The sequence below is a fragment of the Nymphaea colorata genome, chromosome 2 (assembly GCF_008831285.2).
Source record: "Nymphaea colorata isolate Beijing-Zhang1983 chromosome 2, ASM883128v2, whole genome shotgun sequence".
Taxonomy (NCBI): Eukaryota; Viridiplantae; Streptophyta; class Magnoliopsida; order Nymphaeales; family Nymphaeaceae; genus Nymphaea; species Nymphaea colorata.
Genome location: NC_045139.1, coordinates 31,936,787 through 32,050,056, shown reverse-complemented (window position 1 = coordinate 32,050,056; position 113,270 = coordinate 31,936,787). Strand labels below are relative to the sequence as shown.

Sequence of the window (113,270 nt, the reverse complement as noted above, 5' to 3'; positions counted from 1 at the left end):
CGCTCTTGTCATGTAAGTGTGCTCTGCTTTTAATGAAAGTTTTTATGTGTGTTTAAAGCTTTCTTTTGTGCTTCGCTTATAAGCCGAACGGAAAAGTCTCTTCCCCGAAAGCATGTCTCTTTGCATACGCCTGTATAATCTGTTGTTATAAGTCTTTGTGTTTTATGTTGGAAGTTCTGGCCCTAGCCAGGATCTATGCGTAGGAACCATGCTTTATAAGGAAGAACATGTTGTAACGTGTTTTGTTCATGATCTGATTCCCGTGTTTTTGAGTTCTTGATTCTTTGGACGAGCCGCTATGTGAATCTTTTAAAACCAAAAGGCTATTGTGGAAAAGAAGTACCCGTGAGGCGAGGAGGCCGTTTAGGGGGAAAATAGTACACAAACGGTGAAGTTTGAATGAGATGACAAAGGTGTTGCACATGGTGTTCTATGAAAGGAGAATAAAACAAGTTTCCACAATCGAAGGAATCATACCATAAGCTTACCATGTTTCAGTTTGTTCTTTTTTATAATAAATGTGTTATCTGTTCGTAGAACCCTGTTCCTGTGAAAGGAATTTTTCCAACCTAAAACTAAAGACTCGTAAACAGAGTGTGAAGTTGGAGTGTGAAGTTGTATGCATGATACATAGGACTGCGGGATTAAAAGAGATGAGTACCTAGTAGGCTCAAGAACATTTTTTATTTTGAAAAATCATACCTTAAGCACCCTTTGATTTCTGAACACTGTGTTTTTCATAAAATCCAAAAAATTTCATATTTACTATAATAGCCAAAATTAGTAGTTTAATTAGTTCACTGAATTTTCTTTTTATTATATGCATAAAATAGAACATTTGAATCCTGAAATATACCCAAACCATAAAGATATAATATGCTAACTCAAACAAACCCACAAATTTACAATAAACAAGTGAAACAAATAGCTAGAAACAAAGTTATAAAATATCTCAAAAAGTTTGTAATTGTGAAGAAATTTATAAAAAAATTAAAACAATTAGTGTTTAATAATAGGATAGAGGAACAATGCCATATGTTAGAATATTATGCACATTATCAATCAAACGATAGTTACACAGACTACTCAGACTATGAAGAATATTTATACAACGAATGGTACGAACATTGAACGTTTGCCATACCATTACACCACCATATGAATCGGCTAGAATACCTCAACTTAGAACCATACCAAAAGTCTAAAAGTACTGTAAAAAACAACCAATTTAGTCATACATGTTATTTTCAAAATGAAAAACATCTACTTCATAATGAGGACACTAGTCCTATGTATCAACAACTGAATAGTATAACCGATCTACACATTTCCTTAGCACAAAGCCTAGAATCCTACAATACTAAAAATCGGGTCTTTTTACAACTCATATTTGATACTTTAAGAAATAATATTTTTAAAGACATATTAGAAAACAAAAGATATCTAAAGGACAAACTAGCCACAATTTTGAGTAAACCAGGAAGCTTACAAGAATATAAAGATAATACTGAAATCATAAAATTAATAACTGAAATCAAGCAAATAATCCTACACTGAATATGGATTATATTTTGAAAACCTTAGCCAAAACAGAGTATAAACATGAGCATGAATGGAAACATAGATCAGGAAATTCTTGCATTAATATATGAGCTCAATAGTTTTTGGTTATTTTTGCTCAACAAAAAAGAAATAATAGTTAAGACCGATTGTGATGCTATTGTAAAATTTTATGAAAATAAAGATTCGAAAAGAATAAGTCAGAGAAGATGGATATCCTTTAAAGATACCCTTATAAACCAAAATTATAAAGTAATATTTGAACACATAAAAGGAGAAAACAATCGTTTAGCCGATATGTTAAGTAGACTGCTAAAAGATGAATAGAGACATTGATGTTTATGAATCAGAAATTAGAAGACTTAATAAAATTGTAAGTTATCTCGACCAATCCAGAGTAAGGTTACATGACCTTAACCCAGTTTTCTCCATCGAGATCAGAAAAGTTAGTGATGATCTTTTATACATTGTTTTAAGCATGCAATAGTTAGTTGATGACATGAAACAAGAAAGAGTTCAAGCATCTTCATCTCGTACTTCAAATGACACATCTGCATGTAGACATTAGTCACGATAGACAAGGTAGAATGCATTGTTTCATTTGATATTTTTCTTATTACAGGACAAGATGGCCTCTACAAACCAGTTGCCCCTTGACCCAGACCTATGATTACCAATCTTCCCACCTCATTCAAATTTGGTCTTTCGAACTTCTGAAGGCCTCATCCTTGATCTAAAAGATCATGTCCTTCTAGACAATCTTTGGCAAAACAAAAGAAATCCCTCATACCCAAAAATCCTTTCTTTATTTGCCAACCATCTCAACTTGAAAAACAGGCAACTTCAGTTCAAAACTCTGTCAGAACTCTCCCTGGATCATATACCCCTCCGACCTCAAAGCTTGGATGTTTATCTTACCCTAGAAAGGAGCCTAAAAGCAGCCCAAGCAAAAATAAGTTGGCGGAAAAAGGAAAAAGAAGAGCTAAATGAGAAAATACAAGCTCTAGAAACAGAGAATAGACTCCTCAGAGAACATGTTGAAGAAGAAATTAGGAGAAAAAAGAGAAACAGTTCCCCCAAACATCCCATTAGTCAAAGAACAGATCTATCATTTGGTGATGAAGGCAAAAAGAAAAAAAAAGGTTGACATGCAGAATCTTTTAAGGACCATGGCACGACATTCAAAGAAAAAAAAAGCCTGGTTTGGAATTTACTTTGCTGAAACATAGACACAACCCACATGAAGAAAGTTCTTTCTGTGAATGTGAACAAGGATTTTCCATTATACAAGCCACTCTTAACCTTAGAAAGTGGCAGGACCAAGAGATTCATGGGATAAAACTTTCCCCCAAAACTCTTTTGGAGCAAGGATTTTTAAAACGAATACTGGTTACGAAAGAAGAACATGTAAAACATCTTGATTATCATTGGCGGTTGGCATACCCATTAAGAAGGATGTTTAAACTTGGAAACATAAAGCCTCATGGCTATGTTAATTTAGACATTGAAACTATTCCTCTTTCGTATGAATACCCTTGTGACGCGAAACATGAGATCACAATCAACATCTATACTTCACAATTTCCCCTGCAAACCAGTATTCCTAAAGAAGCTCTTTGAACTCTTCTCATCACTGAAGATGTATATTAACAATTAAAGCGTTGGAGAGCTTATACCATAGGTGCAGACCAACATGCCCGATGGACAAGATCTACTTGTATGGTAGCTGAAGATAAAAATGCACGCATTTTCCTAGCAGATACTTGGCTTACTGAGAAATTTTACATTCCTTTCCAAAGTATCTTACAGATAAACCCTGGCCTTTGTGAACACTTATATCAAATCTATGACAGTAGCCCTGCAGAATGGACTGGTGATGACCAAAATGTCGGAGCAGTCATTAACAGAGACGACAATGAAGATGAGTGAAATGTTGGTGATGACGTAGAATGAGATAATAATGAACAATACGATGAAGAAATTATAGAAGAAATTGGAAACAGCTAGAGGATAGTAGGGACGAAGCTGCTGAGTCCTTAACCCTACAGCCTAACGTTTGTCAAGACCGGTAAAACTTGACCCTTGTAAGCCATAGTTAAACTTTTCATGAATATAGTGTTTCCCATGTAAAACGTAAGCATCATCCGTTTGAGAAGAAACGTGATCAACTTCTCTTTGGAAAAATCCCCCAAGTCAAACATAGGATTTGCGTTGTAGATCATCGCCTCAAAATCTATCCTGGAAAAACTCTCTAGGATAAATATGGGTTTTACATTTGTAAATTTTCGGCATAAAAATTTACCCTGTGGCGCACCCCACAGGATAAGCTCTGGGTCACATCCTGAAGCAAATCGTTTCGAGGTGCTTCTAGAAGATCGTTGTAGTTGCCGACCTTCTTTATGTAAATAAAAGCAACGTTGCGTGAAATAAAGACGAAGGAATATTACACACCACAAAAAAAGTGAACACGTGGCTTCCCATTGAAGAAAAGACGAAGCGGCTACTGTAGCACTTCGGCAAACACTATTGCGCATTGTAACACTTTTTGGACACGTTTGACTGCCAGCTCATCCAGCACACGACAACTGTCCACCTTCAAGTTCCTTTGAATGTAACTGCTTTTATTTGTTTGTGTTTAGCTTGTTCGAGAAGGAATCTTATTCATTTTCTAGATTGTAATTTGTTTTCAAGTCTGATGCCTATAAAAGCACTACCCCAGCGTCTGTATCCATCATCCTTCAACACATCCTCACACCATCTACCTCCAAGCACTTGCTTCCGAGTGCTTGAGTTCCTCTCTCTTCTTCGCTCCCCTTCCTCTTCTTCTCCACTCCCATGCTTTTGTAAGAAGCGAACCGGCGCTTTCGTGCAAAAATCCGGCCCCCCTTTATTATTGGTATCAGAGCATAGTACGCTCTTGTCTTGTAAGTGTGCTCTGCTTTTAATGAAAGTTTTTATGTGTGTTTAAAGCTTTCTTTTGTGCTTCGCTTATAAGCCGAACGGAAAAGTCTCTTCTCCGAAAGCATGTCTCTTTGCATACGCCTGTATAATCTGTTGTTATGAATCTTTGTGTTTTATGTTGGAAGTTCTGGCCCTAGCCAGGATCTATGCGTAGGAACCATGCTTTATAAGGAAGAACCTGTTGTAACGTGTTTTGTTCATGATCTGATTCCCGTGTTTTTGAGTTCTTGATTCTTTGGACGAGCCGCTATGTGAATCTTTTAAAACCAAAAGGCTATTGTGGAAAAGAAGTACCCGTGAGGCGAGGAGGCCGTTTAGGGGAAAAATAGTACACAAACGGTGAAGTTTGAATGAGATGACAAAGGTGTTGCACATGGTGTTCTATGAAAGGAGAATAAAACAAGTTTCCACAATCGAAGGAATCATACCATAAGCTTAGCATGTTTCAGTTTGTTCTTTTTTATAATAAATGTGTTATCTGTTCGTAGAACCCTGTTCCTGTGAAAGGAATTTTTCCAACCTAAAACTAAAGACTCGTAAACAGAGTGTGAAGTTGGAGTGTGAAGTTGTATGCATGATACATAGGACTGCGGGATTAAAAGAGATGAGTACCTAGTAGGCTCAAGAACATTTTTTATTTTGAAAAATCATACCTTAAGCACCCTTTGATTTCTGAACGCTGTGTTTTTCATAAAATCCAAAAAATTTCATATTTACTATAATAGCCAAAATTAGTAGTTTAATTAGTTCACTGAATTTTCTTTTTATTATATGCATAGAATAGAACATTTGAATCCTGAAATATACCCAAACCATAAAGATATAATATGCTAACTGAAACAAACCCACAAATTTACAATAAACAAGTGAAACAAATAGCTAGAAACAAAGTTATAAAATATCTCAAAAAGTTTGTAATTGTGAAGAAATTTATAAAAAAATTAAAACAATTAGTGTTTAATAATAGGATAGAGGAACAATGGCATATGTTAGAATATTATGCACATTATCAATCAAACGATAGTTACACAGACTACTCAGACTATGAAGAATATTTATACAACGAATGGTACGAACATTGAACGTTTGCCATACCATTACACCACCATATGAATCGGCTAGAATACCTCAACTTAGAACCATACCAAAAGTCTAAAAGTACTGTAAAAAACAACCAATTTAGTCATACATGTTATTTTCAAAATGAAAAACATCTACTTCATAATGAGGACACTAGTCCTATGTATCAACAACTGAATAGTATAACCGATCTACACATTTCCTTAGCACAAAGCCTAGAATCCTACAATACTAAAAATCGGGTCTTTTTACAACTCATATTTGATACTTTAAGAAATAATATTTTTAAAGACATATTAGAAAACCAAAGATATCTAAAGGACAAACTAGCCATAATTTTGAGTAAACCAGGAAGCTTACAAGAATATAAAGATAATACTGAAATCATAAAATTAATAACTGAAATCAAGCAAATAATCCTACACTGAATATGGATTATATTTTGAAAACCTTAGCCAAAACAGAGTATAAACATGAGCATGAATGGAAACATAGATCAGGAAATTCTTGCATTAATATATGAGCTCAATAGTTTTTGGTTATTTTTGCTCAACAAAAAAGAAATAATAGTTAAGACCGATTGTGATGCTATTGTAAAATTTTATGAAAATAAAGATTCGAAAAGAATAAGTCAGAGAAGATGGATATCCTTTAAAGATACGCTTATAAACCAAAATTATAAAGTAATATTTGAACACATAAAAGGAGAAAACAATCGTTTAGCCGATATGTTAAGTAGACTGCTAAAAGATGAATAGAGACATTGATGTTTATGAATCAGAAATTAGAAGACTTAATAAAATTATAAGTTATCTCGACCAATCCAGAGTAAGGTTACATGACCTTAACCCAGTTTTCTCCATCGAGATCAGAAAAGTTAGTGATGATCTTTTATACATTGTTTTAAGCATGCAACAGTTAGTTGATGACATGAAACAAGAAAGAGTTCAAACATCTTCATCTCGTACTTCAAATGACACATCTGCATGTAGACATTAGTCACGATAGACAAGGTAGAATGCATTGTTTCATTTGATATTTTTCTTATTACAGGACAAGATGGCCTCTACAAACCAGTTGCCCCTTGACCCAGACCTATGATTACCAATCTTCCCACCTCATTCAAATTTGGTCTTTCGAACTTCTCAAGGCCTCATCCTTGATCTAAAAGATCATGTCCTTCTAGACAATCTTTGGCAAAACAAAAGAAATCTCTCATACCCAAAAATCATTTCTTTATTTGCCAACCATCTCAACTTGAAAAACAGGCAACTTCAGTTCAAAACTCTGTCAGAACTCTCCCTCGATCATATACCCCTCCGACCTCAAAGCTTGGATGTTTATCTTACCCTAGAAAGGAGCCTAAAAGCAGCCCAAGCAAAAATAAGTTGGCAGAAAAAGAAAAAATAAGAGCTAAATGAGAAAATACAAGCTCTAGAAACAGAGAATAGACTCATCAGAGAACATGTTGAAGAAGAAATTAGGAGAAAAAAGAGAAACAGTTCCCCCAAACATCCCATTAGTCAAAGAACAGATCTATCATTTGGTGATGAAGGCAAAAAGAAAACAACAGGTTGACATGCAGAATCTTTTAAGGACCATGGCACGACATTCAAAGAAGAAAAAGCCTGGTTTGGAATTTACTTTGCTGAAACATAGACACAACCCACATGAAGAAAGTTCTTTCTGTGAAAAGGATTTTCCAATATACAAGCCACTCTTAACCTTAAGAAGTGGCAGGACCAAGAAATTCAGGGGATAAAACTTTCCCTAAAACTCTTTTGGAGCAAGGATTTTTAAAACGAATACTGGTTACGAAAGAAGAATAGGTAAAACAACTTGATTTTCATTGACATAAAGCCTTATGGCTATGTTAATTTAGACATTGAAACTATTCCTCCTTCGTATGAATACCCTTGCGACGCGAAACATGAGATCACAATCAACATCTATACTTCACAATTTTCCCTGCAAACCCGTATTCTTGAAGAAACTCTTCGAACTCTTCTCATCACTGAAGATGTATATTCACAAATAAAGCGTTGGAGAGCTTATACCATAGCTGCAGACCAACATGCCCAGTGGACAAGATCTACTTGTATGGTAATTGAAGATAAAAATACACGCATCTTCCTAGCAGATACTTGGCTTACTAAGAAATTTTACATGCCTTTCCAAAGTATCTTACAGATAAGCCCTGGCCTCTGTGAACACTTCTACCAAATCTATGACAGTAGCCCTGCAGAATGGACCGGTGATGACCAAAATGTCGGAGCAGTCATTCACAGAGACGACAATGAAGATGAGTGAAATGTTGGTGATGAAGGAGGATGAGATAATAATGAACAATACGAGGAAGAAATTATAGAAGAAATTGGAAACAACTAGAGGAAAGTAGGGACGAAGCTGCTGAGTCTTTAACCTGCAGCCTAACGTTTGTCAAGACCGGTAAAACTTGACCCTTGTAAGTCATGGTTAAACTTTCCATGGGTACAGTGCTTCCCATGTAAAACGTAAGCATCATCCGTTTGAGAAGAAACGTGATAAACTTCTCTTTGGAAAAATTCCCCAAGTCAAACATAGGATTTGTGTTGTAGATCATCGCCTCAAAATCTACCTTAGAAAAACTCTCTAGGATAAATATGAGTTTTACGTTTGTAAATTTTCGGCATAAAAATTTACCCTGTGACGCACCTCACAGGATAAGCTCTTGGTCACATCCTGAAGCAAATCGTTTCGAGGCGCTTCTAGAAGATTGTTGTAGTTGCCGACCTTCTTTATGTAAATAAAAGCAACGTTGCGTGAAATAAAGACGAAGGAATATTACACACGTCAAAAAAGTGAACACGTGGCTCCCATTGAAGAAAAGACGAAGCGGCTACTGTAGCAGTTACTGTAGCACTTTGGCAAAAACTGTTGCGCACTGTAGCACTTTTTGGCTTTTTGGACACGTTCGACTGCCAGCTCATCCAGCGCACGATAGCTGTCCACCTTCGAGTTTCTTCCAATGTAACTGCTTTTGTTTGTTTATGTTTAGCTTGTTCGGGAAGGAATCCTATTCATTTTCTAAATTGTAATTTGTTTTCAAGTTCGGTGCATATAAAAGCACCACCCCAACATCTGTATCCATCATCCTTCAACACATCCTCACACCATCTACCTCCCAGCACTTGCTTCCGAGTGCTAGAGTCTCTCTCTCTTCTTCGCTCCCCTTCCTCTTCTTCTCCACTCCCATGCTGTTGTAAGAAGCGAACCGGCGCTTTCGTGCGAAAATCCGACCCCCCTTTATTATTGGTATCAGAGCCTAGTACGTTCTTGGTCTTGTAAGTATGCTCTGCTTTTAATGAAAGTTTTTATGTGTGTTTAAAGCTTTCTTTCGTGCTTCGCTTATAAGCTGAACGGGAAAGTCTCTTCCCCGGAAGCATGTCTCTTTGCATATGCCTATAATCTGTTGTTATGAATCTTTGTGTTTTATGTTGGAAGTTCTGGCGCTAGCCAGGATCTATGCGTAGGAACCATGCTTTATAAGGAAGAACCTGCTGTAACATGTTTTGTTCATGATCTGATTCCCGTGTTTTTGAGTTCTTAATTCTTTGGACGAGCCGCTATGTGAAGAGAAGAGGAGAGAGTCAGAGATGCAGCCTGCAGGAAAGAGGTCGGAGACTCGGAAGAGAAGAGGAGAGAGTCAGAGAGAACTCGCAGCACGGCAGCAGCGGGCTCCATTCATCATTCACGTATGTGCTTCAATTTTTCTTGTTAGATTGTTTCTTTGCAGTTTGCCTTCCTCCCGATGAAGTTCTTTCTCCTTTTTGAAGAATTTTGGTGCTTCTTTTTGTTTCTTGGTCGTCAATGTGAACTCTTAGATCTTCTTCTCGTCACAATTCTGATAAGCTCCCTCCATTTAAAACTTTTGAAAAATCATAACAAGTCGGTAATGTGTTGGTTATTTTCATTGTATACTAAAAGAAAAAACATAAAACTTTCACTGCCCAAGTGTAAACCGTATGATTGTTGTTTTTTCACCTCTTCAAAGAGTAGACTGGTTAGTCATTGCTTAGTTTATTTGATTTGATCACATTGTATTTGATTTGCCGCAGGTCGCACTTCATGTTCATGTCCTGGGTAATTATGTATGACATATGTTCACTTCTACTACACTGTGGTTTGTAAATACTATATAAAATGTGTGATATATATATATATATATATATATATATATATATATAATATTACTGTTGGACTCTTCATAGAAAGGAGGCAACATATGATAACCATGCTTGACTCTCATTTTATTAAGGTAGCATTTGACAGCTCCATGATTAAAATCTTTGATCTTGTGTTTCATGGGATAGCAGGATTTTCATCCATATCGCGAGAAGCAGAGCCAAGGAAGAAAATTATTAATCCTATATCAAAATTTTGAAAAATTATCCCATGTCAAAATTTTGTAATCATAATTTGGGGCATCTCATAAAAAATTCCTGGTCTGTCCATGCATATCCCAAAAAGAGCTTGCGTATGTCTAACAAGGATTTTAATCTCAGGAATCTCAAGCCTGAGTTTGATGCCACAACCTAGCAAGATTGATTTTTTTTTTTTTTTTGGTTGTTCCTTGGCGTGTTAGCCAATAACGGTATTTGCATCACTTAGTATTAATCCACACTTTTTTTTTTCTCTCAACTATGTATCTTTTACAGATGAATGGTACTGCTAGATGGTGGGTGACTGTGGATAGCTAGCTAGAGTTATTATATATATATATATATATATATATATATATATATATATATATGCCTGAAAACAAGTCAAGAAATTCTCAAAAAATATGAAGATGAAGTAGATAAGCAAGATCCGCATACCGTTCCAAATGGTACCTGTCAAACACCCAAATATAAGCTGCAAATTGTAGGCAGTGTAAAATAAAAGTATTCACATAATTTCATAGTTATTCAGTGAAAAAAATAAGTCAGATGACAAGAAAAAGAGACCTACAATTTTATATGGGCAATTGCCCACACGAGCTCACTTGTGCTTCTGCCACGCTTAATAGATGACATTTATAAAAACTTGCACTCTGAATTATGACTGTTTGAAGGTATATAGTTGTTTATTACTTGTTATTAATAGCTATGCTCAAATTTTGCATCATTTTATTGTAAAAAAAATACACTATAGAAAATTTATACCTTTGGTTTCTTGTTTGGTTAGCTTTATATCTTTAGAAAAACGCTGAATATAGAAATTCGGGAAACTGATTTTTATGAAGGATGGTGTTTGTGTAAAAAAAGAAACGATAAAAAGTTACCTTTGGAAAATTGAAAAGCAAAAACAAAAAAAGATAAGTGGGTTTTTCAAACATGAGGACAAAAATATATATTTTGAAACCCTAAAAACGGGAAAACACTGACGCGTTTTTCTTCCGGCTCTCTTTTCTCTCCCTTCTCTCCAAAGTCCCCACCCTGTGCCTCTCCGGCGACCTATCCTTTTCTCCGCCGATAGATTCCGTCATCTTCTTACTCCTCAATTTCCTCACACTGAAAGGACTTATCCCCTTGTTTTGCGACAAGTTCCAATCCCTTCTCACTCTTCAACTTCGTTGTGCTCAGCGGATGGTTCCTAAATTTTTTTAAGGTACTTCGCATCTTACTTTTGCTTTCCATACACTTTCACGTATATAATTCCATTGATAACTTTGGGTGGAACCCACATTTGGGTCATCTAAGATAATGCCATGAAAAATGTGAGAGGGTTAAGATCTTGATTCATGGATTTCATAATAACGCTTTTAGTTGTGCAACTCTTCTACTAGCTGAACATATGTTTTGTTTTCAAAGACTTTACAAAGAACCAATCAAGTTCTCTTCTCTTTATCGCCTTCGACTCTGCCAACCATGGTTTGTTCATTCAGTTAACTGGATTTTCACACGTTGAAGACTTGGTGTCTAATGACCCAGACCATGCCATCATCCTCCCCCCACTGTTGGGTGAATTGAGTCTGTTTAACGGGTCCTGTATGTTGTAATGCTTCTAAGTTGACCACATTGCACAAGATATTAAACTCGCTAATGCTTGATTGCGGGCATTCTAAAATTCAGGTGCATTCAGTTAATTCTCTTACTGTTTTCACTATATAGTATTTTTCTTGTTATTACTAAACCATTTTGCAAAACTCATTCGGTATTTTTAGGTTCGGTATCATGTCAAGAAATTATGATATTATCCCTTTAACGGGAAGTCGATCTCATTTGTGCGTTATTCTTCATTTTCTGCTGAAAAGAATTGTTGTTGATAGTTTTTCTTTTTTCATTTGAACTGAAAAATCTCTCTCCTCTTCGTTAAAATTTCATGATAATGCATTTGTGACCTGCTCATGTGCCAAATTTGTTCGTATTACTAACATTTTTTTTTATCAACGTAGTTAATGGGTACTGCACTTCAATATCCGCGTCTTCTTTTTCAAGACACAACCCAGAAGCAGCTCGGTCTATGTAGAAATCTTTCATGCCAAGGCAGCAAGCATTTCCGTGCCAGCCCTGTTCCAAGGCGAATTCACGTGGGAGTTGTGAAATGTGTAAACTCAGAAAGAACATCAGCAACATCACATAAGATAACTTTTCCTATAATGGTAAGTATCAATTACTGAAACATTACATTTTTAGAATGCTATATTTCTTGATGTACTGTTGGATGTAATTATATATCTTATGTCCTTTATGTCGCATTCTTGATTTTATCTGATTCCTTTAATTTCCTTTCGTGGTGGGTTCTCTCGCTGTTTTTGCCAGCCGTCATGGTAAACCAAGTTGCTACTTGATATTGGATCCTGTGGATAGGTTTATGTTATTAATGATTTAAAGTTTAAACCAATACATCACAATTAAAAATCAGAATTTAAAAATTTTACAGGAAATTCTGTATTTAATAGTTCTGTTGGACCACTTTCAGTGAAATGCTTAAGCCGTATCTTAGAATTACATGGAATGATATCTCATGTACACCAGTGTTGAGAAAAGCTTAAGGGAATTTCTGGTTGAAGCCAATGGAAGAGCATGATCTTTATCCTGCAAGAGTCATCTGGAACAGTTGGATGTGTATTTATGTAAGTCTTGATTACTTGAACAATTAGCTTCTTATGTTGGGTCTACCTTCAAGAAGTTTAATACGGAAATTGATATGACATTGAATCATGTGATTTTGGCATGTAGGTGATGGAAATTGATATGACACTGTTCTCATCCATACACACACGTACACTCGAGACGTACACTTTTTGGTTCCAGTGTACCTCTCTACAATATATATATATTAGAGAGAGAGAGAGCGAGAGAGAGTATGTGTCTACGCATGTATGTATATGCACAACCAGAAGCCATCTACATGTTTGATGAATCACAAACTGATACATGTAAAATGGTTTTCTTGAAAGGTAAATCATAAATGTTAGTTATGTTGTTGAGCTGACAGCTACTCATATATGTGTGTGCATGTTCATCATCCGAATTTGTTGTTTAGATGAGACATGTTGGTGCATATTAGTGCTAACTGTGAAAATCTTTCTTTCTTATGTATACATACATGTGTATGTATTACATATAACACAGATTCATATTTTTGTTTGCTGGACTCCTAAGATTTTCTCAAGGAAAACCATAAAACCTCCCTCCGAAATTGTAGAGAATGTTGTTGCTGTCTAAAATCTTCATATGAAGTTAGATTGTTAAACTTTTGGTTTTGGGGTCACAAGCATCCACTATGACTGTCTCACAGGTTTATTTTGTGTTTCGATCATGGCAGGTTAATGACTGCACTGGCAAAATGGGTAGTGCCGTGGCTGAAGCTGCAGTTTCTGCAGGGCTTCAGTTAGTTCCTGCATCATTCACTTGTCCAGAAAAATCTGGTAATGTGGTTCATATAAATGGAACGGATGTGCAGCTGCATGGTCCATCTGACAGGGTGGGCATACTTAAGTCCATCCTTGATGAATATCCAGGAGTAGTTGTGGCAGATTACACCATACCTGCTGCAGTTAATGGTAACAACCTCCTCATATCTGCTCATCGCATGAAAGAGCAAATGGATTTTTTTGACACTTGGTGGATTATTCTCTTCAAAAATATTGATACATGATTTTCTTTCAACGGAAATGATTAAGATGTAGTTATAGTTCTTTTATCAGAAGACAGACCCACACAAACACACACACACATGTGCGTCTTTTGGCTGTATGGAAATGTTGCGTATGCTTAGATCCATTTACCACATGAGTGATAAGTAGATTGGCATGCAAAATAATGTACACAGAAAATGCTGAGCTCTATTGCAAAGTTGGTGTACCTTTTGTCATGGGTACTACTGGTGGAGATAGGCAAAAACTGATGGAGACAGTGAAAGATGCAAATAATTATGCAGTGATTGCACCACAGATGGGAAAACAGGTGCATGTAGTTCTCTTGTGATTTCAATTTTTGGCTCAACTATCTTTAGTGGAATAAATCCTCTCTCTTGTGACATATTGGTTATCTTTAGTAGAATAAATCCTCTCTCTTGTGACATATTGGTGAATTCTAATATATACTTTGTTCACTCTTCATCTTAGGTTGTCGCATTTCAAGCTGCTATGGAGATTCTAGCTGAACAGTTTCCTGGAGCCTTTACAGGCTATTCTCTTCAGGTTTAAAATCTTCAATGTACCATGGGATTCATGTCTTAATGATTTTGCTTTCTCTGTTGTTCTTCTCTGATCCCAAATATAGTGCCTAGTAAAATTTGGGATGTTAATGGGTTTATACATTTTACTTGTTAGTCCAGCAATAAAGTAATGTCAACTTGCAATTATATGATTAGGTAATGGAGTCACATCAGGCTGGAAAACTGGACACATCTGGAACAGCTAAAGCCATCATTTCTTGTTTTCAAAAGCTTGGTGTCTCATTTTCTGTGGATCAGGTTTGTTTTTCCCCCCAAGTTTGCAGCGTTATTTTGTTTGGCCTATAAGACTTTGAGTTGGTTGTACACTAATATTGCTGAGATAGCTGGTTGTTGGTTGCTGCTTTTTGCGATGGTCTGCCATGTTGCCTTTTACTCTCATCCTGCTTTGAGCTCCATTAGAGACAGACTTTTTTATTAGTTTAACTAATGATGAGCTTAAATGCATTTAGCCATCTGGCTTCGTCAGCAATCTCATAAGAAACTCGAGTCCTTTCTCTTGTTTAAAACGTCACTCAGATATTATTTTGACATCGAGCAGTAACCTTGTGGCTTGTTTCCAGATACAAATGATCAGGGATCCTGTAAAGCAGGTTGAGATGGTGGGGGTCCCAGAGGAGCATCTGGGTGGCCATGCATTTCACATGTATCATCTCACTTCACCTGACAACACGTAAGTTCTACCTGTGTTTTCCGTTTTAAACTTTTCTGTTGATTAATTCTTACCCTAGCACTTGAATTGTAGTTCTATCTACCAAGCTGATGATGATTTTCATTGCAGTGTTTCTTTCGAGTTTCAGCATAATGTCTGTGGTCGTTCTATCTATGCTCAGGGCACTATAGATGCTGCCTTCTTTTTGGTTAAGAAGGTTACTTTTCCCCTCAGATCTGTGTTATTTTTATATTTTTCCCTTCTAAATATTTTTTTGATCTGAAAGGGGTAAAATGTTGTCGCAGATGCAATCTAAGGCAGACAAGCGGCTTTACAATATGATTGATGTTTTGCGTGAGGGAAATATGAGGTGAGCTATATTTGACAACCCTTCCTACTCAAATTTCAGTTGGCGTTTCAGTTCGAGTTTGAGAGATTATGTCATCTCTGCTTTCTTCAAATTTTGTACCGATGAAAATTTTGTATCAAGTTGTTCATTGTTGTACGCTGGTTGGACACGAAGCTCTTTCGTATCCCAACTTGATATATTAGTCTGTACCAAATCACCATAACGTTTATGGAGCAACACTGCCTTAATGATGGAGATTCTGGAAAATATATGGAGCAACATCTGTTTGCTTTACACTCATTTTGTTATTGGTGGATGCCTTGTGTTCATACTGGGGGGGAACACATGGTGTTTGAATAGAATTATGGACCAAGATTAAGCATTTCCTGAAAGGTTTGAACGCACGTGTTTGACATCATTTTCATGCCCAAAACTTGAATTGGCGTCCAACCACTCTGTTCATAAGATTATTCCATAGCATTGGTTTTTTCCAGCAAGCAAGAACGAATGAGTTCCAAAAATCTTGGGCGAACCCAAAATAATGCTTTGTTATGCATTTATGTCAGCATACCATAACACATTCGCCATTCCAAATCAGAAAGTTTTAACTTGAAGTGGGTTGAAAAATATGTAATGCGCCTGTGCATACCTGAACAGTCAAAGCCATTTTTTCGATTAAGCTATAGTACTTAACTGCCCAAATCAAAGCCTTTAAAAGTTTTTCATCTCTCTGTTTTGTTATTATTATTTTAAACTCACCTTAGCTCCTTGAAGGTCCACTGCTTATATATATATATATATATATCTATATATATATATATAAGGCTTCTAGGGAACTTATTAATTAGTTTTATGTGGAAAGCAATGTGATTAATCAGTTTTCTAACTTACTTCAGGAGAGAAAATAATCAAATAGCTTTCGATCTTGGGTAATTTATGTATATGCGCCAGAGATCTGAACTTACCAATTTTGTTTTAACACAAGTAAGTTTCGAATTATAAACTCCCATCCTTTTAAGAAATTGATTTGCCTAATTAGATCATGCTTAGGTTGGTTTTATTTACTTTTTCCAATTCTACCAGTTAAGCTCGGTTGAGACCTCAATCACAAATATCAGAAGCACCTGTTCAACGATTTATAGAAGGTTTTTCATTCTCATAAGTTTAATTATTAGGAATCGGTAAGTTTCATTCAATTTCTGATTTTCTGTTGATTATATGAACAAGGGTCTACCTCACTTCGTATACCAAATCATGTGGAAACAAGTGGGAAAATACTTCTCATGGAGTCTTCATCATAGGAATTAATAATTAAAGAAAAAATACAAAAATTATATATGGAGAAAAACGATGAAGAAGATTGAATAAAACCCCCCAAACAACCAGTGTCAATAAAATCGGTGAGAGTGGGCCTGAATTGGCCAATTCAAATCGGTCATTTTCCGATTTGCTTCGAAGGCCGACTCAATGCATATACAAATCTTGCGAGTTTTGGAAAGGATCGGGTGAAAATCGGGCGATTCTTTGAATAATCCGATTCTACACTCTCTTTTCAAGGTCATCTGGAACATAGTTACAAAAAACACATTAACAAAAAAGTAAAAAAAATGCCATAAATTAACCGTTTAAAACTAAAAAAATAAGTGTTTTTTAAAAAACATTTAAAATAAAAAAAACATTTTTAACGTGTTTTTCGTGTTTTTTTTTTCATTTTTTCAGTTTTTTAATACCAAATAGTTTTTTTTTCATTTTATTTGTTGCAATTTTGATGTTTGTGTTATTAATTTCTCACTTATTTTATTTCTCTCTCATTTTTAGTTTTCTAATATTTTTAAAAATTTACCGTATTTTTTCTTTCTTTTTCTCATTTTTTCAAGTTCACTACATTATACCCGACAAAAGCCTTATCATTTAAAACTTTCAGATATTATTTGTGACTATGATCTCGAACAACCCACCTTATGTCAAATTTTATCTAAAAAAAAGACGACCAAAGCTATACAAATAGCTCATCGCCTTCTTCTGTTTTTACAAAATGAGCTGCACAATAAATTTTAAAAAAAAAAGAAAATATTACCAGCAGGTGTAGAATCCCCATAAAAAAGTTTGTGGCGTTATCTTAGTTTTTGAAAAAAAAAAGTTCATCCTTTTTCCTGACTCATTTTTAAATTTAATTTTTAAATTTAAAATACGTCTTTAATCAAATCTGATTCAGAAACGATTCTGATTCACATTGTCGATTCATCTAACTTTCCGATTCCATTCAAAAACAGACTTTGTTGACATTGGTAAAAACAAGTGAACAGTCGTATTCATTGAGTATTTATAATAGAAATTAAATAAAGAAAAAGAATAAAATTATATATGGAGAAAAATGATAAGGAAGATTGAAAAAAATTGCCCTCACCAATGTGGAAGCAAGTGGGCTTTTCATGGAATGCTGACCATAATAATCAAGTAATTAAAAAAAATAAAATTATATGTGGAGAAAAATGAAAGTGAAGATTGGAGAATACTCTTCTTCCTTATTTACATAGAATTGTTTTAGGTAACTGCTGCACTCTTAGTCTTGGGGAATCTATCCAATTCCTATATATTATTGTTGATAATTGTTTTTTGATATTTAAGTGGTCCATCAGTTTCTATTTCAAATTTTTGCAATATCAATGTATTATAAAAAAAAGATATAAATATGTAAGTTGAAACATAAAAGAAATGTCATTTATATTTATATATATATATATATTATTTTTTATTATTATTTAACTTTTCACGGTTGAACCTATCGTATGTTCCTCTCCATTGCAGAAAGCTAGCCCTACTTGGTAGGCCTTTTCATCTCAAACCAAAAAATTTTTTAAATAATTTTTTGTTTTGTTTAGGTTATAATAGTAAAATGCTTACATAGTTATGAAGGATGTAATATGTTATTTTTAGTACTTTACAAGCAAAGAACATTTGAAGAGTCCACATGGATTTACTTTAATGCTTTCTCAAAGGCTCGTGTGGGCAACAGGCTACGTCAGCCCACAGTTGCCCCGACTACTGCTATACTTATATTATAACACTAATATCTTGATCAACTATCCGTGTATTTTTGGTGATTTTTGAAATTAAAGTGATCTTAACCATAGAAAAAGAAAAAAATTTCCCAAAAAATGCGAAAAAAACGTGATAACTGTTTAAAACTTAAAAAACATGTTTAAAAAAAACATTAAAAACGAAAGAACGCGTTTTTAATACATTTTAAATGCGTTTTTAACATGTTTTTTTCACTTTTTCATTTTTTCAGTTTCTATTTTTTATTTGTTGCAAATCTATCTTGTGATGTTTGTGTTATTAGTTTCTCACTTATTTTATTTTCTCCTTATTTTTAGTTTTTTAAAAGTTTACCGTAATTTTCTCTTTTTTTAAACTCCGAGACATTATTTGTCACTATGATCTTAACCATTCCCATAAAATTTTTCATTGAAACCATTCACATACATATTAACCTGTAACCTCCACCTGATCAATTGTAGAGCACTGTTGTTACACACACACACACACCCACACCCACACACATACACACACACACACCCAGACACACACACACACACATATATATATATATATATATATATATATATATATATATATATATATACATATATATATATATATAATTTTTCTTCTCGGACCTCATTCGCCTGATTTTCTTTCAAGGCCACACGGTGAATGGAAGGAGTGTTTGGGTGGCTAGTGATGCATTAGCAATGAGGCGATTGGGATAAATAGGCATTGAAGGCCAACCTATAGCCACCGGAAGGGAAGAAAGGAACTGGTACATGAGACTAGAGCCCAGCCTAATAGTCTACATGAGTGGATAGGAGTTTATTTGACTCAGCCAGGCTGTGTAGCACTTTTGTAGAAAGATATTCTTTTTCTAATCCCCCTCTTCCTCCCTCCGTCTTAAATTTTATGTCTTTATATATTTATTTATATAAAAAAAACATTTCTTCTTATGCTTTCTTTTAGATAAATAAATAAATAAATACATACAATTTAAGACAGAGAAAGAGAGAAAGGGAACTCCGATAAGAAGATCTCCCTACTAAAATGCTCTCCTTTAGCCTCTTCTTGGTGCTCACATTAAAATGTGTGCCTACTCATGTAGACGGCATTATTAGGGAAAAGCGTTACTAGATTTATCCTATCAGATATTTCATATGTCACTACGGGTCGTACTAAAACAAAATATTTTTTCTTGATAGGTGTGATCCGGTGGACGTAGACCCAATTTTTTCCTTTCCAATTTTTTCCCGTTGATCCTTTATCCATTTTTTTTCTTACTCCTGGTGGTATCAAGATGTCAATGTGTCGGGATATCTTATCTGTTTCTCCCGGAAAATGGATACCCCAATAAAAGATTTTCAGATCCGTTGGAACCCCGAACCTACTTATCCCACTCCCTTTTTGCTAATGCATCACAAGCCATTCAAACACCCATTCCTTCCAATGTGCCGTCTCCAAAGAAAACCACATGAATTAGGGGATCAAGATCAAGAGTAAGATATGACAAAATGAAAACATCATTAAAAGATAATGATATTTTTGTTTCTACTTTGACAGCAAGGAACATTAATTCAAAACATAATATATAGATATCTGAAAAGGCAGATATGGTAAAGTATAGATTCAAATTTCGGTCCACATCGACATTCGACATTCCTAGATGTTAATGCAAGCAAAAAAGCAATGGCTAAAGACATCATATACCAAGTTGTAAAGCGAATTAGAAATAATAGATGAGAATTGAATGAGAATGTAACTTTTTTTCTTCGTATATATGGGATGCATGAGGACCTTTTCTTGTTATGAAAAATAACAGGATTGCTGAGCTTAGATCGGCCTTATTCTGCACCAGCACGAGTTTTGAACTCTTGATCTCCCTTGAAGTTGAACTAACTACCCACTTGCTTTCACATTGACGAGAGGGAAGATTTTTCCAGTCTTCCTTATAATTTTTCTCTGTATATAATTTTATTTTTTCTTATGCCTTGAACTGTTACAACAGTCACATTTTTCATTTTTTGGCAAACTACCAATTCTATGATATAATTTTCGTGCCTAAAACTTTAGGAATCAATAACAGGCCGCTGCTTTCTTCGTTTAAATCGAATTTTTAAAGCAGAAAAAGATGGTGGACCTTCATCTTAAACTCTTCATATAGTACATATGCGTGTTTGCATGTGAATTCATGAGTTCTTGGACATGGAGATTGTTTGTTTTGTGAAACTAAAGCATGAGAAGCAACTGAGGACAGTCCAAAGCTATTTCAAGGTTTGGGTGAACTTACTGTTAGTTCAGTAGAACCAGCCACTTTTTAGATTAGCATCTGGAAAATTTGGAAGAACACCGATAACAAAAAACCTGTTCAAAGTCGGACTATGGTGGTTTTAGAGTTGTCTTAAGAAAAATTTTTGACTGTAATTCGCTCTAATATATGGTATGCCACTGTAGAGGTGAAATTGTAATTCAAATTTTATGAAAGGTTCTATTAAGAAACAAATGTGTTGGAACAAAAAATTCCATGTCATCATACTTAGAACTTCTGTACATCTAAAGGTACTCAATTAAATAAGGGGAATTATAGTATCGAGTATTTAATATCATTTCTTCAAAAGTTACCTTATGGTTTTTAATAGGAGTAGAGCGAGAAAGAAAGGAAAAGATACCTTTCCGGGGAAACCGATATTTGCAGCCGGCAGGGATCTTCCAACACGACTACTGTTGTGGACATGGCTCTTCAAAAGCCATTGTGGATTCAAGGTCACATGGTTATAGCTCCCTCCGCCGTCAGCCGCTCTTTTTTACCCCAAAAACCGGACACGAGGAGAGTCTGCAGGCTTCTTCTTCCTCACTCGGATAAAGCAGCAGCTGCCTGTCTTACCAAGTCATCTGCTGACCCGGCACCACTGTGGAAGAAGCTCAACCTAAAGGTAGCTATGGGCTCCCTCTCCTTTCTCTTCCTGTCTCTCTCTGCTGCTCTCTCTCACACACAAAACACACGCAAACAACGCTCTTATGTTTCATTTTTCTGGGATTGAATGGGAATTACGGTTTAATTTTTGTGGCATTAAATGGCAATGGGTTTCATTTTCTGGGATTGCATGGGAATATCTATGCCCAACAATGTAAGGAGCGATTGAAAGCTTATTTTGTAGGTAAAATGTTTCTGTGTGAGTTGCGTTGTGGTTTTCGAGGGGTGGCGGAGACGTGGGCAGTTAAATCTTCTGATAGTCTCTTAGTTGGTAGGTAGGGAATAACAATCCCTGGAGGCGGGTTTCTTGAAGTTTTACTCAAGAAAATCACTGGGAACTCGATATGCAGTTTAGCATGCTGTCGGCGTAAAACGGGAGGTTTCTGTGGCTTACAGGTTTATTCTGTCCCTGTTTTACGAGATAGAGACTTGAAATACAAACTTAGCTTAAAGGATAGACTTGAACCCAGAGTTGAATCGTGCACTTATGCTATTGATCAGGTATTTACCTTCAAGCTATTCATCAGAGTGATTGATAGTTTGAAATCATTATATTCCTTATCTGAAGTGGAACTCAAAACATGCCCAATGCAATAAGGGGAGAGCCTGCATTGATTCAGAATCCTCACTTATAAGATAAAAATATGCCGTCTTGACTGTGACCCTATTCACGTTTCATTCTTCTTGGGTACTCCGCTGCCAGCTGGGAATTCACACTGCTTTGAAAGAAAAAGAAAAAAATTGAGTGTTCGTCTTGTACTTTTTCTGAGGTAGTATTTTCATGTTGCAGCATTTGGCAAGGAATAGTTTTGTGGTGCAGTCTTCTCAGATAGATGCTGCTGAACATCGAGATGCTGGGCAAGAAGTTTGCAACAACCGGAGGAAGGAAAGTGGTGACAGCGAAGAAGAAGAAGATAGTGATGAAGATGATGACATTGATGACAGACCATTTATAGATCAAAAAGAGAGGTGGGAGATGAGGAGGAAAATACGTCAAATTATTGATGCCAATCCTAGTGTAGAGGAAGAACGTGGACCTGAAGAGAAGAAAAAGCTGATGGAACAGCTTCTAAGTGAATACCCTCTTGTTGTTGATGAGGAGGATCCAAATTGGCCGGAAGATTCTGATGGCTGGGGATTCAACTTGTCGCAGTTTTTTAATAAGGTAACTATAAAGAATGTCAGGAAGGATGATGAAGACTATGACAGCGAAAAGGAAATTGAGTGGCACGATGATAATTATATCCGAGCAGTGAAAGATATCAGTAGCAAAGAATGGGAGGAGACAGTCTTCAAGGACATTAGCCCGCTGATCATTCTTGTTCACAATCGATACAAAAGGTTTGTGCGTTTTTGCAAATTAAGAGCAAAAAAAAGTATCATCAAATGTAGTTTAGTAAATTATAAATAACTGATGCTTTTGGACTTAATATATGCTAGTTGTTTGGTGATGTTTATGCTAGTGAGATCATGCCCTTTCACATTTATGGATATCTGCTCATATGACTGCACAAGTTTCTCATACAGTGCATTCGTTATGTTACTTAGAACTTAGAAGTCATGCAATTGCAGGCCAAAGGAAAACGAAAGGGCAAGAAATCACTTGGAGAAGGCAGTACAAATTTTCTGGGATTCGGGATTACCTTCACCTAGAGTAAGCTGGCTTGGTAGTTCTATGTTTGTTGGAGATTTGTATATGAATGTGAACTAGTTGTGCTGTGAACAGCTTGCTCCTTATATCTTTTCATCATTGTGTTTCTTTATCGGTTCTCTAAGTTCAACATCATGGACCTGCTTTAGAAATCACATGGAGTTAAATTAGCTTGTGTCCACGTTCTGGACTTGATTTTCATGCATTTGATTTGGATGGTTGTAATTCTGTGTTTCTTCATTGTAAGACCATCGTAGCATCAATCATGGTTTCTTACCCTTTGTATATGCTGATTATCTAGGAGAAAACACTATGATATCATTATGTGAGCATGGTGAAAACATACCTTGGTGAGTTTGTAATATGGAATTGTAGATGTTTCAGTTTCAAGATTTAGAAAGAGATCTCATGGTTTAAGAAGCTAGAACGATCCTGAGATCAAATATCAAACTAGGAAAGGGAACAGGAATACATTGCATAGATTTGTTAACTACAAATGGTTAAAGATTTAGCTTTGGGAAACCAAAGGCAAGTGAGTAGTAATCTCCCGTATTGAAGGTGCATTAATGTAATGGAAAAGATGGGACCAAGAATTGTGTGATTAAGATGCTATTGATACCAAATAGTTCCAATTCTCATTTAACTTACAATGGGGTCTAGATATGAACATGATTTGCAATACTGTAGCTAGTAATTCTGTCCGGAACAGCAGTATTGTTATTAGTATTTCTTGCCTCTTCTGTGGCAGTGTCAAGTCAAGCTGCTCAAAGATGGTAAAGTGCACATTAGGTTTTTTTATGTTTGTAATTGATGACAACCACACAAAATATGTAAATATTGCCTGTTCATTTTTGTCTCAAAGGGGCACATGAACGAGGGAGCTGCATTAGAGAGACAATCTAGAAAGTGGACATGACATGATGTTTAGATATTAACTTTTTAGCTGTTCATTCCATGACAATCAACGCATCTTTTGATACTAATCTATAAACGGGATATCCACTGAACTCTGTCTCATGTTATGCTAGTTCTCCAAGAAAATGGGCATTAGATTTTCAATTTTTTTGTTTTATAATGTCATAATGATGAATGCACTTTTCTGTACTAATATATAAAAAGTACCCTTTTAGTCCACTAAAATTTATGTTCTGTTCTGCAAGGATGCCCCAAAACGATTTTTGTCTTGTACTCTTATCAAGTGCTGGACTCTTTTCATATGCTTGTGCGATGCCTTGGTCCTACTAGTCCAGTATATATGATGTCGCTCTTAAGTTTTCTGCTTAAGAGGTTTAAGGTCAAACTGTTCATGCAATTTATGAGAAATGGAAGTCATGTACTCTTTGATTTAATTCAGCTTACATAGCTTAACATGGTGGGCCACTTTACAGTGTGTCGCCATAGATGCTGTTGTAGAGGATGACCTCGTTGCAGCTTTGAAGATCTCTACCTTCCCTGAACTCCTCTTTACCAAAGCTGGCAAAATATTCTATCGTCAGACAGGTGAACATTTTTCTTATAGCCATAGTGTGCTCTATGTTTCATCTTCCCTTCACACAAATACACACAATTCAGGAAAAGCTTCATGTTAACCCTAAACAAAGTTTGAGACATCTAAATTTAGTAGATGTTAGGGCTTTGGCACCCCATAATATTTTCCTTCTTTGTTGTGGTAGTGATCTCAAATGCAGATGAACTGTCTAAGATAATGGCATTCTTCTACTATGGGGCAACACGGCCTGCTTGCCTTAGTGAAACTGATGGCGAGGTCAAAGAACTGATTCCTGCACTGCCAGGGAGATCGTGATACGTAGTTGGCAAGGGGTGGAATTAGCCATCAAATTATTTTCTGAGTGCATATATTGTCTGTTTATGATTGAGTAGATAAACACTCAGAATGAAGATGGAAGATAGCAGAAAAAAAGGCGGTTGCTATGTGCATCAATCTGTAACTCCAGTCAGGGCAGCTTAGCTGCATATAGCAGTTGCTTACATGAAGCAAATATGCATCTTCTGTGAAAAGGAAGCGAGGGTATGAAGAGTTGAAACCAGATGGTAGTGACCATGTGTAAGCATCGACCTTGAGCTATATTGCCAAGAGGGCTCTTAGAAGAGCTCAAAAAATGCAGCGCAGAACCATGAGCTATGTTGCCAAGAGCACTGTTTGAACCATGATCTATACTGCCAAGAGAACTCGATATACTGACATGGATCGAATATGACGAAGGGTTGACGGTTCTTGCCCTTGGCTGTCATAAACATTGTCATAATGGCGTCATTTCAAATGCAAATTGAAAAAAAAAAAAAGAATGTAACATGATAAGCTTTCATCTCTTGGGGATCAAAATCCAATCACAACTACCAAATAGTTCTGATATAAGGTATTTGAAGATTTCGCATATTTATCTTTCTAACAAGAATTTGGAATTTATCTCTGGAAGATGCACGGGTTACACCATGAATTTGTAATGTTTTGTATATTAAAGTTCATGGACATGGATTTAAGTCATAATAATGATCTTAAATCCTTAGTTCTCAAATCTTTAGCTCGCTACGATAATGAAATTTTGTTAAGCCCCACCTTAGATGAGACCTTCGGATTTGAGATCTGGGCAGTTAAATGCCCCCTTAAGGCTTACATAAAAAGCAGATATCTGGTTGTTTGTAAATTTATTTATCTGTTAATTTCTTCTTTTGTCACATGCAATTGAGTTGGTTAACCTTGAATCTTGAAAAACCATGTCAAATCGGTTTTGCATATCAAAGGCGTAGACAATTAGATATTGACAACGCTGCCCAAAACTTAAATCAATTACAAAAATAAGCTTGAAGCATTCATTACTAAAGGTCGAAGTATTAAAATAAAAACACATTCAAGTGAAAGAACCAGCAAGCGAAAGAAATCTCCCATGGCTTTAACTTATAGCTTAAGGTCTTAAAGCCCATTTTGGTGCACCGTGAACACTAAGAAGTACCACACGAGGACGTGCCTGGAAAATAGAAGATCTTGAGCTCTATTCAGGAAAATGAAACATCAATTTTCCTCAAAAGTGCAACCAATGGAAAAGGCAGATTCCTTGGTAATTAAATTTTACTTATCAAATTATTATCCTTGGTGAAAATCATGTGAATCACTTGAATCAGCCCAGTGTCTGAGGCTCTGAGCCAAGTCAAGCCACTGACTTGGCAGAGACGGGCTCAGTGGCTCAAATTGCTTTACTCGGAGCCCGACCTGCGCCTACTTCTTTGAGTCACGAACTCACCAAGTTGACCCGCAGTTAACATGGCTTGTCTACCAGTTGTTCCATGTCTGCCCCGAATTACATGTGGGTTGATGTGGGTAGTTGCTCACACCAGCTTTATCAAATTTTTCTTCGGTTTCTTACTAATGCCTTCAATAATCACTCATTTATATTTAGTTTTCCTAAAGATACAAGAGATTTTGAATCAATGCTGCTCAAAATTTTTGGCTATGTTCATCAGTTGAGAGCTGTGAAACATAGTCACGAATAAAGTTTCAGAGTTTTAAACGGCGAGGTTTTTCTTGGGTATAATAAGGTGAACTTAAAATAAATGCGAGAAAAATACTGTAAATTTTTAAAATTTTTAAAAAACTAGAAACAAGGAGAAAATAAAATAAGTGAGAAACTAATAACACAAACATTAAAAGATAAGTAGATTTGCAACAAATAAAAAATAGAAAAAACTGTTTGACATTAAAAAAAATTAAAAAAGTGAAAACAAAAGCGAATCGTTTTTTTTTTTTAATGTTTTTTTGCCCAACTTGGCTCAGATCTGTATGCTGCGACGCAAGCATTACCAATGGTGGAGCTACGTATGAGCTGATATGTTATAAAAACTTTTGTATTTACATATTGGTACTTCTTTAAATTTTTATTTTTTCACATATAGGTGCTCTTTAAAGTTTAAAATTTAAGTTTTTAAGACTTTTTTGCGAGAAATTTTTGTCTCCGCCCCTAGGCATTATCAAATGGAAGTGCCAGACTTCAGCCCACATATAAGGCTATTGGTCACATCTGGTTTTAGGGTCTTTCCATTTTTTTACTATAACACAAACGTTGTGTGCTGATAAAAGCTTTTGTATGGTATTGTAAAAACGGAGAAGCTTTTGGCAAAGTTGGGGCCTCATCACGTGATAGGATGGGAGAGCAGAGGAATTTACTTTAAACGTGTGGTACAAAAATAATGTTCTATACCGTGCTTTTTTCTTTTTTTTTTCATTAAAAAATCAATATAAATCTTTTTTTGTTAAACCATAGAAAAACTTAAGAATGTTTTTCACTATATTTAAACGTTAGTGCGTTTTCTCTGATTGCTAATCACATAAGTGTGGTTTTGAAAATTTTCCAGCATTAAAATAGTTAGTGGCAATTTATGAAATAGGAAAAGTATCATTATCCTGCTTTATTGGCCAAGAGGACCACTGTTGCTTACTATATGCATGAGTTTATCTGATCTAGATAAAGTGCTACCCATGATATCTTTACCAAAAGTTCCACCATCTCTTATTTCCAGAACCCTATGGATCAACTTTTTTTGCCTTTTACTTAAAGTTTTTCCTCATCTTAGCTGCAAGACAACACCCAGAATTTTGCTGTATGTTTTCCTTCTGCTAACCATTTGAAACTTGACAGCTCAAAAGGTTCTACTGCTTTTTATTCAGCTAATGAGACCTCTGCAACTTCTTTCTGGACTTCTCGTGACATTCTGCAGCTAAATCTTTGCTCGACTGAAACTACTTTTAAGTTTGGCATCTAAAGTTGATGCATTAATAATCTGGAAGAGATTTGTCCCTGCCAATCTGCCATTCTTCACTTTAAATACGTCGGCTGATCATATATCTCATTACAGTTACATGATTCAGAGTGTGCTAGAAGTTGTTGGTATCATCATTTTTTTTACAGAAGCACCTGTCGATTCGAATCATAAATCCAGTTTGAAAGGAAAATGATAATCAAGGAGAGAACAAAGTCCATGAAATCTCTAAGTCCAGGCGCAGGAAAAGAAGAACAAGATCTTCAGCAGCCTCAGTTTGATAACTCCTCTCTTGCAGAAAGTGAAACAAGAAAAGAACAAAAAAAGAAGCTGGCGGCCGACTCATCCGCCATTATACAAAATCACATGGTTTGGTTTCATCGCTATCTCCAAACCTTCCAGCCTTTCTTGCCAAGGGCATTGTATTTCCAGATCCCAGATAGAATACAAACCAGTGGCATGGCCTTAATTACACTGCGAGGACCCACCTTGTTTGTTTAGTTGACAAGTCATTGCTTAAGTTGTCTTGTTCGCTTCCCGAAGCCTCTCTCTCTTTTATATATATATATATATATATATATATATATATATATATATATATATATATATATATATATATATATATATATATGTCTTTCGGAGAACTACAGTAGTAAAACATAATTTTATCCAATCAAAATCAAACTGTAGATATGGAATTCACTCGTTTTCTGTAATAAAAAACAAGTGATACATCATGCAACACGCAAGAGTTTGCTCAAAGTGCTTAACGCGATCAATAGTTCAGAACATATACGAACTAATTGTCGGTGAAACATATCTCTGTAATAAAGAAAGCGAATAAAGTTTTAATATTGTTTATTAACCAGTTGATATAAATCGATTTGTTCATGCTGAGTCGGTACAATCCACCTCAACAGTTTCCTGTCTTTATTTTACGCATGCATATACAAACTTTACTAAACACAGCCTCTGTTTTCATTGCGAACAGAACTTCACTTTGTTTTCATCTTCTCTGTCTCTCTCTCTACAGCTTCTTTCTTGATCAGTCCGCAGATTTCTAGTTTTCTTTGTCAAAACTACTGTTTCTCTCTCTTTTTCTCTAGTCAATATAAATCCTAAATCAGCCAGCCGATCCCACCAATTGTTTTCTTTCCCAAACCTTCAGCACTACCCTCTGTCTGTTTCTTTCTGTGGCTGCAATGAATCCGTCACCGGAGCCGGCAACAGCCATCGTCTTCATCTTGCTTTTGTCATGCATCGCATTCATATCAGTAGAAGGTACCTGCAGCGACAGGTGCGGCACCCTTGACGTCAAGTATCCTCTGGGGACCGGCCCAGGCTGTGGAGACCCTCGCTTCCGATCCTCTGTCTCCTGCCTCAACCAGCAGGAGCTCATCTTCTCCACCCACACTGGCAACTACCCAATCAAGTCCATCGACTACTCCAAGTCCACCATCACCATCCTCGACCCTGGCATGTCTACCTGCTCCTTCATGAAGTCCTCACCCAACTTTGGCCTCGACTGGACTGCACCCTTCCAGCTTGATAGCTCCATATTTGTTCTCCTGCACTGCAGCTCACCTTCTTCCTTGGTCTACAAAGGCAACCCTCTCTGTGACACCTCAAACTCACACATATGCTTCTCTCTGTATTCTTGTCCTGGAATTGTCAGCTTTGGTGTCCCACCCTACTCACAGGCAGCTGCTTCCTCCTGCTGCGTCTACTCACCTGTTAACTTAGGGCCAGCTGATGATATCAACCTTAATTCTCTTCATTGCTCTACTTATACTTCCATCTTATCTTTCGGCGATTCGCCGACGGATCCGACGCAGTGGGAGTATGGAATCCGTCTCAAATACAACTATGGTGATGATGGTAACATCCCTAGTGTTTGTGGTGATTGTGAGAGGAGTAATGGCGTCTGCGGATATGCCATACCGCGAAATACATTCGTATGTGCGTGCCGCAATGGGGTTAATACTACATCAACTTGTTATGGGCAGGAAGGGTTTTGGTCTAGCAGTTCCAGCGATTTGGCAGTGTTCACTTCCATGATAGGTACGTTCCTCACATCATTTAGCAAATTTTCTTTAGTCCCCTGTCATAAGATCTGCCATTGTCTTAGACTGTCAGCAAATTATGGTTCCCAAAATGCAAAGATCTTAGTAGTGTCAGCTGCAGAGACAGTTGCAGAGATGTTTGTACTGCTGTTAGCAGGAAACTGAACACTGAGGAAACTCGGAATTCCGATTGGCATGATCACATGTGAGAGACATGTTTGTTTATCATCATTTGAATGTGACCAATTTGATGAGGTCCCAAGGTTGAAGAAACTAGAAGAACATCACTTGTCAATTGTCCTGTCAGGGTAAGTTTCGTAGCCATGGCATAAAGGGCCAAATTATATCTACGGTCAGACCAGTGAGTGGCTCATAGTACAGATTTGGTGCAAGTTGTCTGTGGCTTTATGTGAACCAATGGTGGTGAAAGAGGGAATATAATGGAGGGAATAGGACGATTATCTTAAAGGATGGAATCCAATGCTTTCTTCTTTTCAAGTGAAATAGGCAACGAGCAGAGCAAATTGGAAATGAACTCTTCTTAGTGAGGAAGAAGACCATATTCATGAAATTTTACTGCAGAGGTCAAATCTTTAACAGGAGTTTTTCTAGGGATCATCTTCCTGGTTAACATAACCTTCTTCAATGATGCAAACTGCAGCTGATTTTCAATAATAACTTGGTTCCAAAACAGGCCATTGTAAGACATGGTTGTTGGGGCTACCATGGGTCTTACCACTGCCGGAAGGAAACCATTAAGTGCCCTGTTTCTTGACAGGTTCCTTCCATTTAAACAGAAACAGGCCATCTTTTAAGCTAAAGCAATCTAGGTGAAACAATCTAGTGAATGCCAATAGAAACTTGGCCAGGTTAATCCCCAAGCACGCTTCAACTATACGCACAGTAAAGATTTTATTGTTACATTTCTAAATAACATGTTTAGTGTTTAATGACATATGAACTACTGATAATTTAGTGAGTGCATCATAATTTATGTGGAACCAGCATTTTTACAACTGCTACCTTATTAGTATGTTAAGGTTCTCTTGCTTCTCTTTTAGTAGGCAAGCTGAGATTAGGCAGATGTCTACGAGATTATTCGTACCTACAGGCACTTTTAGCAGATTGCAGAGCTTTGAAGTCTTCTAAATCTAGACCCTTAGCTAGGTAGGTGGAGCTCTTGTTGGCTGGTTGTGGTATTTCAGAAGATGACAGACTGACAGTGATATTCTGACTTGTTGAAACATGATATTTGGCCCTTCGAGATTGATTTGGCCATGCTAATTCAGATATTTAGGCTGTAAATCTGCCAGATTAAAATCAGATAAATATTTTGGGATTGAATTCCAGTCATAGTATGTCATAGCTAAGAAAATGGCAAAATCCTGAAATTCTATCTAGCCCGTTTGCAATCTTGGTGGATAGTTTCCAGATTATGTCTTTCTTTAGTAATGGAATTACCCACAAGGAAAAAAACTCACAGAAGTGTTTGGAATTTATTTTCATGGCTCATAGCTGAGATTACTCCTCAAAATGTTTTTCTCTTGGTGGTGAATCTCTAATGAACTGTGCACTTGTGTTTCTCTCCTGCAGTGGCCGTTTGGATCACAGTTCTTGTGACAGCATTCCAGCAGGCCATGTGAGAGCAGAGAAGGTTGAATAAGAAAGCTTAAACTCTCTCTCTCTCTCTCTCTCTCTCTCTCTCTAAATGTGGATTATGGGTGGCATCCCAAGACCAAGAACTGTAAATCTGTAATTGGGCAATATTAGAGGATGTTAGTGTGGAGCCCATAAGTAGAAATAATGCCAACAGTGTCGGCCATGAAATCTTTGGCCGATTCTTGATGGCACTTTTTCTTTTGGCCTTTTGATCAGTAAGAAGTGACATCGTTTTCAGTCAGTCTTATCTCTGCTTTCTAGATGCTGCTGTCCTTTTGATCCCTTTCATTTGATTGGCAACACTTTCACGGCTAATACCCGTTATTATTATTATTATTATTATTGAGAAAATTTTCAAATCACAACCGGAGGTTGTTTCGATGACAGTATCATAAAATATTGTTGTCGGAAAAAAATTATCTTGCTTATTTCATGATTAAAACTAAAAAAGTTCCATAAAGTTTGTTACTAAGTGGGTTTTGTGTCACTTTTCAGATAAGAAAAAGGTATAAAAAATATTACAACTTGTAAAGGATAATCGGGATCTTCACCTTTTCTTGCTCTCAATAATGGAATGGCAGAATGATCAGGAAAGAACCAGTGACTTGAATGGCGGTGAGGCCTACAAATTGAAAAGGTGCTGAAAATAAGAAGCACGCTACCCAATTGCCAACATCAAAAGGAGCCCGGTTTCAAATTTTATGTATTTCACTCATTTTCATTCAATAACTTTCTGTAAATTTTTAAAACAACCAGAAAAGTTTTTCTATTAAGTGTACTTTTGATTGAGGTGCATTTTTCAAAAATGTTCACGATATATTCTAGTCATCACATGAGCTATCTAAATCTACACCCATCACTTGGTGATGTAGCAGAAAAATAAATTCCCTTCCCTTAATAACTGAGGTAAACAATTGAGTCTATCTCTCTCTTTATAAAATAGTTTTTATTGAACATCAAATTATTACAGAAATAGTCTCAATTATTTGAGTTGTCTTAATAATATATCAAATGACGCATGTTTATCATATTTAATTTTTCCTATCTAAGTGGAGGCATACATGGTGTCACAGGCCGACCTTCTTCCAATCAGTGTTGTGTGTCATGCTTTCCACTGCAAGTGTAAAAGAGTGTGTGTGTGTGCGCGCGCAATGAGTTGTTTCATTCACTTAAAAAAACTTTACATTATAAATGATGTAAGCAAGAACTTAGAAAAACTTTGCATTATAAAGGATGTAAGCAAGAAGATAAAACTCAACTTACTTATCGGTGCCTGAAGATACATATAAATTTATGTTTGCCGAACACTAAAGTCAGGAGCAGAACAAGGATTTTTTTTTAGGGGCGGGCCAAACGGTCCAAGAACTTACCTAGATTTAAAAAATACATTACGCAACTAAAAATTTTCAATTTTTTTAATGTATTTTTTTTTTCAATTAGCTGAATTGGGGCCACGACCTAGGCACCCCCCCTCCCTCCGCCCCTGCTGAACGCAACAATTCTCAAAACATGACATTTAGACCAGTGAAGGTACTTCCTCGCAAATGAACAAGCATGCACAAATAGACATTATATAGAAGAGAAGACTATACGTAGACAAAAGGGAAGACATTATAAAATTTATATATTTACATGTGCGCCAGAGCAGGTTATATGTTATGGCTCCTAACAAGGGGCCACATCTTATGAGCTGTTATAAGTTAAGTGGAAAATCCCTCCTTCTATAAAGGCAACAGTGAAACCTAAAAATTTTTTCTCCTCACATGTGCCCGAAACACCATAGTGTGTTCGGCCCCTTACAACATTGTGGAGACGACGTGTTCGTAAGTGGGTATGTCAAAAGGATCCAATTCTCATTGAGCATGTAACTATTACCACATTTTTTTACTTTGGTGTTGTTCAGTTTGTCTGGAAATTGGATTTAGATTTGAATATAAAAAAAATATCATGGCCGAATTATTAAATGCAAAATGGATTCGAGTATCCATGAAATTAAGTAAGGAAAACTGCCAACCATATCCCCATCTGATTATGAGAAGTGAACTTTCTATTACATTCAACTACTTAAAGCTTCATATTTTTAATCAAATACAAATAATGTTTGAATCATTCAAATCAAAATCACTACGTGTATAATTCCTTACGGCTATTAGCAAAGCCGAAAATTTTTTCTGAAGGGGCTCTCATTTAATACTTTTAATTTATTTAGAGCACTTACATGTATAACAATCAAATATATCAAAACATTGACATATGTATTAAACTAATTTTCTGAGGTTGCCCATACCAGCCACAATGTGACTACGCCACTGTGACTTGAGTTGTGTCAGGATCTATACACTAATTAACGGTCCAAGAAAAGTAGCATTCATGTGTCTTCCGGTTCAAATTTATGCCTTAGGTTTTACAAAATTATTTTGAATTGAATCAGCATGAATCCAATTTCTTTGCGAAATGTTAACCGTTTTCTATCAGACTCGGATTCAAGTTCAGATATGAAACTACAGAGACCAAATCTGTTATTCAGATCCAGATATTTTCACTGGATCTAACCAAATATGTTAGAAGACGGATTACCAATTGGATGTATCCAGTCCATTCAGATCTCCCTTTCTTGGTTCCCTATGAAAACAAAGTGCAGGGCAAAAGGCTCGTCTTGTTCTTGTAATATTTTATTGGGGCATTACTCGGGTTTGATCCTGGTAAGTCTACTATGAATCAAGCTGACATCATCCGTATTTCTAGGTAGACCAGATCCAAACCTAATTGGATCATGGAAAGGAACCTCAATAGTTTGGATATTTGACTAGAAGCTGAACTCAAATAGTCGGATCCGATAAGAAATCAAAATCACATCTTGTTACTAATGAAATGCAACTACGATGAGCATTTTCTTACCAAATTTGATAAATACAAGATTAGATTCACATAAAATAAAGAAATGTTTTTTAAATGTAAAATAAAATTTTTTAAATATAAAATACATTTTTATAATAAAATATATATTATTATTAAATAAAAATAATATAAAAAATTAATCGACCCGAATGAAACCCCATCGGACCTACTCGACCCGCGACTTAATTTGGAGTGCTCTACAATACGGATCGTATCGGTCCCTCGCATACCCGGAACCTCCGCCGCTTATTTGCTTGCCGCCCATCTTAGCAAAACATATGGAAACCCCGTAAAACCCTAACCCTAGATAAACAAACGGCATAAAAGCCCCTCTTCCTCCTCCCTCCCCCGCCGGTGAACTCTTCTTGTTCAAGTCGTCTCTCTCTTCCTTTTCATGTTCCTTCTTCATGGTCTATCTTGAATCGTTTGTTTCCTCTGTTTAGGTCAGGACTTTCTCGTTGCGGATGCATCGTTTTGGTCGATGCTGTGTAGTTGTAACAAAGTTCCTTCCACGAATCCATGAATCGATGATTGTGTTGGCTGATCTTTATTCGATTCGCGTATTTTCCCCCCATTTTATTACGTTGTTATGCTGTCATTTTGTTTTTCTTCTCCTCTTGTGTCATTGTCCTGGGGAGGTTTCTCGTGATCAACATAAACAGTAGTTTACTGTTTACGAAAATCTCCCCCGTCTGATTATGCTCTGTACAGTTTTTGTGTGTAGGTCTGTTCTTTCGTGGAGTTTGGGTTGTGGGTGTCTTATCAAGAATGATCCTTCTAAGTTGTGAAGGTTGCATGATTTTTTATTGATGCCTATGATGGTTATAAATATACTTTGAGTTTATACCTTGAAAAGAAAAGCATTCTGAGGCATGTTAGATGCTGCAACCTCATCCTTTTTTTTTGCTCTTCATGGTTTGTTGATTTCAACCTGTAGGTTTCTGTTGGACGTTGTTATTGTCCGTCAGACGGAATGCTAAATCCATGTTTGGTAGTTCATTTCTTGAACTTGATGCATTTTTCTTCGATCTTTGATTCCTGCTGTGTTGGTGAAGGGTTCTTCTTGTTTTCATCTCTTCTGATACAGTATGGTCGTTTTCTGGAATTATTGATCAATGATCTCCCTTTTATTGATCAAACGCTCTGTTCCTAGTCGCTTTTCATGTCCTTTAATCTTATGTTTGGTAGGAGATGATTTTCTGATAAATTCAAAAATGCGATTGCCAATGATGCTTTCTTCTTGCACGTATTATCAGAGTACGTCATGATGAAACCATGTTATTGTCACTACCTCTGAGGCAGTTCTTTAGGCGACATATTTTCATTCAAGCGTGATGTTTTCTTCTCCCTTTCCCCTTAGTTTCTACTGTCGCTTTTTTTTTGTATTTTGATCGAAATTTTCATTAAATTTTATTCTAATTTTTGCTTCAGAGTAGGCTAGTAGACAGAAATGCTATTGGTCTCAATTTTGTTTCTTTAATATTTCAATCCTTTATGTAACAGAAAAAACGTACCAACTGACGGATCTCTACGTTCTTGTTCTGCTTTTTCACTAGGCTTTTGATATTTTTTAGCGACTCGTAATGCAAATCAAAATGTTTTTGCAAGTGACGACGAAACAGACAGGGACATCTGCACTCCTCATGGAGGTTGAAGACTTGTCTTTGGGAATCTCTCTGATGCATTAACATGTAGTTGCATATCACCATGGTCCATTTAGTCTTTTATCGAGATTATGGGGATTGGAAGGTTTCTGGTGCACAAAGCCTTCGCACGGTTGAAAGCGGGATGGGCACCGATACATTGCATTGCCAATTTGAGTTTTATAGTTTATCCGCTTCCTGGATCCTCAAGGCATTTTATACCATTTTTAGTCCTTTACCAGAAGAGAAAGGTGTTCAAGTGATGAGGAAATACTGCAACAATATGATCAAGGATGATTCTTATCGTATTTAAGTCTCTGATGACCTTTATTCCGTCTTGTCTTCTTTCTTTAAATTGTAGGTGTTGTTCTCTTTGTTCTTCTATATTTATAAACTTGTGATATTTTTACATTTTGAGTTTATCGTTTTGTTTTCTCGTCAACTACACGAATGGTGCATTGGAGGGAGATGATGAGCTTCTCATTGGTCCGTGTTTCTGATCCAACCTTGACTGAAACTCTTTAACCAATCTCTGATCCCTCTAATGTATTCCTAATCGTTTGCTTCTTTTTGGTTTTGATTATGTATGATTAATTCCTTTCTTCATTTCTTTGCATTTTCGTGAATTGTTTTTCTGCTTTTTAGCCGTTATTACCATGCTTTTTCATTTGGTTTCAACTTATTTGATTGTCTATTTCTGTGGTTAGTCAAAGTTGGTTGTTCTGCCGTTTCTCCTATGATTACTGGCTCCATGATCGTACGCCAACATTGGCAATATACGCTATTCTGAGATTTGTCAATTGCTCTGCTGACAAATTGAGAGAGAATATGAGAGCTTCTTGATTGAAATTTTTTGCGTTCAGTTTCATTCATTTTCTTTTTGGCAAGTTACGCTTTTTGGCCAGCAAAGGTGTAGTATGTGAGAAGGTTCTGCTATGATGAATTGATATTTCCATTCCACATGTCAGACTTTGGAGACATTGTTGTCTATGAGAAAAAAAAATATCATTCCCTGAGCAGTTCGATGCATCTTGTGCCACCTTCTCCATTCCGTCAATTGAATGTCTTCATTTTTTTTTTGTTCCTTTCCATCGGGTCTGCTTTTCTGTCATATGTTCCATTTTATTTTGTCGAAGATTCTTAGTTTTCGTATGTCATTCCAGTCAATTTTTTGGTTACTGTTATTGTCTTTGAATGTTTCAACATACCCGTTACTGTTACCTGTGGAGGATTTCTCCGTCTAAACCAGGACTGAGATATCCAGGAATCGTGACATTATTCAACATATCTAAAAAAAATTATACAAGTTATTAGACTTTATTAGTTTGGATTAAAGGTATTTGGATCATTTTGTCTCAATAAACTACGCTTTAATTGAGAGATGGTTATTTTTAATAGTGGTGAATGATGCTTTATCAATATTTAAAGGTTAAGTAATATTTAAAGGTTAAGTAATGTGTTTTTAAGTAAAGGTTAAGTAAGGTTATTATCTGGATTTTCCAGCTATATTGGTGATAATGGTTCGAGTCATATTGATCTGTTTTGATCCTTCAGATAATTGTAGATAAACTCTAACTTAAAATAACCGTTTTCTGAAGTTCGCAAAATCGGAGAACTGTGGATTTGTTTCATTTCAGTGAGTAATGGTGATGTTGGTACAATAACCACTTAATGCCTAAGTGCATAAATTTTATTCAAAAGACAGAGCTTAGGTTACACAGAAAGGGTAGTCTTGGAAACCTTGAATTCTATATGTCGGATAATGTTAAGCCGACAAGGATTTTCTGGAAAGAGAATGGAAAAAACATATCAAAACAACTAATGGCTTGAAGACTAATCTCTTGTTATCAAAGTCTCTAATCCCATCAAAATTATTACAATCTTACATCTATTTGAGTTACACATCAACTGGTAACATCCCAAATTGGCCTCCTGAAACTTGACTAAAGTAAAAGGTACGTCTATATTTCTATTATATTACGATATCTGCCAATTTATGTGACAAAACTCAAAAGTGTCCATATGAATTATGAACAGATGTTAATAAAAGGGCTTATACCATGGATGTGTATTGGCTCAAAAAGCCAGACGTTGAACCCTAAAAACAAAATTTTTGAGTCAGAATGGCACAAGAAAATGATGTCAACCCACTTTGTTAAGCGGGATAACTAGGCAATCTGGCAATCGTGTTGGAAACTGACCCAAAAAGCTAGATGTTTTAAAAATGCAAACTGCAGCAAGCATGCATTTGTCAATCACGATAAATAAGAACTAATGTGTGAACTGCCTATATATAAAATTTGTACATGAATTGGAAAACAAATCTCCCCCTCATCCACTTTACCAGGCTTCCTTTCCCTTCTTTTCTTTCTATCCCATCCCTTTTTTTAGGTTGAGTGGTCTTTCCACCACCTTGAAAAGAAGCCGTAGCTCGTCTAAAGGAGCAGCACATTGGGTAAAGAGTGCTTGAAATTTCTCCTATTGCAAAGAGATACTTTCAACAATTTACATATGAATAAAAATTCCTCCTGCCTTAGTCAATTTGGTTGCTATACTTTCAAACTGAAGAATGAGATAGGTGCACATAAATGTTGTATAGTGATGCCAATACAAGGTCGCCATTTCCAATTGGAATATGGTAAAGCACTTGACACATGAATTGCAGTTTGCTCTCTCCCTTCGCCGAGGAAAATTTCTCCTCTCCCCTCCTCTCCTCCCCTCCCCTCCCCTCTCAGTCCTCCCTCCGACTTCCATCTCTGAAGCCCCTCAAATCCTCCTTCCTCCATGGATTACACCCTCTTCCCCTCCGCCTCTTCATCTCCGGCTGTGCTACCATCACCACCACCCTTCCTCCCCATCAAAACAATGAAGAATCTACGCCACCAACGACAGGACCGTGGCCATGGAGGTCATCAGAATCTACGCCCACCCCAAGTATAAGCACAGGACGAAGAGCAAGAAGAAGTATCAGGCACACAACACACATAACCAGATCAATGTCATCCTCCAGTTCGAGAAGAGCAGGCCCATCAGCAAGACCAAGACGAGGCTCGCCATCACCGTCGTGGCCAAGAACAAGCTGAAGACGCCGGAAGCAACTGGAGCCCGATCGATCATAGGGAGCTCTCCAGCTCTGTTTTCTTTCTGGTTTATTCTTTCTCTCTTGCTTCTGCTTCATCTACTTGTGAACTGTGGATGATATGTAGCTCAAATTTTGTGGGAACTGAATGAATCGTGGTTTTATTTGTCACTTCTGCTTTAGAAAGTGATAATAAACCTGTACTCACATAATTCAAATGTAACGATGGTGGACTCACTAGAATGAAATTTTAATGTGGAACTGTAACATGGGCTAGAAATTCAAAACATAGCGGTTACTTTTCTATTCATAATCAAAAGTACGTATAGTTCGCTTTCTTTATGAGAGAACATATACAAAGGCGGAGCCAAATTTTTTTTCTACGGAACACTAAATATAGAGCAATGCTCTAGATCTGGTTGAGCTACTTATATAACTGATCCAAGTTCACCCAAATTTCAACACTAAATTAAGGTTTCAAAGAATAAACTCTGTGGAACATATGCTCTGCAATGCACACCCACCTACCTTTGCCCCTACATACTTGTTTTTCTTTTGTCCTTCCCTTTCTTAAAGTTTGCTCTGTCGCATCAAGAAGACTCACTCTCATCATTGAGGTTCTACACTTGACAGAGTCGCTCACTCGTGGAATACGTCCGTCCATTCATTCTAATATCACTTCCATTCTGACATGAAGCACAATAATTCTAGAGTGTAGTATAAAACATCTTCCCAAAAGTATGTTATAACATTTAACATAATTATTGACTCATCAATAAACTAAGCAACTCAAGGATATGTAAATATGTTAAAACAGCTAGCCTAGAAATCAGCTAAACATCATAATTCATCTACCAATAACTAGGCAATTCAAGATTATATAACCCTATTGTTTTCAATTTTTCTATTAAGTCCCTCATGAAAGACACGGGCGCAACACTTTTCTTCTGTGGCTCTTGCCAGTTTCGTTGCATTTGGTCTGGATTGCGTGGAATCGAGTGGTGGTCAATAGACGGTCGCGTCTTGCCGTTTCTTATTGGGGAATAGACAGAATTCTTTGAGAGAAAGTAGATGGAGTTGTGTGATGGGTTAAAGAGAGAACTGAAATTTTAACATGCAAATCTGTCGGCAGAAGCAGCATGTTTTTTCCTTTTCTTGTCAATGATCTTGGGGTGTCGAGAGAGGACCGAGTGTGAGTTACACTAATAATAGAATCTCTCAGCCACAAACTGTACTTGGGAGAAAGTTGTTCCGCTGCTCAATCTAATGAGCAACCGTCTTTTTTATTTTTGCAAGGTTGCACTCCATACTAATTTAGTTTTTTTTTTTGTTGATGAAATCCTTTGTTGCCAAATTATAATTCCATCCTGATAACTTATATGTGTTTCAAATGTTTAGGTACCTAAAGATTCCTTGGTTTTTATAATTCCAGCTTTCGGTGGTGTGGTTTCATGGGAAGGTGAAGCTTCTCCTTTTAATGAAGCTGATGAGAGCATCAACCATCAGGTACTTATTTGATGCAGTGATCCCTATTCGTGAGCTTGTAACATGACCATGGCTTGATCTTAGTTGTCAAAGACATAATTGGCATGTTTCTCCAAGAGCCCTTAAAAGGAAAGTTATCCTTCAACATTGCAATATCAAATTTTAACAACTGAAGAATTTCCCTGTAAGTAGGAACAATGAAAATGACTTGTACTGTCATGTTTTAACACATAAAAATGCGGAAAGGGGAAATTAGGTCCTCTCAAACTAAAATAAATGGCAAACTTGTATGTGCTTTTAGTTTTCCCTAATAATGAAACTGATTCAGCAACTTTGCATCAGTTTGATTTTATCGGAATGCTTATTTTCATGGTCTTCAAACTTTCAAAACTACTGGCTGGAGACTAACTCAGCATAAAACTCATGAACTCAGAATCTGTTTGTTTTCAATGTTCATTTGCTTGTTTCTTGTTTAAACTTGGTATAGCAGGCTTCTTATCCTATTGTTGTCTCTATTTTTTTGCCCATGCTGAAATTGGACCTTTACCCATCTCTGGAATAGCTTGGGCACCTATTCTGTCTCTCTCACGTCAAGATATTGTGGCATAACACTTTCTAGTTCAACTTTTTTTTTAGATGTTTGTAGTTCTCTTTCTGATTTTGACTGTGATACAGGGTACCTCCTTCCCATTTATCACCTTTTGTTGATAATGAAGCTGAAGGTTACGTACCTGAGTATGCCCAAGTCCTCAAACAGTTGCAAGCTGCTGCTAAAAAGCAAGTCCTACCAATGCCAGACACTGATGACTATGATCCGCAAAGTCTATTGATGGAAGGTGTTGCAGATAGGAACGAAGCTAATGACGCTGCCAAAAAGAAAGAGGAGGTAGAATCATAGAATCAAGCCTCTGTTTGTGGATTTCCTTTTTTTTTCTTTGTAGTTGTCTGGGATTGTATTGGATGGGTTAGTGTAACACTTCCATCATATTACTGAAAATTTACTCATCTTTTTCGTTGGGAAAGCTTGAGAAGCAGTACCTGGATGAATTGAAAATGGAACTTCAAGCATCACCTACTCTGTCTATTTAGCAAAAAAGAAAGCAGAAACTTCACAGAACGATGCTACTGAAGCTAACCAACAGGATCCCTCAACTTCTGAAGCTAAACAACCAGATCCGTCAACTTCTCAACCAGTGTTTGAGACTGCAAACAACTTGGAAGAGGTTATGATGCCTCGTAAGAAGCGGAAGCTTCTTGAGGCCATGAAGGTACTCTTGTTACAAGTTCTAAGAAATTTTAGTATGAACTGTTCTGGTTTGTTCTTAGTTATGCTAGCCTCTCTTTTTTGTGGTTTGTGCACCTGTTAACTTGACTTGGAAGAAGTGAAACCTGCTTGTGCTCATTAAATTTGTTTACTTATATTGTAGATTGGTAAGGAGAGGAAGCAGGCTAAGCTTTTAGTCTTTATGAAGAGCGGAAAAGAAAAGCAAAGGTAGCAAAGAAGAAGGAATGAGATGCCTCCATAACTATGTCACACGGGTACGGGTACGATAAGGGTACGAGTATGGGTACGGATACGCGGACACGGCAATTTTCAAAATTTTAAGATACGCGGACACGGTGAATTTTATATTCTAAAAAATTAAAAAAGATAATAAAATAAAATAAAAACATTAAATTAATAATTCACTCTTACAATCTCATAAGTCATATGAAAGAAAGTCTCAAATTCTCAAACAAAACATTGTTCATCACCAATCTCATAAGTCATTAGAAAGAAAGTCTCAAACAAAACAAAGAATGTCGGGTTAGTACAATGGTTCGGATCGAGTCTGACCCAAACCTGATCCAAAACGTATCCTGCCGTGTCCAAGTGTCGACACTGGTACGTGGCCCATTTTGCCGTGTCCTTGTGACATAGCTCCCTAATCTCTCTCTCTCTCTCTTTCACAAATATGAGGATCTCTCAGTTTTTTTTCAATATTGCCCTCTGTCGCGAAACCACATTGTTATATTTTAGCTAACCATTTTTATTTTTCAGGTTAGCTGAAGTTTATGTCAAGCTTATAATGACAATTTTTGCAAGTACTATCACCTAATAATCAATTTTGCATATGATCTTCTCTTTTCCATCAAAAACGCCCCAAAGCTTGAGACCCCTTTTCCATGTTTCTCAATATTGCAGGGCCTTGTGGGGTCTTGCCGGCTGCGTGGGTGGTTAGGATTAGGTGATTCTACAGAACAGTCTTCTTGGAGTAGAGCCAGAGATATCTGGAGCTTCTGTTGTATTGCCAAACGTCTAATGTGGTTGTGAAGGGTGGCAGGAAGCTGCACAACTCAGAGAAGCTTTGGCTGACAGTGATGTCTAGAAATTCACATATGGGAAGAAATGAAAGGATTAATTCAGTTAATAGGCCGCCATGGATGGCCGGCACATGGTGTTCGGAACACCAATCAACTGCATTGCCGATTGGAGTTTACATTTCAACTGCTTTCTGGATCCTGACCAGGTGGTGGACTCAATTGCTTTTTTCAGTAAGAGAGTAGAAATGTCCATCAAATCCCTTTCTATGATCAAAACTTCTTGTAAGTACGCAACTCTCTCCCTCACGCACACACATATACACAGCGAGAAGTGTATAAGAGAAAGATGTTCAGGTGATGAGGAAATGCTGTGCAATACGATCAAGGATGATTCTGATCGTGTTTAAGTCTCTGATGACATTGCTTCTGTCTATTATCCTTCTTTAGAATGTAGGCATTCTTCTCTTTTTCTTTTATATGTATGAAGTATGAACTTATGATATTTTCACATTTTGAGTTTCTCGATTTGTTTTCTCTTCAGCTGCACGAATGGAACATTGGAGGGAGATGGTGAGGTTCTTAGTGATCCGTGTTTCTGATCCAACCTTTGACTGAAACACTTTCACCGATCTCCGATCTCTCGAATGGATTCATAGTCGTTTGCTTTCTGATCCGTGTTTCTGGTCATGCAGCCCTCCGCAATGCCCGAAAGTTTAGAAATAAGAGCATTGAAAGGAAATTCGTGAAGTCAGATCCTTAAGTTAAATAGTCCTTTTGTTGGTTGAGATTGTTTCTCGAAAGTTAATTGGGGTGAAACTTGCAGATTGCCCCTTTGACTCTTATAGGTGCTTTCCTTATATCTAACTGTAGTTATGATAATATTATTTAATATAGCTTAGAAAGATTATACAAGCTGTTGGACATTAAGTTCTTTTAAGATATTTGGTAATTTTAGCTTAATAAGCTAAATTTACTTGATGGAAGGTTAGCTTCAGATAATGGTTAAGTATGTTTTATCAACATTGAAATGCCAAGTAATTGGGTCTGCCAAGAGTATACAACTGGCCTTTTGGTCTGTAATTTCCTTCTATTGGCGTAGCAGTGTCTTTCTTTTGCATGAAAATGGTGACAGGAACTGTCGCCTTCATATTACAAAGGATTTCTGCTTGGCTGTTGATTGACAGTCGAGTTAAATTGGTTGTTATTTGGAAAACTATGGAACTATTTATGCTACTATTTATGCTTGGACCTGGTGGTATATGAGAAGCAAAGTCACCCCTTTCCTACCTCCTTGAAGGTAGGTTCAGTACTGTTTGAAAAATTCGGGTAGTTGTATGATACACCTTTTAATTTGATTGTTGCATATGCCACCATTTGTGGTATAAAATACTAACTTCTATGAATTAAACTAAGAATGTGTCGTTTGCATGAGTCTCAAACCCACCAGCTATGCTATGCCTCTTCTTGAAAATTTTTATTCGGACCAGAGGTCCAGAACAACATACTTATGAAATCCAATATTTGACATATTAACCAGGCAAAGGAGTAGGGCTTAATCGATATTTGGACCTTCTGCGTATTTGGTAAGATCCAAATCTGGTGGTTGACTTGTCTATAGAGACGTCGATGTTGGCATAAAAGCGGTCCGCTCCATTTTTGCAGAAGGATTTAAAGAAGCGACTGTATCGACCTGATTGAACTTGGGGCGTAGCGGTCTATTTTGACCTTTTAGGGGTTGTTTGGCAGTTATAACATACATTGAGTGTTTTATGAATCTACCCAAAAAAATGGGTCAAATTAATAAATTTATAAAACTGTGTTCATGAATATGCCCCACTTTTTGGGATCCCTTTGAGATGTTTAAGATAAACAAATGCCAACTTAAAATAACATTTTTTTAAAGTTTTTCAAAATAAAAAAAATTGTATGAATCTATTTAAATAAATAGAAACAGTAGTAGTCGGGGCAGCATTGCAAGAACTATTTATGCTACATTGCATGAAGCCTTTTTGCAAAGGAAAAAGAAAATAAAAAATCTCAAAAACATAAAAGTAGCACATGGCATGAAGTAATCTCTTAGATACCTAAGTGTCAAGGGTTGCAGTGAAATGTGGGGACAAAGTGGCTGATATTTAAAGTGTTTGAGGTTCGAATCCCGTGGTCACTATCATTGATGTGTTGTTCCTATAGGCTAGGAACGGTGACAAACACAACAACAGTTGAGTTAAATGATGTATCTTAGGTTGAAGAAAGCTCCAAAGTAAACTAGAAGCTTAAAGAAGGATGAGTATGGCTTTTAGGGTTTTGCATCAAAGACAGTTTTTTTTCTTAGGTAAATACTAAAAGAAAACAGGTATTGAATTGCAGATCAAGTCCTATCATGACATATCAGCCGATTTATGCAGTCTTGGAAACTTTAAAGAATTATATATGCTACATTATCATCAAGCATTTTTGAAAGAAGAAGATAAAAATTCCAAACAACATAAAAAAAAATACCATATGGCTTCCAACCTATCCCTTAAATATAAAGGGTATAATGCAATAGGGCAGCTCACACTGAAGGAGTTTGAGGTTTGAATTCCGTAGTTACTATCATGCTCAAATATGTTATTCTTTTGATTTACAAATAATAGAAAAATCAAGTACTGCGTTACACATCAAATCTCATGGCGCCATATTGACCTTTTGAAAAAATAATTTAAAAAAGATAAAAGTCAGCTGATTTTATTATCACATTAATATAGAATGCGATGAAAGATTCCATGTGCACCGACGTATCCTAAAGGGCTTATATTGATAGGGCCGACAGCAGAATGCTTGATATAATTGACCAACACTATGAATATCGAGTCAGGACCTTTCAATAAAGCTGTAATAATAAACTATTGTTTTGAAAATACACGAAAATTTGAAAAGGAATATTGACAATATTAATTTTTGCGTGGTCCACCTCGAAAGCCATGTTGAAAGGCACATGCACATGCTGCTGCACATGGCCTTTCATCTGCCCACATTGTTAGTGGCGGATCCAAAAAGCCTTAGTTTAGCTCGTGGATCCATCGAGCACTGGCTTGGTTTGATTTGAGCGCCTCATGTGGCTAAGCTTGAGCCCAGCGTCATCATAATAAAACTTTTACAGTAGTTTATAGAGGCTGGGGTGGGCACTTGCCCACACTACCTCCTCTACAACTTAGTTTTCTCACCCTTTGGAGCACTCAATTTTATAAGAAAAATCTGAGTAGGGATGTGAATTGATCATATTTGAATTAGATACACTCTTAATTAATCATGTCTCTTTGTTTCATTATTTATATATATATAAACTTAAATTCGAAATTAAATACCAACAAAAAAAAAAAGTTATATCTATGAAATCTCATTACACAAATCAAATCCGAACCATAACACAAAAAGTTTGTATTGCAAAAGCGGCGGCCGTCAATGAAAGCAAAACCACGGGCTTACAGCTGTTCTGGATTTGAGGCGCAGTTTTCAAATCCAGAGCAGATGGGGCGTTGTGTGAAATGGAATGGAATTTGGGCTGTTGTGATTTGAAATTCAAATTCTTTTATTATTATTTTTTACCTTACATTTAAACCCAGTTACCTAGATATCAAGCCTATCTGAAAACAACCCATTTAAGGATAGACGACCTCAATGGAGTAGAATACGTAGATTCACTAAATATCAAAGCGTCTCTTCTAAAGTTAGTATTTGAAGAGAAAAAACGAAACAAAGACTTTGTATCTACTTATCTTTTACGTGGTAGCGTACTGTGTGGCGAAGTGGTTCAACTCCTCTAAAAATTCAAGTTCGAGTTTTGAAGTGATCACTGTCACATCTCAAAACGCTTTATCTTTGAACCGTAAAAAGTCCGGAACCATAGTCTATAAAAACTTCAGAGATGAGATGCAGTTCAAGGCCAGAAAAATAAGTAAAATGAGAGAGAGTTTGAACCGCTTTTCTATGCATAAATTGGTTAACATCTAGAACACCTGAAAGGTCAAGAACGGCATTGCATGACACTTCCTAGTTTAGCAATGCAGTAGGAAAAGGTTTTCCTTGTAAAACACAATTGGAAATGAGAAACCAAGATTTTCCTTTTCTTCTTCTTCTTCTTGCCTAGAGGGCATCAGATTACTAGGAAAGTTGACACTAACAGTAAATCAGAAATTGATATTTCACCAAACAGCTAAGCCAAACCCGTTGAATGATTGGAAACTTGTTCACAAGTTTACGATAAAACAAACAATGGAAACAATGAATGTGTATAACATATTCTTGATTGTAAAGTCAATGGAAGTCTACCAAACGCCATCAATTAAGCAGGAAAAGGGAGAGAAGACGAAAAAGGAAAAGAAGAAAATAATGGTGTGAGCGAGAGAGAGAGTGTCGTCAGACAAACAGAGCCACCAGACCACACACGAGAATCACGGGAAAGGCGAGCCCGGCCGCCGGGAGGGGACGGGAGGCGGCGGAGTTGGCGAAGTTCTCGTTCTGGCTAGAGGGAGTGCCGATGGGAGGGGTGTCGGCGGCGGGCGGGGAGGAAGCGCTGCTGGGGGGAGAGGGAGGGGGCTCGATCAGGCTCGGCGGCAGGCCCTCCCCTTTGTTGACCGAGATCGAAAACTTCAGGCCGTCGGCGCACTGGATCCCGTCGTTCGCGTCGGAGAAGTAGTAGTTGTCGCCCACCTTCGTCAGCGGCACGGCGATCACCCCGCGCACCCCCAGCTTGGTAGGGTCCCCGGGCACCGAGTACAAGATGGTGTCGCTCCCACTGTCGTCGTCGTAGTCGCAGGACTTGAAGGCGGTGCCATTGTAGGTCTGCACCACCGTGTGGTCGCTATCCGTGTTGAAAACTATGAAGAAAAAGAAGAAAAGAGATTAGAAGGGGGCAAAGGGTTCACTTTCTTTCAACCGGGGGGCCAAGGCAAGGCGCGCTTGCTTCAATCGAATCGTCCCCAAAAGCGGGTGATGACTTGAGAACCCGATTTCGGGAAATCCCCACAACCCCATTTCCTACATTAGCGAGAAACATGTGGAACTGGTGTTCTATCTAATCTGAACCAATCAGAATTGGACTTTGTTGGAAGATCGAGACGGGAGAGAAGGGGGAAGAGAGTTACTGAGGAAATCGCCGAGATTGAAGGTGAATTTCTTTGCCCAGGCTTGGTAGTCGGCGGCGCTGCGGTTGGTGGCGGCGTTGAAGAACCAACCGGCGGTGTCCCCTACGGTGTAATTTGTGTATGCTGCGCCCCTAGACGCCACCGATGCAGCGGTCAGCACCGCCGCGACGAGCGCCAACAAACCCTCCATTCTCCGGTTCCGCCTCTCTCCCCTCTCTCTGTGTCCGAACGCTTGCAGAAGAGCAACGGGAAGAAGAGAAAGAGAGAAGACGGGAAGAGAGCGACGATGCCGCGTTCTTGGTTCTTAATATTTTCGAGTTGTTTAATCACTAAAGAGCTGGATTTGTCGGCAAATGAATTGTTTATAGAATTAGGAATGTTGTCAACATCCGAATCAGTTGCGGATCGTTCTTATACAGCGATACAGCGACCCGTCTCGTATCGGTATGTAAAAATCGGTTTTGTCTACCGGCAGTATTATTTGAAAACCTTGTTTTGCTAAAAACACATTTACTTTGCTATTTTCATTATTTTAATAAGTATTAAGGGTTTAGGCGTGAATGAAAGATGATCATTGCTCCTCTTTTAATATTTATCATTTAAAAAACCACAATTAGCTGCTTGAATTTATAAAATAATTTACAAACGCATGATTCATAAACGTAAGATATTGAAATATACATAAAACGATTATTCTACTCTCAATAAACAAGTTAATTTCTTCAATAGAAAAATGAATTTCACATATCACATCTAAAGTTTATTCATCAACAACTTCACTTAATTCAAACATTCTGTCTTCAATAGAAAGACGAAAGTATTCCAACGGAACTGGCTTGTAGCTTTTGGAAAAGTTGAAGGATACATTGCTTAAGAGACAAGCAAGTTTAGTGTGTCACGAGAGACACATTAGTTTCTTACATCCTTCCAAATGGCTTTAGTGTTGAGGAGATATGTGGAAGAGGCCCAACCTCCCTTTTCTTATTTCTTGTTTCCAAATTCCGAAGGTACAAAGTTGCTTCGAGAGAGACCTAGATAGGGAGCAGTAATCCATCAATTAGAGTGTCACATATTACTGTTTGCAATTTACATAAATATTGTTCATGAGAATTAAACTAAGGTTTTCATCGGTCCGGTAGTCAGATCAAGTTGTATAGTCTACAGTGAAGTTGTGTGTAAGCTTTTGACAAGTGCTCGATGAGTCAGGGTTGGTAGGAAGCTAGTTTCTATTTTGAATTCTTGAGACATTAACTCAATTGTGCTATAATATGGGCCACTGATGCACAAATTAAAGCACGGCAAGGGCGATATCTCAATGCATCGAAAGCATGTCATGTACTTTAAGGACACAAGAGGTTGAATGAGATGTTCGACTTTCTTATGAACGGTAAATGAAATATTCCTCCTGCATAAAAAAGTTCATTGTATAGTTGGAATCATGTTTAAAAAAATGAATACTGTGTTGTGCATGGATGTTGAACAGTCAACATTAAGTGTGGAGCAAATGAATTTTGAACGGTCAAAATATTGCAAATGCATTCAGAATGTGGGTTCCCACCGCTCATGAGAAAAATACCATATTCCCTGAGTAACATTACATTGAAAGGTAGTACATTTACCTTCTAATCTAATTACATGTGAGAAATTATACTTTCAAAGTAGTTGATCCAAGGCCCATTTGTAGTGATTTTGAGTGGTTGCTAGAAGCAACAGCTTTCATCTTTTCTTTGAGACATTTTGTCAAACATTTCGAGCTCAATATTGAGGTAGCAGCATCTCCCATGCAAATTGGAAATGGTAGCAGAAGGGGTGAAGCCAGAAATTTTTCATGAGAGGGGCCGAATTAATTAAATTTTTTAAATTTTAATAGGAGCAAAAATATTATTTTTTAAAATTTTTATATAGAACAAATGAAAATTTTCTAACATGTTATTTTTTTTTTTTAAATAAGGTGGAGTTAGGGCCCATGCAGAGGTTGAGAGAAGCTTATTTGCGCTTGGAGCATGGCATGTTTCAGATCGAACATGGCAATGTACCCAAGTTCGGCGCCATGCCATACTATGATAGGCAATGACCAAGGGTAGAGATATAATTTTTCATTTTAGAGAACGAACTATAGTTTCAAAATTTTAACAGGGGTTTTTTCAAATTGTTTATATAGGTTAAACTAAAATTTTCAAAATTTAGAAGTAAAATTTTATTTCCCTTTTTAAATTTTGAAGGAGGTCCGTGGCCCCTGTTGCCTCTTTCTCATGTAGTTCCATTTCTAAATTTCTGATCTTCGTCTTCAACTCCTTCAGCCCTAATTAAACTTGATATAATTTGGATTTAGGGACAAGCGGACTATAAATTTGGCACATGGTAGTAAGGTTGGGCATGGACCCAGGTACCCAGTACCCGGTCTGAAAAATCTGCTTGGGTCGGCCCGACGGATGTATATTTTATTATTAAAATATATCTTATATTGAACTTTTTTTATTCATATTTATAAAAATATTTTTTATTTTAACCAGGTCGGGCTGGTCCGATGCCCAGACTTACATGGTAATATTGGCTTAAATTATATTTTAGGAAAGTATGATTTCTGATAACAAACATAACTCTACTGGGACTTGTATAGAAGGACCATGGAATGTATATGTGTTATCAGAGTCTGCCTGAATCAGTAGATTCAATTTCAATATGGCTGCTTTAAAAGTGCCATGTGCCAACTTTTAATTATTTTTAATATTTGTTCTTAATTTATATATTTTATACCTTTTAGAAAAAAGCTGTTTTATTTTTATTTTTTTTTACTGATTGTCAACCGAATCAATTGAATAAGTGAATCAGCCAATTCACCATATCAGCACCTCCACTAATAATACACGATTGAATGTCAGCTATTTGGATAGGGAATGTGAATAGGACCAAGTTGAATGTAAGGAAATTCAAATATAGCTTGATTTAGATACCCAAATTTGGATTAAATTCGGATAGTTAGATTTGGTTCGAAAACTAATCACATTCGATTAGTAATTCAATGCAAAAAAGTTATAGAGATGTTTTTAGGGTGCTTTGTCATTCATTCCCTATTCTTTAGATTACATTTATAGATATTATAACATAGTGTTTCATGAATTAGACAAATCTTTATGCAGGTTCATAGAAAAGTAATAAATTGTTCTTGTTGTCTAATGACCCATTAATAAACCAAATAAATGTTTAATTTCCTTGGATATCTGAATATGATTGCATGTGCAAAAATTTAGAGAAGAACATAATTTCTTCAAATAGAAGTTCTATGCTAATGGATCGTTTGTCATCTTACAAATTTACTATTTTCTTTAGGGGTGGGCATCGGGCCGGGCCAGTCCGATCCGGCCCGTCGGGCCGCTCAGCCCGACCTGGACCCGACCCCCTTTCCCCCTCCTCGACCCCCTTTCCCCTGCCAGCCCGCCCTCCCGACTCCCTTTCCCCCCACCCTCCTGTCGCCCTCCAGCTACGGCGTTGGGTCCCCGCCGACGGCCCGCAAGAGGAGGGGGAGGGAGACGGAGGGGGGAGCGGAGCGGGAGACGGGAAGGGAGAGGGGGAGCGGAGAGGGAGACGGAGGAGGAGGGGGAGCGGGAGGGGGAGTGGGGGATGGAGGGCGGGAGTCGGGCCGGGCCTAGGGCAGGTTTTTCCAGGCCCGGACCCGGGTCCGATCGGGCCGGGCCGGGCCGACCCGACACCCAAGCTTAATTTTCTTTTTGAAGCTTGCAAAATATATGCTCGGGAAGCCCGACAATAAATTATTTTTATTTTTTGAAAATAAACTTATGTTTGTGTTTTTCATTGTTTTTCATTCACGACTACTTCCCGCTGCCTTTGAACTCTCAGCCTCTCCTCTTCATTTCCTTGTTGTTCTTCCTTTCCAAATCCATCACCTTCCTCACCATCGCTGTTATTTTCTCCCTCCCCCCATCTTTATATCATATTGTTGTTGCAACTTTGGTCTACCGCAATGGGGAAAGTGAGGAAGGGCATGTCGGCAGATACGCCCTGGGTGGTGGAGTTCCTATCACAATGGGTGAAGAAGTCACCAACGGAGGGATGAGAGAGGACATTTATCTGCCCGCACCAAGGCACCACCAAGCCCTTGCCGCCGAAATCCTCCTTCGCCAGCTAGTCCTGCTTGCACACGATCCACAGAAAGGGGCACTCGCTTGCTCGGAGGCCCTTCATGGCAGCAAGGTAAAGCTAGAAAGTCAGGGGAAAAGAGGGAACAGGTGTGGCCCGGCCTGAAAAAGCCCTACCCAACCCGTTAATAATCGGGTCAGGCGGGGCCAGTCCTCGGGCATAAATCAAAGCCCGAGGCTCAATAATGCATGGGCCCGGCCCGACCTGTTTAGAAACGGGTCGGGCCTCGAGCTGGCCCGTTTACAATACCGGGCCCGATGCCCAGCCCTAGAGCAACCCCGACAATTTCATGAAGGGTTACGTGTTCGGTAGCGACGACAAAAACCATGTGTTCTACCATTTTAATCAAGGGACATTTTTGTCTTTTTCACAAAAAACTAAATTTTCCGTACTTTCGTAGCAAATCATTTCCTATTTTCTGTATCTACTTTCCTAAGAAATCATTTCCTACTTCTAACAGACAATCTTGAATTAGTTATGTGAGTCTGCTTTAGATTGAAGCTACCTTTATTTTCTTCAAGCACTCACTGTATGCATGTGATCATCTCTTCCATAATTAGATGCCGAGGTGGAGCTACATGGGGTGTTAGTGTGGGCAACTGCCCATGCCATTCCATTAAAAATTTCATTTGAAGACTTAAAATTAAAACATGATAAACTGCATGGCTGTGCCCACCGCAAACATAAGCTGATGACTCGAATGCCCCTCAACCAGAAAATCCTGGCTCCGCTACTGCTAACATGTATTTAATATTAAATGACTAGACGGTAGACTTGATGGTCATTCCTCAATCATTCTCATTAGTCCTGACCTTTCAGAGTCTTGACCTTTCAATCAAGTCCTGACCTTTTTGGTATGGTGAGTACTGATGACATACAAATGAGTCTTGATGGTCATTCCTCAATCATTCTCATTAGTCCTGACCTTTCAGAGTCTTGACCGGAAAGTAGTCCTGTCCATAATGAGTCCTCACATGTTTTGGTATGGTGAGTACTCATGTTGGTATGGTGAGCACTGATGGCGTCGAGTGATTGACCACAAATTGCATAAAATAAAAAAATTTGAATTTCTTGATTTAACTGTAGCATACAAAAGGTTAAGATAATTACTTTTTTCAGTTTTGCGAGCTGAGTGCATGTTACCGTCTAAAAAGAATAGTATCCATGAAAATCAATTTGAAAATAAATGGCCTCAGCTGACCACCTACCACTCAAGGTTGAATATCTTATTCTTAAATTTACAAAATAACTAGATAAAAAAAGGTGGAATTGAGGAGAAATTGAGTTGTGTGCGCGGGCCGTTAGGTGCACTCAATTCATATAATAAATTGAAAGATATTTTGGTAATTTTTTTTTTTAAAAAAACTGTATTCTCTAGCCTTTCTACTTCTTTGGATTTTCATTGAAGGTATTTTCGCACGCACTTTATATAATAATAGAGAAGTATTTTGGTATTTTTTAAAAAAAACCTGTCTTTATTAGACTTTTCCCATCACCGAAGCTATTTTCGCCGTTTTCGTGCGCCGGAACGGTGGATGGAACCAACAGCCAAAAAGGCACGTGATAACCCCCGTTCCAACCGTAAACTAAAACTTCGAGTCAGGATCGAATCGGTTATAACTGAACCGTATCGGTGTATCGGTCAGTGTTCGCAGAGCTAGTCATTTAGACAACAAGCCTGAAAAATCATGGGAAAACTTTAGCTCCACATTGAATTAATGTTGCTAATGTCGGTTCTGCACTAAGTTATCGGCTAACATTGGTACGCATTAGAAATGTTGCGGCTGATGAATGACTCGAAACACTATCATTTTACGTGCCGACTCGTATCGGATACATTTTCGAAACCGATACACTGTGAGAAGCCTATCGTTGAATTATATATACGTGCGTGCATATCAAGCGTCAGTAAGGTGTGCCATTAATCTGGTACCGCATTCGATCTTGTTGAAGCAAAGGCTTAAGGTTGGTGATAATGGCAGCGGCGGTGAGGTCACTGCGGGTGGAGAGCTTGGCGAGCAGCGGGCTGCTGACGATTCCGGCGGAGTACGTGCGGCCGGAGTGGGAGCGGCTCAGCATCGTGGACGTGCTGAAGGAGGCGGAGTTGGAGGCGGAGGGGAAGGCGAGGGAGGAGGCTGGGCCGCAGATTCCGGTGGTGGATTTCAAAGGGCTGGAGTCGGGGGAGGAGAGCGAGAGGAAGCGGGTGGAGGAGGAGGTGAGGAAGGCGGCGGCGGAGTGGGGGGTGATGCAGGTGATGAACCACGGGGTCGAGGGCGAGGTGATCGAGAGGCTGAAGAAGGCGGGGGAGGCGTTCTTCGCGCTGCCCATGGAGGAGAAGGAGCAGTACGCGAACGACCAGGCGGCGGGGAAGATCGACGGCTACGGCAGCAAGCTTGCCAACAACGCCAGCGGGCAGCTGGAGTGGGAGGACTACTTCTTCCACCTCCTCTACCCGGAGGACAAGCGGAACATGGCCGTTTGGCCCAAGAACCCCGAAAACTACGTGTGAGTTCTCCCGCCTTCTTCCTCCTACCTTCTTTCAAATTAATCTTCCTTCCACCTTTACTGACGGTTCCGCCCGTCAATGAACACTAGAAAATTCTTGTCATAATTTTTCTTTTCAGCTTTTCTTATGAATTTGTCTAATTCAATCACCTTTAAGAAGAATTTGTTTACTTGAACAAGGTGAGAATTATACTAATTGTTCAAGTGTCATCAGGTAATTCTCAAAATTCTCGTAAAATTTCAATTTACGTAATTTTTACACTTACTTGTTTTAGATATTTTATTACCTATGTATATATCATCTACAACTTTGTTAAAGTATGGTTTTGGTAAATAAAAGCATCTGGACATGTTAAATCGAAAGAATTCACTCCAAATCATGCACACTCAACAAGAATCGGAATCAAACACATGAATTCGTCAAATTGGTACTCAGATAATCCAAAGATCGATTATATCTGGTAATCATAAAACATGCACTGATCCGGATGAATCCATCTCTGCTTCAAAATCCAAAAGCAAGCAAGCAGCTTAATCTGTAACGGAAAACTCTTCTGGTCATGGCAGAGAGGCGACGAATGAGTACGGGAAGCAACTGAGGAAGGTGGTGACGAAGATACTGTCGATACTGTCACTGGGGCTGGGCGTGGAGGAGGGGAGGCTGGAGAAGGATCTCGGCGGCATGGACGACCTGCTGATGCAGCTGAAGATCAACTACTACCCCAAGTGCCCGCAGCCGGAGCTCGCCCTCGGCGTCGAGGCCCACACCGACATCAGCGCCCTCACCCTCCTCCTCCACAACATGGTGCCCGGCCTGCAGATCAACCACGACGGCCGGTGGGTCACCGCCAAATGCATCCCCGGCGCCCTCATCGTCCATGTCGGCGACTCCCTGGAGATCCTCAGCAACGGCCGCTACAGGAGCGGCCTGCACCGGGGCGTCGTCAACAAGGAGAAGGTCAGGATCTCCTGGGCCGTCTTCTGCGAGCCGCCGAAGGAGCAGCTCCTCCGCCCGATCCCCGAGCTCGTCACCGACGCCGAGCCCGCGCTGTTCTCTCCCCGAACCTTCGCGCAGCACATCGAGCAGAAACTCTTCCGGAAAGAGGAGGAGGAAGAAGGTGTTGTTGCAGCTACTCAGTGAAGAGGAGCTGGTGGGCAGCCGCCGCCTCCCCGTGAAATGGCCAATTCGATCGACTTTGTGTGCCTTGTTTTCTTTTCTAGCAGGCTTTTGAAGAGTCGTGTTTGCAGTAGCAGGACCTGATCTTTCCCTCTGTTGGCGTTTTGGTGCTTTGATCGTGTATGTTGGTGGTGCTCAATCTTAGTAGAATTGAGTTGTCGAGTTTGTTATAAGTTTGATTCTGATCTTACTTTTTTTTTTTTTTTTGTAGCGACAGCCTCCTCAATAAGGATTTCATGTATATAGAGCTTAAAAATATTTGAAATTTAAGTAAACTTACCATACACTCATCAACTAAAATGTCTCATAGTTTATGAATTGACAACATGCTCGACTACTTGCCATTTTTGACATTATAAATGAACAACACCCACAAAAATGAAACTGACAACTTAGGCTTAACAAGCCCACGGCCAGCAGAAAGAGCCATATTTTTGAAGCATTTTTCATGATATCACACAAATTACAATACAACATTTCTTTCCAGAGTAAAGTCCGTTCTATACGGATCACCTCCTTTTTGGTAATCCAGAACTTTTGCTTCTGGATTAATGTACCCGAAGCCCCCATTGAGATAATAAAAAATGCTCCAGATCAACTGACTTTAACATATTGCATTTGCGCCAAAACAAACATAAACTTGAAATAGAGGTAGGAGTGGGATGGCCAAGTTTAATAAATAAAGTGGAAGACATGTCCCAAGTACTACCGGATCACCTTATTTAACATTACCATTTATGTGGATCTTATTGGGAGAAGAAAGAATAAACATGAAATAAGGCAAGAGTGGCTAAGAGTTCAGCACAATGGCTTGGGTCAGTGGCTGGTAGGCGGCCAATCACTAGTTTGAATGGAGTAATATTAGTGTATTAGTTGGCATGCATTAGGCTTCTATACCAAACACCCACATAACCCTAGATGCAAGGGAAAAGGGCAGGTTGTGTGAATCATTCACCTAAAAGAAAGATTAAAAAGACAGAAGTAAATCCCAATTGCTGTTGTTGTGCTCAACTTCATTTATTTTGTATTACTGGTCAATTATTTTATATGCTTTCTTTTGGAACTTTAATCGGCATCAATAAGGGCTTTGTGGTTGGCAAATACACTTTAGGCATGTTTTTGTAACATAAAAGACAAATTTTAGACCCCAAAGGATGTGTGGTCAAATGTTATGGTCATTGTCATATCTCAATGTACTTTTTATTTGAACCGGAATAGGTATCAAAGCAAGCTTTGTGAATTTGACGAGTGATGGGCACAAAGGAGAGATAGTGGCCTCTCTTGGTGGTGGTGAAATGAATTGTTTACATGAGAATAAAGACAAAATTAAGAAAAATGTACAAACCACTACCTAAAATTAGGACAAATAACAATTCACCACCGAACACTTGCTTTTCCACAAACTAAATTCTGAAGGAGCAGAAATACATCGGATCCCCATTCAATTCAAAGACAAACCCAAGGAGCCTCGGAGGACATAGCATAGCTGGTCGGATTGGTGGATGGTTGAAATACCAACTGTCAGTTTGATTCCAATGAGTATTACTCCTTCGAACTGCAAGTAGTAGATACATTACACTTTAGTTGACAGGTGTACTGCTCTTAATCTCTAGACCCAAGTGCGGGAGACGGTTTCAACCTCTCATTGAATCGCTTTACATAAACCGAGGCCTCAACCCCCTTGGACGCAATAGTAAAAAAAAGCCTCCTCCTTAAATATACACTTATAACTTTTGGTAGCACAATGGATGATGCCTATGGAACTGAACCATGATTCTTACATGACTGTCCGGACCAACCTCATAACTTTTGGTAGCACAATGGATGATGCCCATGGAACTGAACCATGATTCTTACATGACTGTCCGGACCAACCTCACAAATTTATATCAGTCCCTTAATTCCGGTCTAAGTCAGGCTAATTGCTTACAAGAGAAATGCAACCCTAGCAGGGACTGGTCCTTTGGCAGCGTCCGCCTTTTTCTTGGAGTTCACCTAAGGACTGCCTCAGCAGTCTCTCAACAGGGGTACCGGTTGCAGCATGCAGCAAGAACTTGAGAACAAAAAAAGAACATCCGTGCAAACAAACATCAAATTCACGCAATGAAATAAATGACAAAATTTTTGCTTATTCTTTTCATTAACTCGAGCAGTCTTCTTTTTACCTCAGCATCAGCTCATACAGCCAGTGCAAGAATTTGTTCATGAAGTTTGTATAAAAGATGAAGAACTTGTTACAGTAAAAACCCTCAATAAACCAACCATCTCTTCGTGGAACCTCCAGTGAAGAAGAACTATGGGCTTCCAATGGACACCCCCTCTTTGTTTTCAGTAAGCCGAAGGATTCAATTTTACATTATGAGCAGATAGAGCTCAGCAAAACTGTGTTACAGGAGTTTTGGCGTTAGTGGAACAAGCTGGGCCCTTTCATGGACTGAAACTTCTGATAAACCAGAAATTAGTTGTCCGATTTCTGACATGTACTTTCTACACGACAATGGTGACTCCAAGCTTTCAAGGATTGACATCATAGATGGGCACCATCATTTAGCTCAGGAACAGGTGAAGGGTCTTCTTCATCATCCAACACTCCCTGCATTTGCACTTGGTAGAGATCTTGGAACTTGGTAAGCGCTGATTCTGACTTCCTACAACATTTCTTGGCTAAGAGAACAGCAGCAGAGACTACCAGCAACGAAGATGCCACTGCCACGACTGCTACAAACCACTGCAGGAGGGAAGTTTATGTGAATCCTCTACACAAATACACGTCCATACACAGGCACGGGTCGCTCTCATAATAATTTTATGTTTGTAGGCAAATCCAGACACCTCAAAAAGCATAGTACAGTATGTTTTTTTTAGATGTGCTCCTTACTGCTTGTTATAGTTGTAATCAGCCATAGTGTAATTATAGCTGTTGATGTTTTGCTTACTCATGAAACATGTGCAACATGAAGATTGCAAATATTAACAACTTTTTAATTAAAGCCATTACAAGATCATATCTGCAAGGTTAAATGAAATAAAAGATCATCAAAAATATATATAAAAGGTGAAAGGAAATGTCTATAACCGTGAGAGAAAATACCAGGGAACTTTTCTATCTTTTTTCTTTCCTCTCCAGGAAGAGATCCCCAAAGGTCAAGACAAGTAGAAGAGTCAACCAGAAATCCCAGAGAACCATACAGTTCCACCATATCACCATACACAAAAACAGATGATAAACTTTGCAGTGTGCCACATAGATCTTACATGGGGACCACAATGGAGTAGCAGTATTCTGTGAACCGGTTCTGCTTTAAAAATCTAAAAGCATGAAAAGGCATGCAAAAATCTGAAAGAACAATAGAAATAGCGTATGCACCTTTTCAATATGATGGCCTTTATCAGGAGGAAGGATAGTAGGAGTACTCTGAACAACTGAGTCTGCATTCATTACAAGATGAACATGATGAAATTTAATAAGTATCAGCACAGAAAATAGAACTGTGCTTCTTAATAGATAACAAACAATATATACTGTGGACAAAAGAAGGAAGGAACCTTGTTGTCTTAACCTTGAATTGCTAATAGCAAAAAAATAGTGACTTGATAATATATTTGATACTTCTTTAGAAATTTAATCACGTATACGGTGGATGACTGCAAAAATATGTATCCATAAGCCAATGCTTCTCTATGTTAAGTAGCCATCAAAATGAAAAATGACAAAAGTTTGAAAGCACTATGGTGGTGAAGCCCTAGGAACAGCCGCCCCTCATTGGTATATGTTTGTCTTCAAAAGGCAAATTAATACAAGAAAAGCAGAAACACGAAATTAAGGTGCTAAGAGGAATATGAAACATATGACTAACGCACTGGAATATCCAAAACACATTTCACACATTTGGCGTTATAACAGATACGAAGGTTGCATGACATGAAAACTAGCAAAAGCTTAGAATATGACATGAATTCTCCTCATAATTTAATCAATCATATAATATCTGGTCCTAACCAAATATGGCTATATGATTAACTAACGAGACGAAAACTAAAGAAATAAACGGACCATAACTACATACTCACAAACAGACAAGTGCATGTCTTATACACTGAAAAAGGGTGTGTGTCTGTCTGTCTGATTGTCTCTTTGTGGATAACCACTACTGAAAGAAGTGAAACGTCATGTGAAATAGTTGAGCCTATAAAATATGCATATAATCAAAGAGCCATGTATATCAAATAGAAAATCTATAACCATGTATATCAAATGAAAAATCTATAACTACTGTGCATGTTAACTATGGATAGGAATATATAACGCAGTACAGATTCACCGTCGATGAGATATCCATGGCCAAGGACACAAACATGCATCCATATGGCTAGAAACTCTAGAGGGAAACAAGAACTACATTAGGAAAGAAGGAAAAGAAACATCTCGCATGCAATTGAACCAAAATTTATCGATCAACAGTATTAAATCTGGTCCATAAGATGAGACTAGATGCAAGAGGATGTGTGCAGCGATTGCCATTAGGAAAAGCATGAAGATGGAGCCACCTACCATTAGTACTAGTGGGCAGGACACAGTCAAGGCTGCCTCTCCAGTCAGGTGGGCACTGGCAGTTTTGCTCGTTGACAAGGCATTCGGCCCCATGGAAGCAGAACATCTCCCCGCAAGGAGCTCCGACCAATTCACAATGGCGGCCGGCATAACCCCAGGGGCAGGCGCAGAAGTACTCCTCCTCCCCCAGCACGGCCTCTTCGCAGCTTCCTCCGTGCTCGCACCAGAACATGCTTCTCACCCCGCACATTATCTGCAACTCGTCGCAGAACCTTCCCCTGCCATTGGATTATGCTTGAGTATTTGCTTGCCTTCAGTCCCGGAATGGGGATAGCATCAGTGGAAACAGTAAAGCAGGAGAGGAAATGGAAGAAGATTAATACCCATAAAAGGGGCGGTGGCCGTCCAAGGTGATGGAAGGAGGGATACAGATGCACGTCCCATCCTCGGCGCAGATGCCGCTTCTGCATCTGTGATCCGCACAAGGTAGAGAGAAGATGGTGGAAAGAAATGGGCAGAGGAAGGTTAGCAGAAGCAGCAGACTTTTGTGAAGAAACATTGCCCCAGCAGAGAGAGAAAGAGAGAGATGCCGCCTTTGTAAAAAAATAGCGGAGTTCTGTTAACCAGTGTTGAGGTGAAGTGGTGTGGATCTGAGATGATGGCGAGACACCCCTGTTTTCAAGAGACAATGTCTTGAACTGGCGTGGAAGCATGAGAAACGGAAACCGTGGAGCTTACTGCTTGGGGAGAACATAAGATGCGTAACGCTTATCGTCGCCACTGACTGGGAGGGAGCTATCTTCTACCTCTAGAACCCTTCAGGACCCTCCCACTCTCTCTCTCTACCCAGCACCCGCCTACTGTCTTTCTTCCTCTAGCAGCCATCCGAGAGAGCTGTGGAGTTGGACAGAGCCACATTAAATGACCGACTTAGAGAGACGACTCATTGCCTGGCACTTGGAGTGTTGAAAGAGTTGTCTTCCACCTAATCGTGGTCTTGTTGGCTCCAAAATCGAACCAGTAACAAGTCAAAAGCAGTAGCCCTTCATCAAAGAGTAAACAGAAGCAGTTAGACGTAATAAATGTAGTTGTGGCCCTGCTGCAGCGGCGACCATGGAAAAAATAACCTTGTAGATTTTTCCAGGAAACACAACCCTTCTTCTTCTTCTTCTTTCGTTAAAGAGAACTAGACTGTGCAGGGTGCATGAGATCCGTCTCTTGGCCATTAGGGAGTGTTGGAGATCCATCTCTAGCTTTGGGCCAATTCGTTTAAATGATTTGGAGACGTCCCTCTCTGTTGTGCATACGCCACCTCTGCCACATCCATCGGAGAATTTAAGCTCTCTTTACTGTGGGAAACCCCTGTTTTATTATTCTCTTCTCCTACAGCGAAGTTTATGAATTGTCAACGTTCCTCCTGTTGGATAGAGTTGCCAATGGTGCGAATCCTGAAAATAAATTTTGTTGGTCCAAAGCGATTCATCTGAATGTTTCTCATAGGTTCTGTCAACCTGTAATCAATGAAGGAATGGGTTTCTCATTGGAAATCTACCTTGAAACACAATAAAGAAGGAAACTCGGCCATACACTAATCGTTGCAGCTGATAAAAAAATACAATACATTAGTTGATAATTTGTAATGAGCAAAACAATTTAAGATAATATGGTGAAAGAACGCAGAGATCGAGACCATCACAGGTAAGTTATCTGCACGTATTGATTGCATGTCTCATAATTGTCATCTGTAAAAGAACTTTCTAAAAGGTAGATGGCAACTACCTTCAAAAGATAACATTGATTCCGAAAAAGAAGAAAATATAATTTTTTCTTTGAGATGCAATCTACCTAATTGAATGAGGTCAGTGCACCTTAGTGCTCATATTTGGAGATATATTACATTCAAAAGCTACTTTCATGTATGAGATGGCATGAAAAAGTTGTTAACGAACGGTAGATGACTAAAATATTTTAACTTCTGTTTTTCTTGATTTTCTTTCAGCCTGCAATCTCACAAAGATAGGTATCCTAAATGATTCACTAAGGCAGCGTTTGGTGGGAACTGGGGCTGATTTAAGATCCGAGGATCTCAGATCCGAGAATCTTAAAAACCTGGGTTTTGAAAAATTTTGTTTCATATCATCCAAACCTCTTTCCCCTCTCACTCTCTCTCACCGACCGGAGCGAGCTCGAAAGGACGAGAGCCATGGACCATGGTGCGCGTGATGATGGTGACTTGGAGAGTCTCTCTCTCTCTCCAGAATGGTCTCTCTGAAACCCTCAACGAAGGTTTCAGCATGGGTTTCAGAGAGAAACTCTCGTAAAACCTCAAAGAGGATTTCTCTCTGAAACCCTTCGAGGGTTTCCGACAAGGGTTTCTCTGAAACCCAGAGATGACATCAGAGAGACCAAAATAAGGTGGGATCCTGTCGATTTCTCTTAAAAATTCATAATCCTCTTTTTAATCTTCATGCAGTTTACTGACTGGAGTGGAAGCATGACGAAGCCCAGGAACTGCTGAAGAAGAAAGAAGAACGGGAGGAGGAAGAGGAAAGAAGCGCGGGTTTTCCCGCGATAATTTATCGGATATGAGATGCGTTGATTTTAGTCCTCAACGAGTATTTCAAGTATTTCAAATCCGTGGTTTTGATATCCTATTAAAAGCATCCACCTTACCTTAAAATCTAGCCTCGCATGTGAGATCCGAGGCTACCAAACACGCGCTCTTATACAAATGTCCTTCAAAAACATGAAGATGAGAAGTGTTAATTTTTCTTTTTAAGAAACTCACCAAAGAGGATCTCCATTTAAACTTTTAGTTGGGAAACCAATTAATGATGTAATAGTTGTACCCAAAGGGGTTAACACAACTGATGAACGGGGACTTGCAGACAGTCAGTATTCCTTTTTTGATTTCTTAGAGCTTCAATTTTTTATGCTATAAAAAAGAGGTCACTAATGTGAAGTTTCTATACCTTAAGGGGACAAGGGCTTAGGTGGGAGCTTTGGTCTTTAATTGCACAGTGGGTCTTCCCCACTCACCCAAAATTAATGATGCAATAGTTGTGCAAACAGCTGACTCCAATAAATTTTTAGTATGTCCATTTGGAACAAAAGAGCCAATCTCACAAAATTTTAAGAACTTTGAGAAAACCTCTTTCTTAGAGCTAAGCAAACAACCTCAGGTTACATTTGAGAACTTGTCAATAAATGTATGTAATATTTGAAACCATTATAAAAGTTAATCCGAGTAAGTCCCTGAGATTGAGTGAAACAAGTCAAATTCTTGCAAAGGCTCTGTTTCACATACTTGAAGAGGAGAGAATGGGACGTTTGTACAAAATGTAGAGGTAGTTGTTTATTACAACACTTTAAAGCTAATAACAGTATTACCTGATCAATGATTTCTTTGTCAATGTGCCTTCAGACTTCAAGAGAGTTGTCATTTTTTCTCTGTAGCTTTCATTATCTCACATCCTTGAAGGAATGTGGTTCACCTGTGGAACGATCGCTGTGTTTTACCGTGCAGTTAACGACTAACGAGTCTGATGTCCTAATTAGTTGTTACTGTACATTCCGATCTACCGCATCATATCCTACTTTCACAGAAGCAGATCTTGGATCGACATTATCTTACTTAGCCAATAGAAGTTGTTTAGTCCACATGGGTAACTACGATAATTGTATTCCATTCTCCTTTCTTTGTTCCTAGATACAAAGCTTCCTCGGGAAGTGGAGCCCTTGAGGGTGCAGATGAATAATGTTTCTTGCCTGATGTTCCATCGGAAGCAGGATATTATGGTGTCTAATTCAGAGGACAAAAGCATTCGAGTTTGGGATGTAACAAAGTCTACTGCTATTCAAACATTTCATAAAGAACATGACAGATTTTGGATTCTTGCAACACATCATGAAATGAATCTTCTGGCAACTGGTCATGATAGTGGCATGATTGTCTTCAAATTGGAGAGAGAACGACCTGCTTTTGCAGTGAGTGGCGATTCCCTGTACCATACGAGAGATAGTTTCTTGCGGTTTTATGAATCTTCAACCCAGAAAGAAACTCAAGTTATGCCTATCTGAAAAATGAAATAGTGAAGAAATCAAGCCTCTGTTGCTGGATGCAATATTTTATGCTGGCACAGGAAAGTTGCTTTGTAGAGCAGAAGATGGACATTATCTTTGATCTCCAGCAGAGGGTCATTCTTGGTGAGCTTGCAGTTTGGCAACAGTAATATGCTGTTACTCTCCCATGAATCTATCCTAAAAAAAGGGGCAGATTCATGAAACACAGTCACAAATGTTTCATGAATCTATCCCACGTTTAGGGGCAGATTTATAGGGCTGTAACATTGTGCTACTGTTATCAAGACAGTTCCTTAGTATGTTGTAACGTCCACCGACATGGAATATGTCGCATTACTAGGCAAGCATGCAGATGTGATCGCGAGCAACATGCTCATGCATCGCTATACTTTGCACTATTCGTGTGAAAAGTGGTGCCTGGGATGAGAATGATGTTCTCATCTACACCACCTTAAATCATATCAAGGACTGTCTTCCTAATGAAGATGATGTCATGATGATGTTCCTATATACATCATAAAGGTATGTGGGAATACAATCAACTACGTGAATCGTGATGGAAAGAACCACACTATAGCTATTGACGCAACTGAATATGTTTTCCTTTATAAAGAAGAAATATGACAAGGTCATGAGCATGATCAGGAAATGATCAGACCTCTGTGGAGAGTGGACAAGCCATGATTGCAATTTGCATATTTGCAGCAGAAGGGGTTTCCAGAAGTTGCTCTTCATTTTGTTAGGAATGAGAAGACACGTTCAATCTGGCCCTAGAGAGTGGCAATATTCAGGTTGCACTGCTTCAAAGTGGGCAACTACGCTCTGCAGCTAACTTTGCTCAGCAGATTGTGGATGCAGAACCCCCCTGCTAGTCAAGAAACCAAAGCTCGACAAGTGGTGCAAGCCTGTGAAAGGAACTTAAAAGGATGCCATTCCAAAGACTCATCACGTTAACTAAACATCTAAACTTAGAATGCAGAAAGCTACATGAAGCAGAAAGCATTGCAGGGCCTACAGATGCCGCTTCTTTTAGCTCGTTGAACAGAGGTTATATGCTCAGTTATTGTTCAAGCCCTTGGTGTTTCTCTGATCTCGTTTAGGATTTCGCTTTGCTGTTTCACACGGTAACAGATTATCCTTTTAGAAAAATTTTTGACAGCCTTTTGGAGCTCGTTCTATGGGAGAATGGCCAGATGGATGCATTTTCTCATTCAACAACATGGTCCAGAGGAGTATGTACATCATGGACTTTACAAGGCCGAAATTTGCTTTCTCCATCGTCCGTACATCTCGATTAGCAAAAGATTAACCCCATGGAGCTCCTGTTATTCTATGTTTTATAGAGTGGTGGAGCCAGGATTTTTTAGGCCAGGGACACTTGCATTGGTGACACAAGTGATGTTGAGATACAGAGATAGTGCAATGAGATTTTTGATGCGCTGGTGTGGGCAGTGGCCCACCCCAGCCAACAAGTATCTCTGCGTACTAGTTTTATAAAATGAATATTTCAGTTATTTTGTACGCTCACACTTAGGAAAAGGTTGAACAATTATTACAATTCTTGGCATGGAAAAAGAATTCAAATTTCAGTCCTCGTGAAAATAAACATAGTACATAAGATGGACATAGGCAAAACAAACACTGAATAGGAGGGACGTGGTGGACAAACAACACCATTGACAGGACACTAGTGTGGTGGACATGATGTCCTGTTATAAACCTTTTTTTTTTTTTCTCTCTCTCTCTCTTTCTCTCTGTGGTGTCATAGGGAGCTAGCAGGGACTAAAGGAGATTAACACGAAACGGAAGATTACTCATGCTTGAGAAAAGTCGGAGGAGTGCTTGAACTTGGACATGCACATAACCAGGTTCAGTTCTGCAGGACGGAAGAACTTCCTCGAAGCACGGCAGCCCCGGAAGAACTTCCTCGAAGCACGGCAGCCCACTTTGCTGTGAAAGATAGTTCTGACAGATACAAAAGAATCTAAGAGAAAAACAGAAAATAGATCATCAGATGGCGTGTGGTGCGTCCATTTGATTGAACAGTAAAATCTCTGAAAATGCACATGGTGCAGTCTCTTTTTTCAATTAAAGAACAGAGGAAAAGCTTGGAAGATTCTCTCCCAAAAAAGGGAGAGAAAAAGAGAAAACTTAGCTATTTAACGAAAACAAATAATGTTCTTAGCTTTCTTTTCTATAGAAACTTAGCACTTGTACTGTAATTCGTTGCCTGACATAATAGTGAGAACGGATGCTAAACAAGCATCCTCAAGCTCCTGTTGAACATAAAAGAGAAACAACTGAATATGACAATGTGAATGAGATGTTTCCAGGAAATGAAGCTTTGAAAAGAAGAAAGCTCTGGAAATGTAGACAGGAGACGTTAGATAGATCATAACACCAGTGAGTAGTTCACTTGATTAGTACAATCGGCAAGGAGGATATTGTCAGCCTAAAACTCAGGATCCTTTCACGCGAACATACGAAGTTTGACTGAAGCCACTAGCATATCTGAATTCGAATTGATAATATGTGAATTGCAGTTAGCAAACCAAAACGCAAAAACAAGCAAAAGAAAGGACATATTGAAGCCAAGATAATACTTGAAGTTCATCTATTAAAACCCACATGCTTCACAGACAATCTTAAAGACAGTCTTATCCGTTTACAAAGCTTGGAATAAACTGATATATTGCTTACGAATCCCGTGTGGTTCTGAGATTTAAAAAAGAACATTCTCAGATTGAAGCCAATACAGTGTGTCCTCTATGCTAGTACTGCTACTGCTACCGCTGCTGATACTTAAACAACAACCTATATGGTTGGCTAGCGGGCTGCTTTGGCTGAAAGATGAAGCACGCCACTGCTAACTCCCAACCAAATTTCACTAAGAAACAGGAAACATCAGAACTGGACAGTGCTAGTAAAAGTCTGCCCAAACTGCCAATTACTAGGTGCAATGTCAGGGAAGACCATAGTTGTGCCATCAGTAGTAGTGACTCTGAAGGAGAGAGATTTCTCATTGAGGTATAAATTGCTTTGCCAATTTGCACCCCAGTTTCTTGTCATGGCTTGCCAGTTCCCTTGCGATCCCCTGATCGACACAGCCGATATTGAACCAGCACCACCAACGTTTGTTATCAGTACAAGCTCGAAATACGATCTTCCATTGATTGTGAAACGAACTCCCCCTTCTTTAACACAAGGAACCCTGCATGAAACGGTACTGACGTGTAAGCTTGATATGCAATAAATCATCCACCAAGAGATGGATGAGGAAAGGTAATCTAGAAAGTATTTCACTGGAGATAACGGGCTCTTTCGATTCCTCCAACAAATTGGCATATGTACGTGACTGTGTGTGTTTGATTCTGAAAGTGTTACTGTATAAACGGATTTTACATGCCCAAGAGCGTGAGAACAGGAAAAATGATGTTTTTTGCCATGTACCAATTAGATTTTATAAACTGCATAACTTCAGACTCTTGATTTGAAACTCTTACAAGACCAAACCCACAAAACAAAAACCATATTTCTTTAAACTTCGCACTGTGATGCGGTCAGTTACTACGATGCAACTAATTTTTTCTTGTAAAAAAGGGCAAAGAGTATCGAATGACTGAGGTGCTCGTTCAAGGATTAGGATGCAATGGTTGATCATACGAATAATACCTTTTGAAGAGGACAGGGACAATGCCCCCTTGGTAGACGCCGATCTGCTCCCAAGCAGGCTGAGCCATGTCAAAATGCTGAAGAGGGGGGTTGCACCATCCTCCATTATCGTTCGGCAGAGCAAAATTTGGAGGGCAGAAGTTGGTGGCCGTCACGGTCACAGATTTGCCGGTCCGGCACCACCTGGAGTCGGCGTGAACGTCGCAGATTATCTTGAAGCACTGCCCACAGGCGGCGCCGTCGTCGAACAGCGCCGTGCTGAGCGCAGCTGTTGCCGTCCCGTAACCAGTCGAGTACAGGTTTCCATATCCACAAGCTCCTCCTGAAACACAATTCATTCGGATGAAATTTCTCGATTTTTACAAGAACAAATTTACTAAATAAAAAAATGAAAAATATTATAATTGTCAGATCCGGCGTTTATCATATCTGATTTAATAGGATCTTCTCTGGTTAAAGTCAGACTTAGATTTGGATCGACATTGAAATTTTGGAACAAAATCAAGACCCTGCAGAGGCTGCTAAGAGTAGGCAGGACACATGGTTTCAACGTCCGGCCGAGGAACAGGCCCAAACGCAAACACAAGCATATCCGTGTGTCCAAATTAGAGCCATGACAGAACAGTTGCCAAACTCGCCAAAATTGATTTGGGAGTCGCTCGAGTCAGCTCGACCTGCTAACGAATTTAGCGATATAAGTTAAGGTTTGGCCAACTTGTTCTTGAATCTGGAGTCGCTCGATTCAGCTGCAGTGATTTATATTATGGTTATTTTAATAGTTCGCGAGTCAACTCATTTCCTATTGATTTGATCTGAATCTGAGTCACAGGTCTGACAATTATGATCCCACCAGCTTTTAAATATACAATTAGCAGATTCATTTTGATCTCATATGAAGCCGGACCAGCTTTTAAATATATAACTAGCAGATTCATTTAGTATCTCATATGAAGCCGGACCAGGGCAGAGCCAACTAAATTTTTGAAAAACATTATATGGGTCCATTGTAAGAAGTTCATATGTTATGGGGAAAGACGGGAGAACACCTGAGGGGCTGCAGCCTGACCCTCCACGAAACCTACAAATCTAGATTTTAGATCAACCTTCGTATCTAAAGAAGCAAAAAATTGAAATCAGCCACGAAACCTACAAAAGGAAAAAATTGAAATCTGCCTGTGGATGGTTAAATATTTAAACTACTGCAAGATGTTCTTGCAACACGGTACTTTTAGCAACGATTTTAAATATTCTGTCATCGCTCAACTTTTAACAACCGGCTGATTTCAATTCCTCTCAAAGAGAATCCAACCTCTAAATCAAGGTCATCTTCGCATACCTCAAATCCTAGATCTTACAGTAAAAACCGAATCAGTTAAGGAGAACGCCGAGATACAGCAAATACGGAACACTGATTCAACTACGTACCCATTGTCCCGGAAGCATCACTCCCGCCGTAAAAGGTAGCGTGGGCATTCGTCCATCCCTCAGAAGCAGAAGCAGTAGCCATGTCCACCACCACGGAAGGTAAAAGAAGAACGAGAAGAAGAACACTGCTTTGAGAAGCCATGGAAATCACCAGGTAGCAGTGTTGTTTCTGCTAAACAAGGAAGAGATAAGGAGAGAGGTAGTGCAGGGAAGTGGGTGTTGAAGTTTAAATAGCGAGAATTGAAGGAAGCAAAAATGGCGGGGAGAGGGAGATGGAGTGGTGGTGAGCCTCGTCGATGCACGTGGTTTCAGTACATGGGTGCACGACCCTTGAGGTGGTGGATTTAAATTCGCAGTCGTTTGCATGAATATTTTAAGTCTCTGCTGCTGCTGCCTTCTTCTTCTCACAGGGCGAGGACTGCTGCAATTATTTCCACGTTCTCTCCCCTCCTTTCCCGCTTCCTCCATGAACAGAACATTTAAAAGCCAAAATTCCAAAGAATCGTATTGACTGCGTTTTAACTACTAAGTTCATCTTTTCCTTTGGTTATCAACTTCGATTTGTAACTATATACATTTACCTTTGCCATTAATGTGATTCACCAGCACGCTTCCACTTCTGCCATTAATGTGTTTAAGAGGCAATCTGGCCATGAAAATGAAATCTTACCATTCAGAGGCGTTTGAATGTTGAAGGGGATTTTTCAGTGTTGTTCACGATGAATTTTCTCTTTCATGCTGGTTCCCCTTTCAATTTATGTTGGAAACCATAAAACTTATATATGAATGATCTACTAAAATGAAGTTAAGGCTATATTTATGTCTTTCTTCTTATATATCTACAGTATCTATCAAGGTTAGCATCAATTTTTTTTTAATCATTTGAGTGGTGGTGGAGATGGTACCTGAAGACTCAAAAAGAGGATGATGGATCTGAAAATCCAAATTAAAAAGTTTAATAAGAAAAAGAAAAATGTAAATGAAAGAATATGAAAGAAATGTTCCACCATGGCTGCACCTACTGCTCCGACCACCTGCACTCTTCCGTCTCTTTCACCAATTGTGGTCCCATGGTCATAATAAAAAGCCATGGATATGGACTAGATCCAGATTTATATCCAAATCCAAATAATAGAACGAAGCAATAGGGTTAGCCAGCCATGGATGTAATATGCGATTACCAATTTGTTTAATCCAATTACTAATTGGATTCAAATTCAGTATGCAGTTCCATAACTGATTTGAATTTTGAAATCTGAGTCCAATATTTGATTGGGATTTGATAAAGATCTGACCTGGTTATATATAGATTTATAGATATTATATTAGTTGGTAAGATTCAAATCCAAGCTATAATCCGAATTCAGTTACCTAAAATCTATTTAAGTCGAATTTAGTAAAGTTTTGTTTCAACCCGAATTGGAACTGTTTACGTCCCTTATTGGGGCTTCCTGGTTGGGCTTCACATTCAGAGCTGCTCAAAGCTGCCAAACATAAAACAATATATATGGAGACAACCAAAATTAGTAAAGTGCGACACTTTAGTTCACAGATGCACTATTGGTCTACTCAAATCCCAAAGCAGCCCTGAATCCGAAAGCAGTAGAAAAAAAGGAGGGGGTTGGGTTCTGTTCTGGTCCGATCCTTCTTCGTGTACGTGGATCAGGACCGAACCGTCGTGGTAAATTTATAGCATTTTGAGTTGTTACCGTCAGTTTAAAGAGTGCAGAGCAAATTGCAGAGCTTGTTGCAGATAAAACTAAAATATGTATCTTCTTCGTTGATGGTGCTGATCTTTCTTTGCATGGCCGATATCACATGAACAGGAATCTTAACCAGTCACAATCTTCACACTCCAAGTGGAACTGACGGAACCTGCAAATGCATCTTCAGCAATGGGCCCTTAATTAGGCTATTTGTGAAACCTGCAGAACCAGTACTTCCTCGTTCAGCTAGCCATACTTCTATTTTTGTATTGCTTCTTCGTTGTTGAACACAAGAAGAATATATGTTGCTTAATAATTTATATCTTCGCAATTTCGAAAGAAAACATGACAAAATTACAAATTCAATACATTTCCAAATATGGGTTTTTTAATATATATATATATATATATATATATATATATCCCGTACTATAAAATCCAGAAATATGAAGCCTTTTGCAAAATTTTTGCAATACCTTTGGGCATAATAAAAAAAAAAGGACTGTCAAAATTTGACTTGTAGTAGCATCATAAAATAAATCGCGAGCCTGGCAAAATATAACAAATTAATGATTATTTAATATTTCCTTATATTTCAAGAAAAAATAAAATACGTTTGGATCGAAGCACTTCAAGTAATTGACTTCTTCAAATTGACTAAGAAAACTACAAAAATATAAACAATGTTGAAAAATATCAACTTTTTATTGGTATACTTGCGTCGGTCTGCATGTAACAGGCCGTACCTCAGCTACAATACATAAAGTAATGATAAAAATAAATATTTTTTAATTACCATATACAGGACCATATACGTTGGCCGATGTAGGCCTTATATCAACTGGTATTCTAATGATTTGTTATGAGTGGATTGGTGTTGTGTTCGGGGTGCATGACTGCTTCGAGATTTGAATGGAGAGCTTCAAATTTATCGACTAAAGTGTAGCCTATGTGACAATGGTATGGTACTGGTATGGGTGCGGGTACAGGTATACGGGTATGGGTATGACATTTTTTAAAATCTTGGTACGAATACGGCGACTATTATATATGATAATTAATTATTATTACATATTTTTAATTCAAAATTTTGAAAAAACCAAATGATATCATCACCAACAAGCAATGTTCCTTCAAGTTCCTTCCATAGATAATCTCATTAAAACAAAAAAAGCAATATCATCACATTAAAACAATGTTCCTTCAACTTCCTTCCATTAAAGTTGTGGCAGTAATTTGCCAAAAAATTTTCAGTTTTCGTTGATGAAGAAAACTGAAAACCCCTTTTTGTTTTGTGGAGACAAAGCAAATGGCGTGGGCATATATTCTAAATATAAAGCAACAAAGCAGACATTTACTATACCGATTACCGAACTAAATATCCCCAAAAAGAAAACGAGCATCAAGGATTCAAGATTCAATCATTCAAGTGACAAAATCGAAAGATTGGGCATCAAGGGACAAAACCCTCAATACCGCCGCCGCAGTCCGTCGCCGGCGTCCAGTCATCATCCGCCGCCGGTGTCCAGTCGCCGTCCGTCGTCCGCTGCCCAAGGTTGCCAAGAGCTCACCGCCGAAGGAAGGAAGAACAAAGTCGAGGAATTAGGTTTTCCGAACTCGACTTTTCGTTTTCGATCGATTGTTATGACTTATGGTATGGTTTGGATCTGGTTCTGATCCAAAACCAAATCCAAACGTACCAGAACGTACCGGCATACCGGTATGGGTACGACGCTCAAAACAGCGTACCATTGTGACATAGAGTGCACTATTTACAGTTCAAAGAAACATCACTCAAAAGAATTGAACCAACCACTGCATTTTTACTTACTTGTCAATCCTACCAACTATGCTAAGTCCCTCCAAACGACACCAAATATTGTATGTGAAAATAAGGATGTGCATATGCAGTCGTACGTTCACATGGTTTGTAGACTAGTGTAGGCAACTTGGAAATACAGTTATTGTCCCATAATATAATATACGCGGCTTTGATGGAATCTTTTGTAGCTTGTCAAATCTCTCTCACAAGATTTCTTTAATATCAACATTGAAGTTCCAATTATTCAATCAATTAATGCAGGCGTGCATGCATCATCAGATCTAAGCCTTAAATGGCATTATGACTCTGTTGACAAATAGAATTCTAATTGCCAGTAAAACTCCTGGTTCTGATTGTATATGCAGGTGTCTACCATGTTCTGATAATAAAATGATTTTATTGTAATTAATCTTTCGAAGGCCAATAGTGTTACGTGGATGCGTTACACCATTTAGAAAATATACATATTATTTCGATATCCGAATAAAAAAAGTTGATTGGTTTGGTAGATGTTTAAGCATGGAGAAATGGGCATCCGCAATTTTGAGGATAGATCTGAATTTTTTATGGCAGATGTATGTAATGAACTATGGAATATTGACTTATGGAAGGTGAATAGGAGGAGCCAACAAAGGTATTGCATCCGTCCTCTACTTCAAGGTGAAAACCTTTTAAGTAATGCCGTAAAAGCAAATTCAAACAAGAAGAGTTCATGACTGCAACAAAGATTTTATGCTTTATGAATTATGATTTCTTTACGTGTTTTTCTCATGTATTTTGGAAATTAAATAAAAAAATAATTTCTTCATGTAAAGGAGAAAAAAGCTTGCACGAAAGTCTAGTAATCTTTTAAAAGTAGCTTTCGTATTATGGTAAGCGAGAGGTTAACAACTCATGGCTTATTAAAATATTATATATATATATATATATATATATTGCCCTAATTTTTAAGACAAATTTATGAAAGCGTTCCTGTTATCATAGCTATCAGAGTTTCATATGAAGGACATTATCTGTGAAGTAACAGGTTAATTGCAAAAAGGACTTAGGATTTTCCTCTTGACTACTTGTCATGATCTACATGACAATTACGTTCAAAAAAAAAAATGAAAAAGCTTTGTCATGACAAAGGGTTAAAGGGTTAATTTGTACAATTTCTTAAACCTAACATGACAGGTCTAAGGAAACAAACATTTATTCCCAAATAAATTATGGTTAACCGGCATCTTTGTGGCCAAGAAACGTTTTTCGGTCTAAAAAAAGCAAAAGAGTCAGAAAATAACTATGCAATGCGGAAGGAGCAGGAGTAAGCATATGTGGATCGTTTAGCATTAAGAAGAAAGTGCGAATGTTTAATGAATGTGCTCCAAAACGAGAGTAGATTTATTAAACACTTGAACAAGTATCTCACTAATCTACTCCAATTTTGAAGTAGATTTGTGGAATGCTCTTATGTTGTTCTTAATACCAAACGGCCCCTAAAGGGCTTTTTGGCGTTAGGAATAAGATGCGCCTGTTCCATAAATCCCTCAAAATTGAGAAAAATTCATGAAACACTTAAACAAGTATCCCGTAATATACTCTAATTTTAAGAGAAATTCATGAAATACTCATGTATTATTCCTAACGCCAAACTGCCCCTAAGGAGTCTACACTCACAAGCTGCCAATCATGGCTAACTCACTTAATTTCGTTTAGTTTACTACAGTAGAGAAAGGCTCAAAACTGCAATAGGCCAGGACCTTTTCCTATAGGTAAATAGATGATCTCCCACATCTAAATGCTGTGAAGAACTTCAAGCTGTGGTTATGACCGCTATCCAAAGAAATTACCTTGTTGCTAGCCGTTGCTGACAATAGTAGCTTCATTTGCTGTCGTTACAGGGCATTGTTTAAGGGATTGGAGTTATTGTGAAGAGCTTAGGAGCAAGGCCATGAGCTTAGTAGCTCCTGCACCAATCACCCAAGATAAATAATTTTTAGCAGAGATTATACTTGATTCTATATTGTAGCATGCGTGATAGCTATTCAAAAGAGTGAAACTGGATTTGTTCATCAACTGAAAAGTTTCTATACATAAGAGGTATTTTAATGTCTCAGATTGAGCTATATTAGTTGAAGGAACAACCATGAGAATTTATATCAGCATGCCTGGACTGGTTTGGTCACAGTTTGCCTTTGAGAATCCAGCTCCTCTTTTCACACTATCCATTCTTTTCTCCAATTAGTAGAAAGCAAGAATCCGAATCTATTTCGAGTGTGGTCTTCAAATTTAAGCTTCCACATCAATATTTGTACTAGCAAGAAAGGCATTCTCTTCACGAGAACCATCAGTAATCCACTACAAGAAATGACCCTTTAATGGCGCGAACAATGTCAGTAAAGATGGGCGAAGTGTTGGTAAAAGCTTCACTGACATGATTTGAAAATGGCAGTGAAAGTCGTGCCTCCCGATCGGGAAGTTGCTAAAATCAGCGACATTAGTGGAACAAACACCAGTTAGTGACTGAAACTGTAGAGACGAAACGAATTAACACCAGTTACTGTGTGATACTGTAGAAGCCATCAGTATTTTCTTTCAAATCTATCGATAATGGGTTCTCAATCTTTATAGGAGCTGAAATTTTTCATCTTCTTGCTCATTTTCCTTTAATATGAATCAGACATCGAGGAGCAGAGCTAAAAACATTTTTTTCATGGGTCAATAAGCATATAATTAATAAATTTTCATTTGGCCATGAGGCCGTCCTATATAACTGGACCCACTAATTTAAACTTTTACATAATGGGCTCCGTGGGGACATCATGATCCAACCGAGACAAATATAAGTTGAATTTCATCCCGCATTGACCTAGCTTGCCAAGATATTAATTTTCTAGAAGGGTAATCATGTGTTCCATGCTTTTAAGTAAATTGGGATAGTCGATATATGCCAACATTGTCGTATTGGACGTCGCTTAGCTCCCTAAAAGTCCTGCAAATTTGTTTAGCAGTTTCGAGAAACATAACTCTTTCCAAGCAACACGAGCTCTATTCAACTCAAAAGTCATATGATAACAAAATCTCTGGATGATTTTCAATCATATTTTGAATCATTTGTTTCCCATTCACATTGCCAAGCGTTATGTAACCTGTTCGATTCGCAGGTGTTAAAAGTTTGGTCATCAGTTCAATTTTCATAAGCATTATTCCTTTAGACTTACGACACTTTGCTTGATGAGTGTCTTCGTTTTTTACCCAAGTTCCAAAGCAGCACTGGATTCTAAAGACAGTGGAAAGGAGAGGGGCTTTGGCCTCTTCAGGATGTCTCTCGCTTCAGCCTCCTCTAACTTGGACATTCGACTGAAACCTATGAGGAGGTAGCGTTTGACCATGTCACGTACATTCATGCCAGTCAGTGGAGTACGTGTGATTTTTATAGTTAATTTGGACTCGCTCTTGAAGCAGTTCACGTTCACATGTGTGCCTACTAACCCTGTCTCCACTTCACCCGAACCATCGTTTCTTGATCACTCGCCAACGCAACAAAACTTTGAAGTAATCACTGGCTGGCAGATGTGAAACCCACTTTGATATCACAAAAAAAAAATATGTCAGAGATATTGAAGAGTACTCTAGAAACTTTTACAAGGTCCATTCTTTATAAATAAATGAGTTGCCTAGCCATCACAGCTGCTCGCTCACTAAAATTTTGTCAAGTTCACAGACAAACAGGAAGTTGATATACGAGGTGCAGAATTACAATGGTAAAAAAAATTGTTAAGTTCACAGAAAAACAGGAAGTTGATATACAAGGTGCAGAATTACCAGAGATATTGAAGAGTACTCTAGAAACTTTTACAAGGTCCATTCTCTATAAATAAATGAGCTGCCTAGCCATCACAGCTGCTCGCTCACTAAAATTTTGTCAAGTTCACAGACAAACTCAGAATTACAATGGTAATAAAATCTTGTTAAGTTCACAGAAAAACAGGAAGTTGATATACAAGGTGCAGAATTACAATGGTAATAAAATTTTGTTAAGTTCACAGAAAAACAGGAAGTCCATATACAAGGTGCAGAATTACAATGGTAATAAAATTTTGTTAAGTTCACAGAAAAACAGGAAGTCCATATACAAGGTGCAGAATTACAATGGTAATAAAATTTTGTTAAGTTCACAGAAAAACAGGAAGTTCAGTTCATATACAATGGTAATAAAATTTTGTTTAGTTCACAGAAAAACAGTAAGTTGATATACAAGGCGCAGAATGACAATGGTAAAAGAAGAAGAAGGGTTTGGCAGCGGGCTTGAGAATTGAGATGATCAGTGATGCTTTTGTCTTTGATACCACAAGCGTGGGATGAAGTAGAGACTGTTGGCCATTGGAAACCACGGTGAAGGCAAGAACCGCAAGAATTCAATGTTCTATTCTCCATGAACTTTATGCCAGAGTCGATAGCTTTCCAGGGGAAAGGTTGAACTTATCTTCAACGCCATTATGGGAGCAAGAAAAAGAGGAAGGGCACTTTTCAAATACCTGTTATTTATGTTCGAGAATTGTATATGCTTGAGGGTGATCACAGATGAATCCTTCCTCCCATCATTGGATTGTTTAACTCTGATGGCATAAGAAATCGTATACAGAAATCAAAGGAAAAAGTTAAAAAGATGCACACACGAGGAATGGCACAACTATGTAGATGGTAATCTTCACGTCTTCAATCCTGTGAGAAGTACCTAGTTGCTTCTTCAACTTCTTAATTAAAATCTGAGGATTGGGTACATGGTATATACAATGTCCATATGTTCAAAATTCCTGCAAAGAAAATTTCATTTTAATGATGGCATGATTTTAGTAAGATGCTTGCATATTGATCTGGGATATTCTTCTTTCTTTTTGGCACCAATTTTACTGGCTCTCCTTTGCCCTATCGGCATCATGATCATCGAAACTTTTAGCTTGCTACAGACTTAAGTTGAACTTAGAAGATTAATTAGAGCACTTGAATGCTTTTTGGAACTTGGGTAGTTTGTCTCAAGTTGAAGTTGAGGAAGAAATGGTCTGTTCTTCCATTACTTTCAACTCTCAAGCTGATCAAAATGTCCCATACCATCCACATACTCGAGGGCTGCCTCCATTGAGACTCCCAGCACCTAAAGCGTTGGGACGTCGTGACGGCATCTCCTCAATCAATGTGCCCAGGAATGGAGATGGGAGCAAAGCTTGAAATTTTTTCAATAGGGAACTCAATATATGGTTAACAAAATTTTAATTGACCGTGGGATAATGACCCAGATTTCATGGGGTTACTCCATATAATTGGACCCAAGTTCACCCAGTGCCAACATTGAATTAAGCTTTCAATGTAGGGCATATGCTTCATGGAAACGCCACCTGAATGGAGCCCATGCAATAACATTATCAAATTCAGAAGAAAGGGAGAACAATTGAACTAACTAGCTAGAGACCCCAAGACCCATTTGGATTCACATTGCTATTCAAGCAAAATATTTGACTTATTGATTTTGGATCTTATACAATGCGTGTTACAGATCTCGAATTTTTTTTTTTTTGGGTACTGGACATTTGGTTGTCATTGAGATTGAAAACCCATTTGAGGTTAGTAATCGAACTCAAGGATATAGTCTTTTTAATTGTGATGCAATTTAGGTAGAAAAACGAAAGTTTCGAGAGTTTGGTGTTTTCATATGATTACGTATGCGTAGGTTAAACATGGTGAATATGCTTTTAGAGCAATCTTTACATAATAATTTCTATAAAGTAACTTTATAGAAATTAGTCCTAAATGCATATAGGAATTTATGGTTTTAAATAATACTCATCGTAAAGAAACCAAAACTCATCAAGCGTTAGAAAACCGAAAGGTGCGTCCACATTGATATACATGGGGCGCTAATTTCTATACAAAAAGTGAAGTCTTTTACAGCAAAGAGTTTTTACATTATTTTACATTCCTTGAATCTTGTACTGTGCCTTATTATTCATACATAATCGTTTATGTTTTACCAAATGATATGGAAGCCATGATGACCACCTTTTATATTTGGTATTCATCAATACCAAACAACCTGTATATATGTCGTCATGATCACCTTTTAAAAAGGTGAATGACAACTAATAATTTAGTTTTCTAAGTTACTTTTGATATGCCAGTCATTATTATTATTATTTTATATATATAATGAACAGCGGAAATGCGTAGCACAAGACTTTGTATGTACGTTTAGAAAACACGTCAGTTGTACTCGCAGTTAAAAGCGAGTTTTCTTTTTCTCAATCTGCCTTGCGTCATTTGACAGCAAAATCGGATGATGTGCCTGTGTTTGTTTGCCATTATATATATATGTATCACTCAACTCATTCCTTGTTCATTTTTTTCTCTTAATAATTTATCAAAATAGATTGAATGGCTATCAACTGGGTATTAGAGTAAACAAAGGTGATTAAACACACTGTCCGATGCTAGATAAACTGTGTATTGTGAAAGATCAGAAATTTGTCCATTCCAATTCAAAGTAACACAGACAAATCCATAATATATATATATATTTGCACACCAGCACATTACCGGTGGCCATTTGGCAAGGATATTTTTTAGGTGTAAGGTGATGGGTTTGGAAATAAAAGAATGAAAACAACGCTGAAAACGAAGAAGAGATTTCTCTATGCCAACGGACCTATAGGAAAGTTTGTTGCCTCTACTTAGATTGAATGACAGATCTATGCGCGTACTGATTGCCAGTTGTCGTCAAAGAAGCTCAGTTGCAATCATGATCGATTCGATAAAATCATGTGAACAACCGGCTTCTTAGCCGCTTTATTTTGAAGGTTCAGTGAGAAAGAGGAACATGATCGCCATGTGAGACCTCTCCCTCTCTACGACATATATTTAAAATAAAAAGTTTAGCCAGAGATTCCTTTCATATATCACATGGCAGCTTCAGAAGCTGAATTGTGTTATAAGTTGAGCGCAGAGCTCTGCAGTATCCCCACTTGCCACCACTGGCCTCTACTCCCACTTGCAGCCACTAAGCTCTTCCATTATTGATTTCGGGAGAAGCAATGGAGAGAAGGGTAGCTGCTCTCATGGTGGCGGTGTTGGGCACGCTGTTGATCGCGGTGTTTGCGCCCGCAGTTTCTGCCTCCTCTGCCGGTTCGCCATGGACGCCAGGCCATGCCACCTTTTACGGAGGGAGCGATGGTTCCGGCACCATGGGTATGATTCCTGATCACAAGTACATCATTCAATTGTGAACATCTGGTTTATATATGAAACCTGTTTGTTTGATGGATCTGCTGCATTCTCTTTTGTGATTAGAAAAAAACATTTGGATGCACACTGTTTATACTGCTTCCTGTGGTTTCGTCAATCATGCGTATAGTAAAGCAGTGGGAAAACGGCGATGGGACTTTATAAATACACAGATGCTTTGAGGAAATTTTTATTTGTTAACTTTCATTGGAAGATAACTTGGGCATTGATTCGGATGCTTTAAAAAAATGATTCAGGTGGTGCTTGTGGCTATGGAAACCTCTACTCCACTGGGTATGGGATCAAGACTGCCGCTTTGAGCACCGCACTGTTTAACGATGGCGCATCGTGTGGCCAGTGCTTCAAGATCGTCTGTGACTACAAGAAGGACCCAAAATGGTGCCTAAGAGGGGCATCTGTGACCATAACGGCCACAAACTTCTGCCCTCCTAATTATGCTCTTCCAAATAGCAATGGCGGTTGGTGCAACCCTCCCTTAAAGCACTTTGACATGGCACAGCCTGCGTGGGAGAAGATTGCCATCTACAAGGGAGGCATTGTTCCTGTACTGTTCAAAAGGTGAATCTTGTGTTTTTGCATGTATGTGCCTGTGTGTGCGTGCCTCTGTGTGTGTGTGTGTGTGTGTGTGTGTGTGTGTGTGTGTGTGCGTGTGTGTGTGTAAATATTTTCTAAGCTCTCAACAATGTATATAATATCCATACCGTTACACTGATACCAAATGTAAAGCAGACTGTCCCTAACAATTATGTTTGAATTAAATACAGAGTTCCATGCATAAAGAAAGGGGGGGTAAGGTTTACAGTCAATGGAAGGTCCTATTTTGAGCTTGTTCTGATAAGCAATGTTGGAGGAACTGGATCGTTGTCAGCTGTATCCATCAAGGGATCGAACGGGAGCTGGCAAGCCATGTCAAGGAACTGGGGAGCTAACTGGCAGAGCAATTCATACCTCAATGGCCAGTCCTTGTCCTTCAGAGTAACTACTACTGATGGCAAAACTCGAGTATTCCCTGACATAGTCCCAAGCAATTGGCAGTTTGGGCAAACATTCACCAGCTCAATTCAGTTTTAGCTAAATAACATTGCAAACTTCTCCAATTGAAGAACTGCATGGCCATACTGTATGATAATAACCAAACGTTTAGCTTTCCTATGTTATTTTTGTTGGTTGCAAAGGGAAGAGACAACTACTGACGAAGCCGTTTGGCTAACTAAGGCTGGTAACTGTAAACGACAATAATAATATGCAACTTTGTGGATGCTAATATAAGCAAATCTAAATCAAGAAATATTGTCCCAGCAGATCAATATTTTCTAAGCAGTTATGAAAATCACTCTTGCAATTGTTCAGGGAACTACTGAAGACTGTTAACCCCGAAACAAATTAAATCTGTCCTGTTCTACCATTGAAGGTAACTTGAGGAAATGGAGTTACGTTTGCAGTGTGTGGTATCTGAAGCCACCTGTTCAAACTCATGTATTTCAAATAGAACCAAAGACTGTGTTAATCATGCTGCCAATATAGCCGTTTACCTCAAGTAAACGAAGTTCATTCTCTGTCATGGTTAATTTTAAAGGAGATACTGTAATCCACTAACTGGTCCAGCTTTGTATGATGCCACTGACACACCATGCATCTAAAAAGGAAACCCACTGCAAATCAAATCATCCATAAGTTGATCTCACAACAAATCCAGCAAAGTTTAGCCTTTTCCTCAACCTAGGCAGAGAAGAAAGAATCAAAAGGTTCCAAGATCATCAAAAGGGCAAAAGGCCCTGGCCAAGGATTTGGGTCTCCCACTCTTCCATGGGAAACTAGAGAATGAGATCACAACGCCATGGTACACAAGAATTAGAGGAGAAGACATAATTGTGGCAGGACTTGCCTCATCAGACCTGTTTTGCCAAATTTGTGCAATATTGGCTACTGATCCTCAGAATTCCTTCTTCCATTCTCAGACTGCAGAGCACCTGTTGGCAGATCCAGATGATGCCAGCACTTAAGATCATGGGAAAAGCTATCTGGATCATTCAAACTTACATTGCACCGAAGTTTTTGCTTTGGTGGCAGCTTCTGCAAAAACTACTTCACTGGAACAGTCGATGTACTTGCCTGGCTTCGCTGGACATAAAGTGGTTATGTTCCATGACAGTTTCCAATGATCCAGGCAGCTAAGCCAGGGATAGTCCCCAGTCACAGATACATAACGTCGAAACATATTCTCTTCCTTTAAATGAAAGAGGACCACCATAATTTGTTTTAAAATAGTTCCACAATACATTGGCTACGACGAAAAGGTATTACTTCAAAAGTTAATGCCCTCAGTGTTTCGAGCCTCGCTGCTAAATCTTTAGGTGAACAATTAACCAATTTTTGGCTTTCAATACAAAAGGATCAGTTGATACAGCAAGCACAATAAAGCAAACAAAATGAGACCTTCATGAAACGAATGGAACTATCTTACACACCCAACAAAATTACTAGATAAAGCAAAATATATTAACCAAAAAGGTTCTATCTAATACGCTTGATAGAGTACATTCAGCCACCTCACCTTTGTGTTGCAGATTCTGTCAGTTCTTTAACCTATCACGAGTTCAAGAATCTAGTAAATGAAGTTAGACAGAATTGCGTAAAAGAATGTCCTCATAGCTGCTTTAGCAGTTTCTACAGATAAACATCATTTTGTTCAGAGTCGTCTTCAGTGTAGATATTTTTTGCCATCTGCCAAATTTGAAGTGTGTTATCCTCAGCCACACTTGACATGAGCCAATCATCATTCAAGCTCCATGAGAAGTCGGAGACCTTTTCAGTATGACCACCATGGATGAAGAGAAGCTCAGGAGGTCCATCTTCAGCATCTTCTGGATCTTGCTCATCACCAATTCTGAACAGGAAAAAAAAATGTTCAAGGTGATTAAGAGGTAATGATTTGCATGAGAACAAATTTATAATTATGTTGCCTCCATAAATCCCCAAGTACAGTGAAAAATACCCTCCTGGGAGGAAGCTTCTAAGGGCCCTGTCTATTGTCAGGGTTGACGGACGACGGCAAATGAAAAGAAAATTATACATGCATTGCCATGCACTAAAAAAACTTACAGATTACAATAATATCTTGTTGTGATACAAGCGACACATGGGTATCACATTGTCTCAGGAAAGGCATGGCATTATGATTCGAGTTGCACCTTATATCTGAAATGTGTTTTTAGAAGGTATCTTTGTACGGGGAAAGGAAGATTCTTGTCCCAATAATTTTTTTCAAAAAAAAAAAAAAAAAAAAGAAAGAACAGGACGCTTGAGGCAAACTTGGACATCCATGAATCATTTGTAGCCTTAGGATTTTGGTGGCTATTGATACCAATGAATCTTAGTTTAGATATTGAAAACTCACACTATTTATAGATCTCATTTAGTTATCTTACGGTGCAAATAAATGAACCGTTAAATCATAATATTCTGAATTTTTATGTTTCCTTTGCCTCACAATGAAAATAGCTTTTTCCATAAAAAGGTATAATTTCTGTGTTATGGCAAGCCTCTCCTGTGTGTCCATGTGACATGGCACACACAGGGTTAAGTATTTGATCCTGCAGACAGCAAGATGGTTCACCATCTTTAAAAAACTTACTGCAAATGAAGGCACATCCATGCACAAAGCACATGAAAGCAAGATAAGTAATCAATATGTCAAGAAATAAAGACTGTATCTAAGCCTTCTTAAGATTAAACAACAACCTGTTAACGTCCCAAACCATCACTTTTCCATCATCACCCCCGGAAGCAAGCACATGGTCATTCTTAGGGCTCCATTGCAATAGGAACACTGCATCTCTGTAAGAGAACAAATAAATTCAATCCATGCTTTTAATGTATATAATGAAGTAAACATAAAATAACCTTGAAAATGATATATTTCACCATCTAAAGAGGTATTCACAATAAAGTATGCCTACCAGTAGGACATAACTTTTAGAGAGGGGAGCACATCCTCAGACTTAACAAAAGAATTATATGTTGCAATGTAAAAGCAAAACTTATTAATCAAAGAGAAGAAAAACATGAACACATGCAACAGATGCCTAAAACATTTCTTGAAGAAAAAGAAAGGGCACACTGTAGCTAAAGCATATCATATGTGTTCAAGAAAACAGAAAGGTATAGCATAAATGCTGAAGCCAAAGACAACTTATTATAGACCAAATAAACACCTGCAACTCAAGCCTCGATAATGACAGTAAAACAGGCTCAGAGGGCATAAAAACCAAGGAGGATCTGATCGTACATATATAGTTTACCTGATAATCACAATATTTCTAGTTCTTCAGATCCTTCCAGAAAGATCCTTATCAAAATCAATTCTCCATTTGCATTAGGAAAACTGGATAAGTAACGCAATATTAAAATATCAAGATAGACATTGACCAGAAATTCGGTTTCACTTTCGATAACCTTCATTCATTTAAAAAATCCACAAGAATTTCCCAACAAAATTTTCTTATTTTAAATTCTCGAAAGGGAAACAATCATATGCTTACACCAAGGTACTGATATTTTGGCATGGGTTGTAGAATTAAAAAAAGGAGAAGACAACAATATGAAGAGAGTGATATTTTGTTGGCTAAAATTACCGTCATAATTTCCATTTATAGTCTTCATATGCATTACAGTGATCAAAATACATATGTGAAAGTAATATAAGATAAACGCATAATAAAGGGCAAATTCATCACGCAATGACACACAAAAATAAAACTCATAACAACAATTCTGCAATAAGGAAATAATAAATCAAGTAATCTGTACATTCAGGTTCAGATGTTGGAAATGGTCCTGAATACAAATGTAGGCCTATCCAATATCCAGTCTCATAACACAAACTTTCCAACTATTGACAAATCATTTTCGCTTAACCTTAATAAGCAAACAACTGTGAGCCACCTCATGACCACGTATCATGGCCAGCCAGAGAAGGCCAGCCATGGCTGAGAGTGTAAGTTCACACAAGACGATCAACGGCACACTAAACAAGAGATGCCATAAAGCACAAGGAGATGCATTAAGACCAGACTGACTGCAAACAAAAGTATATTCTCATGAAGGTAAAAAGCAAATCTGCAGACATGGAAAGAATATTAGTACATTTCACCTTTCAAGAAGAACAGTTTCAAGATTAACAAATTGCAGAACGAAAAAGCTCTTTACACGGACAGAACCTAATAATGTCCATGGTAATTACAAATTAATGCATGATTTCTAAAGAGACACTTACGTATGAGCAGCAAATGTATGCAGTGGCATATTAAGTTTTCGCATATCAAACAAATTGACAGTCTTGTCTGCAGCTCCTGTAGCTAGAATTGATTCATTAAATGGATTGAATGCCAGACAGTTGACCTGAAATGTGAAATCTCTCCATCAATGGGATATCTAAATGGTTGATAAGCTAAACATAGCTAAGAAGAGAGACAAAAACAGGGATGCAAACGGAATAGATTGGATTTAGGTGTCCGTATTACCACAACCAACAAACTGAACTTATGTTATCCAAATTCACATTTGATTTCGAAATTGGTACTTCGAGACCTCATGCCAAATACAAGACTAACTTTTGAAGGAACAATAAGTGTCTGAACCAAGATCCATGGACAGGACAAGTCAGGCAGAACACAATTAGATAGATCATTAAATTAGTTCCCCAATTCCTCAATAATCACCTATGTAAGTGATTTTGATAAAGGTCGTAGGATGGTCCCCCTCAAACCCCAAAGTATACAATATTCTCTGTTCCCATATCAGCTTCAAAATGAACCCAACTCTAACCTTCATGCCAAACCAAATGCCTATCTCATTTTTATTTAGACATTAAAATTTTCACCATATCCAATCTGTGGGATATGCAATTCAAGACTCCAATTTTATATCCCTAGAGAAAAGGAGACACTAAAAACTTTCTGAAACAAAAAACATACAACTAATCAAACAAATTTTTCCAGGAAGGCTGACCAGCATTAAACCTTTTGCATAAACAGATAATGTATAAGTGAGTTGTTTTAAGTTCTCATCAATTTAAATACTTTTTGACTAACTATATTTTTGTTATTATTTAACAATGACTAACTATTCTTCTCCAATTCATTGAACCTTATAAACCATTATTTTACTTTATTATTGATTTACAGGCAAATACTTAGCTTTCTTAAAAATTTCTACTGTTTTTATATTTTGAATTATTAAATATCAGACCTTGAATGGCTGAATCTTAAACAATTCTCAATTTGATTTCACAAATGGGATTGATATTTTATATGCAATAGGTCAATTAAGAGATAATGTCAAAAGGATTACATAAATTTGTTCAAATCAAACAGAATAGTAACAACTTTACATAAGAAAGTAATTAATAGCATAAGTCCAAAATATCTACTTCTGTGGCCGCACCAGCCAAACAGGCACTCAATTTCAGAGTATCTCACCTCAGCTTCATGAGCTTGAATCGCATGCTGCGGCTGATTTGGTTTGCAAGCTCGCCAATCCCAAATAAGCAATCGATGATCATCTCCAACAGAACCAAACAGAGATTCATTCCTCCAACTCCATGAAACATCACCAACATCCCCCTCATGAGACTAAAATTTGCAGGTCAGCTTACATAGTTCAAGAAAGAGAATAACATAGTTCAAGAAAGAGAATAATTTTGCACCAAAATACAGAATGACTCCTTGCTAAATTTCTTAATTTTTCCTTGTCACTTAATAAATCCAGTACTTTTAGTTTCCTAACCTTTTCTTGTCACTTCTTAAACATAGGAGTTTTAACAGTATAGAGAGAAAATTTGATCGGGGCGGGAAAGAGAGACAGGAAAAAAAGGAAAGAAGAGATCTCTAAAACACAAATAGGAAACAAAAAAAGTCGCCTTAAGTATATAAGACAAGTACAACAATTTTTTTCTGTTCACATCAGAAAAATAGATCATTAAATAAAGAAAAGTACCTCATATCTTTCCTTGGCCTCCAAAATATTTTGTGCAGATCCACCAATATCCCATAAACATATATATGAATCCCGTGAGCTACTGAGTAGATATCCTTCCTTGAGAGGGCTCCATGACAAACCAAACCCTTCCTTCTTATGACCTTTTAACACCATATCAGGACTGCAAGGACCATCTGTAAATCCAGATGGCTGCTTTTGATAATCAAAAACGTAAATATCTGAACTAGTGGTTTTTGTAGCAATAATAGAGGAATTTTGTGGCATATATCGGGCCCGGTTAACTTCACCATCATGATTAATTCTTCGTATCAGACGTATCTGCATCAAAGTCCACATAGATATAAGAAGGAATAATTTTAAAATTTTCAATTTGGAGAGGTAAATGAAAAAATAGCAAAGAGGAAAAGCATGAAGATATTTTTCATAATGGTCTAATTTGAATTTTGACATCAAACTGCAATCATAGTGGGAGGTGAGAATGAAGTTTGCCATCAAAACAGCATAATGATGAAAATTATCATCCATTAATGATGGGCCACACTTATTTTGTTACTCATGTTGTTTGTTACACTTGACCAAGAAAATTTGTTATTTTTTTGGCAGAATGGCCTACTTTAACAGCAAACTATGTGATATGAGGCCTAAGAAAACCCTAAGTCTTTGATAAACTGAGAAGTAATAACCACTCATTATTGAAAACAAAAAATGAAACCTAACATATACACCAAGGATAAATGCACTATAAAAAGGAAAAAGGGGAAAAAATCATTTTATATTCTCAGCATATATTTTCAGAGTATAGATGCAGAGATAAAAATAAAAGACAAAGAAAACTGTTGCAGAGGTTAAAAGCTATCTGAACAACGATCCAAACGAAATTATCCTGTTAAACTACTAAAAATAGAAGAAAAATAATTGACAAACTCATGCGTTGAATTTGGATAACAGGTCAACCAATAAGCACATGCTATGACTGTATGAGGTACATAAAACAAGGTTTACATCAGAAATAATATTTATGTTTAACAATGTCTAGTTCTTTATAAAAGTACGTGAGCATTTTACATCAATCAAAAAGCGCCTAGATCAAGGATCAAAAATTGATGACCAGCCGAATGAAGTCTAATTTTAAGGTTGTTTTCTTAAGAATGCAAGGGTGTCCACGATCCCATACCTTTTAAGAAAGCTAATGTTTCAAGTTGAGCCGAGCACAAGCCTTTTTAAGCTCAACTGGAGCCAACTGGATTTGATCTTGAGCTGAGCTCCACCTAGGCTTATGAAGTCTCAAGCTTGGGTTGCCCTACCTCAGGCACACTCACAAGATGGTAATTACTCTTGCCTTCACATGACTAAAGTATATAACCTCCTGGTGGTCTATAAGCTTCGGGCCTGTTTTCAAATTTTATAACCTGCATCAATGGACCTATCAGTTAGCACAAGCAGGTCTATGAATGTGTCAGGCAGGTTATATCTAGAGATCATCAAGTCTTACCTAATTAGATCCAGCCATGTTTGGGTTTTCACATTCACATTAAAGATAGAGGGGATCTAACCTAACCCTAAATATGATCTAAAAATGTCTGAAGTCTTATCCATTTACACTTAGCCCTGTTTGGTTTCACACTCACGTTAAAGTTATAAGGATCTACCCTGCCCTACATTTCCATGGACTTGATTGAGATTTAGATATTTTAACTTTTAATCATGATTGCATTGGACTCAGATTCAGATGCAGAACTGGACGCTGGTTGAGAGTCAAATCAAACGAATTCAGTTGATACAACTTAATCTCAGACTGCTAACATGTCTGGCCACAACATCATTTATCCTGATTCTTCTAAGCTCATGCCCTTCAGCACACAAAACTGTACACTTTAGATGGCATAATATTGCATGATGTCTTCAAGTTCAAGAAAATAGCAAAAAAAACTATTTCTTTTTTCTTAAGAGTCGAAAAGAATATCCAACAATTTCTCAGCAATGTGATGTAGGATTGCAATACTTATTCCATATGCCTCCTTAACGATGGAAAAAGAAATGACACCATTGCTATACTTTCTTTTTGGTAAATAAGGACTATTCAGTTTTCAGTTTTTATGTTTCTATGCCTTTTTTTTTTGTCCAAAAGTGGACTTTAGTTTATTCAGTTTTATACATTCATGTGCAGAGGAGAAAGCTAGAAGTGAGGAAAATACAGACCATTAGAAGAATACTTCGATAACATGAAAAACGTGGATATCCAACAACTGGCAACCAGGGAAATTAAGCCGCTTAAGAATACATATTCATCCTCTCGGACATATTTATCAGTAATCACAAGAATTATGGCTCTTGAAAATGGGAAGTTGGTGACTGCCAGTGCCACTTGTTGCCACTTGCAACTTGCAATGAACCACAGAGAGAAGCTATATTCTCTTCCTACCACTAGACTCTTAAGTGTAAAGTTACAAATATCCGCTAATCACCCTTATACGATACATTTCCATAAAACAAATGGATGAAGAACTATCCAGCGCATGACCACACGGAGAACCAGAAGAGAAGACAAGAATTTGTAGCCGCAAAAACTGTGCATAAAGTTCCTTTTTGGCAGCTCACTCTTTTTCATGTATAAGGACACGCTCAAATTAACAGATTTAACCTTAATCTGGCCATTACACGAGTTCCCGACCATCTGCATTCATGTTCTCCTCAGCATCAGGCGTATTCTTTTATCACCATACGCGTATATGCTTGCATGTAACCCCATAACTCTACAACCGAAGCTAGGTGAGCCGGATTTCCTCTTTCGATCGTGAAACCAAATTCCATCAAATCGAGGACTCAATTTCTCCAAATTTCAGCACGACAGAACAAAAAATATATATATATCATAGCTCGGAACACGGAAAGGGCAAATTCAATAAAATGGTAGCCAAGTCCACCATTTTACAACAAGTTGCAGATAACAACAAAAGGGAATACGAGAGCAAGAACAAGATTAAAGCATGAAGAATGAATGAAAGAAGCGCATGGGGTTGCAGGAGAACCTGGTTGTTGGCGCCGCCGTCGTCTTCGGTGCCGGCGATCTCCTTCTCTAAGGCCCGGCCGTCGCAACCTTCGAGAGGAACGACGACATCGGCGACCATCAGGTAGTTGGGCTCGTCCTCGGCGGTGTGGGTGGCGAAGATGAGCCTCCGCAGGGGGATTGCGGAGCCTGAAGGAGCATCGGGGAGCCACTGGACAGTAAGAGACGGCCACTCCAGGGCGTGGGAGACGACGAGATCGTAGAGGAACGGCGTGTTCTTCTTCCATATGCCATACTCCTCCATCTCCTCCCCCTCCTCTTCCTCCCCCTAACGTCCCCATCGTTCTCCATCTCTCTCTCTCTCTCTCTCTCTCTCTCTCTCTGTGGCGATCCCGCCATAAAGGGTTTTCTCCCGCCCTGCCTTTGTGCTACGGCGTCTTTGAACAGGAAACCCGCTTCCGTTTCCCCAATTCGCTTCCCGCTTCACCGTACCTCTTTTGTTAGCACTTCATTAGTCTCACGAGCCTTTTTCTACCATATTTCATTTCGAATGAATCTAGTTTAATTCACACTTAATTAAGCTTATGAACCAAAATATAAAAAATAAATAAAGGTGCCGAAAATTGAATTTTTGATCGACAGCACCTAAGTTATAAAAACAATAAGTAACATTTTTACGGTTTAAAAAAATGGAAAAAGACTCTTAAAATCCTTTTGTTTAAAAGTAGTAGAAAATGGCGTATGTCAAATTGAATAGATTTGCAACTTATTAAACTCAATATGGTAAAAGTCTCACAACCTTGCTAACGAGTATAGTTGGTCAAACTAACAGGTCAGTGAGAGCGTAACTATAGATTCGATTACCATAAGCACTATGTTCCGAAGTCCGAAGCAAGTTTACGGTGCGCTTATATTTTTTAGATCCCCACTCAATCTTAAATTAATATTGTTGTTGGATTAATATTAAATTCAAATGGTAGGATTTATAAGAAAAACCACACATCTGATTAAGAGTCAAATCTGAGCTAAGATTGTCCTTATTGAATTTGATTGACATCTAAATTTGGTAATTGATGGACATAAAATATTAGATATGATTTTCATTTTTCATATTCAAAATTAGGTTGAGCTTAAGTGGCTGCTAAGCAACTGGTCTCTTATTCGAATCCCATAAGTGCCACCGAATACACATCCATATTTAATAATTACATTGTCACCAACTAAAACCAAAGCAATTTGATGAATTGTAGAAGATAGATAATGATTAGTGTGCATTCACCTGCAACGATGGAATGACATAACAATAGAAGCACCCTATATTAAAAAAATCTTTAAAAAATTAAATATTATGCCAAAAATATATAGAAAGAACGGAAGAGTTTTTTATACAAAATTTCACATGAGAGTACATGCATTAGGGTTCTCATCACTGAAAGCACTGGTGAACTGTTCTTCGATCAAACCAGTCTCATCGGGGTTCGGGGTCTCGACAGCAGCCACGTCTCGAACATAGCCCGGTGGCGCCTTCTTGTCATAGGTGCCGGCGGCATACGGTTGCGTGACAAGCTTGTAGGGCACATAAGGCCACAACTCCGCTGGCTTTCCGGTCTTCTTCCTCACGCGCTCCACCACTTTGTTGGGCTCAACATACCCTTCTACTGTCAACTTGTGAGGCTTCCTGTTAATTTCTATGGATGTTACACCTGCACCCGCATCGGCCAGAAGTAGAGTCAGAAATTTTTTGCTGAAAGCACTAATTTATAATAACTTAATTTTTGAACCTCTAAAAGATATTAAACCCTTTTTATATTATAGGAACATACTTATGGGCACTAATAGGTGATGAATCAAATTATAAAGGTCACATTAGACACCTTACTAACTAAGAAGCTAATATTTTTCTTCTTTCTTTTTTAGGAGGTCTCAAATACGCATTGAATTTTGAGAAAGTTAACAAAAGAATCCTCGTTCTTGAATATATTACGTCTAACTGCCTGAAATGTTGCAGCACAAAAAACGCTGGCTGTTATTAAATCTATGTGAGAATCGTCTGGTCACCGGAAATCAAATGAAGTGATCAAAGCAGAAGATTCAGGTGAATTCATCATGGATATATTTTTAAAAAGATTAGATACGGAAAATCTATAAAAAGAGAAAAAAAAAATGAAATGAAAGGAACATATATAAAATCTACCTTTCATGCCTTCAATGGACTTCTTCACCTTTCTTTCGCAGCCGTCACAGTCCATCCTCACTTTGATTTCCACCTTCTGAGAATCATAGTTTAATGCAAGAAGAAAACTTATCAGAGAACTACGAAATCTAATTAACTAAGTTAGACAATTTGATCAATCAGACTGCATGCGTCAAAGAAATCCCATAATATAAATATCACCAGGAGCTAAACAAATGAATAATTAATCTCCAACTTTAGCAAAGATCAAACAGTTTCATGGTTTCTTCAAAGTAATATTGGAAATACACCCCAGTTCCAATCAAATTGGAAAATAGTAGATTCATCAATCTTCTAACAAATATTTATATTTGTTCATGTTACTTTATCTTATATAAAAAAGTAGTACTCACGAGAATTGAACATGAAACACGCCTCGTGCATAACACGTACGTCTTGTTATTGAACACCAAACATGCCTCGTGCATAAAGCATGCATTTTCTGCCAGACCAGCTATGTTACGCTTTCAACGCAAAGCCGTGACCAGCTATGTTATGCCTTTGAGGCAAAGTCGAGAAATAGAGAGAGAGAGAAAAAAAAAGGGAGAGAGTGCACACTCACCTCTAATTGCTTATGTTTTCTTCTCCTTCCCCTAAGCCTTAGCAGTTTGGAAACCTTTTCTAGTGCTTCCATGAAAACGAGAGACAAAGAACGAGAGGGAGAGGGAAGAAGGGTATGGAAGAAAAGAAAAGGCGGTCACTTAATTATAGAGGAAATGGAGAATCACCGGAAAAGGCTTAGGCAGGAGAAAGAATGAAGTTTTCCACTTAGGTACCCAACTAGTGCGCAAAAATTTCAAAATCAGTGCTTTGGTTGACAAATAAGCGCGTGTGGGGGTTTCTAGAACAATTGCAATTTACTAGTATTTACCAACAATTACATAGCGTGCAGGTAGCAAACGTCCCTATGGTTGTGGTTGGGTATGTATAAAGAAAACTTTGAAAAAGTAAGGCAGGCCATTGAAATTTTTGATGAATTGAACCCTTTAACCGGATTCCCTTTAAACGTTTGTCCCAAAGCAGTAAAATAAGGGACGCTTCTAATTGTAGAGGTGGAGGTAGGGCCAAGGCCAGAGGGTTGCTCAATGGCCGTGACACGTATTATGGCGGTTGCCACGTGTCTCGATATGACATATACAGAATGATCCTTCTAGTAGTTCAGAAGAGCATATCATTAATTCTATTGCTATGAATATTTATAGGGTTGCATACATCTTTTATAAGTTGAACTGGCTAATGTGTGATTAGTATGAGCTAATATCATTAATTCTATTGCTATGAATATTTATAGGGTGGCATACATCTTTTATAAGTTCAACGGGCTAATGTGTGATTAGTATGAGCTAATATCCATGTCTGTGAATTTTTTTTATTGTGATTGAGTTGGACCTGCATGTAGTTATATGTAGAGCCCACACTGGGCCTAGGTTTAGGTTAGTACCATGGAAACGCTCATCCTACCAAGTTAGAGAGGCGGATAGACAGAAGACCAAAGTCACACAGGTGCGGATGCGAGGATATAGGTACGTACACGATAATTTTCACAATTCTAAGATACGCGGATACGGCAAATATAATATTGGCATCATGTTGAGAGTGAATCCGATCAGACTCCTATCACTCAAAACTTAATTTCACTTCTGTATCAGACCATGATCCATGAAGCTGATGGTTTAAGGACTTGTTTTTTTTCTAGAAATGAAAAATTTGATACAATCTGAACCATTCTCTTTTGTCTCGCCTTGAATCAAGGGACCATGTTGAAGCCCATCCTGTTGTCCTGGAGGAGTTGTATATTGAGATGGAGGGAAAGATGGCCAACTTTAGTATTGTATCGAAAATAAGAAAATCAAATACCATATAATCTCTTTTTAGAGTAGTGTCTACCTCCCGCTTTGGTAGTAGACTCAGACCCGATCCAAAACGTATCCACGTCATGTCTGAATTTCGAGCACAAGACACAACACCACAGCCTTCCCCGTCTTTTTCACCACAGCCTTCCCTTTTTCAGACCACCGCTCGCAAGGGAGCCACGTGAAACATTGGTATTTTTTTTATTGTTTTTAATATTCTAAATCTTATTCTTAGTTTTATTATTTTTATATAATCCCCACTTGATCAAATATCTCATAATTTGCTTACACGTGAGCTTGTTTTCGTCAACAGACAACTTTGTAAATAATATATATATATATATATATATATATATATATATATATATATATATATATATTGAATAATCAGCCATCTATCATGCATATGAAGCAAATGGATGGTTGAGAAAAAAAATAATAAACAAATATGTAAACTAATATTAGACGACAAAATATCAATCAGATTTTTTTTCTCTCAATTTATCATATTAGATCAAATGACCCTAATCATCTCTACATTTCTTGGTTTCAATTGACTTAATTCACCTCTTTTGGCACCAATCATCACTTCGAACTCCAGTGTCCGATGCAAAACCAAGCAAATCTTCATTAAGCCTACGAACTAGCATGAGAAGATAGAAAAAGTTGAGATATTGTCACAAGCTAACTAGTGTAGGCATTTGCCACCCTCTACCAATCAATCAATAAATGAATATCTGATGAAAGAAATAAGGAAGATACCAAGTCATTGGGTACCTCTGATGTTTGAACTACAAGTGGTGAAAGCAGACCCTGTATCTTAAAAAACTGTTTGACAATAAGAACAATTTGTAACTATTTCATGAATACATCTCAAAAATTAAGACAGATTCATTAAACACTTTTTTAAGTGCTTCACGATTTTGTCTCGATTCATAAAACAATTACAAACTGTTCTCATTGCCAAACAATCCTTAAGAGGGACAAGGGGTTGGGTGGCGATTTTGGCCTTCAACCAAGTTAATTAAAAACCGAAGTTAATTATTTCTATTTGTTATGAGCTGTGGCAGGTAGGAGAGGTAGTCCAAAACACCCATCTTCACAAGAGAAACAAAGAGAGAGGCTTTACCAATAAGTGAGTGCAAGCAGAAGCCTCTCCTTTGCTGAAGAGAGAGAGAGAGAGAGAGAGGCCTTATCACAAGTAAAAGGGAGGAGAGAGAAAGAGAGAGGCTTTATCAGTAAGTGAGCAAGTAAAAGGGAGGAGAGAGAAAGAGAGAAGCTTCACCAATAAGTGAAAGAGAGACTTTATCAACCAAGTGAAAAACAAGCAGAACCAGCACCGAGAAATACTTCTCGGAAAGTAGAACCATCTGCGACAATGAAGGAAAGGTAGTTGAATTGCAGATGAGTGTTTTCTGGCTAGGATGGATGATTAGAAGATAGCACATGTGATGGTGAAAATTACCCGTTAACTACTACATCTTTTCTGGTCGGTCTTCAAGAATTATATATATGTAAGATATATATATATACACACACTAAAACTTATGTAATTGGGACATAATCTAACAACGTCCTAACAAAAATAATATCCACTTCCCATCTGCCCGTCCAACTTTATATATATATAGCGGACAATCCACTAACTGTAGTTCGATTTTAATTATTTGTTTTTTTTATTTATTTAGGTAAAGTGAAAAGCTCGTTGCCACCGAACATTGGCAACGCCTGAAAAAATATATGCACTACGATAAAACAAGAATTAATTTTCAAGATTTTGTTTGTAGTTATAATAAGAAAAAAAACAGGGAAGTTTGTCTTGGGATCGAATAGATCTTGATTTTTTTATTTTGGTCTCATCCTGGGGTTGAATCTACCAAAGTTTTTGAGATAACAGTGTATCAATATTGGATTAGCCGAATGATCGCTAAGGAGGTGTTCCGTAACAACAATAGTATGTTACTATTTCATGTATCTATGTTAAAATTCGATACAAATAAACAACCCCTAACAGATAGTGTAGCTTTTACAATAGCAATTTATATAAGTTTCATCTGCAAAAAATATATATATATAAAATAATTGAGTCCAATTAAACTTTTTAAATTTTCTGGGGTTGAGAATGATATTACTCAGCCAAACATTTCATTGTAGGATTTTGCAACATGAAGATCCAGTAGTGTGATTATTGATTAAAATTTTGAGAAAAAAATAAAAAAAATGATTTAAATTTTAAATGTAATTGTATACCTTTTGTGCAATTAGAGACATTTACAGTACTGTATCCGACGTAGAGCGAGATATATGAATCACCGAGGCTGCCGATTTGAATAGCTGGCCTGTCAGCCAAATACAATAAAAAAAAATATTTTCAAAGATAAATGAAAAAAAATATGAAAATCGATTAAAAATAAAAAATATTCAAAACATAGATAAATATGACACTCCTGAATAGGCCACCAACCAATTCGATTCTAATCGGCCGAAGCGGGTCAAATTTGTGAAACTTATTAATAATTTTCAGTTTACTTCTCTTGTGCGTACATTTTATAATACCTACAAGACGAACCCTCAACGGAAAATCCGGAGTTTAATAAGTACTGGACAAGCTTTTCTTGATATTCATGAATGGCATTTAAATATTTCAGTAGCTAAAAGAAGTTGAATAATAAACAGGGGAAAATTTCACTTGGAAGACCACATTTTACCGATATTCCCAAATATAAACCTTGCCTTTCTAACTTTTTCTAAAAAGCCCTGGTGACAGGAGGCAAAAAAAAAAACCATCATCATGGGGCCCTCTGCCTCATTTAACTAAAATAAAAGAGTTAGTTAAGATAAAAACGACAACAATCACGTTCTTTTAGTTTTAATAAAAAAATAAAGAACAGGATTTTTTAACTTTAAAAGGGCATGAATGTAGGAAAGTTTAAGTTTTCTTGTATTTCCACATGTCATCATTAGGTGATACCCATATTTCATCTTAGGTAGTTAAGGAGTTGTTTGGTCATTGTAATAGTATGTTATTGTTTCATGCATCTACCCTAAAAATTGAAGCAGAATCATAAAATATTTTTAAAATGTTTCACAAGCCTACTCTAATTCTTGGAGTAGGTGCATGTTGTTACTATATCAAACGACTCTTAAGAGGCTGTTTGACACCAATAACAGATTATTATTGTCCCTTAAATTTGCCCCAAAATTTAAGGTGTATTCATCATCGAACCATGTAACATGGTGTTCCATGAATCAGTTCTAATTTTGTGAGCAGGTCAATTTGTTACACGTGCCAAATGACCCTTAAGGAGTCGTTTGGCAGCAGTATGTTACTTGTTACTGACATATGCATTTACTTCAAAGAATAGGACAGATTCATGACGCACTATATTATTTTGTTTTATAAATCTGTCTCATTTTTGGAGCAGATTCATTAGTGTGTTACTATTATCAAACAACAGCTAACCCTAGGAGAACCTATGTACCATTCTTTCACTAGAGGAAATATTTTTATAAGTTTCACTAGAAGGGTTTTTTTGCCTTTTTATAAGAAAATATTTTTAAATTCTATGTTTACCCTTATATAGAGGGAACCTTAGCATATAAATTGTACGAGGCTCTTATTTGGAATTATGAAAAGAGGTAAGCCTGTAATTGAAATAAAAACAATTCTCCAATAAAAAAACTCGGGGTAGGCGTCTTACAAGAGTATACATCACAAGACATCAATTTAGTATTCTTAATCGTCTCCAACACATCTTGTAGGAGAAACAGGTTTGCTTTTTTTTTTTCTTTCTCTTCTTTCAAGGCACTAGAGCTTTGAGTTGATCAGCAAGGAACTGACTTCTCTTGAGATTTTCCAAAAGATTTCTTCTACGAAGTATCTTGGTTTTCCATTCCAATTCATGTTTAGAATAATTCTTTCTTGAGGAAACAAAACTCCTTAAGTATTTGGATTTTCTCTTTGCTCGTTTTCTATATAGCTTATTGTGTTGTTTAGTGAACAAATTGCTCATAAAGTGACTAGTTTATCTTGAACTAATCCCTTTTGGGATTACAAAAAAAGTACAGATATTATCCTTAAGCGAGATTCAGATAATGCCAAGTAAAGTCCACCACACATCATGTGAAATAAAAAATTTACAACTATAGATGGTGATGAGCAAGTGTTAAAGGAAGACTATATGGTCTATATGATAGTATTTGCTTGCCTTATTACTCTTTCAACATCTCATTGATGTGAATCAAAATAAAATCTTCCATCAAACTTGAGAAGCAAGTACTTCTCACTCCATTCAACTGAGCTTTCAATGCAAAGTCAGATAAAAAGCCAGGCATCTTAAAGCATGACATGACAAAAAGCTGAGCGCCCATTCGGAAATTCAGAAAGGTGAAGTCTGTTTCTGCAAATCAAATACCAAACAAAACGGACAGAACACACAAACATAATTGACTGAAAGATACAAATCGAATTTCAGACAGAATAGATGTTGTGTTTCATTCTTGATTTAAAAACAGTGGACAAAAAAGAGAATTGTTCTGTCGATAGAACAGTGGTGTGGAAATCAGGACATCCTATCAGTCCTGTCCCATGGAATACCAATCAAATGACCTTGTGATAAAAAAAAGGTGTAATGTTCACAATAATGAAAGGGACATCATTTCCTTGTAACCAACGACCTAGACGACCTGACAAGACCAGCATGGTCTGGAAACAAGCAACAAAGCTCGTCAAATCAATCACGGCAGTAAATTAACTTTTCATCTGTTTTTTACAGTGACAAGTAAATGCATTAGGAGAGCAGGAAACTGTGACGACAGAGAAATGTTAACCAGAAACCAACCTGCAATCTCTGTTTATGAACAAAATAACTCCTTGAAAGGAACTTCAGTTTTCATTTCTCAAAATTGCAGAACAGAATTCCTGAAAACATATGCATGGTTTGCACAACTTTAGCGCTCGCTGTTTAGCTTTAAAGTCCAAGCAAACTTCAAAGACTGGACCCAGAAAGCTCACCATTCTAAGATATCCTCTGCAAACTTAGCAAGAATTCCCACATTTAATCATTTGAATAGCCATATAGCTACCACCCATTGTAAATTGAGTAACAAAGAAGTGACTTTCAATATGCCCAGCTGCTTCAAGAACTATGAACCACCTGAAACCTAACCTGCTTACTGTTCACTCTTTGGGAAAGACTCTTAACTTAGCTCAGCTACTTGGTCCTTCCATCAATGGTTAAAATTAATGGTCAAAATTTGGTGTTTTACTTTTGGCCAAAAATCTGAATGAACACGGTGGATCAAGGTTTCTGACTGCTTCCTTTGGCTAGGTCCATGCGCCCGAGGAAGAAGATGGTATGTCGTGGGCCTCAAAAGGCGTCAGTTTGTATCAGTCCCTTTACTACATGTATTTAATAGTTGCAGACTGAATCGCCTATTTTTCACCATGGTTTCAGAGGCATTTCCCTTGCAGTGGTTCATCACTGTCCTCCTGCAATTTGATGGCGACTCTTCTAATGCTAATGATCTGAAATTCTGGTGGACATTGGGAGTTTGTAGGTGTGCTGGAAGTACTTCATATGTTCAACTAGACATGGACTATGGAGTAAAAATGGAATTCCGAGGAAATTAAAGCTGTGAAATTGCAGCTCTTTTTCATTCTGTCATCATGGACAAGATTTGTTTTGAGTTGGCTTTACTTTCATTTAAAATGATCATAACTTCTGTGTTGTTCTCTAATTTTTGCTTAATAAGTTTCAAGACGAAGTAGAGTAGAAACTCAAACAATCAACATTGGAATCCTATGAAAATAACAGTTATAGCAGATCATATAAATGGAACCAAAAAAATTTCATGGGAGATATTTTCCTGTGAACTGATACCAAAAAAGGTCACCTGATTTTAATGAATCAATGTGGCCTTCAATGAATGATCTGAATCTAGGGGGCCGAGTTGAATTACATTCGAACCACCTTGAAATTACTGATATTAGCAAATGCAGCTCACGGATGCACGCAAAAGTTGCCCTTTATTACTGGTCTATCTCACACCATGAGCCTTTTTATAAAGTTTCTTGGCTTTCTTTTTCAATTTTTTTTTTTGACTTTGGCCTACCAAACCTCACGATCAACACTCGATCAATAGACGTGGGGCCATCAGAGCCATGAGGAGATGTCCCCACCTCTAAGCCATCGATGATGGTTCTGTGTGTGGTCATGATGCACCTGGAACCGCAGATCATGGCTCTACATGTGATTTATGTTCATCTTAAATGAGACCATCGAGGCTGACGTTTGATTTTACTCCCTTCATGGCAGTTCTTCCGATTTATGGATGGATGGAGATGTCACGGCATCATACCATTATGTTCTAGCTAGATTTGGACAAGGGAAGAAGGAAGGTTGGTGCTTCTGTTGCAGTTTGTCATGATCACTTTTTTATGTCTTACCTTTCTGATGATCTAGTCGGTGACAAGGTCTCTCTCTCTCTCTCTCTCTCTGTGCGCCCCACACTCCCCCCACCCCCCCTCTCTCTTTCTTTTTAAGTAGGCTATCATTTGGGCTGCCCTGTCTCTGGACTAAGCTGTGTAGCAGAAATGGAGAATTCCTCTATGTCAGCTTCTTCTTCGGTTGTTGGGGAGGAGATGGTCGAGGATGGCCATGGTCGGAATCTATCTGCCCTTCTTAGGAGGACCATCTACGCCATCTTCACTTGCCTATTCGTAACAGGTTTTCTTTATGCTTTTACTCCTCCTCATCTCTCGCTCTTGTTATTGCTGCTAGTCTGCTTCATGAACATGATTCTTTGACTGGTAAGAAGTTTCTTTTTTGTGGCTTTCTCATCGGCCTTTCTGATTTTGGTCTCAATTAGAGGGTGGTCGTAAGGGTAAGGTCATAGTCACTGTTGGGTATTAAGAAAGGCGAACTGTTGATATTTTCAAAAGTTTGATGGCAATGGAAGCTTCATTTTACGTTCTTGGGTAGGGAAGAAGAACAGGAAACAGAGGGATAAAATCTTGCAGTGAAGAATAAGAAAACAGAAACGGAGGAGGCGGAAGTGCTTCTGCTAGAGTTTAGCTTATTCTCTCCTGGCATTTGTAACATAATACCGCCAAGTTCAAAGAGCTCTGAATTAGTTTCAGAAGAACGCAGTATCAGCTCGATCTTCAATATCGCATGTGTTCTCCCTGGTTCAAATTTCAAGGAGTTCTTTTGAGATTCTACGCAACAGTTCCAGTAATTAACTTGGTTCATTCATGATAACTACTTCCCAGCAGTGTCGCGAATTTGTTTTAAGAAAATCTTTTGCTTGAAAAAACATTTCCCTTTTCGGAAAAGAAACTTGGAAAGAAGAACAAATCTGCCTATAGAAATGCTTGAAAACAAAACATTCGTTACACAGAAAGGCACAAAGTAACCTTTCCTGACATGAAGCCACGAATCTTTTCTTATGGCGCCTTTGTTTTTATTTTTTTTCTCCATTTGATATGTCCTTCCATAACTCACATTCTATTTTGTCTTGCATTCTTGCTTCTTTCAAGTGCGCAAATCCATCATCTCATTTTCTTTTCTTCTCTCAAGAACCTTTCTTCCTTGAAACGCAAGTTGCCTATGCCTACATTCTATTCTGAGCAATTTAAAAAAGAAAAAAAATTCTCTCTCTCTCTCTCTCTAACATGCTGCTATATAAAATACTTCAGAAACTGTTTTTTATTGATTTGGTGTTCAGTTCAAAAAGTGATATTTTCAGAATGGTTGGTGTTTTATACCTTACTAGCATTTTTTTGGTTACCACGTCAGCCTCTAAAGTTCCTATTATTTTTATTGCGATATTTTCAGAATATATTAGAAACCTAATCCCATCCTGCATATTGAATTACAAAACCGAGACATCTGTGATTCTTGCTAACTTCTTATTGCATTTATACATGTAGTGGGCTTCATGCTGGGGGCTTTAATCATCATCTTGGAAGGCAAAAGCGAGAATGTGGGCTTCCTCCATGGTGTTGGCGTTGGAGCACTATCTGGTGCCATAATTTCAATGGAGATACTGGACTCTTCTCTTGCTTTCCTTAACTCTCATCCATCAAGAAGCAGGGCCACGCTCTTCCTAGTGGTTAGTAGCGTGTAAATCCCAGTATTTAAACAATCTTAAATATGCATACTCAATCATGTCAATATATTACTTAATGAGATGGTGTTGGTAGATGTTATGTCAGTGTTAGGTGGTAGCACCTACCCATATGTTGTTGGATCCAAAGCTAAAAAAATTTCTTTTAATATAGTGCTGCTCGCAATTTCTGGCAGCATACAGACACAAACATAGAAGTTTACTTAATCTCTATGTAGCAACTGTGCTGTAGACCAAATTTTTGAAGCAACTGCTACATGGTTTTCTGTTGATTTTGTCATTACTGCACTGTTTTCCTTATCCTTCATTCTTTTGAAATAAAAATTTGGGGATCTTCCTGAGCAAGGCTTCATCGAAACAAACTGGTAAATGGAACCACTGTAAAAAGATGGTGGTGTAACTTGTTAGTATTCATTAATGCTACCTGATCTGGTTGAGGCACACAACAGATTTGACCTTCCCTTGACTGTGGATCTTGTATCGAGATCCCCAAAGACGACAGAGATCCACTGTTTTCTGTGCAACCCTTCTTATTTTTCTCTTCTGGTGAAAGCTTTTGTATTTATTCACATGCTGGATCCAAAGTCAGCACAAATTTTTCACGTCATAAGCATGGTTTTCACTGATGAACATGTGCCCATTGTTTTCACTTTCTCTTTTCTGCAACTGTCTTTGCAAATTTCATTTTATCTTCCTCACTCTCCTGATCCCGAAGTTGAGCTAGTTTACTCCTTTGATAAGTGTAGATTAAGTTCTCATGCCGCTGCGCAAGCAGAAAATTCATTCAAGAGCGAGTTGTTCAAGCAATATATGCTGCATTACCGAGACAGGTAACAAACACATGCTTGTCAGGAAGCCTCACATCTTGGGAAAATGATTGACTACAGATTCTTTCTCCCTTATCTGTACTCAAGGTTTGCCAATGGCAGTTGGTGATCATCTTCTATCTCCATGTAATTCTTGAAAACATGCAGGTGAATGAGCTGGATGATGTCCTAGACATATTCGAAACCGAAACACATCCGTGTGGCATGTCTTCTATTTCTCTTGAACAGCTTGGAAGAATGAAATTTGATGCAGCAGAAAAGGATGGTGATACCAATTCAACCTGTGCTATATGTTTACAGGTTAGTCATTACCAAGTTACCATTGTATCATATACATCTCTTTTTCCTATATTTTGTTGCATGTGTTAAAGATTATGCTTATGCTTTTGATAGGCGAGTTGGGGTTAGCCATACCCTTATCAGATCCTAACAACAGAAATGTATTGAACTATTGACCTTCTTCAACTTAAAGATCCTAGATCCCTTCTTGGTGACTCCTTAATAAATTTTAGGGCAGTGGAGTCCTTAAAAGGGTGATTTGATGTTTGGTAAGTTTGATCTTAAGGGGTGGAGTCATGGAAGAGGTTGGGACCTTCTGTGTCTGGGATGCACATTTCTGATTCAAACTGAAACTTCTGTGAGACACAAAAAACAGAGGAGAATGTCACCCAGCTTTTCTGTAAGACATTCTTCTCCATACATTTAAACAAGCCCTAGAATCAAAATCTGATCAATAGAGTTTTCAGTTATTCCAACAACTTTATCTTATGAGCCGCACAACCATGAGATTATTTTTACCAATCTTCTGCTCCCCTTCTTCTTTCTTTTGGTTTTCTAACAAATGTCTTATGACAAGAACAAACAGTGGATCAAGTGAATGTTGTCATCAGCCTTAAAAACGACAGGCTTCTCTCTATTAAGAACCATCAATTTTGTCAAAATGATTCTGTGTGTGTGTATATACAAGGTGCAATACTGAAACCACTGGTCTTTAAGAAAGTGGTATTGCTGTTGATAAGTCAGTAGCACAGTTGTCTCTCTCTTTATTTAATATTCATTACTGAACATTTAAAATAACAGGAAGGGGCAATCGTAGTCTGCCAAAAGACTGCCTATAGAAGAACTTTTATGATCGTATATGTTAATGTCTTGTGCATATAAATGTTGTTTGAGTTTGTGGAGCTAAACAAATGTTTCTGTTGTGTCTTTTCCTTGAAGGCCTTTCAACAGGAAGAAATCATACGGAGATTGCCTCTTTGTAAACACATCTTTCATCTTCCTTGTATTGATACTTGGCTCTCAAGGCATAACTCGTGCCCTCTTTGTAGGCAACAATTTGGTGAACATTTGTAAATTTGCATGGACAAAATGTCACTGCTTTTCTAAAAGTAGAGAGATGAAAGAAGAGCTCATTTTCCATTTTGCACTTTTTGTTTGACATCCTTTAAATATTCCATTTTTTCAGGCAATTGTGTTTGTGTGAATGTGTGATGCACGTATGTGCGTGTGGCTAGTGTGGGCCAGCGCCCACACCAGACCTTCAAAAATACCATTACAGTGAACTAGGCCTGGTTTCAGTCACATGTGATGCCGCCCACATCAGACCCAAGTTGGGGATGCAAAGTGCCCCTCAGCCAAAAAATCCTGGCTCCGCCGATGTCAGTTTGTGTTTTTGGCTTAAGAGGGTTGGGAGTTTGAAAATCCATGGTTTTATCTATCATAGTGATGGAAAACAGATTTGAGTACATCTCTTATGAATTTGGAGTAGAAATGTAAATGGATCTATTGGATCTGATACTTGTTTGGATTTCAAATTCGTTTAGTCAGATTTGGCAAGGGAGGGAACTCAGATCTGAATATTTTGATAAAACGCCTGCTGTAGGTGGGCTCTCCACCTTTACTGTAAAAATGAGATGGTATGCACTGCAAAATGGATGAGAGGTACAATGGGATTCCAAAATAGACCCACCAAGATAGCAACATAAGAGAACAAAAGATTTTCTTAGTTAGAGATGTCAATAGATCCAATTTGGATCCGATATCCAATTGAACCGTTTCAAATCAATTAAATAAGAAAAAGGTTAACATCTGATTAAGAAGAAATTGAATTGGATTTGGATATAAGAAATTACATCCTATCATATTTGGATTTACGTAAATATTCCAATGGGATTCGAATTCAGATGGAATTTAGTTTTAAATAAGCTGGGTTCTCAACATATGGTAATGTGGTTCAAATTCCATTTAAAATTCAGATTAGGATTTGATTGCATCTTTAAAAATTGGGTTCTGTTGATTCACATCGTGAAAATCGGATTGGGATATTACTTTCTTTATTCATATTTGAATCCGAATATGTGAATATACATACATCTAATTCAAATCTGCTACGTTGACATCTCTATCCTTATTGCTTATCAAAGGAAAAAAAAATTAAGAAAGAGTGATCATACATTTTCCTCACATGTAAGAAACCTCTTGTGGGGCTCGATGGGATCCATATTGACTTCCGTGCACGGATGGAGTTGAGAGGCTAAAGGTAAGACTGGACATCAGGCCGACCTGCCCAATCAGAAGTCGGGCTCGGCAGCTCATATCTGCAGCCTGGCCTTAGCTTGATTAGAACAAAAAAAAATATATATATATATATATATATATATATATATATATATATAATTGATTGTTACAAAACATATAATACATATATAAATAAAACAATGATAAAAAATAAGTCATGGGTAAGAAGGTCTTCTGGATTGAACACCTGAATCGATTGGATTTGTTATTGATTAGATTTGGTTAGGTATAAAATTTTGATGATACTAATGGATTGTGATCTGATGAAGATACGAGCTAATTAGATATGAATGTTGGCTCACACGCCAGTTGAATCCAATTTGGTTTTGCTCATATGATTCAGATCGCAATCCAAATTTGAATTCAATAATTCAATTAGGCAGAATCGGATTAAGACGTGTTAGGTAAAGGCCGGATGGATAGAACAGGAACTGTCACTACATATGGGATTTGATGGAACGCTAGCTTTGATAAGTGGTCAATTTTTTACTTCGTGTTTGACACAAACGTGATCACCTTTCCCACGCCGGACTTGGAAAGTGTTTCGTCTTTCTTTTTCTGCTTGGCGTTGTTGGACACTTTGATGTAACGAAGAGTTTGTTTCTTTTACGGCATCAGAACTTGAGCTTATCTAAATTTTTCATTTTATTTTTTTTAACTAAAAAAATGATCATGGACTTAATTATGGCTATGTAATTATATAATGCGAGTTTGGGCAAGCGGGAGGTTATTCCGCCGCCCAAACAAGAGCCTAAGCTCTTCCCCTTTCCCCTTGCTTTTAGGGTTTACTCTGGATTCAGCTTCTTTTAAGTTGCGTTTGATAGCTTCGGATTTTAGTTAAGAAGTTGCATTAAAAGATGTGCTTCCCAACATCTTCAGTTTAAACAAACTGAGGATTTCTGTAACGTGGATCTTAAATCTACCTTACATGTTAAAAACCATGGATTTAAGGTTGGATCGAAGGGGGGATCCGGTCTTAAATCTATGGATTTGAGATCCTAAAGATTTCATATCACTATAGATCTCAGATCCATGATGAAACAAACACACCCTTAGTTTCTATTGATTTCCAACTTGATCAATGTTATTATCCTTTGAAATCGTGGAAAAGAGAGCCCACAGCCTTCCGGCTTGTATAATCACATATTCTAAATCATTGCGAAGGTGACTAGTTGTTGTTTTACACATCGAAATGATTTCGACAAATTTGATAGAGGAGGAAAAAAAAGAAGATAGAACCCAAAAGGTTTTAATTTAGCTGTTCATGTAACAAAATTACGAGGGAAACAAAATTATAACCGAAAATTGAAATCAGCAGGCTACCAGATGTTATGGGATGACTAAATATTTATAACTTATAACAACATGGACCATAAACCATTGTTAAAGACACTATAAACTGTGTCATATAATAAACTGTTGTTAGTACTTTTATCCCATGCACGTTCAGGTTGCATTTGATAGCTGAGGAACTCAGATATTGCATAAAAAGGTGTGTTTTAAGAAATCTTAAACAATAACATGTTAAAAATCATGAATTTAAGGTAAGATGAGGGACACTCTGATCTTAAATCTATGGATCTGAAATCCTAAGATCTTAAATCATCATGGATTGAGATTCCAGGTGAAACAAACACAACCTTTGCGATTTTTAGATATTTAGTTATTTAACAACACCGGGTAGTAGGAACCAGTCATATTACAAGCACATCATAGATAAGTATGGTTCTTTTGAACTTTTGCATTTTTGGGTTGTGCCAAAGTGCATTACATTCAATTTATAGTCCTCCTGCACTGTAGGGGCGTTTGGTAGTCTAGTGAAATTCTTTGTGTTATTGTACTTGGAAAGGTTTTCCCACGAAACAAAAATTAGATAAAATCTTTCCTATCAAACACAAGTTGGGAAAATGAAAGAAAATGGGGTTTTCCGACCTACTACTAACAAAAAAGTGGTGCACCTTTTCATGGTAGATAAAGTGGCGCCTGATTCCTTTCTTGGGGATTCGTGTTCTGTTGCCAACAGGTGTTAAAATCCCATCAATTTAGCTGCGTGTTTAAATACAAGTGTCAAGTTTAATATCCCAACAAATTTTTTCTCAAGTACTTTTTGGGACCAAGTACATGATTTTTTTTGGGTTAAAAGGTATTCTCTACTATTATTGCTAATATTGATAAGAATCAGACCCCCATCAGCTAAATACATATTATTGTATCATCTCCTTACTAATACGATATTGAGGCAATACAAGTTTGCACCTTTTCTACAAGAAACAAAATGCTGCCGAATAAATTAGTGAATAACAAATTACTATTATCTCTCGCTTTGTTCTTCTTTATTATAGAGAAAAAAAAAAGATTTCTGAAATAATAGTAGAATGACTAAAATTTTATAAGTTTTAGATAAAAACAGTCGCTATATTCATATTAATGATTATTTACATACTGCTGATTTATGGTGGCTTTAGCAATGAAGCAATGGTGAAATGTTTCTAAATTTTATTTCTTTGGTATTTAGTAGTTTTGACTTATGTATATATATATTATGGTCATAATATTTGAATATTAAACACATTATCCGGTGCATTACTGTTGAATGATGCTGTGACTGACTCGAGGATTACTTCATTCAAAGCTGAATGAGATATCGGGGAATTATTGTGGCTGCTCTAGGGACACGTACGTGTTTCCAAAGCATGAAAACCTCATCCACATATTGCACCACCAAAAGTAGCAAGGTAACTTTTTTTAGTGTAAAGCAAGTCAATATAGAATCTATGTAGAACATTACCTCTTTATGTATAAATATTTTTATTCGTAAACTATTAAAAAAAAGGTATAATTCTGTAAGTATTTCAAAAAAACAGAACAAAGAAAAAATAAAAGGAAGCACGTGGCGGCGTTTAGTTGTTGAACACCTGCTGACACATTATACAATGCCGCCTATCTGACCAACCGATGCCCTCAAGATATGGAGAGAGAGAGAGAGAGAAAGAAGAGAGAGAGAGAGAGTTGTGGCCGGCTAAGAAATCCGTCGAAGAGAAGGTAACGGGCAAAGTAGATTGAAGGGGCAGCAAATCATTTCATATAAAACCCTAATGTTTGTCTATAATTCAGATAACCACCTGATTTTTTTTATTTTCACGATCCCCAAAAAGAAAAAGAAAAAGCGTTTGGTAGAGAACGCTAAAAACTTGTGATGTTTAATTAGAAAGTGGTTTGGTTCATAAATTCAAATTTGAACTTAGATTCGAACTTTTATGTTTTTTAAAAATGGGTTCAAATCCAACCAATATAAAATCTGAGCACGCTAAATAGGGCAGCATGTTCCTTGACACCCCTTTAACATCATGGAGGAATTCTTTCGACTCAGGTTTGAATTCTGCCATAGAATTGCATGTTCTCAAATTCACATATTTGAAGTTCAAAACTAAGCATATTTGTATTATAGTAGTTATTTATTAAGGTATTTTACCTGCGACGATAAAATGTTCCAACTACTTGATGCCATACGTTAAAAACTGATACATGGTATTATACAGTTAAAGTATTTTACTGTTTAAAAGTGATGAACAGAAAAACATTTCATCCATCAAAAAATTCAAAGATCCACCAATTCTCTTATTCCCCTTTGATATCAGACTCACTTAAGTACTTCAGCTAAGCTCCATTATCATCTTTTTGGTAGTAGAAAAAGTTGATGCTTAAGAATTCAAAATAAACACTCTTCCAGTAGACCAGCATGTATTCCTCCTATAAGATGCTTTTCACACACAAAAACTTTAGTTTCTCATATCTCTTTATGTATTTTTTTTTTTTTGTATATTTCAATCAATCATTGCCAATTTTTTGAAAACAAAGAAAAGTACTGGAGTCATCCAGATAATACAACCAGAGAAGAGTCCCCTCCGGGGAAGACGAGGGAAGGGGGGACGCGGGCAGCTGGTTCGAGGTGCACGTGTCCGCCGGAGCAGAAACCCAACGACAGCGACGGCCGGAAAGCGACCGGCACCACGCGTCCTCCATCGCCGGAGGGAAGAAAGTGAGGGGGGACCCGCCTCGCCATAAATCGCGGTGGGGTCCTTCTCCCCTCCGCAGCGGGACACGTTGCCGTGGCACAGAGGGTTAGGCATCGGAATTTCCAGTCTCTAGTCGCTTTCATTCATTGCGGTGGCGACAGAAAAGAGAGAGAGGGAGGGAGATGGAGATGGGTGTGAAGCTTTCAGCTTCGTGGTTTGTTGGGCAGCGCTTCTTCTACGTGATTAAGGGCGATCTGGAAGCGATAGGTAAGAGACAGAAATCTCCCCGGAAGTTCGCTTTTAAAATTCTAATATTCCTTCTTCTGCTGCGTCCTGCTTCCTTTCCTTACTGTTAAGACTTTCCTGGTTTCTTTCTTTCTCTGCGAGAGAGGCAGATTTCACCTGGCCGGGCGTGAAGAGTGGAAAAAGAAAAGAGAAGAGAGAGATGGTGGAGGAGAAAGGACAGCAAGGTGCATGTGGAGCAGGAGGAATTGGAGGAGGACGCTGTAACTCCTGTACCGTTACCTCTCTCTTGGCAACCTCATACAGTGACTTCCTCATATCTCCCCATGGAACTCAGGTCCTCTCTCTCTCTCTCTCTTCCTCTTTCTCTCTCAAGAAGATGGTCTGTCTTCTGTTCTCTTCACTTTTCGTTTCTTGTTCAGGACATCAAACTTTTTCTTTTCTACAACGTACAGCCCACTAAGCAAAAACTGTGTCTGTAATGGAAAATATAAGCGCATTTGCAACCGATTCTCACACCCCATAACCATAAGCCTGTATGTCTCCCGGCATAACTTACGTTTATATCTTTTTGTTGATGGTGCTGATATTGAGTATTCATATACAGAAAGCCATGCTCTTAAACACATGCAGGTTTCTTGCGATTCTTCAAATTAAAGTCGATGGAGTTTTCAAGCAGTACCATAAAATCCATGGTGAGCGGAAATTAATATATCTCCATAGCTCAAAAGTTTTAGAAAAGGACGGGTGTGTATGCACACACACACACACATATATAGTGGAGTCTTCCATATATCTCTAGACCATTCTCTGCTGATCGTCTGCAAACTTTGTACTGTGTGTCCTAAACATTAATAACAGCAGTACGCAGGTACATCGTGTAATTGTTTGCATTCATAAAGAAGGAAGCATATGCGTACATTTATAAAGTATTTGAGAGTACCATACTGAAGAAAGGAAAACATTCTCACTGCAGGTAAAAAAGTTATTTCATGCCTCAAATTCTCTATCCACAAAGTACCCAGGAATTTCTGTGAAATATATTCCACATGCTTGCAAAGACAAAAGGGCGCCAGTGAGGGAGAGAAAGGATCTGATAGCGGTTTTGGAAGAACGATTGCTTGCACTTAATAGATAAAATGTTACTGTAAAAGAGATGAACAAAGGACCATCTTGTTGTTCTTAAGAACGGAAGGAAAACATTCTCACAAGACTCTCAGGTAAAAAGCTCGTTTCATGTCTCAAATTTCGTGTTCACAAAACACGCAGAAAATTTTGAATCATTAGTTGCACTAAGAGGGAAAAACTTGTGGTATATCAGAAAGACACAAACAATCAAGTTGGAATTCTTAGAACAAAATTGTTGGTGCAGTTTAAAGTTTACAGTAAACAACACCTTAAAACCCTAGTAGTGACAATGAATAATGATTTTAGAGGCCGCGAACCATAGAGTTTAAGATCATCTATTTTGGCCTGTAATAAACGAGAGATCTGAGGTCTTAACATGACTCTACTCGAGCAGCTAACTTTCTGTTGCTTGGTCAGATATTATTTGGCCTTATGTTGAACCCACTCCAGGACGACATCACGTGCAGGATGTAACTCCTGCAAAAATTCATATCCCTTCCATACTCCTTTGTAAACTTTTACGTGGTCCTTTCTTCTACATGATCATAACCATCAGGCTGTCATATATTGACCATACTTGGTTAATGGCCTTGAATGCATATATATATATATATATATATATATATATATATATATATATATATATATATATATCGATGTCACAGACTCACATTTAAAGTTCATATACATTGATATTATTCACTTGCTTGAAAAAAGTAATTCTATACTGACAGATCAGGGTCCCAGAGTCAAATGGGACGCAAAAGCAAAGAAGAAAAAGGTGAAAGTAAGACTGTTAAACTGCTTTTAATACGGATAGCGAGTCACTGCTTTCGAATGGAGAAGTGATAAATCGTATCCTGTTCTCTATCCAGGTAAAAGTAGAAGAATTGAAAGGACACATACTGGGCCTTTACTTCTCTGCAAACTGGAATTCTGCATCCCAAAAGTTCACTCCAGTCTTAGCTTCTCTCTATGGCAAGCTTAAGGAACAAGGTGCCTTGTTCGAGATCGTCTTCATCTCCTTTGACGAGAACGCGGCTTCATTCGACGAGTACCGAGCTTCAATGCCTTGGCTTGCTGTACCATTCTCGGATTTGGAGTCGAGAAAGATGCTGAGCGGGATGTTTCAGATCGAAGGGATTCCCTCTTTGATTTTCCTCGACGCTGAGATGAAGACAACGCAGGCGGAAGGCGTGGATCTCGTGTACAAGTACGGCGTTGACGCCTTTCCATTCACTACGAAGCGAGTGGAATATCTAAGGAAAGAAGATGAGGAAAAGAGATCAAAGCAGACCATCGTCTCCCTCCTGTCAAATCCTTCAACAGGAAGAGACTTCTTGCGCTCCCACTCATCTGTGAAGCAGGTGCCGGTAACTTCTCTGGTGGGGAAGACTGTGGCACTCTACTTCTCGGCTCAATGGTGCTCGCCAGGCTTTAAATTCACGCCAAGATTGATTTCTGTCTACAATAAGATCAAACGAGCGATGGGTACCAAAGATCAGTTCGAAGTAGTCTTCGTTTCTAGTGACAGAGACGAAGCAACATTCGAGTTATATTATGAGGTCATGCCATGGCTGGCTGTGCCCTTCAATGATGAGAAAACGAGATCTCTGGTCAGATACTTTGACGTAAGAAGAATTCCTTGTCTGATTATTATTGGACCAGATGGCAAGAGCGTGACCGGAGAGGGTAGAAGCCTCATCAACCTGTACATGGAGAATGCTTATCCGTTTACTCAAGACCATGTCAGGTCACTAGAGAAACGAATGGATGAGGAAGCTAAGAGCTTCCCCAAGTTCCGGCTGCATTCCGGTCATCATCATCCGCTCCGGCTGGTTTCTGCTTCGTCTGGAGGTGGCCCGTTC

General features: G+C 37.9%; 12 protein-coding genes, 1 long non-coding RNA gene and 7 other non-coding genes across 32 annotated transcripts in view; 15 read left to right on the top strand and 5 right to left on the bottom strand.

The window, feature by feature from the left end:
- The first annotated feature begins 11,009 nt into the window (after nt 1-11,009).
- Nucleotides 11,010-15,608, top strand: LOC116247078 (probable 4-hydroxy-tetrahydrodipicolinate reductase 2, chloroplastic). The gene is made up of 9 exons (XM_031619031.1): nt 11,010-11,232; nt 12,020-12,226; nt 13,396-13,633; nt 13,903-14,036; nt 14,198-14,272; nt 14,446-14,547; nt 14,871-14,980; nt 15,089-15,176; nt 15,265-15,608. Exons 2-9 carry the CDS (start codon nt 12,023-12,025, stop codon nt 15,331-15,333), a joined length of 1,020 nt encoding a protein of 339 aa, XP_031474891.1. The 5' UTR covers nt 11,010-11,232; nt 12,020-12,022; the 3' UTR covers nt 15,334-15,608.
- Nucleotides 15,609-20,999: 5,391 nt separating this feature from the next.
- Nucleotides 21,000-25,379, top strand: LOC116247100 (thioredoxin-like fold domain-containing protein MRL7L, chloroplastic). Its single transcript, XM_031619060.2, has 5 exons — nt 21,000-21,289; nt 22,121-22,671; nt 22,903-22,984; nt 24,370-24,481; nt 24,655-25,379. The coding sequence occupies exons 1-5, from the start codon at nt 21,089-21,091 to the stop codon at nt 24,783-24,785; spliced, it is 1,077 nt and encodes a 358-aa protein (XP_031474920.1). The 5' UTR covers nt 21,000-21,088; the 3' UTR covers nt 24,786-25,379.
- Nucleotides 25,380-28,674: 3,295 nt separating this feature from the next.
- Nucleotides 28,675-31,717, top strand: LOC116246746 (wall-associated receptor kinase-like 20). Its single transcript, XM_031618600.2, has 2 exons — nt 28,675-29,815; nt 31,411-31,717. The coding sequence occupies exons 1-2, from the start codon at nt 28,957-28,959 to the stop codon at nt 31,458-31,460; spliced, it is 909 nt and encodes a 302-aa protein (XP_031474460.1). The 5' UTR covers nt 28,675-28,956; the 3' UTR covers nt 31,461-31,717.
- Nucleotides 31,718-34,734: 3,017 nt separating this feature from the next.
- On the top strand, nt 34,735-43,404 carry LOC116247016 (uncharacterized). 2 transcript variants are annotated; one of them, XR_004170781.2, is made up of 6 exons: nt 34,735-39,164; nt 40,495-40,602; nt 41,257-41,467; nt 41,605-41,849; nt 42,009-42,073; nt 42,767-43,404. It is a non-coding gene; the product is annotated as an uncharacterized LOC116247016 (long non-coding RNA). The 2 variants fall into 2 exon arrangements; XR_004170780.2 differs by having other exon boundaries at nt 42,009-42,120.
- On the top strand, nt 35,181-35,251 carry LOC116249368 (small nucleolar RNA Z267). Its single transcript, XR_004171138.1, has one exon. It is a non-coding gene; the product is annotated as a small nucleolar RNA Z267 (small nucleolar RNA).
- Nucleotides 35,596-35,675, top strand: LOC116249403 (small nucleolar RNA snoR122). The gene has a single exon (XR_004171171.1). It is a non-coding gene; the product is annotated as a small nucleolar RNA snoR122 (small nucleolar RNA).
- LOC116249372 (small nucleolar RNA R44/J54/Z268 family) lies at nt 35,975-36,060 on the top strand. Its single transcript, XR_004171142.1, has one exon. It is a non-coding gene; the product is annotated as a small nucleolar RNA R44/J54/Z268 family (small nucleolar RNA).
- LOC116249427 (small nucleolar RNA Z199) lies at nt 36,270-36,343 on the top strand. The gene has a single exon (XR_004171192.1). It is a non-coding gene; the product is annotated as a small nucleolar RNA Z199 (small nucleolar RNA).
- On the top strand, nt 36,481-36,557 carry LOC116249423 (small nucleolar RNA SNORD18). The gene has a single exon (XR_004171188.1). It is a non-coding gene; the product is annotated as a small nucleolar RNA SNORD18 (small nucleolar RNA).
- On the top strand, nt 36,763-36,854 carry LOC116249361 (small nucleolar RNA U54). Its single transcript, XR_004171132.1, has one exon. It is a non-coding gene; the product is annotated as a small nucleolar RNA U54 (small nucleolar RNA).
- LOC116249362 (small nucleolar RNA R64/Z200 family) lies at nt 36,945-37,040 on the top strand. Its single transcript, XR_004171133.1, has one exon. It is a non-coding gene; the product is annotated as a small nucleolar RNA R64/Z200 family (small nucleolar RNA).
- A 3,738-nt stretch (nt 43,405-47,142) lies between the features above and the next one.
- LOC116248245 (blue copper protein-like) lies at nt 47,143-48,325 on the bottom strand. The gene is made up of 2 exons (XM_031620925.2): nt 48,012-48,325; nt 47,143-47,744 (listed from the first exon to the last, which is right to left on the bottom strand). Exons 1-2 carry the CDS (start codon nt 48,199-48,201, stop codon nt 47,284-47,286), a joined length of 651 nt encoding a protein of 216 aa, XP_031476785.1. The 5' UTR covers nt 48,202-48,325; the 3' UTR covers nt 47,143-47,283.
- A 5,760-nt stretch (nt 48,326-54,085) lies between these two features.
- LOC116249327 (leucoanthocyanidin dioxygenase-like) lies at nt 54,086-56,135 on the top strand. The gene is made up of 2 exons (XM_031622576.2): nt 54,086-54,674; nt 55,242-56,135. Exons 1-2 carry the CDS (start codon nt 54,145-54,147, stop codon nt 55,813-55,815), a joined length of 1,104 nt encoding a protein of 367 aa, XP_031478436.1. The 5' UTR covers nt 54,086-54,144; the 3' UTR covers nt 55,816-56,135.
- A 1,825-nt stretch (nt 56,136-57,960) lies between these two features.
- LOC116247218 (uncharacterized) lies at nt 57,961-61,838 on the bottom strand. Its single transcript, XM_031619245.2, has 4 exons — nt 60,787-61,838; nt 60,404-60,681; nt 59,219-59,280; nt 57,961-58,579 (listed from the first exon to the last, which is right to left on the bottom strand). The coding sequence occupies exons 1-4, from the start codon at nt 60,960-60,962 to the stop codon at nt 58,379-58,381; spliced, it is 717 nt and encodes a 238-aa protein (XP_031475105.1). The 5' UTR covers nt 60,963-61,838; the 3' UTR covers nt 57,961-58,378.
- Nucleotides 61,839-67,083: 5,245 nt separating this feature from the next.
- LOC116248865 (expansin-A11-like) lies at nt 67,084-70,422 on the bottom strand. Its single transcript, XM_031621874.2, has 3 exons — nt 69,584-70,422; nt 68,159-68,480; nt 67,084-67,697 (listed from the first exon to the last, which is right to left on the bottom strand). Exons 1-3 carry the CDS (start codon nt 69,723-69,725, stop codon nt 67,391-67,393), a joined length of 771 nt encoding a protein of 256 aa, XP_031477734.2. The 5' UTR covers nt 69,726-70,422; the 3' UTR covers nt 67,084-67,390.
- Nucleotides 70,423-79,976: 9,554 nt separating this feature from the next.
- LOC116248009 (expansin-A11-like) lies at nt 79,977-81,617 on the top strand. The gene is made up of 3 exons (XM_031620541.2): nt 79,977-80,332; nt 80,626-80,947; nt 81,154-81,617. Exons 1-3 carry the CDS (start codon nt 80,179-80,181, stop codon nt 81,458-81,460), a joined length of 783 nt encoding a protein of 260 aa, XP_031476401.1. The 5' UTR covers nt 79,977-80,178; the 3' UTR covers nt 81,461-81,617.
- Nucleotides 81,618-82,805: 1,188 nt separating this feature from the next.
- LOC116248187 (histone-binding protein MSI1 homolog) lies at nt 82,806-90,776 on the bottom strand. The gene is made up of 6 exons (XM_031620837.2): nt 90,418-90,776; nt 87,386-87,706; nt 86,869-87,021; nt 85,665-85,789; nt 84,131-84,226; nt 82,806-83,276 (listed from the first exon to the last, which is right to left on the bottom strand). The coding sequence occupies exons 1-6, from the start codon at nt 90,697-90,699 to the stop codon at nt 83,057-83,059; spliced, it is 1,197 nt and encodes a 398-aa protein (XP_031476697.1). The 5' UTR covers nt 90,700-90,776; the 3' UTR covers nt 82,806-83,056.
- A 1,014-nt stretch (nt 90,777-91,790) lies between these two features.
- LOC116248597 (heavy metal-associated isoprenylated plant protein 27-like) lies at nt 91,791-98,275 on the bottom strand. Of its 2 annotated transcripts, none has more exons than XM_031621479.1 (3): nt 98,259-98,275; nt 92,590-92,669; nt 91,791-92,098 (listed from the first exon to the last, which is right to left on the bottom strand). In XM_031621479.1, exons 2-3 carry the CDS (start codon nt 92,642-92,644, stop codon nt 91,791-91,793), a joined length of 363 nt encoding a protein of 120 aa, XP_031477339.1. In that variant the 5' UTR covers nt 92,645-92,669; nt 98,259-98,275. The 2 variants fall into 2 exon arrangements, with proteins under 2 accessions (XP_031477339.1, XP_031477338.1); XM_031621478.1 differs by lacking the exon at nt 98,259-98,275 and adding an exon at nt 93,191-93,211 and having other exon boundaries at nt 92,590-92,665.
- Nucleotides 98,276-100,755: 2,480 nt separating this feature from the next.
- On the top strand, nt 100,756-104,864 carry LOC116249238 (NEP1-interacting protein-like 1). Of its 2 annotated transcripts, XM_031622453.1 has the most exons (6): nt 100,756-100,881; nt 101,030-101,209; nt 102,415-102,596; nt 103,358-103,441; nt 103,586-103,738; nt 104,657-104,864. In XM_031622453.1, exons 1-6 carry the CDS (start codon nt 100,815-100,817, stop codon nt 104,789-104,791), a joined length of 801 nt encoding a protein of 266 aa, XP_031478313.1. In that variant the 5' UTR covers nt 100,756-100,814; the 3' UTR covers nt 104,792-104,864. The 2 variants fall into 2 exon arrangements, with proteins under 2 accessions (XP_031478313.1, XP_031478314.1); XM_031622454.1 differs by lacking the exon at nt 103,358-103,441.
- Nucleotides 104,865-110,140: 5,276 nt separating this feature from the next.
- The window catches only part of LOC116248297 (probable nucleoredoxin 2), a 3,461-nt gene continuing 331 nt past the window's right edge, over nt 110,141-113,270 (top strand). The window contains exons 1-5 of one of the 10 annotated variants that reach the window (XM_031621010.2): nt 110,141-110,298; nt 110,427-110,611; nt 110,882-110,969; nt 112,137-112,183; nt 112,278-113,270. The exon at nt 112,278-113,270 is cut by the window's right edge and continues 331 nt beyond it. In XM_031621010.2, the coding sequence (XP_031476870.1) occupies nt 110,214-110,298; nt 110,427-110,611; nt 110,882-110,969; nt 112,137-112,183; nt 112,278-113,270 (1,398 nt within the window). In that variant the 5' untranslated portion in view covers nt 110,141-110,213. Of the gene's footprint in view, nt 110,299-110,426; nt 110,612-110,696; nt 110,811-110,881; nt 110,970-111,250; nt 112,057-112,136; nt 112,190-112,277 lie in introns of those variants that run through there. The other 9 variants (XM_031621009.2, XM_031621014.2, XM_031621013.2 and 6 more) reach the window with 9 other exon arrangements.

Excerpts from the sequence above, each read along its gene's own strand:
- LOC116248009 (XM_031620541.2), top strand. The coding sequence starts at position 80,179 with ATGGAGAGAAGGGTAGCTGCTCTCATGGTGGCGGTGTTGGGCACGCTG. Across the intron at positions 80,333-80,625 it reads CGATGGTTCCGGCACCATGG|GTGGTGCTTGTGGCTATGGA; the intron begins GTATGATTCCTG and ends AAAATGATTCAG. Across the intron at positions 80,948-81,153 it reads GTTCCTGTACTGTTCAAAAG|AGTTCCATGCATAAAGAAAG; the intron begins GTGAATCTTGTG and ends AATTAAATACAG.
- LOC116247100 (XM_031619060.2), top strand. The coding sequence starts at position 21,089 with ATGGCTCTTCAAAAGCCATTGTGGATTCAAGGTCACATGGTTATAGCT. Across the intron at positions 22,672-22,902 it reads GTTCACAATCGATACAAAAG|GCCAAAGGAAAACGAAAGGG; the intron begins GTTTGTGCGTTT and ends ATGCAATTGCAG. Across the intron at positions 24,482-24,654 it reads AATATTCTATCGTCAGACAG|TGATCTCAAATGCAGATGAA; the intron begins GTGAACATTTTT and ends TTGTTGTGGTAG.
- LOC116247218 (XM_031619245.2), bottom strand. The coding sequence starts at position 60,962 with ATGTTTCTTCACAAAAGTCTGCTGCTTCTGCTAACCTTCCTCTGCCCA. Across the intron at positions 60,682-60,786 it reads GGCCACCGCCCCTTTTATGG|GGGAAGGTTCTGCGACGAGT; the intron begins GTATTAATCTTC and ends ATCCAATGGCAG. Across the intron at positions 58,580-59,218 it reads AAGGCCATCATATTGAAAAG|TGGTTTGTAGCAGTCGTGGC; the intron begins GTGCATACGCTA and ends TCCCTCCTGCAG.
- LOC116248865 (XM_031621874.2), bottom strand. The coding sequence starts at position 69,725 with ATGGCTTCTCAAAGCAGTGTTCTTCTTCTCGTTCTTCTTTTACCTTCC. Across the intron at positions 68,481-69,583 it reads TGATGCTTCCGGGACAATGG|GAGGAGCTTGTGGATATGGA; the intron begins GTACGTAGTTGA and ends ATTGTGTTTCAG. Across the intron at positions 67,698-68,158 it reads GTCCCTGTCCTCTTCAAAAG|GGTTCCTTGTGTTAAAGAAG; the intron begins GTATTATTCGTA and ends CGTTTCATGCAG.
- LOC116248245 (XM_031620925.2), bottom strand. The coding sequence starts at position 48,201 with ATGGAGGGTTTGTTGGCGCTCGTCGCGGCGGTGCTGACCGCTGCATCG. Across the intron at positions 47,745-48,011 it reads CAATCTCGGCGATTTCCTCA|TTTTCAACACGGATAGCGAC; the intron begins GTAACTCTCTTC and ends TTTTCTTCATAG.
- LOC116249238 (XM_031622453.1), top strand. The coding sequence starts at position 100,815 with ATGGATGGAGATGTCACGGCATCATACCATTATGTTCTAGCTAGATTT. Across the intron at positions 103,442-103,585 it reads ATGCTGCATTACCGAGACAG|GTGAATGAGCTGGATGATGT; the intron begins GTAACAAACACA and ends GAAAACATGCAG. Across the intron at positions 103,739-104,656 it reads CCTGTGCTATATGTTTACAG|GCCTTTCAACAGGAAGAAAT; the intron begins GTTAGTCATTAC and ends TTTTCCTTGAAG.
- LOC116246746 (XM_031618600.2), top strand. The coding sequence starts at position 28,957 with ATGAATCCGTCACCGGAGCCGGCAACAGCCATCGTCTTCATCTTGCTT. Across the intron at positions 29,816-31,410 it reads AGTGTTCACTTCCATGATAG|TGGCCGTTTGGATCACAGTT; the intron begins GTACGTTCCTCA and ends TCTCTCCTGCAG.
- LOC116248187 (XM_031620837.2), bottom strand. The coding sequence starts at position 90,699 with ATGGAGGAGTATGGCATATGGAAGAAGAACACGCCGTTCCTCTACGAT. Across the intron at positions 87,707-90,417 it reads ACGGCGGCGCCAACAACCAG|ATACGTCTGATACGAAGAAT; the intron begins GTTCTCCTGCAA and ends ACTTTGATGCAG. Across the intron at positions 85,790-86,868 it reads TTCAAGCTCATGAAGCTGAG|GTCAACTGTCTGGCATTCAA; the intron begins GTGAGATACTCT and ends TTCACATTTCAG.
- LOC116248597 (XM_031621479.1), bottom strand. The coding sequence starts at position 92,644 with ATGGACTGTGACGGCTGCGAAAGAAAGGTGAAGAAGTCCATTGAAGGC. Across the intron at positions 92,099-92,589 it reads GTCCATTGAAGGCATGAAAG|GTGTAACATCCATAGAAATT; the intron begins GTAGATTTTATA and ends ATGCGGGTGCAG.
- LOC116247078 (XM_031619031.1), top strand. The coding sequence starts at position 12,023 with ATGGGTACTGCACTTCAATATCCGCGTCTTCTTTTTCAAGACACAACC. Across the intron at positions 12,227-13,395 it reads AGATAACTTTTCCTATAATG|GTTAATGACTGCACTGGCAA; the intron begins GTAAGTATCAAT and ends CGATCATGGCAG. Across the intron at positions 14,037-14,197 it reads CACCACAGATGGGAAAACAG|GTTGTCGCATTTCAAGCTGC; the intron begins GTGCATGTAGTT and ends TCTTCATCTTAG.
- LOC116249327 (XM_031622576.2), top strand. The coding sequence starts at position 54,145 with ATGGCAGCGGCGGTGAGGTCACTGCGGGTGGAGAGCTTGGCGAGCAGC. Across the intron at positions 54,675-55,241 it reads AAGAACCCCGAAAACTACGT|AGAGGCGACGAATGAGTACG; the intron begins GTGAGTTCTCCC and ends TGGTCATGGCAG.